Raw genomic sequence first — 134,734 nt, 5'->3', positions numbered from 1 at the left:
ACAGTAGCAAGGTGAAAAGAAAATACCACCTAAGGTTTTCAGAGTTCTCCTCAGAGATACAGGTGCATCTCAATAAATTAGAATGTCGTGGAAAAGTTCATTTATTTCAGTAATTCAACTCAAATTGTGAAACTTGTGTAATAAATAAATTCAATGCACACAGACTGAAGTAATTTAAGTCTTTGGTTCTTTTAATTGTGATGATTTTGGCTCACATTTAACAAAAACCCACCAAATTAGAATACTTCATAAGACCAAAAAAAAAAAAAAAAAAAAAAAAAAAAAAAAACATTTTTAGTGAACTGTTGGCCTTCTGGAAAGTATGTTTATTTACTGTACATGTACTCAATACTTGGTAGTGGCTCCTTTTGCTTTAATTACCGTCTCAATTCGGCGTGGCATGGAGGTGATCAGTCTGTGGTGCTGCTGAGGTGGTATGAAAGCCCAGGTTTCTTTGACAGTGGCCTTCAGCTCATCTGCATTTTTTGGTCTCTTGTTTCTCATTTTCCTCTTAACAATACCCCATAGATTCTCTATGGGGTTCAGGTCTGGTACGTTTGCTGGCCAGTCAAGCACGCCAACACCATGGTCATTTAACCAACTTTTGGTGCTTTTGGCAGTGTGGGCAGGTGCCAAATCCTACTGGAAAATTAAATCAGCATCTTTAAAAAGCTGTTCAGCAGAAGGAAACACGAAGTGCTTTAACATTTCTTGGTAAACGGATGCAGTGACTTTGGTTTTCAAAAAACACAGTGGACCAACACCAGCAGATGACATTGCACCCCAAATCATCACAGACTGTGGAAACTTAACATTGGACTTCAAGCAACTATGAGGCTATGAGGTTCTCCACCCTTCCACCAAACTCTAGGACCTTGGTTTTCAAATGAAATACAAACCTTGCTCTTATCTGAAAGAGGACTATGGACCACTGGGTAACAGTCCATTTCTTCTTCTCCTTAGCCCAGGTAAGACACCTCTGACATTGTCTGTGGTTCAGGAGTGGCATAACAAGAGGAATACGACAACTGTAGCCAAATTCATTGACACGTCTGTGTGTGGTGGCTCTTGATGCCTTGACACCAGCCTCAGTCCATTCCTTGTGAAGTTCACCCAAATTCTTCAATCGATTTTGCCTGACAAGCCTCTCAAGGCTGCAGTTCTCTCGGTTGGTTGTGCATCTTTTTCTTCCACACTTTTTCCTTCCACTCTTTCTGTTAACATGCTTGGATACAGCACTCTGTGAACAGCCAGCTTCTTTGGCAATGAATGTTTGTGGCTTACTTTGTGAAGGGTGTCAATGATTGTCTTCCGGACAACTGTCAGATCAGCAATCTTCCCCATGATTGTGTAGCCTAGTGAACCAAACTGAGAGACCATTTTGAAGGCTCAGAAAACCTTTGCAGGTGTTTTGAGTTGATTTAACTGATTGGGATGTCACCATATTCTAATTTGTTGAGATTGGTGGGTTAAATGTGAGCCAAACTCATTACAATTAAAAGAACCAAAGACTTAAACTACTTTAGTCTGTGTGCACTGAATTTATTTAACACACAAGTTCACAATTTGAGTAGAATTACTGAAATAAATTAACTTTTCCACGACTTTCTAATTTATTGAGATGCACCTGTAAAATTTTATGGATTTTCTTCCAATATTTTGCGCATCGTGAACAGTGAGGTTGCTGTGCCAGTATTTTCTACTCTTTGCATTTGTCTTCAGCATCTCTGGCCTCTGTTAATGTCCTGTTACAGACTTAGTAATATTTCCACGCAAAACACATTTTGGAAAATGCTTATAGTTTGTGTGCGTAAGTCCGGAACAGATATCAGATGAAATAAAACAAAAGAGCTGATTGCTAATCATGCATTTCGGGCAGAAACTGGCCACTTACAATTTATGGCAGTTCGAACATTTTGTACTACTAGCATTATTTGTGTTGGGCCTGGCTAAAGGAGAACACAATTCCTTTTTTTGTCTCATTTTCCATGTGTTTTCCAGGACTGGAAAATTAGTCATCAATTTTCCAGGTTTTCCAGGATGCGTGGGAACCCTGTCACCTGTCAAACCTTCATTAACCAATGACAGCTTTTAAATCTGGGTGGAGAGCGGAGCATTTGAAGTGCACATAGAACACAAATCTGAAGGGAGCAGCTCCAGTGAAGAAAACCAGTATCACTATCTAAAACCTTCAGATCATATCTCCACAGTTACAAAACCACACATGAAAACTCAGCATTTGTGCAGTGTAGAGCAGCTCTCTCTCACACTGTATGACATGACAGACAGCTATTTGTCCAGTCCAGTTCTGTTCACACAGCGCAGGTTTCCCAAGAATGCGTTGGGAAACCATGCGTGTGAGTCCTGAAAATTGACACATATAAATTCAGCTACAGCTGGGGTGTCCAAAGTCTGGCCCAGGGGTCAAATACTCTTGTATTTTGCTCTCGCAATTAACCGTACTGTGTGCGAACATAACTCTATTAAGGCCCTGCTGTTTGAATGTGGCTTATGACATGTATCCAAGCTTTACCTCCTCTTTTTGCTGGTTGGTCTTGCACATGCTGCTCTGCAAGTCCTGCAGCTGTTTGAGCAAGACCTGAATTTCTGCCTCCACCTGACTTGCACACTGCACCAGCATCTGTAGTTCCACCAACCTTTCATCAGCCAGCTCCTGTCACAGACACACAAATCAGGGAAACAGTAGACAGTAAATCAAGCTGTTATTAACACCAACAATCAGTGTGAGACCAAAGATCTTTTAATAAAGGTAATAAAAAAAAAAATAAAATAAAATAATAATAATAATAATAATAATAATAATAATAATAATAAATGTTAAAAAAAAAAAAAAAAAAAAAAAAAAAAAGTTGCTTGTTGTAAGCAAATGTTTCAGATTACCTAAGGAGCATGCTAATTATACCTACTTTTGACATCCTAATGCTCTTCACATTTTCTTTCATCCTTTCCATCTCATTTTTTAGTTCTTCAGGTGACTCCACAATTTGAGACTTGAGCTTGGCTATCTCATCCTTCAGTGTCGCCACATCCACTTTCCTTTGAGTCTGTAGGGGAATTGAATTAAAAAAAAAAAAACCATGCAGAAAAAACATTGTGAAAAATAAGACAAGATTCAATTGAGTTTTTGATGTGCATTAAACAAAATACTCCAATTTCACTTTACTAACATAACTGGCAAATATCTGGTCTTTACATGTTATCAAAGTTACAGGAACAGTCCAAAACATTTGTCCATCCAGAATCTCAATCATTCTTGCTTGACACACCAAGAACCTCATTAGCTCTTGCGTGTGAAGCACACAGCCAATTATCATATTTGATGTGTGTTGATCAATGTTTAGATGAATAAAAGTCTAAATTAAATGATCAAGTAACCCTCAACAAGGTGCGCTTCAGGCATGTTTGATTAGGTGTGGAGCTGAAATCTGCAGGATGGTAGCTCTCCAGGAACAGGGTTGCAGATTAGTGGATTATATGGATCAATTACACCAATTAGACTTTCGATTAAAGTTCTGGTGGCATGGACATTCAAATGATAGACAAAAATAAGAATATTAAAATATCTTACTGAATAAATGGAAGTTTCGTGTTTGGAAAAACATGAAGGTGAGTAAATGACAATTTTCACTTTTGGATAATTTAAAGAAAGATGACACCCTTTGTATGGGGATGACAAAACTTGTCAAATAGTTTAAGGTCTAAAGTCTATCTTTATATCTTAAAAAAAAAAAAAAGTTGTTGGTACTACCAAATTCCCTTAATGATGTATAATTAAGAATTATGTTAAATATTTTAAGATTATACAGCATTCCCTGATACCAATTTGGACAGGTTCCAAACCATAGTGTGAATGGAAAGTGGGTTAAAATAACCACCGCTTCCATACTCCAGTCTGGAAAGGCAAAATACACCAGTCATGGTTACAAAATCTTTAATAATTCAATGTTTGAAATATAATTTTTTTTGCACAATAATTGCCATTACGCTGTATTTGAAAGGCTGTAACAGAAATCATTTTACTGCATGATTTCAAGCTAAATGCATAAATGACTTGAAATGTTTATAGATATGATTAGGTTCAGTGTTCTTGAGAATTCATAAACACAAATAGATTGATGTTATTGATCTGTAAAGGAAACTTAGCCAAAAAAAAATATATATATAAAATGGATTGCACAAACAAGCACCCACACATTCGCTCAGTGCAGTGAAACCATAGCAACTATGAACAAAGCATTTGAGCTCTGTCCATTAACAACAGGACTGTGATGCATGCTTTTATGATTAACCATGCACTGGTCAAACAGTGCAAGTAGACAATAGGGGTCTCACGATTACCTGATTTCATAATTTCCCATGATTTAAAATGGTTGGTTATTAAACCCTAAGAATTTGGAAGCTCCATTTAAAAAAAAAAACATAAGGGAAAAAACAAACAAACATGCTGTCAGTTTTTTAAAAAAAAATGTACTGAAAATTCATTCAGAGCAGTGCCATCTACAGCATTTTTTAATGGGGCTGCCAGAAGGGCACAATAAAATTCCTAGGGTGGCACACTAAAATACAAATTGGTAACCCGCTACACTTCTACTTAATCTAACCCATGACAATGATTTCAGTAGGGATGCACCGATATTTTTAATCGGCCGAGTTTTGATTATTTTTTTAAAGCCATCGGCATGTAGTTTACATGACTAGTAAATAATATTTTACCATCCAAATACGTCACGAAAATACGTCGCTTTTAAATTAATTTGTTTTGGCTTGACGTTTATATTTGACCTAAATGCAACTTTAGAGGATTTGTTGTGGAGAGAAGGGAACTAAAATAGCCTAAATGTGTTTGTAACGTTTGTAAATATTTTGCTTTATCTACTGGTATTTTAGCCTACATTATTCCTTAATGTAATGATAAGATGCAATGTACAGCCTACTAATTGTAGTTTTTATTTTACTAATATGCTGTTTTTTCCTCTCAAACCGCTTATAGGAGTAGCGTTTTTTTTTTGTTTTTTTTTTCACCCATGCTGCAAACATTTACATTTCTTGAAAAATACTTTGTCTTTAAAAACATTGATAGTTTTTTTCTTACATTTAATAGATTTGGTCAAAATCTAGAAAAGATGATGCTGTATTGGCTAGTCATAAGCGCAAGATAGACTACCAGATCAAGACCTGACCTGTTTTTTTTTTCCCCCCTTTTTGAAAACGCCGTACTTTATTATTATTATTATTATTATTATTATTATTATTATCATTATTATTATAGGCAAAGAAAAGGTTTTAAAAATAACATTATTAACCGCTATTTTATCCATCCACAAATCAGTTTTGGAACTGTGATAATACAGAGGAATGCAAGAACAGAAACGTTTAAATACGGATTCAGCTCGGAATGAACGTTCAGTTTTTTTTTTTTTTTTTCTTTCGGCCAATAATTGTTCGTTAAAAATCGTTAAAAAAGCCAAAAAACAAAACAAAACAAAACAAAACCAAAACAAAAAACAAAAAAAAAACAACAAAAAAATCCTAAAGGTACATCCCTAGATTTCAGTTTATGTAATTTGTTAGGTTTATTTAGTCAGATTAATTTACATTTTGCTTGCGTGAAACCAGCTAATTTATCACATACAGTGTGTGCATAATTATTATGCAAGTTAATATTCTGATCATATTTTTTCCAAGCACATTTTACCAAAATGCTCATTGGGTCAGCATGGTCAGGGGAAGAAAGAAAGAAAAAAAGAAAGAAAAAAAGGAAAACAAAAACACAACCACATGTGAACTGCAAAAGAATTAGGAATTAAAATGAAGAATTAGGTCTGAAACCATCAGGAACCCTTTAGTCTCCAGTTCTACCATTTTACAGAATTGCAACCTACCTGGAGTATCCAGAGGTGCAAAGTGTCAGGTTCTCAGGGACTCTCAGGTTAGGTTTTTTTTATTATTATTATTATTTTTTTAAATAGGCTTTTAAATAGGTTTTACAGTCAGATAAATTGAGAGCGATTCTCAAAAACCACCACATCCTCTTGTACCACTCTTTAAAATTTAAAAATCTGGCAGCAAGTTTTGGGAGTTCATTTTTAGTCCATCTCCTATATTGAAAAGTCTGTCTTGCAGAGATGGACTAAAAATTAACTCTCAAAACATACTGCCAGATTCTTGAAGATTAATTCTTCAAACAGTGGTACAAGAGGATGTGGTACTGGTCACTCTCAACTTATCGGTCTATAAAACCTATCCATAAACAAATAAACAAAAATACATAATAATAATAATAATAATAATAATAATAATGTCTTCTTAGGATTTTTTTTACCCAAGCAAAGTCTTTAAGAATCTGACATCTTGTACTTCTGGAGACTTCAGGTAGGTTGCAGTTCTGGAAAATTATGGAACTGGAGACTAAAGGGTTCCTGATGGTTTTACACCTAATTCTTCACCCTAATTTTTAATTATTTTGCAGTTAACGTGTCTTTTCTTCTCCACCTGTTTTTTTTCTGATCCTGCTGGCCTAGTGAGCATTTGACTTTATAGTGTCTAATTTTTGACTTTTTAGTCTGAGTTAAATCTCTTTTTTTGGCTCATTTTATCTGTAAAAGAAAACCTGCTTAATAATTTTGCACACCTGAATATTAGAGTTTTTCACTTCCAGCCTTCATGGATAATTATATCTCACTTATAAATAATTAAATACAAAATAATAGTTGTTATTAAGATTGATACGGTTTGGAATTGGTAAAATGTGCTTGGGAAAAAATAAAAAAATATGATAACTGAATAATAAATATGCATGCACTGTAAAGCACAACATTTAGGTTGATCTGAAAAAAAGATAAGTAGCAAGCACTGTATAAAAGAGCCTCTCATTAATATATTTATACTGGCTGTGCATTAAATGTTGTGTGAAACACACTTAATATGAAATCATATTTAATGCTTCTGATGATCCAGTCCCCTAATATTCTATTGTACTGTAAAAACTTTGTCTAACTTGTTAATTGTCCTCCCTAGGGGCAATTTGTTCTAAAATATATTTTAGTATAAAATAATAGTTGCAGTCTATGGGCTAAACTCTTCTAAAACAAATGGAAAACAATCATTCTTCATTTAAAAATATAACTGACTATATATGAATGATAACCTACACTTTATAAATCATTAGACTTCCTATTCAGATTTAAACTTACAGTTGGGTTGATCTGGGAAGACCAGCCCCATAATTCATAGCTTCTACAAAGGCAATTAAACATGGTTTAAAATGTATACTTATAGCATATTGTATATTTAACCGCATGTTTTGTTTGTTTGGAGATCCTCACACAAACACTGTTTAAAGTGTGACACTAAAATGTGCACATGAGATTCAAGTGGAGATAGAGTTTAAGAAGGAAATTAAAAATAAATGTTTCCTGCTGTTAAATACTATTGCAAATTATTTGTTTCATCATTCATGTCTATAACTTAAAATATTATTCCATGTTAAAAATACTATTAACATTGACTTGGAAGATGGGGGTCACTGGGCACAGCCACTGTAAGAGTAGGTCTTACTATGCGTTTTTTTCCCCTCGATAATCCGTTTCACTGAGATGTACCTCACAATACAGAAGATCTGTCGCTACTTCTGTTACACAATTTTAACCCTCATGCAAATGTTGTGAATATGGTCTAATAAATTAAATAAATATGATCTGATTACATACCAGTTTCTGTGATATCTCAGCAATTTCGGTCTTGCACTGTGCAACCTTTTCATTCATTGCACTCTAAAGAAAGCACATACAAAGTCAAAACCAAAGGCAAAGGAGGAAAAGTAGTAAGAAACTGATCAATCATTTCAAATGCATCATGTCACTGGAGAATTGTATAATTCAGAGGTAATTTATGCAACATAAAACAGTATGCACAATTAATCAGGTAATGATTTATATACTGGAACACATTGTACACATATTGATTCAAAACTGAAAAATCACTGACAACTCACCACATCCTGATACTCATGCTGTGTGTTAGTTGTCAACTCCGCCAGGGCGGCTGCCAGTTCTTTAGCTTCTGCTTGCTGCTCTGGTGGTATGGTTCTGTCAAAAAAAAAAAAGAAAAAAAAAAAAGATACATGTTCATAAATAAACAACAACAACAACAACAACAACAACAACAACAACAAAATGACAAACATTTTGCACTTACGTCAGTTTCTCAATCTTTCTCTCGGCTTCCTTTATTTCTCTCGTGTATGCCTGAAGTCTGTCCATATCAGACCGCTGTATAACAAAAAAAAAAAAAAAAAAAAAAAAAGTGCTATGGCTTTGATTTTTGTTTTTTTTGTTTTTTTTTAATTTTTGAACAACAACGACGACGACGACGACGACGACGACAACAACAACAACAACATAAAAACAGCTTCTTACAAAACTTTGCTGGTGGGCAGCAGTCATTTCCAACCTCTGCTTTCTGAAGTGCAGGAAATTTTGGATTGCGCTCAGTATAATGATTGTTCGCTTGCTCTCTGTCAAAAGGGTTAAAAATAATTCAGCTCCTCTATATCGCTTTTACACATTCTAGCATTCTAGTTATAAGCTTTAAAGTTTAAAACAATTTAAACTTTATGTAACAAAATGATCACAATTTCCAGTTCAGGCTCATTAAAACACATGCCTCTAAATACATTTCTGCAACATTGTAATTACATACCTTACAGCATGTTTCGCGGCAGTTTCAGAGTGGAGCTAAATTACATGTGCAATATGTGACCGTGGCACGTTTTTATGATGTTGGTACAGGCACATATTGCTGCATTTTAATCTGGGGAGTGTCACTAAAGGTTAATTCTCTCTATCATGTTGGAAACATCCTCTACACTAAAACAACCCTAAACCTACCTGATAGTGGTAACAACTGGAAAAGTGATATAAAGACGTATGTGATGACAACGTTCAAAAGTATCAGTTTTCAAATTGCACAGGATGTTACAACAATGTTGCAAGTAACCGTGTGAAAATTAGGCTTTATTAATCAAAACTCTGTACCTGTAAATCATACTTTGCGTGAAAAAGAATAAAAATTGTTGTCAGTTTTACTGCCTCTAGTGTTCATTTCAGCTGGAAACTGTAGTGATTCATATATATAGGTAAGTTTTTTTCAGTTTTAAAGAAATGTAATATAGAGGCATGTGTTTCCAATGAGCTCATGTTGACAATTTCTGATTCACGTCAACTTTAATATGTTTGATGTTAAAATTTTTGGGTGAATTATTCCATTAAGACACACCCTGTTTTGTCATTTGTATTTAAAAAAAAAAATTAAAAGATAGTGTCTAACAAATTCTTCTGCAGTGGGGCCAGTGAAAATGCAGAGGAAAAACACTGGGCCAGCAGGGAAAAAAACAAAACATACTTTTAAGCCCTACAGGTGAAGCATGACAGAGAAAATAAAAGCTACTTACTGGGGTTGAGCAAGTCATTCAAGGAAAAATCATACACATGACAAAGCGGTAAGAACTGGCACCTAAAAGATATGTAAAGAAATACATGCAGACCTTTCATATAGACATGCTTTTCAAAGATGTTGACTAAAACACTTCATAAAACTTTACTCTCAAGGTAAAAACACTTACATGCGCATGTAAACGCTCATGATTGGAGTTACCCACTCATACAGCATGGGGTACTGGACGTTTTCAGACAAAGGCACCTGTGGTAAATATGGGTAAAGCAACTTCCAAATCAACATCAGAATTCAAACTTCTGAAAATGCAACACTGATGCACATAAGCAAAGACACCACACTCACTGTGTAGTGGCACTCAGGTCTGAAGCGAAAGAGAAGCTGCAAAACCCTCATGTAGAGTCTTTGAATGGATTCTGGCTGTAAATAAAATACATTATTTCAAATTACCGGCTTTTTTTCTCTTTTTAGGACTGTGCAAACCCTGAACAGTTTATCAAGACAGACATACATACATACGTCGTCGTTATATTTTACCTTTGGGACCGGAGTAATATCATTCTTGGTAAAATGTTTAGCCTCTTGTCCAGTCAAAACTTCGGTTCGGTAGAACTGTACGATGGCATCCACCTTGTACACCGGGAAAGTGTTTTCATTCATGCCTGCTGCTCATTAAAAATAACAACAACACATTAATAAATGTATTTTCTACACACGCATCAGACATTGTTTACTGGCAAACTTGTCAACGAGAGCAGCTGTCAAGACCGATTAGAAACATTTGTAAATTGATTATAAAACTCCGACACGGGAAAATCAAATATACATAATCATATTACCATCTTTCCCGCATTGTTGGTCCGACATTATTAAAACTCTATAACTAATTCCAGACAATTATACTAACCAAGTGTACGCTTGCGTCCCTCGCCGTCAACTGAAACAAATTTAAACTTTAGGCGCCTCTTTCGTCACTTCCGCCATACGTTCCCTACGTCACGAATCATCGTAAAAGCAATGCACGTAGCGCCCCATACTGGACAGTTTATGCTCCGACAGGCACAGTTGTATTTATATGCAGTTAGATGAACATGAGTAGTTTTGTTCAATTCAGGGGTGCCGAAAACTCGGTCCTGGAGGGCCGGTGTCCTGCAGAGCTTAGCTTTAACTTCCCTCAGTGATCTGCCGGGAAGTTTCTAGTATGCCTAGTAAGACCCGGTTCAGGTGTGTCTGATTGGGTTGGAGCTGAACTCTGCAGGACTGCAGGACACTGGCCTTCCAGGACCGAGTTTGGGCACCCCTGGTTTGTTAAAGGGTGTTTCCAGTAGTAATAGACAGGGCTCTCAAGTCTCACGCATTCACCGTGAGACAAACGCATTTCAACCAGTTCACACGCTCTCACGCCACACCTTGTATTTCTCACGCCGAGAAAAGGATAACTTTTCCCGCGCTATTTCTCCCACTCTGGTCTATGCATCCCTGCCTCTGCTGAATCGTTTTTATCCCCTGTGGTGATAAAAACATCCCGTGAACCCGCTCCTAAGTTCCGATCTAAATCAAATGATTCGTGATAGGCGCTCTGAAGTCCCGTTTCATATCAGATGATTCGCGATATCGCGATCCGACTGGAGCGCTTCGAAATCATTTTGCGACGCAGTGTTTCACTGATTCGGAGTTTCAAAAAGCTCCGTTGATACTGTGTTCTTTGTTCGCTTTCTCTATATAATTTATTCGTTGTTTGAAATGAAATCATTACAATTAATAGGGCTAACTTACAATGTTTTTTATTAAATTGTGATCATGTTAGATAGTTTCCATCGTATTAAAAACATTTCATGACATGACACTCATTATCTGGTACTTGCCTAAAAAGACGGGTATATAATATGCGTTGTTAACAGATTACACTAACATTAGGTTACTTAGTTAAGCTATAGCTTTATTGGAGTTGGTTCAGTCTCATGTAGAGAGAAAAAGGTTTTAAGGCTATTCCCCCTCTGCTTTTTCACAAATCGCACCCTGGGTAAATCTGATAAAAGACAAATTTATAAAATAAATTGTTTTATATATTTCAAAAATTCAAACGTATCAGCATTGTTGGGAGGGTTATTTTGGAAATGTAATAGGTTACAGAAGTTACTCTATTTAAAATGTAATAAGTACCATAATTATTTTAAGTGTTTTAAAAGTAATGTAACTGATTACATTTGATTACTCCTGTTCTGTGTCCTAAACTTGGTGTCTCATATTTTAGAGTCTAGACCAGTCAATGCAATTTGGGAAATCAAATCTGTATGTGTGTGAATCATTTAACATTTTCTTAAGTAACTGTAAATTTAACTGTACATTGTTTCTCACTAACTGTAACAGATTTTATTTTGTTATTAAATTACATAATTCCATTACTAGTTAGTGTAGTTAAGTTTGAGCCCCTACCACTGTCATCAAGGCATCAAAATGTGCAAAAAACACTTGCAATACAAAATGTTATTCGTAAGTTTGTAAATGTATAGGCCTACTCTCTCTCTCACACACACACACACACAGCTTGACATAGGCTACATGCTCAGGGCAAGTTCTGCAATCCTATTGTATGTGTACAGTATGTACATTGAGCACTGCAGTTAAGTTGGCTTGTTTGGGGCTAACTTTCTTTTTATTTTTTAATACATTTGCATTTTTGAAATATTTAAAACATTTTATTTTATTTGTATGAATTTGACTTTTATCAGATTTATCAGTTGTTATAAGTTCTATTTTGTGCTGGTTAATTTTGAACAATAGATAAAATTCTTCTAGCAAAAACTTGAGAGAACTGCGTGGGGCCGAGGGGCCGCTGCTGCAAATAGGCTCCTCCCCTAATAATAATCTCACTCCAAACTTTTTCCAAAACTTGAGAGCCCTGAATAGAATACAGAAAGATCCTTCTCTGAATTCGTCAGTTTGGTTTACCTTACCTCTTAAGAGTCTAATAACAGACCCTAAATATTAATTATGCGATGAAATGTTATTTTCATTAATATTATTGTAATTTCATCTTGACCACTGAGCTGTTTTAAACAAAAGCAATGCCTTTTACGTACCAATCCATTTTAAAGAGAGAACCAATACTTTTTTGTTCTGAAGGGGAAATGTTTGGGTAAACATAATTTTCTAAGTAGTATAGTGAAATATAGTAAAAAAAAAAAATAGTATAATAACTCTATAATGACTACAATCGCATTTCAATCGCATTTTTTTAAATGCTTAAACAGACAATATAAACAGAACATAGCCAAGGGATCACATAGAGTTCCCTAAAGTAATGAGCAATAGTTATTTAACAAAAACCTAATTAACATACGCATACAATAGATAGATAGATAGATAGATAGATAGATAGATAGATAGATAGATGGGTGCTTTTAACAGATTATGAACGACATTACAGAGACAATGGGGTTCAAACAATCATACACAAGAAAAGCATCCAAGTGGACCAACCATAGTTTTGAAATGCCTTGCCGCGTGGCGACGTGCGCAAAAACAAAGTCCGTGATTGGTTGACTGGACGCCGACGTCAGAATTCCGTCCACAGCATCACTGTTTTGTTTGTTATAATGTGATCGCTTTCGTGTTTTGGTGATAAAAAGGTGAAAATATTTGAAACATGACGCGTGCAGCGAGTAACTTACTATTCTATTCATTTACTATGGTAAAGCAGTCAGGCGCTGCACTAAGACACCTAAAGCAGCGCCGTTGATGTGCTTTATCTCTTCCGCGTTGGCGAACGTGCAGGTGCTGTGTGTATTTCTCCACGTCACTCGCGTCCGTGTGAAATAATCGGAGGCACCATAAGCTTCAGTTCATAGGTGAGCACTTACTGCACAGCTATGTCATTGCTGGACTCTGATGACAGCTACGATCTAGTCTTCAAAATAGTTCTTGTTGGAGATGTCGGTGTTGGCAAAACTTGTGTGGTTCAGCGGTTCAAGACCGGTATATTCATCGAAAAACAAGGGAACACGATCGGTGTGGATTTTACCATGAAGACACTGGAAATCCATGGCAAGAGGGTTAAGGTTAGTACTGTAGTCCTGTCTACACTCATTATGGTCATGTCTTATTGGTAATTAAAATTCATGAAGTTTTACCATCATAGTCGACAGCGTGTCTATTGTCACAAAGTTTCCCCATAAAATGAAGTCTACCAAATTTAAATGCTTACTACAGTTGTTATTATTGTAAGCCTTATCACATTCATTTGGGGTTACCTTTAAATAAGAAACTTCATCACAGTTTTACACGTGTAGTAATAACTGTGTAATAAATGACCGTTTCCTTTCAACGTTGACACTTATGACGTGGAAAAATAAAAGTGAAAATCCAGTGAAGTTTGTTGTTGGCTTTAGAGCTTTAAGTTGGCACAGCGTCATTAGACAGTTATGCAATAGTCAAGGTGGTTGTTAAGCTGTAAATAATTTCTAATTGAAACTGTCTCTGAGTCTAATGGGCTTTTAAAAACTGCATATATATTCTACAACCCTTTTGGAAAAATCATAAGCAAGAGCCAAAACACAGCCTCTAGGTTCTGCTGGATTTTACATCAGTAGACTCATCATGAAGGGTCTACATGGGTTTTTGGTTTGTGATTTAGTAAAATCTCAACTAAAAATTTATCTCTCAGTATTTTCTGTTGGTGTTGTGATTCCTGCAGTTGTAACTGTGTCATGTCATGTTTTTGCATTGCTTGAGCTTGAGAAAGGTGTTTATTTTTGCACATTACATCTTTATTTTTTTTTTTTTTTTTTTTTAATATATAGATATTGCATATGAAACTGTTATATCATGTTATATAAATAGCTTAATGTAAGCACCCAATAGGCAGTCATTTGACTAAATAGTCCTACAGACTGGTTTCTTTCAAATAATAAAGTTGTGTTCATTTGGTAATGTATTGTTAGAGGTGGCATAACAGGGGTCCAGTTTCTAGCAGGCTGTTGGATTCTACCTCAGCCATTGTGAAATCTCTCTGTTTCATTGGCTGACTCAGCGAACATCAGCACTTTTTATTGTCTGTGTTGAGGCCGTGTTCACTATTGTCTTTTACCGTGCCAAGACTGTTTGCCCAGATTCTGCAGAGCCGTTTGTGTAATGTATATATGAAATTGTTTTGAAGACAAGATTCTGGACACATAAATACTGCAGATAGAGAAACAAGTAGTGGTCGACCAATATGTATATCTAGAGAGCAGGGACCATAATGTCTCAAATGTTTGAGACCAGAGTTTTTTTTTTTGTTGTTGTTTTTGTTGTTTTTTATTAGAATAGAAATAAAGTTTGATTTCAGATAAAAACAAAAAAGTTATGATGCAAAACGAAGAATAAATATTTAAGATTCTGCATTTCTAGGTCATTGATTAAGAAAAAGTATGTATATAAAAATATGCGCACTATACACTATAAAAATATTTAATGTTTTTTAAATACAACTATAAGTTAGTGAATTCAAACGTGCAAGGAAATTAAAACAGGAGCAAAATATGACTTTGTAAGCTGGGACAACTCATCCTTTTACAGATAATTTAGCACATAAACAACTTCTAGTAATCTAAATATGGTTTCCATTTACAATAAACAACAGCGACCTCTGTAGTGATGAGTTGGACATGAGCAATTCTGTGTTTTGTTAACTTGAGATTGAATTAGTGAGTCAGTGGGGTTTTAGCTTGTGAACTGCAGCATTCGGATGTTACTTTAAGTGTGACAACATGTATGTGCAGTATAAGTAAATTGTATTCAATTTCAACATAACTACATACTCATTAAAGACACCTAATATAGAGTGGGTGCAGTGTATAAGTATGAATGTAGTACAATACAATAAAAATTACAGTTAATATAGAAAATATTTTGTGGTATAGTTACAGATTTGGGATACAGCCGGGCAGGAGCGGTTTCGCACAATCACACAGAGTTACTACCGCAGCGCCAATGGTGCCATCATCACTTATGACATCACAAAGAGAGCCTCTTTCATGTCTGTGCCAAAGTGGATGGAGGATGTGAAGAAATATGGCGGTTCCAACATTGTTCCTCTTTTAATTGGTGAGTGCCTGACATTATTGGCTTTCTTGAACTGCACTGCTTTAAAGAAATAGATCACCCCAAAAACTGAAATTAGATGAAAATAAACTCACCATCAGGTCATCCAAGATGGAGATGAGTTTGTGTCTTCATCAGATTTGGAGAAATGTAGCATTCCATCACTTGCTCACCAATGGATCCTCTGCAGTGAATGGGTGCCGTCAGAATGTCCAAACAATCCACACCACTCCAGTCCATCAATTAACATCTTGTGAAGCCAAAAGCTGCTTGTTTGTCAGAAACAAATCCATCAAGACATTTTTAACTTTTAACTTAAAAATTGCTTTTAGACAAAATATAAGTCCATAATCCATAAAAAACGCATCCTCCAGTGAAAAAGAGATCTGGTCTGAATCAGAAGAGAAATATGCAAAGATCAAGATTACAAGCCAAAACAGTCCAAAATATTGTTTTATCAGCTGCTTGGACTCTCATTGTGACGGCACCCGTTTACCCGAATACATTGGTGAGCAAGTGATGTAATGCTACATTTCTCCAAATCTGATGAAGAAACAATTTCATCTTCATCTTGAATGGCCTGTAGGTAAGTAAATTACTAGCAAATTCTCATTTTGGGGTGCCCTATTCCTTTAAATAAACTTTTTTCAAGAAAGTCTGTTTTTTTTTTACATCTGTTGAACACTGCTGAAAAGTTCATTTTGCATCCCAGGTAATAAATCAGACTTGACCGACTTGCGTGAAGTTCCATTTGAGGATGCACAGACCATGGCTCATCAGCTGGATTTTGTTAGTGCCATCGAGACTTCAGCCAAGGACTCTAGCAATGTAGAAGAGGCATTTAACAAAATGGCCAGTGAGCTCATTCTCAGACATGGCGGGCCCATGTTCACTGAAAATGTAACCGACAGCTTTAAACTCAACAGCAAGGATGTAACCAATGAGGGCTGGGCATGTGGGTGTTGATGACAGTTATTTTTTTTTTTTTTTTCAGAAAGCAATAAAAAGCTTTGGTTTTTACCACTCACTCAGTTATATAAATTGGGTCCTGTCAGGCAGATGCTGCATTTGAAGGAGACGCTGAGGATACATTACTAGGAATGTGATTTTAAAAACCTACAGTTGAATTTAACTGTGAAGATGTTGGGTAGAGACCATTTTGATTGCCAAGCACATAATTTTCACATATCTTCATTATGATTGAAAATTATAACTAGCCAAAATTTTCAATTATTTTCTTTAAATTTAGGCTTGAAAGGACAGATAACACAGTGTCATAACAAGTAAGAAGTTTCCAATAAGAAACAATTTGTCTGTCCACACGCAAAACTAATGTGCAATGTGACAATCACAGCCAATCAGATCGTGTTTGATGATTAATGTGCAGTCGTGTAGCAAGACTTTGGACCAATGAGATTTCAAAATGAGCAGGGCTTCCTAGCACAACACCTCATATATAGAAACCACCTGTTGATAAAATGTCCTATCGCTTGTCAGACTGGCTGTTAGGGTTATACGTGTATGTGACACATTTACATCTCAGCAGTTGTTTTGTACTGTATGTTTTGGTTGCTCATAAACCTTATCAAAGAAAGATTCCATATTTAATTAATGCAAATGAAAACGCAGCAGATAGACAGTAGACATATTTTTAACATTTTGTCAACACTTAACTGTTTCTCATTCCATTGTGGTAAATGAAATGTGTTGTCGAACCAGACTAAGGTCCACTGCCACTTGCTTAATCTTCCTAATAGTTATGTAACTGTTTTAAGACCTTTTGTAAAAATGGCTCAGCAATGCTTAAGTCATTGTCATTAATATTTCTAACTTTTATAGCTACGTAAGATTTCAAGAGCAGATGCAGCAGTGATAGTGTGAAAGTGTTGAAATGGGCAGTTGCAACAATATGGATAAATCACTTCTCTTTCACAGAAGTGATTTTTTTTTTTTTTTTTTTTTTTTAAGAGTTTATTGGGTTTGTGACTTTCCCTTTCATCCATATATGATTTTACTGACCTGAATTTGCATCATTAGCAGCCATGGTCCTAAGACATTTTGCCAATGTTTTCAATGCGTTTTTAAGATTTAAAGAGAAAAATGCAACATTTTTAAAAATGCATTCAAAAATTATGGTAGCAACATTACTGTTGTAAATGAGTGCATCTGCAGTTCTCTTTGGTAAATTGATTTAAATATAGTGTTTACTGTACTGTCCTAACGGCTGCCATGATGGGCTACTTTACACTCTTAATTACGTACAATTTTGTGTAAATGTATGTGTTTTTTATAAACTGGACATATTCTTGTAACCCTTTTGAACTTGCATTTTATTATAGATGTCACATGGGCATTGGTATTTTATATTTAGCATTCATTTATATATACGACAAAGCCTTGTTAAATTATAATAGAGTATAATAAACTAGCTTTTTAAACTTGCAAAAAAAAAGCTTTTTTCTGATAACATTGTTATCATTGTTAAACCATGTTAAATTTGTGACAAGATTGCACTGATGAATTCAGAAATAACATCAATTGCTGTTTCATCTCAAGTAAGCATGGATAACCAGAGCCATTTTACATGCAATAGCGTATTTGTACTTGCTGCAGTATCTTCTTAAGGTTAAAAGCTCAGTTTGGTACTTTTTACTATATCATTGATTGACATACAAGTCTTCATAATCAAGAAAAAATATAGGTCTTTTAAATCAAGATCTATATTCAGTATATGGTATGGTGGCAGCCTTTAAGAATGTAAAGTCTTTAGTTTCACAAATGTGTAGTTTGGAAAAATTAATTTGCTTTATTGTTATACAGAATTGTTGATGAAGAATGTGACAGTATTTGAAGTATGATCATGTCAGATGTACTTGAAGGAAAATCATTGAGCAAGAGGATTCTTCAGAGAATCATAGTGCCTTTTAATGCTGTTGTAGTTTATTTTTAATGTCATCACGTTATTACTATGCATTTTGTTGTTTTTTGTCAATCAGTTAAACATTTTGAGAAACGATCAATTTGTATTTGTTACATTTATTTTATCAATAAAGCTATCACAGCATAACTTGTATGAAATATGTTAATTAAATTTTTTTTAAAAGTTTAATTAATGTAGGAAAGAAAAAAAAAATGTTTTAAATGCTCACATAGGTAGAAAACTACCTTAAAACATATATGTACAGACAAAGTATACATTTGAGGTTAAACTTTATTTACTTTACAGTTTCAAGTGACAAAACTGGCACCTCTTTGTCAACCTTTAGTGTACTACCTGAATTTTGAACGACCAAAACTATATTGAAGGTGCAAACCTTGCACTAGGACATCATTTACTGGTAAAATATAAAAACAAATGTCCAACTGAATGGCTTTTGTTTTCTACAAGGTTGTTTTGTCTCAGTGCAAATCTCACCATTATGTTACAGTGTAACAGTAACCAAATTAAACATAAATAACCTTAAAAAAAATGGAGTCGTAGCAATGTAACAACTACTGATGTAAAACTGGCACAATAAAGGTAACAGAACATGATGAATTAATATGCGGTATTACACATACAACCCTATAAAAATGGTAGACCATGTTTATGGGACCTGTACTGATAAAATGGCAAACAGTTACTGTAATACGATTTTAACAATGTTAAACTATCTGTGAAAAATAATAGAAATACTAATGGTCTTTGATTATCTATTTAAAAAAAACAGGCAGACTGATAGCCCTTGCAATCCAGGGATGCAGAAGAACCACTTCCAGAAGGTCACAGATTAAATCCATTTCACGCTTCTGCCAAAGTTTTGCCCTTATTTTATTTATCCCACATCAGTCTACAGCTGGAACACTGTGTATTTCATGACTCAGTGGCCTGAACGCCCTCTCTTGCCTATTTATGCACACTAGAGAGTAGGATATGCAAATCTGTTCAGTCAGAGCTTATGAAAAAATACTGTTGGACCACGAACACTAAAATGAAATCATGCTATCCAGTAAAGCTAAAATGCCACGATCTTTAATGATCGCTCCTGTTTTCTCAGTCGTGCATTGTGCTTATTTGTGGAGGTTTTCTCCATAAAACACGAACTATAATGGAAAGGCATGGAATCATACAGACTGTTGATATTAAATCAATAACATCACTAGATTTATGTAACTAAACTGCTGTCGAACTTCTCCATCTCAAAGATGAGTTCAACGGCAGCGTCCACGTCCTCTACGATCTTCTCCGGCTCCACCAGAGCAGGGTCGAAGCGGAAATCACGGTGGCCGTGGAAGACTGTCTCTTTGATGCACTGGTTGGCATCTTTAGGTAACTCCATGTGGGGGTTGTAGACGCCTGTGCACACCAGGATGGATTTGCAGGATGTGGCGGAGGGCGACGCAAGCTCACTTTCCCAACCGTTGTCCATGTCCACCTCCTGAGGGACGCTGGTGGGCGTCCCTGTTCCAGTCACCATGTTTGCCACTGCTTTCGTGGTCTTCCTGGCTATCCGTTCCTCGAGGTAGCGGTTGTAGAGGTTGGCACCATAGATATCAGTCATCAGGTTGTCCCTAATTGCATTTAGAAGATTACCAACAGATTTCATTAATTCCTAAAAATTTCTCTCTATGTCCATTTCTTAAATTTAATAGACACATTGTTGTATTCCGTTTTGTTTTATACCATGAGTTCAGTATTCAGTTTGCACTGTGTATGTAGTTTTAATGTTATAATGATTTTTACGCCGGTGGAATAAAATGAAAGGAGGAGTAGGCCGTTCAGTTCAAAGGTTATGAGCCAGAAGATACATGATATCAAGAACATTCAGACCCTTAGCATAAAATGTGTCAAATTTAAAAATGTTTTGCTAGTTTCAGCAAGAAAACTATTAGATTTCAGTGAATGACCCCTAAAACATTCCTGTCCACAATTTGTGCCGTAACCCTTAAAAGAAGACTTCACCCAAAAATGAAAATTTGCTGAAAATATGTTCAAACTTTGTATCAGATTTGGAGAAATGCAGCACAGCCTGCTTGTTTGTGAAAAAACAAATCATTAAGGCGCATCTGGCCAAAATACGAGTGCATAATCGATAATAATGCTTCCTCCAGTGAAAAAAGTCCATGTCCTGTTGTCCTCTCACATCAAATTACTGTTTTGTACTATTTTGGCTTGTAAATGGTGCATGATCTGTGCATATTTCTCTCCTGATTCAGATGACTTTTCACTGGAGAAAGCAACATTATGGATTACGGACTTGTATTTAAGCCAGAAGCTAAAAATGTCTTTATATGACAAACATGCAGCCTTTTAAGACATTAATTGATGGACTCTCATTCTGACAGCACCCATTCACTGCAATTGATGGCTACATCAAGTGCTCACCAGTGAGCAATGCTACATTTCTCCAAATCTGATGAAGAAACAAACTCATCTACATCTTGGATGGCCTGCGGGAGAGGACACTGCCAACAAATTTTCCTTTTTGGGTGAACTATTCCTTGAAGGGCCATTCACACAGAATATGTTTTATAAAAAATAAGGGTAATTAACATTTCATTGGACATATGTATAATGGAATAAGCAAATATCACATATGATATAAATATGATCAGACATAGAGCACTGTGCAAAATGAATGTTAGATTCTTTAAAAAAAAAACCTGAATGTAACTAAGAACAAATGTTACCCTGGACCATAAAACCAGTCATAAGGGTCAATTTCTTTCGAAACTGAGATTTATACATAGTATGAAAGCTTTCCATTGAAGTATCGTTTGGTTAGGATAGGACAATATTTGGCTGAGACACGACTATTTGAAAATCTGGAATCTGAGGGTGCAAAAAAAAAAATCAAAATATTGAGAAAATTGCCTTTAAAGTTGTCCAAATGAAGTTCTTAGCAATGCATATTACTAATCAAAAATTAAGTTTTGATTTATTTACGGCAGTAAATTTTCAAAATATCTTCATGGAACATGATCTTTACTTAATATCCTAATGATTTTTGGCATAAAAGACAAATCATCAGATAATTTTAACCCATGCAATGTTTTGTTAGCTATTGCTACAAATACACACATGCTATTTACGACTGGTTTTGTTGTCCAGGATTACAAATCTGTTTTAAAGGCAAAGGGAAGGTCACGCCAAATATGGATGTAATGTAGTTAATAGAAGTTAACTGACAGCATGCATAAATTCTGTATATATTATTACAATTAACAGAGAATGTTTGTAAAAATCTAACATGCTTGTACAGTACTGTATATTTTGCTCTGGAAACTGAATATGATAATATCATAAGCAAAACAACAGTTCAGGTGTGAGGTAGACTACTGTGTTTTGTCTGCAAGCTCATTTCTTTCAGATTTGAAATCTTCTGACATACATACTAAGGGAAACATACTGGCCCATTTAATGTGCATGCGTCTCACCCGATAGCATAAAGGGATCTGATCGGTGCCCTCCAGCCTCTCTCAGCAGCTTGTTCTCTAATGAGGAACTCAGCAAAATGGTAGGTCAGTTCACTGGGCTTCCCCATGAGGGCCTCGTATTTCAGATCTTTTCCAGTGATCTTCTTATAGATGCTCTCCAAACAAACCATGAAAGTGCCATGACCGAATCTGTTGATGGGAAATTTTCATTCATTAATTGGCCCGTCTTAAAGGAACATTCCACTGAAAATAGGCTCATTTTCCAACTCCTCTAGAGTTAAACAGTTGAGTTTTACCCATTTTCGAATCCATTCAGCCGATCTCCGGTCTGGCGGTAGCACTTTTAGCATAGCTTAGCATAGATTGTTGAATCTGATTAGACCGTTAGCATCTCGTTAAAAAATGACCATATATAATGACAATATTTTTCCTATTTACAACTTGTAAAACACAATGTAACCACAGAAGAGTCAAGTTTTAAATGGGAAAAATATCGAAAATCTTTGGTCATTTTTGAGCGAGATGCTAACGGTCTAATCGGATTCAATAATCTATGCTAAGCTATGCTAAAAGTGCTACCGCCAGACCCGGAGATCGGCTGAATGGATTCGAAAAACGGTAAAACTCAACTGTTTAACTCTAGGGGAGTTGGAAAATAAGCCTATTTTCAAAAAAAGTGGAGTGTTCCTTTAAATCTTTAGATATATTTCAATGCATCATGTTCATAAAAGACTTATCTCTTGTAAAGCTATAAAAATAAAGGTTCCAAAGTGTGTTTTCACAGTGATGCTACAGAAGATCCATTTTGGGTTCCTCAATGAATCTTTCAGTGATCAGTTCTTAAAAAGAACCATTATTTCTTAGTGTAAAGAACATTTTAATCATCAAAAGAACCTGATGTTATCAGTTCTTCATGAAACCATCAATGCCAATGAAGAAACTGTATTTTTAAGAGTGTTTAAGAGATTAGAAGTCATTTATGGATATTATCTAACAACAAAATAAAACAAAACCATCGCTAAGAAATATTTAGTGGAGTAAAATGTGTGAAACTAGCCCCGATCTCCCCTTAATAAATCAGCATTGAATCACCTTGGTGAATGTGCCTCTGCCATCCACATTAGATCCATGTTACAGGCCAAGAGCGGCAAATGAGTGGAGTGAGTGGTTTCATAGACATTGCTCAGATTCCCGTTGGTGAGAAGGACGTCAACAATGAGCTGTAAGTTTGTCTCCCATCGAATGGGCTCCCCAAACAGAACTACAGCTAGAGTTACAAGAGAAAAGAAGCAAATTAAAGCCATTATCTGTCTTTCAAAACAACATCTATCAATTGATCTATCTAAATATACACTACAATGTATATACGTCCACTCAAATTTTGCGGTTGGTGAGATTTTCATTGTTCTTGAATCACCCGGACTGCATTTATTCAATCAAAAATACAGTAAAACCATTCATATTTTTTGTAATATTATTACAATGTAAAATAGCGGTTTTCTACGTAAGCAATAGATAAAATTCATTTTTGTGATTAAAGCTGAAATTTCACACAAACCTTCAAAAATCATTCTAATATGCTGTTTTGCTTCTTGAAAACCATTTATGATAATTATCAATGTTCAAAACAGTTGTGTTGCCGAACATTTTTGTGGCAACTCTGATTTTATTTATTAATTCATGGATGGATGGATAGAAAGTTCAAAAGAACAGCATTTTTTAGAAAAATTTTGTAACTTTTGTAGTATTATTAATGTATCCTTACTGAAAGAAAAAAAAAAGAAAAAAAAAAAAAAAAGAAAAAAGTATTAGAGGCCCCAGCCCATAAATGTACTATATACAAATAAATGTATACAGTACATTTATGGGCTGGATCAGACAGATTAATGAATCACTTAGACCAGTTTCATTAAAAATATTCACAAAAAATATTGTTGATTAACACTCCTCCACTAAATTTTCATCTGCAGACCTAAGTGCAGAACAGTATGTGAAGAATGATTAAACGTTGACATTAACTGGTAATTGCAATTATCTTTTCTTTACTATTGTGACATCTATATCTACTGTAAGAGAAAGAGCTTCTTTGATGAATAAAAAATTATTTTGTCCGCTCCGAACTGACTGGATTGTGTCATGTGAGTGTCACTGGCAGGGGCATTAATGTTTTTGATTAAAGGGGTCATCGGATGCCCATTTTCCACAAGTTGATATGATTCTTTAGGGTCTTAATGAAAAGTCTATAATATACTTTGGTTAAAAATTCTCAATGGTAGTGTAAAACAACACCCTTTTTACCTTGCCAAAATCAGCTCTGCAAAAATCATCCCATTCTGGTCGAGGCTGCTTTAAATGTAAATGAGCTCTGCTTGCCCCGCCCATCTCATCTCTTTGTGGATTGACGAGCCTGTTTACTTTAGCCGCATTTAGCTGTTAAACTTGCTAACTTGCACATTATTAGGAAAGGCGATTGCAAAGATTCATTAAAAAAAACCTTATATACACTTCTGCTGTAAGTGAACCTGGATCACAAATGATTTGCGTGAACATAGACAGATATATGTAGATCGGGAGGCGCCTTCCCTTCACAAACAAACGTAATCCACTGCATCTTTAGGAGCTCAGATGTCGGGAGTAAATGACGACCACTACGTTCATTATTACATCCAGCAACACAACACCTCAATCGCTCAATTCTTGTCTAACTTACATCCCTGCTCTGGCATCAAAACATGGAGGTTGGACTGTTACAACTGATCTTAGGTAAGACGCTAATGTCAATCAGCTATCGTGGGAGCGGCCTCTGTGGGTGTGATGCAACAACGACAGGCTGAGACAGGCAAGCCATCTGAGAATGGCTTAATTTGAAAAAGGGGACATTATTTTTAGAGATTAATTAAAAACCACTGCATGGATTTTTATCATTATAGGGTAGATTTGTATATACACTGCCAACACACATTAATGTTCAAACAGCATGTAAAAGTGAACTTAGCATCCGATGACCCCTTTAAAGACTATGAGGACATGTTCATATATTAATCATTCAAAATAATTTAAAAAATAAATATTCTATAAAAATAGGATCTTGATTTCGTGGTAAAGGTGAATATATGGTTCTGGTACAGCTATGCCATGTGATGCAGTGAAGCACCAAATCGCACAACTAAAGTTATCTTCAGAAATATCTCACCTTCAACTCTGGGGAGGTTCACCACAGGAGCAGACTGAAACAACAAGGAAAGTATCTGTTGCCATTGCATGTCATCTGACCGATTTCATAAACTATCCAACAACTGATTCCCTCATAGAACAACAGGTTTGAGGATTTAGAAAAAGACCATATTAAAGTACAGACCATTTTAAATTCTTCAAATACGTATTCACATGCACAAAAAACAGGAATGGGAATTATGTGAAGTTGGTGTAATCTGCTATTTGTTCCAGTTAACAAAAGGGGGCCTTGTGTTATAACCTCCTCATCATTGCCGCTGGCCAATCACTTCACATTATATTTATGTTTTACCTGTTCTAATCCGACCTAATTATGTTCTCTGTTTTAAACGTGCAGTCTCAGTTATCGCCACAATGAACAGCAAACTACACATACTGCATCAACCTAGGCAGTTTTTCCTGCCCTGAAGAATCAAATTGGCCAAAAAGGTATATTAATAGAGCACAAAGCACAACAACCCTAATTATCTTGAGTACACAAAAATGCATTGATTATAGAATTTAAAAACAATGTTTTTAAACAATGTTTTTTAAAAACAATGTTGACTGCCATTTAAAAGTTTGAGTTTAGAAGGCTTTTGAAGACTCTTCTGCTCAAGGCTACATTTAATTGATTTAAAATTCAGTAAAACAGTACAATTGTGAATTATTGCTATGGTTTGCAATAAATATTAAAATATTTATTATTATCATTTTATTCCTGTGATCAAAGATGAAGCATCATTCAGCATCATTACTCCAGTCTTCAGTGTCACATTCTTCAGAAATCATTCTAATATGCTGATTTGCTGCTCAAGAAACATTTTTGATTATTTTTATCAATGTTGAAAACAGTTGTGCTGCTTAATATTTTTGTGGAAACTGCTACATTTTATTTTTTAGAATTCTCTGATGAATAAACAGTTCTAAAGAACAGCATTTATTTGAAAATTTTTGTAACATTATCAAAGTCTTTACTGTCAATTTTAGATCAATTTAATGCTCCTTGCTGAATAAACATATTCATTTCTTTAAGAAGAAACTGTACCCCAGTCTTTTAAATTCTAGTGTACGTTTGTTTTTACTATAAATTGTACCAAAATAAGTAAGCTAAATTAAACTGAATAAAACTGTTACAGAATTCAGATTTTTGATGCACAGTAAATGATGAAAGCAAATAATTATAGCCGTAATCATTTTAATAAGACGTGTTTAGTCAGTGACTTACCGGAAGTTTGGGCCGTCTGTTGTGATCCACCATGTCCAGCAGAGGGAAGGATTCACGCAGCATGTCGATACTGACCACGTTTGTGAAGCCCACACTGATTCAGAGAGTTAAGAATTAATTTGTCTCATGGATTAACCTAAAAGTGATGTCATTGTTGTAATGATTAAAATCCATTTTTATTCACAAACAAACACAAACGATTTGGGGGATTACGATAATCCTATTCCTCATGGTAAGCTTGTAAACACTATCACATTATAATACGGTCACATCTAATGACATCACTGAGGTGCTGTAAAGGCCAGAGAGAGACTGCCATAATCACACAGTTTAGAGATAATCGCATTTCATAAAGTCATTTACATCCACATTCAAATCTTTGAGGTAGGTTTTCAGATGGCTTTCTATATAGAGCATCACAGTTTTAGTTGTTTCATTTGTTCAGCTCATTTAAATTTGTACTAGTTGCCATGAATCCAAGTACTTGTTACACAACCACCCAGCAACTCATGTTTGGCCATCCTCTGCCATGTGGCTTTGTTAAAACTAGTGCTACAGGATTTGGCCAAAAATCCCACTATGATTACTTTGACAAACCGCAGGCTATCTATATATTTATTTCACTAAAATGCAGCCATCTGATCTACAGAGAAGACCCTGAAGACACTAGACAGGGAAGGATACTTTTTGGCAATGTCGAGCACAGGACCTTGTCCAGACACCAGCACATACTTGTCATGATATTTCTTGAACATTCGCAAAGGGCTGTGAGACATCATGACTTGGTCTTGCGATATCTACAAATCAAACAAACAGATTATCATACAAATCAACAGTTATCATCATACATAAATGCTTTATGGCATGCAACATGTAGCAAAATTTGCAATTTAGCCTTCAAAAGTTTGTAATCAGTAAGATTTGTAATGTTTTTTGTTTTTTTTAAAGATATTTCTTCTGCGCATCAAGGCTGCATTTATCTGATCAAAAATACAGAAGAACAGCAATACTGTGAAATATTATTGCAATTTAAAATAACGGTTTTCTATTTGAATATACTTTTAAATATAATTTATTCCTGTGATCAAAGCTGAATTTTCAGCATCATTACTCCAGTCCTCAGTGTCATGTGATCCTTCAGAAATCATTCTAATATACTAATTTATTATCAATGTTGGAAACAGTTTTGCTGCTTCATATTTTGTGGAACCCGTGATTCATTTTTTTAGGATGCTTTGATGAATAAAGATATAAAAAGAACAGCATTTATTCAGAACAATTTTTTTTGTAACAATATGCACTACAAAAGTTTGGGGTCAGTAATTTTTTTTTTTAATAAATTAATACTTTTATTCAGCAAGGATGTGTTAAATTGATAAAAAATGATAGTAAAGGCTTATATTGTTACAAAATCTTTTGAATATATATGTATTTTTTAATTTGAATAAATGCTGTTTTTTTTGTTTGTTTGTTCGTTTTTTAATTCATCAAAGAATCTAGAAAAAATTATAACAGGTCCAAAAATATTAAGCAGCACAAATGTTTCAACATTGATAATAAATCAGCATGTAAGAATGATTTCTGAAGGAGCATATGACACTGAAGACTGGAGTAATGATGCTGAAAATTCAGCTTTTCATCACAGGAATAAATTATATTTTAAAGTATATTAAAATAATAATAATAATAATAATAATAATAATAATAATAATAATAATAATAATAATAAAACATTATTTTAAATTGTAATAATATTTTAGAATATTACTGCCTTTTTTTGGCCAATATAATTTTTAACTGCATAATCCTTCAATAACAGCCTCTATAGAAAGCTTCATAAAGCATTTTTACAGTTTCATAAAACAGTCGGATCTGAAATATTCCGGCCAAACTGTGAAAAGGATATTTTTAGCTGCTGGTTTCTAAGGTTGGGCAACAGCTGCTACACACAGCCAGGAACAACACAAGATTCCACAAACTGATATTTTAATTTACATTAATACCTCAGTGTGACCAGACAGGCCAGGTTTCTGAACAATAAAGTGTGAACGTGGAAGGGTAAGTGATCTTTTGGATCGAGGCAGAAGTGTACAGTATATTTTCATTTTCAAGTATTTCAAAATATCAAGGTTACTTGGATTTGACATGATTTGACCCTTCATTCAGTCAACTGAGAATTGCATACAAAAAGCTCCAATTAATGCGTCAAGCAGACTGAAAGTCAGAATTCTCATCATGAATATGAGAGAGGAGAACTCACAGGAACACCCAGTATGTGAGACAGCTGATCTGCCTTCTTCTGTCGTAAGCAGTTGCCAGCATTTGTGACAAAGACAACCGGAACCACAAACTGCCCTTTTGCATCCACCAGCTTCTGGAAAGCTCTCTTTGCTGCTGGGATGGGGGTCCTTCCTCGCACCAAGACTCCATCTATGTCAAACAGCAACCCAAAGCTGGGCTCGGACTGTTGAAAAAATTACAACATAAAAACAAGAAATTATATTATGCAATGCCTAAAGGAAATGAAGCACACAGGACTATTATTTGCACATAGCTGTTATTACTGTAAATGACTGTACTCAAAGTATACTAAGCTTGTCTGTGTTCCATTCTGTCTCACAGACGGATAACTTAAGCCAGATACTTTGCTCTCCCTTGCTGATTCGAAATTGCACCTAACCGTGACCTGAACACTGATGTGTACCAAACAATTTTGTGCACCGTTACAGCCCGGTGTATACAGTTTGGGATCAGTAATATTTTTAATGCTTTTTTTAAACTTCCAGAACAAAAATTGACAGATAATGTACGCATCCCTTGTCATCCAAGATGTTCATGTCTTTCTTTCTTCAGTCGTAAAGAAATTATGTTTTTGGAAGAAAACATTTCAGGTTTTTTGTTCCATATAGTGGATTTCTATGGTGCCCTGAGTCTGAACTTCCAAAATGTAGTTTCAATGCAGCTTCAAATGCAGTTGTAGGAAGAAGGGTCTTATCTAGCAAAACGTTTGAAGCCGCATTTAAACTGCATTTTGGAAGTTCAAAATCGGGGCACCATATCAGTCCATTATATGGAGAAAAATCCTGAAATGTTTCTCTCAAAAAACATAATTTCTTTACAGCAGAAGAAAGAAAGACATGAACATCTTGGATGACAAGGGGGTGAGTACATTATCTGTATTTTTTTGTTTTGGAAGTGGACTTCTCCTTTAAAGAAGTTTTGTATGGTCATCAGGGCTGCATTCATTAAAAAAAAAAAAAACAGTAATACTGTGAAATATGATTGCAATTTAAATTAAATGTTTTAAGCGTTTATTTTTTTGGAACATGTTTTTTTAGGATTCTTGATGAATAAAAAGTTCAAACGAATAGCATTTATTCAAAATAGAAATCTTTTGTAACATACACTACCGTTCAGAAGTTTAGGGTCAGTACATTTCTTTCTTTCTTTCTTTCTTTTTATGAAAGAAATGAATACTTCTGTCCAGCAAGGATGTGTTAAAATGATTTATAAAAGTGACCGTGCAGTCTTAAATTGTTTAAAAAAGATTTCTATTATGAATTGTTCAAAAAATTAAATAAAAAAAATCACAGGTTAAAAAAAATGTCTATTAAAATTAAATGGGAATATTATATATATAACATTATTGTATGGTACGGTTGTATGTATAGTTTATTGAAATATTATGTCATATTTATGTCTATATAATTTTTGGGAAATTTAATTTCAGTGGCAAACAAAGGTTTTTTTAAAATAAAAGTTAAAAAATATTTATTTTTATAACTTATTTATACATACTATCACAATGTCATATTTATGTCTATATATATATATATATATTACATTTTTATTTCAGTTTTAGTTTTATTTATTTTACATCATTTTTTTTAATCTAAATTAAATGAGAAATGTTGCTCTGACAACAAGAGTTGTTTTTTTTTTTAATAAAAGTTGAAAAATATTTATATCTATTACTTATTTATACATACTATCACAACAAATGTTTTTGTTACATAAAGCAATCCATGAAAGTTAAAAAAGGGCCAGTGTATCATCTAGAATACTGCATTTGCCACTTGTATGGGCACATTAGGTAAACAAATTGACAAAGTTGTCATGTAACAATGTCAAATATCCTCATGATCCCAAAAAAGGCTATAATAAGTTCAAGTTGCTGTAATATTACTAATATGACCCAACTGTTAGATGGCTTACTAGGGGAGTATTGAATGAAAATAGCAATGATAAATTGAGAAATGTTTTATAGAATGTTTGGTCACAGCTTATTTTAAGGTGTCCTTGATACAGTGTAATCACACAAACAAGTATATTAAGTAATATTAATTAGTAATATTAACAACATTTACTTACTTTAGGTTTAGGGTTTTAGTGTTAGATGCTTGAAATTACACATAATGTACTGTAATTACTAAATTAGATACAAATAAAGTGTTTAAACCGATACTTTGGTGACAGTAAATAAGGATTTCACATTAATTTGAAAGTTTATACAATTGTATAAATATTAGGTCACATACACAACACATAACCTCATTTAAGATTTTTCCTTCCCAAGACAGACGCACATGATTACGCACAAAAGAAGATGCTGCATTATACTTGACCCTTGCTGGACATTTGTCCCTTGTTTTGCCCCTTGTTTTCTGTCTGCGTTCAACTGAGGATTACAGCCAGTTCAGTTCAATCTGCTCAGATAAAACAGCTGCACTTCCCCTTAGGGAACTCATGTGCTGTTCTCTCAGTAAAAAGCCATTGATGTCACTCCAGCTCTTAAGTATGACAGAAGACTAGATTTTTAAGAACACTGTACAGCAAGACCATAGCAAATACACGATTATTTATTAGCTAATGTAGAGTGTTTTTTTTTGTTCCTGATGATTAACACTCATCTTTAGTATGTATGGGGAAGAGGTTCTGTTTTACTGTGTGCAATTGTCAACTAATCAACAAACTGCTGAGACAATAATAAAAGACACAGAGACAAGTTCAGTCTGAAAGTTTGTAATACTGAACTTCACTGATCAATATACTGATCTAAATTTATGGGGAAAAAAAATAAAAAAAAATCCAGCATTTGCGTATGCCTCAAACAGTGTTAAAGGTTATAAAAAGGTATTATGCACTATAAATATTGATAGTAAAAATTACTGACTGCAAAATTCAGTGTTATATTAGTATCTTCAAATACTATTTATTTTTCATTAATATTTTAACTCATTTTTCCCCATTTTCTATTTTAATTTTAATTTTATTTTAATATAGAATTTTAAATTAGAAACATTGCCTTGGCAACTAGCTGAAATAAAAAGTTTTATATTTTATTTTACGTTTATCTTGTGTCAAGTAATGAAAAAGAATTTTGTTTTCATTAATGGTTTTAATTTTAGTTTTACTTGTCTAACTCTGAGTCAGTTATGACTGAATTCTATGTAAAATTTACATTTGTTCAGTTTCAGTAATTTTGAATACATTTGCTATTATTCAGTTGTATTATATACATAATACTGAATATAGCACACACAACTCAGTCATAAATCTAAATGATTTCACTGTACAAAAATACAATGATAATCTTTGCAGAAATATAATGGCATAAAAATGACAATAATAACCTATTGTTTATTTTTTAAAATATTGATATTGTGTTTTGAATTTTAGTCACTGGTCACAAACTAGTCAGAATACAATCTATAATGTATTATATAAAAAATGATATATCAATATAACTATGTACTGTATATGATGAGTACTGATGTTGCTCAAAAAAAACTAAATGAACTGTACCAATCTTGTAAGTACAGTGTAATGACATAAACATAGGCTACATGGGATTGGATCAACAGTTATTTTACGATATTTGCAGATGTCAGGATACTGGCTGTCAATCTAAAGCACTGCAGACAGTGTGAGCCTCAGTATGACACAGATCAATAACTTCACAGCTGTACATTGTGTGCTTTGAAGCCGAGAGCTCATCTGGACCCAGTAAACACGCTTTCAACAGGACTCCCAGAAATCAAGCTTCATTGCTGTGATAGGAAATATTCACATTCATTTAAAGTAAACAAGAACTTAGTGGTGAAAATGAAAGAAAAAGAGTTCGTGTCCGCCGCACGTGAGGGGTCATTATGAAGCAAGATCCCCTTTGTGGCGTAATAAAATAGGAATTGAAAAAGACTACAAACAAGGAAAGAGCAATCATTTCTGTCTGTTAAAAGCACACTAACAATGGATTCAGCAGTTAAGCAAACATCACATGATGCTGAGGTAGATGTAGGAATGTAAACACGTCCTCTACCTTAATGCACAGTCCGCATCGCCCCGGCACCGCGACGCGCTGCTGCAGCACATGCCGCGAACCCAGGCAGCCTGTCGACCTCAGCAGCGCTGTTAAGACGTTCATTTCGATACAACGCTTTCCAATCTGCTTTTGTGGCCGGTTTCGACTGAGTCCAGTATCTCCATGAAGCTTTTGTAGCGGTGTGATGTGACGACAGAGAGGAGGTGGTACGAATCCATCGAAAGACTTGAGTCAGGAAATAAACATCCTTCCTCGCCGGCAAATGGGGGAATGTGACACCCCCATCCACGCTGAACCACGAACCTCCTGCCTGACGTCACTAGATAGCATGCAGATACTAGTTCTCGGAAACGCGCTCCATAGTGAGCGTTATCGCGTGGCGACGCTAGTAGTGTAACATTATAATTCATATAATGAAGGACAATAAACGTTCACATAAAGCTAAATGCCTTCATTAGAAAAACAGGGTGATTTGGAGGGGGAGGGTGCACGAATCGAAACAAAGCCTACTACTGCGGCAGATGTGGAAGTAGGCTACTAGTGACGTCATCCGCACATATGGGCCACTAGAAAACGTGAATACAAAATAAAGAACGCCATATGAAGAGTTTTGCGAATATATTTTTTTTTTCTAAATCATAACGTGAAAAAATACTTTTTTTTTACTGTTACCTGAAATGTGCAATTTGTATTTATTTGCTGTTTCAGAGAAATTATCAGAAACTACTACTAATAATAAGTTACTATTACTGCTATGTTGTTATTAACTTTATAGTGTTATTATAATATTATCAGTGTTGGGAAGGTTACTTTGGAAATGTAATAGGTTACAGATTACAAGTTACTTGATTTAAGATGTAATAAGTAGTGTAACTTTTCAATTACTCTATTAAAGTAATGTAACTTATTACTTTTAATTACTTTTTGATTACTTTTCTAATTTTCTAAATTTTTTAACTGTTAATCATTTTGAAACATTTAAACCAGGCAGGGTTAACCTTACAGTAGCATTCAACACTGATTACTGGCAGACTTTCAAAATCCTTTATCACTTGAATTAAGATTATAATAAGGGATAATATACATCTTTATTTTGCGATAACAACTGGCTGAATGTACATTATCTCACTTATTACACAGCTGCTTGATAGATTATTTAGATGTTTCGTGTCAAAATTATTAGACACGAAACACTGATCTGAGTTGAAATATTTGAACACAAAGCTTCCATGAAGAAATCAGTTGCTAGCAAACAGCAAGTTCAAACTAGACATTTTAGGGATATAGTGCAGTGATACCAGTTTTCTTACACAACATTTCACCACATAAATAATTAAGTAGTAGTACTAGTTTGTTAGTTATCTTATAATCTATTACAGTGTACAAAAAATAAATAAATAAATAAATGGTAGCAGCTGCTTTGTATGAAACAATAGAGCAAGTCCATGATACCAGGATGACAGAATTAGGAAATTGTACACATAATATTAAATTAAGCTTTAATATTTTATTAGCTAACCAAATGCAAAGCTTCCACCAAGAAAAATGATCAAGCATATAGCACTGACTTAAGTTGCCCTGAATGAGTCCGAGCTGTGTAATAATTTAAAGCACAGCCACCACAAATTCCGACTTTTTTACTTATATTTTTGGGCTTTTTATGCTTTTTATTGTGATAGGACAGTAGAGAGATGACAGGAAATAGCTGGGAGGAGTGAGGGGAATCGAACTCGGGTCACCATGAGTGCAGTTGTGCTATATGTCATAACTAGATCATAACATAAATAACATCATAACAAGAAATAGTTTAATAGCTATGATACAGGGTTTTAAATCAAATGTTTGCATAGTTATGACAGAAAACACTAGCATCTAACAATGCCTTGGAAAAAACAATCTTAAAAAATAAAGTTTATGCATAAACCCAAATAGGAAATAAAACAGTTATCGAATAAGCATGTGTCCTATTCTGTGTCCTAAACTCCTGAAACATTGGTGTCTCATTTTAGAGCAATCAATGCAATTTAAAAGAAGTCAATTCAATCTGTAAGTGGGGGTGGGTGGGTGAAAAAAATCAGATGTAATCCCCTTTGTAATCACTGGCATTTTTCAAAAGTAACTGTAATTTAATTACACATTTTTTATCAGTAACTGTAACTAATTACAATTACATTTATTTTGTAATTAAATTACGTAATTTCGTTACATGTAACTAGTTACTCCCCAACACTGAATATTATATAGCCTAAAGGTGAACGCCAAAGGTTGTCTAAAGTCCAAAACCACCGATAGCACTGGTGAACACATAAGAGCCATTTAAATCTAAGCAAAAACTTAATGAATGAATGAATGAATATTAATGTCCAAACCAGGTCCCACAGGCCAAAGTTGATGACTGGGCCATGATGACCTTTGATTTTGTCTGCCATATCACGGGAAGAAGAGTAATTTTTTATGCCACTGAAGCATATGTAGTTAGGGGCCAAGCACCGAAGGTGCGATGGCACCTATTGTATCCGTTGGCGTTCCTATTATTATTATTCTTCTTCCGATCAAGTCTATGGCAGCCCATAGAACCGCTTGCGGGAAAGTTGTAAAATTTGGCACACTCATAGAGGACAGTCTCATCATTAACCACAGCAAATTTGGAGTCTCTTACTCTAACTCTCTAGCGCCACCACTTGTCCAAAGTTTCAATAATTTTATGCTAATAACTTTTGAACCATAAGGCACAGAATCAAAATTCTTTTTTTCTCTGAATCCTTGGCTCATGCCGAATCGAAAGAAGTCCAAAAAATCAAAAATCGTAAGGTTTAGTTTTTTTTTCTATAAATTTTTGTTCATAAAACCTGCTTTTTCGGAACCGTCCTAGGCGGTTTGTCTGATTTTCACCAAAATTGGCTTCAGACCATGCTGGCAAAAAGTTATGGAATTCAAGTTGATTAGTCAAACCGTTTTCGTATAACGTGCAAGTGAATTCTACGAAAAGCGGGCAAAAATGGATGTGAGGCTATATCTCTGCAACGGTTTGGCGTATTGAGACCAAACTTGGTGTGTGTCATGACAAGCATGACCTGAGGCTACTTGCAGTGTTTTGGCACAGTGCCGCCTAGTGGTCAGGAGGTACAAAAAATGGCTATTTTTGCTTATAACTCCTCAATGGTTTGCCCAAAAATCACAAAACCGATATCTTTAGATTTGGTGCATCATGCCGAGTCCCATGTCAGCCATTTTGGGTGTCGGCCATATTGAATTTTGTCAGTACTCAGTACTCAAAACGCTTGGGCACAGTGCCACCTTGTGGCCAAAAGTTATAAAGAAATTTACAAAAATGCTAATAACTTCTGCTTACATTAGCCTTTTGTAATGAAATTGACTTCAATAGATTCCTTGGGTCAAGCCGAGAACGTTGATACCCATTATGCCAATATTGGCCAATCATCCTGTCCGCCATTTTGATTAATGTACAAAATCTACTTTTTCGAACTCCTCCTAGACCGTTAGTTCGATTTTCACCAAATTTGACTCAGGTCATCTTCATACTTTGCTGGCAAAAAGTTGTGGATTTCGTGTCGATATACGAAACGGTTTGCGTTTAGCGCATCAACGAATTTGCTGGAAAGATGCCAAACTACATCTGAGGCTGTATCTCTGCAAACCTTTGACATATTGACACCAAATTTTATATGTGCCATTGTCACATCACACTGACCACGCCACATCAATTTGGTAACAGCGCCACCTATTGGTCAGAAGTAATACACCATTCATTAAACATTAATAATGAAATTTCCAAAAATGCTAGTAACTTCCAATTGCATTAGCCTATTGTAATGAAGCTGGTCTCAAAACATTCCTTGGGTCATGCCGACAACATACACACCAAATATGCCATAATTGCCCGAATTTCTTGTCCGCCATTTTGATTAATGTACAAAACCTACTTTTTCGAACTCCTCCTAGACCGCTGGTCCGACTTTCACCAAAATTGACTCAAATCATCTTCAGACTGTGCTGACTCAAAGTTATGGATTTCGTGTCGTTAGACAAAACCGTTTTCGTACAGTGCCACTATACATTTGAGGAATAATGCGACGATGACTCTGAGGCTGTATCTCAGGAAAGATTTGACATAATGACACCAAACTTTGTGTGTGTCATTGTCACCTCACACAGAACACGTCACATCAATTTGAAAACAGCACCACCTATTGGTCAAAAGTGATAAGCCATTATAAGATGTTATTGTTTGTATTTATGATTTTTCAGCCATTTCAACTGATACAATCTTACAATGGCTTTAATTACTCATTGTTTAGGTCGGTCTGTTGCTCCTTCCCGTGCTTAGCTCCTCATTCTGCCTCTTTTGTGCTTGGCCCCGCAACTGCTGCTTGCAGCTATATTTATTATTATTATTTTTATTTTATTTTTTTGCATTGAAAAAAAAAAAAAAAAAACTAGATTAATTGTAATTTGATGACAAAATCATTTTTCTGCAGCCATAAAGGATACTTTACAGAAAAAGGGCATTTTGGTTGAACAAGAATATTAGATTTAGCTCTGATAGTATAAATGTGACTCATTTATGTCAGTACCTTCGGTTTGGCTGGTCACATGCACCAGACCGTCTCTCATCAGAGATCTGTCTGGACCTTAATGCAATGTGTGAATATTTTTGGTGAGTTAGTACTTTTCAAAGAAAGCACACAAATAAAGACAACACATAAGAAACAAAGAGTTTTGTATAAAAAAAAAAGCAGTTTAGTTGTCCAAGAAGGGAAAATGAACATACAAAATATTTACAGCGATTTTTGAACTGTGCTCTTTTCACAGGCTGAACAAACAAAGCTGTTTTTCCTTTTTCAAAAACAGTTCATACTTAAATGTAACACACAATTTGACATGATCAGCATAACAATATTGTTTTTTAACGTCAAAGGTATGGTCCAAATTACACAGATGTAACATAGACTTTAGGTGAACTCAGTGTATGACAGTTTAATAATTAAATTCTTATATGATCTAATGTTGACTGTACAGTTAATAAGCATTATACTGACCATGTCAAGTTAAGATGGCTTTTGTGTGCCTTTGACATTTATGACTTCCATTGCCATCACTTAAAGAAGTTGTTCACTTCCAGAACAAAAATTTACAGATAATTTACTCCCCTGCTTGTCATCCAAGATGTTCATGTCTTTCTTTCTTCAGTCGATTAGAAATTATGCTTCTTGAGGAAAAAAAAAAAAAATCAGGAATTCTCTCAATATAGTGGACTTCAATGGTGCCCCCAAGTTTTAACTAACAAAATGTAGTGTAAATGGAGCTTCAAATGGCTCTAAACGAACCCAACCGAGGAAGAAGGGTCTTATCTAACAAAATGATCGGTCATTTTCTAAACAAACTGACAATTTATATACTTTTTAACCTCAACCGCTCGTCTTGTCTAACTCTGCATGAAATCTGCTTTTTTTCTGGTTCAATATGGTCAATACAGTTAGGGTATGTCAAAAAACTCCCATCTCGTTTTCTTCCCCAACTTCAAAATCATCCTACATCACTGCAAAAGTACCGACCCAGTGTTTATAAAGTGAACATGCAAAGAAGATCAAACGCAAAAAGGTAAAACAGCAATGTAGGATGATTTTGACATTGAAGAAAACAAGACGGGAGTTTTTTTTTGACATACCCTAACTGTATTGACCCGGATTAGACAGACTACTCATGCGCAGAGACAGAGACGAGCATTTGAGTTTAAAAAGGATATAAATTGTCAATTTGTTTCGAAAATGACGAATCGTTTTGCTAGATAAGACCCTTCATCCTTGGCTGGGATCTTTTAGCGCCATTTGAAGCTGCATTTAAACTGCATTTTGGAAGTTCAAACTAGGAGGCACCACTGAAGTCCACTATAAGGAGAACATTCCTGAAATGTATTCTTCAAGAAACATAATTTCTTATCAACCGAAGAAAGACATGAACATCTTGGATGAAAAGGGGATGAGTCAATTATCTGTAATTTTTTGTTCTAGAAGTAAACTTCTCCTTTAAGCATCTTTAATCACATCAAATCTGTTTCTTACACAGCACACATGTAAATAATGGCAATGCCAACTATCATCTTGTGCTGAAAAGACACAACTCTGGCCTCAACGTTCATAGGTGTGTAAGATTGTACACAACACAATGGAATATGAACTCATTCCAACCCAACTGACTGATCCCACTATAAACCAAGTAATGTTTTGGCCTCTTCACTCTGTGCCATCAAACTCTCACTGGCATATTTTTGCAGCAGCTCCATTTTCTTCCGTCTCACCAGGGCTTCCTCAATCTGTGTTTGACAAGAATATTATGTTAGCAGATTTTTAGTTAACGAGGAACAGTTCACCCAAAACTTAAAATTCTGTCACTTCAGCACAGGAGAATTTTTGAAGTGAGTCAATGTGGCTCTTTTTCATACAACAGTTTACAGTGTCAATGTTTTCATATATATTAAATGTAAACATGGCGCACAAATCACATGGAGTACTTTTATGGTCCTTTCTTCCTTTTTGGAGCTTTAAAGATGCGGTCACTATGTACTCCTGTTGTTTTGTAAAGACGTGTGTAAAGATCCTTCAAATATTCTCCTACTGTAATTCATGGAAGTCATATATGAGTTTGGAATGACATGGGGGTGAGTAAGTGACAGTTTTCCTTTCTTGGTTGATGAATCCTTCTCTCTAGTCTCCCCTAACCAAAATTATTATTTTTTTCTATTTTATATTTACATGATTTAAACGGAACTCGGTTTAAAATGAAACAAACCTCCTTCTGCGAGGGAACAGGAACATGAGCGATGAACTGTGAACCATCTTCTCCCTCCATCTGTTCTCCCGTTTCATCATCAGACTGCTCAAAATATATTACAAAATGAGACCAAATGTAATAAATATAAAGGGAGAAATCAAATTAAACAGTGTGGCACGAACTGAGATGTTTACCTCTTCATCTCTGACAGCGTAAATATATTCCTCCTCCTCTTCTGTGTCTTTCACGCCTCCACCAACAGCTAATCGAGCCTCTTTGTCAGCTTTCCATTTCTCAACAGCCTCTGCTATGACTGCACAAACACAAATCAGAATTAATACTTATACATTACATGTAACCCAGAGGAGGCGGTAGAAGCTAAGTCTTATATGAGGGCAGAATCTCTCACTCCTGCAGAAAATATACGCCATACATACACTCCTAACCTTATATATACACACACACTAAAATTCTAAAACAAAATGTAGCTTGTCTTAACTGTGCATGAATTTTAAGAAGGTTTCAGTGGCCACACAACTGAATGAATGTGATGTGGGATGCAGCAGTCATGTGACACAAGCGTGCATTTCAGGTCACTAGACAGTCAGCTGCACAGTGATACTTCTCATGAATCTCATCAAACCTCCTGCACGTCTAGCATTTGGTTTAACAGACACAAATGGGAAACACATGTCAGGAAATGCTTTCAGCACACAATGCCACAACTGTACCACAGTGTGCATACACATAATGTAGTGCTTTATCCGGGTGATGTCAGTATGTGTGTGTGTGTCTACAAGACCATAAATAAAGTCAAGTGTTTCAGATAGAATTGGATTTTGTGCTTGTTCGGCTCATCTAAAGGCACGAGGAGCCCAAAACACATGCTTAACGGTCTCCAGCACTAATTAAAGTGAGTGATGCAGTTGATTTACTTCTGGCTTCACTCTCAATCTATGGACATTTACATAAAGATGCAGTCCTCCAATGGTGCTCACATTAACATTTCTATAAATTACTTGCTGAGCTTTGATGACATTTAAATGATTTTACTTTTGTTGCATGTATCATTTGCATTTAAGTAAGCATCTCATAATCAACTTTTTCATTTACTAATAATTGAGTGCCACGTGACGGCGATTTCTATATGCGTGTGAGAGAAACCATTTGAGCTAGTTAAAAAAAAAAAAAAAAAAAAAAGAAAAGAAAGAAACATTTTTGAACTTGTAATTACATAAATACATAATCAGAAATATTTCTTAGTCAGCAAATCAGAATATCAGAATGATTTCTGAAGGATCATGTGACACTGAAGACTGGAGTAATGATGCTGAAAATTCAGCTTTGACTACAGGAATAAATTACACTTAACATATTCACGGAAAATTGTTTAAGTTGTTTAAAATTGTAATATTTCAGTATTATATGCAGTCTTGGTGCACAGAAGAGACTTTCAAAAACATAAATAAATAAATAAAGTAATTTTTTTATTATTATTTAAACTTTTCACTGGTAGTGTGTTGATTCCATATTTTGCTACTCGTTTCCCCCCCCTTTTTCATTCTTTACAATTTACATATTACCCATTTACTTAAAGGAGAAGTCTACTTCCAGAACAACAATTTACAGATAATGTACTCAACCCCTTGTCATTCAAAATGTTCATGTCTTTCTTTCTTCAGTCATAAAGAAATGATGTTTTTTGAGGAAAACATTTCAGGATTTTTCTCCATATAATGGACTGATATGGTGCCCCGAGTTTGAACTTCCAAAATGCAGTTTAAATGCGGCTTCAAACGATCCCAAATGCGGTTGTAAACAATCCCAGCCGAGGAAGAAGGGTCTTATCTAGCGTAACGATCGGTTATTTTCATACAAATAATACAATTTATATACTTTTTAATGTCAAACGCTCGTCTGGTTTTGCTCTTCCTGACCTCTGGTTTTTTTTTTTTTTTTTCAGTTTTTTTCTGATTTTTTCAGGTAATGACAGTTAGGGTATGTCAAAAAACTCCCATATCATGTTCTCCCTCAACTTCAAAATCGCCCTATATCGTTGTTTTACCTTTTTTGTTAAGGGTGTTTGATCTTCTTTACACTGTCACTTTGCAAAGACTGGGTCGGAACTTCTGCAGCGATGTAGGATGATTCTGAAATGATTTTTGAAGTTGAGGGAGAAAATACGGTTAGAGTTTTTCAACATACCCTAACTGTCTTGAACCAGAATACACAGAGTTCAGGGAGAGCAAGACAAGTTGAGTGTTTGAGATTAAAAAGTATTTACATTGTATTTTTTTAATGAAAATAACCGATCGTTTCGCTAGCTAAGGCACTTCTTCCTCGGCTGGGATCATTTACAACCGCATTTGGGATCGTTTGGAGCCGCATTTAAACTGCATTTTGGAAGTTCAAACTCGGGGCACCGTATCAGTCCATTATATGGAGAAAAATCCTGAAATGTTTTCCTCAAAAAACACAATTTTTTTCCAACTGAAGAAAGAAAGACATGAACATCTTGGATGACACGGGGGGTGAATACATTATATGTGAATCTTTGTTTTGGAAGTGGACTTCTCCTTAAAAAACACCTCAAAATTGCATATGCCACAATATTACTTTGGTAGGTTAATGAAGTTATATAACTAGTCTAACTTACCCTTGAAACTAAATATTGCTGTATTTAAAACGAAACCCCTTACATTACAAACTTCTAATAAAACAACTTTTTCATCAGTTCATGATAAGTCATAGTGCATTAACTAATGTTAATAAACAACTTTTAAATAGCGCATTAGTAAATGCTGAAATAATTATTAACTAAGATTAATCAACGCTCAGAAGTACTGTTCATTCTTATTTCATGTTAACTAAAGTAGTTACCTAATGCTAACTAATGAACCTTATTGTAAAGTGTTACCAAAACATAACGTTTAGATGGAACTTGCCCCACCTTGTTTCTCATATTCCTGCTCCAATGGTACTAAAACGCCATCGTCTTCATCTCTATAACCGTAATAGTCAGCATCTATGTCCTTCATCAGCTCAGCTCGTGTTTTTCTGGGTGGTGGTACAGCTGCAATGGAAAAATCAAACCGGTAAATGTCAGGCAGATGCTTACATATTTAAATGATCATAATATACAGAATGGTAAACACTTGATTTATATAGCTTAAAATTCACATTTTTGGTTTGAAGGAATTAGGCAACAAAACACGCTGATATCAATAATTCACAATACATCACAATGATTTCAATAAAACAGAGATATCAATAACCACTCAGCTACAACATATAAATCAGATGAAATTCTAATATTAATAGAAACCAGCAATCCGGCAGATCTCAGTCTGTTATTATATGACTGAACTTACGCTCTTTTTCAAACAGCTCTCTGACTCCTGGCAAGTCTTTTGCTGCACCGAAATACTTGTATCCTCTGTTTCCTGGTACCTCTTTACCCTCATGGTCTAACATTTTCGGCCCCACTCTCTATTAAACACAAATATATAAGTTCAAACCGTGTTAACAAGTATGAAACATATAAAGTAAAGTAATATAAAGTATGTGTACACGTATAAAGCTATAAAGTAAACAGAGCAGTTTAAAACTAAGACCACATTCAAAATCTGGGATTTAACCATGGATATAAATCAAACACTTTATGATGTTAAAGAATTTAAAACAAAGAAAAATTCAATGTAAAATGAAGAAATATTTCACCGTCTCTAAGACACTAAACAAATAAGATAAATGTGCGACATAGATTGGGTCACTGAGTCATTTGGTCATTGATTGTCAGTCCAAATGAAGCAAAGGACAACCCAAATACTGAGCCATTCACAAAATCATTTTGATTTTCATTATGCTAAAGGATTTTCTTCTTAAAAAAAAAAAAAAAAAAAAAAAACCTAAAACTATTTTCACTAGTCATCTCAGATTTTTGAACCTCGCTTAAAGGAGAAGTTCACCTCACCCCCAACCCGGACATCCAAGATGTTCATGTCTTTCTTTCTTCAGTGAAAAAGTATGTTTCTTGAGGAAAACATTTCAGGAATGTTCTCCATATAGTGGACTTCAATGGTGCCTCCAAGTTTGAACTCGGGGGGTTTAAATGCAGCTTCATAGGGCTCTAAACAATCCCAGGCGAGGAAGAAGGGTCTTATCTAGCGAACTGATCAGTCATTTTCGAAACAAACTGACAATTTATATACTTACATACCGAGATGGGAGTTTTTCGACATACCCTAACTGTATGTTAAACACACAGTTCACGCAAACTTAGACCAGACAAGCATTTGAGGTTAAAAAGTACAGAAATTGTCAATATGATTAGAAAATGACTTATCGTTTTGCTAGATAAGACCTTCTTCCTCAGCTGGGATCGTTTAGAGCCATTTGAAGCTCTATTTAAACTGCATTTTGAAAGATCAAACTTGGGGGCACCATTTAAGTCCATTATATGGAGATAATTCCTGATTTTTTGTTCTTCAAGAAACATAATTTCTTATCGCTTGAAGAAAGAAAGACACAAACATCTTGGATGACAAGGGGGTGAGTAAATTATCTGTAAATTATGGTTCTGGAAGTGAACTTCTCCTTTAAGATGCTATGAAAACTGTCACATGCAACACATGGAGATTAAAGTATACATGAGATCAAAAGCAATTTATTTGATATATTTAAAGCATCCCATCTGTCATTTTTTGTAATATGGTAATATGGACAAAAAAATAAAAATAAAAATCTGGTTACTCATATAAAACAGCACTCATATTCTTACCCTATAGTCAGGTCCTCCCAGCTCCTTGATTCGGACTTCCCAGTGTCCTTTTTCTCTGAGAAGTTTGTTGATTTCATCATTCAAATCACGAATCTTAAATTCACCCAAACCAGCTGAGGAAGTGAGGCAAGAGTTTAGTTAGTAAATGCCTTTGTGCATTTAAAATTTGCATATTCATTTTAGAGATTTTTTTTTTATTTTTACATTATCTCACCGTTTTGAATCTGGGCAACCTTTTTTGAAATCTCACTTATAATCTATAAGTGTAAGAAAAATAGTGGTTAAACCAAATATTTGTGAGCTTATATTAATATGCAGCATAGCACTAACCAATATCTATCAGAAGCACAACTTTAAAAGATTTGAATTTGATTTCTGACCTGTCTTCTCCACTTCTCTGCTTTGGGTAACTCGTTACACTCCGAAGCAAGAAAAGGTCTTCTTTCCTGTAAAAGCATCAAATGATCAGGTGAACACAAGCAATATAGATGCTTTTATCAAATCAGTATCAAGACTATAAAGCGCACCGTTGGACATACCTTAATCTTTCCCTCTTCAAGCTGGGCTTGACGAAACCTGGCCAAGGCCGTCCTGTAGAATAAAAAGAAAAGCATTAATAGGAAATTCTGCAGATGACACAAAAACAAAATCTGACAGAAATATGAAAGAAGACACTTACATGGCCTTTTCTGCGTTTCGAGCCTAAAAATTACATTAAAAAGTGAAATTAAACAGACTGTGTTTATTTGCTCACATAACATGATACTGTATACAATGTTTATTAACATGCAAATGCAACTCTTTGTCAGATACAATGCGTTGGACATTCATTGGAACAATACACAACAAGCCGCAACATACTTTAAAACCCTAGAAGTATGTGATCTCAGTAACTTTGATGTTTGTTATTTAAATCTGGTTATTTGACAAACTTCTGTCAGTGGTGAAACACTACTTTGCTCTCCACTTGCGCTTCTTAGTATAAAAGATGAAGTCATTTTCAGACAAAACGCGACGTAATTACTTTTACACATCTATACTATTACAACTACGATCGTTCAAAATCTATTAACTAAACAAGAATATGTATTTTACCATGTTTGTAGTTCAGACGTTCAATCCTGCGTGGGCCCAACGGTGAGCGCGCACGACGCATGAATATGACGTGTTGCTCACTAGACAATTTCCGGCGCGCCAAGCGATGATAGATGAAACAAACAACAGCTTGATAACGAGAAATATGTCGCAGGTGGGTTTATTTATGTTCATATACTCATGGAACTAACTAGTAACTATTACTGCTTTGAAAGACCTTTTGAAATGATCATAAGATCATTAACGCAAAAATGTTTTAAAAGGTGTCTTTGTACCATCTAGTGGCGAGAGATAGAAGTAGAAACTATGTGTCAGTTGCCAGTGTAGCTGGCCTCATTTTGATCTTTTAATCAGGAATTTTAGAGCTTTTAGATGCTCTAAAGTTGAACTTAAACCTCATGCTTTAAATTCATAGTGTCTGTAATTATTTTTGGCATCATCAGATGCTAAGACATGTTATGCCTTGATCATTTGTTAAAGAGCATCAGCTGAAATTTCCACGTGTTTGGTCACACACCTTAATTAGGTTTCCATTCTTTTACACTAAACACATTCTCCAGTTCATTGTTTCTCTTGGCTCTAAAATTCCTAAAGCAGTCTTCAGCTGCAGTGAATGAATGGAGAACATAGTAGTTTCCCACTATTCCTAAACCTTTATTATGCTTCTGGTGGAGTATGGCATTTTTCATCATTTTTAATAAAGTCAAAACACTCCTCATGAGACTTTACCACTAAGTCAAAAACAATAATCATCAAGTCAAACATCTGCAACAGAATACTTCAACAACAGTCACATAGATATGAATGACTGAACCTTCCTGAGACACTCAGTTCAATGAGTATTTAGCTCTCCAAAGCTGAAAAACTGAGCTACATGTCTCAAGTTACATTTAAGCTATGCTTAGCTCTGCTCTTATTGATCCACTGTAACTGGATAGCACTTCACACCCCCCATGACATTACTTTGCTATCTTATTTGGCTTCAAGAGACCTAAAAATAAAGTTTCTATATACTGTATTAGTCACATGACATCAGCTGCAAAATTCAACCCTACTTCTGTTTCATTATACTTTGTTATAATGCAGTCCATTAATGTTTTTATGCACAAAAGACATGTCATTTTAAGTATAATGTGCTGTTTACAGTGTGTTGTTGAATAATTTACTGATGAAATTCATTCCTTAAGTTACGGTTCATCAGATACCTTCCATTCATCAGATACCAGCTGTCGCATTTGGCTATAAACTTGCTCTCCTCACACTTCAGCTCTGAATAGCCACCATAGTAAACTAAATGGGGCATTCACTCGAACGATCAGGTTTCGGTTTTCAAAGAGCTCTGTGGCCTTATGTTGCTTAACGTGACAACAGAAAAATAGAGGCGCGTTTATACAAATGTCAACATTAAAAACGGTTACAAGGTCATTTTTGGCTGCACACCAAAGAAGAGATTGCAGATTTTAGGAATAAAAATAACTATTTTATTATGTAAAATTCTAAAAAATGTTGCTAAAAAGCCAGTATGTAATATATACTTTTTAAAAAAGTATATAAAAAGTCATTTTAGAGAGAAAAAAAAAAAAATCATTCTATATCTTACATATACTGTTTATGGATGAACATTACGTTTGCGAGTCTTAGCACTCACAAAAAGAAAGTATATGGCCAAAATGTGCAGTCGATCTTTTATGAAAGAAGAAGAAGAAAAAAAAATCTAAAATACAATCTATAACCCAAATGGGTGTATTCCTGGAAGGAAACAGTAAAATGAGACCACTCAGAAAAGAAACTTCAGTCTTTACACCCCTTCCTCCTCCAGATTTATTGATAGTTTAAAATTACATTTCTATGTCCTAGAACTTCAGTTGCATTTACCTTCCGACTTAAAAACTGAGTACAAGCAAATGATAGTTTTTTTATTATTATTTTAGAGTAGTCTAAGTGATATTGTACAAAAATAACATTTTGATTTCTGTGAAAACATTCACCTTTCTTCTAACTCCAAATCTGACCTTTTTTTTTTTCTTTTTCTTTTATTGTTATTTTATTGTTTTATAAGTTTTCACCTTGGGTAGAATGACCTAAACTCCATCCATCCATATCGCTTGGGATCATGAACTAGGTTTTCGACATCACGGCTGTCCTGAATGATCAAACAGCCCACGTTTTACAAAGGATATCATTTTCTGAACTGCTGTTACACAAGGTTTCCAGAATATGCTATAAAGTTTGCTTTATATTACACGTTACTTTTTTTGTTGTTGTTTTCTCCACATAGCTGCGTACTGCTGGTTTGGCCTGAATAGACCTGACCGTTTGTGTCCTGTGCTGCTTTTCCAGGTCAATCACTCATAGGCTACCTCAATCTCATTGATAAAACAAAAAAATGCAAATCATTCAGAAGCGAACGCTTCCCTGATCTGTATGGTTCTTTTTTACCATTTTTTTTTCCGATCTCTCCGAGGCCGCGGTCCACGAGCCTCTAGAGGCCTACCCGACAAACGTTCTTCCCACTCAACACATCTCACACGTCCCTGTTCACCAGTGGCATGGAAAGGGGGTTCTTTAACAAAGCATTATACATAACACCTCTACCAAACTAAACATAAACATTTTTTGTATTAAATGCAGAAAGTGGAAAGTTTTTTTTCCACCCCTTTCCTCCTTTTACATGTCAAGAGCTCACTGGCCTGGGAATAGCCTCTATCTGCCAACCGTTGGCCAGTGAAGAGGATTCAGAGAAAATAATACAACCATCAATCAGAAAAAGGAGGGGCGAACAAGGAAACGGGACTAAGCGGTGGCCTCGATGGTGCATTCTTTCGCCACATGGCCAGATTTTCCGCAATTGTAGCAGTTGACTTCGCTCGCCTTGCTGCACTGTACGGCGACGTGGCCAATCTCCCCGCACCTGAGAGGAGCAAAAGCACAAATCAGGCCCAACAATACGCTACATAGCTCATTCATATCAGAAGTGTTGAGGATTGTTCCTCACCTGTAGCACTTGACTTTTTCACAGCCTTTCTGAATGTGTCCGAAGCCGCCGCAGGAGTAGCACTTCTGCTCGTTGGCATGGTCGCAGTCACGAGCCATGTGGCCGGCTTTGCCACAGTTGTAGCAGACCTGCTCCCTCTCCTTCTTAGGTTCCTTGCAGTCCCTGGAGATGTGACCACCCCTGCCACAGTTGTAGCATGCTGCAAAACACACGCAGAACATTTTATTAAAACAACGCATTCAGGAAAAAATGCTTGCTGACAAAGCAAGAGCCTGGTTGCTGTTGCTGCTAACCTTCTCCCATTCTGAAGACAGGTTTTATTCCATTTATTGGTTAGTTTATTAATGGTTCAGGAGTGTTTTTTTTTTTTGTTTTGTTTTTTTTAATATGTACAATGAAAAAATTCATTCAGAAATTTCTAATAAAGTTAACAAATTACTAAGAAACAGCACGTAAAGCACTGAATTAAATGTGAAAACACTCCAAGAATGTTTTATTTAAAAACTTTAGTGTTTTCACAGTATAATAACAGTTAAAAAAAAATGCACCATGTCAATTACCACAATTCTGAATGCGCATGAATATTGTACAAAAGCTGGCATATTCAAAATTGAATTTCACTCTTTTGTCAGCAAAAAAAAATAGACTTAAACTACACTATATATATATATTTTTTTTTTTGAAGTTGTAAATACAACAGATTATTAGAGTAAATTTTACAAGAAAAAAACTATTTCAGTTTTTCTACTTTAAAATTTCATGTTTACATCAATGTGTAATTTGTTAAATTTACTAGCAATTGCTGACTAAATATAGTTTCCACACCAATTTTATTCAGTTTATATGAACAAAAATAAATAAAATAAAATAAATAAATAATAAATATATATTTAAACACTGACCCATTTAAAGTTCAACTGTAATTATTTTTCATGTTTACAAGTTGATTAAAATTTTTATCTATAGCTTTTTTTTTTTTTCAGTGTACAAAAGACAAACCGAGTGTCCTACAGCCTCATTGACATGCAAAATGTCTACATTCCAAACATGTAACAAACCATAAGACCCCATTTTGTAAACATTTCACGTCCTTACCATCCTCGGTCCTCTCACAGTCCCTCGCAACATGGCCTGGTTCTCCACAGCGATAGCAAAAAAGATCTGGTGTGAGCAGGAGAAACACATTATTTACCAAATCGGCTCAGCGGATATCTGTTTTAGGATCAGTTCATAACATTGAGTGGCTCGTACCTTTCCCTCTGCCGCGACCCTTTCCACGGCCACGTCCAGCGTTTGGACAGTTCTTGATCCAGTGGCCAGTACGGCCGCAACCAAAACACTCGTTGCTGCTCATAGCCTCTGACTGCACCCTACAACTGAAAGAGCAACAGACAAATTAAATTTTATGAAAATAAACAGGTATATGGTCTGTATGAAGTTCTGAACGTGGGACATAGTTGAGAAATGTGTGCTACAGCTGCCTTGACACCAGAGTTATGTCAGATATTTAACTGACACATATACACATACACACACACACACACATATACATATATATAAATCAGCCGATTATGGTGGTCTGTGGGTCAAACTACATTAATTTGACTTGCAAGTCATTAAAGAAAAGAGTTCACAACTAGCTGAGCAAATTTTTGAACAGCTGTAAACCAGTTCATAAACCAGTTTAAGTAAATATAATTTACATTTACTTTAAATGACAATGACGTTAATTTGGATCACCAGATGTAATCATAATAATAATAAAACTGTTTTTGTGGCGTTCAATAACATGTTATTTCCAAAACCATTTGTTTCATGGTACATGTACGCTGATAAAAGTCTTACACATGTTTTATTCATGAACATTACTGCTCCTTAACTGTTAAACTAACTTTTCTCTTACTTTTGAAAGAGACGGTTCTCTGTTTAACGAGTTCTTGAATCGATAACCGCTCGGGTCGATTCAACCGATTGCTTGAAGAGATTCGACTCAAAAAAAAAAAACAAAAAAAAACGAATCGTTCACGATTTGGACTTTGCTACAACTGTCAATTGTTACAGCTCACGTGGTGCATTTATGCATAAACTATTTAAACATGCCTTGGTGCGAACGGTTAAAATCGGAGCGCCAATGAAGTTCGATTGTGAAGTTCGGAACGCGCCAACGATGCCAAAAACATACAGCGAATCTAATGTTAGAACGCGCCTATTGTGGGCAAAAATGCTGTCTAGGTAGGCTGTGTAAACACACTGTTTTTAAATATAGAGCGAACACACTGAGTTACTACGTTACATGTCTTTAAATCTCACCGCACTACTCTAACGGGCTCATCTCTCAAGTATCTGCACATCCACGCAGAGATCAAAACAAGATGATCTTGTGACATGAAAACCTGATGAAGATCAGCAGTAGTCTTCAGGGCTGATATCTGGCCTGTCCACTCACCCGGTCCATCACGCTGGTTCCCACAGACCCTCTCTCACCCTTAGGGAGACCATCCAGTCCCACGACGACATTATATCTATCCTTCAGCTATGTGCGCGTGCTCGGGCGATAACTGCATTCGCTAATTTCAAATATCATCATCGCAATACTGCGATCATTCGATGAAATGGCATGACTTTCCCGCTCGCAGCCTGTCGCAGTAGGCCAAAGTGCGCCGTCAGAAAATCTCACTTCTGTACCTTTCTGGACACGTTAAACCTCAACGATTCGCCTTAAAAACACAGCTCTGGCATTTCAAGACAGCGGAGACACTCTCCGAGAACGTGACGATGTCACCACTCAGTATGCATCGAGTTAAATGTCGTATTTTCGTCCTTTAAGGGAACTCACCTCGGCGACGTGACTCGTTGCTGTTTATTTTCGGTTCCTCCTCTCTGCGCTGCGCCACACGCGGTTTGCGCACGGCACGCTCACGGCCGACTCCTTCCGCCCCGCCCACCGTGCTCTGCACACGGCCCGCTCATTCTGCATACTCGGTACGGCGGTGATAGATCACCCATTCACGGCCGAGACATACAGGGCCAGCTGTGTGACGCTTCTGTGATGCGTCAGCCACCAACCTATACACCTAATATACAGTCGATGATCAGACAGACAGACAGATAGGTAGTTACATACTAGACAGACAGACAGAAAGAAAGATTATAAAAAGACAGATGATAGACAGATAGATAGATAGATAGATAATAAAGGGACAGACATACATACTAGACAGACAGACAGACATAGATAGATAGATGGCTAGACAGACAGACAGACAGACATAATTAAAAGACAGAATGCATACTGGATAGATAGATAGACAGATAGATAGATAGACAAATATAAAACAACATACATACTAGACAGGTAATAAAAGGACAGAAATACATACTAGATAGATAGATGGACAAATATAAAAAGACACATACTAGACAGACAGACAGACAGACAGGTAATAAAAGGACAGAAATACATACTAGATAGATAGATGGCTAGACAGACATAATTAAAAGACAGAAATACATACTAGATAGATAGACAAATATAAAAAGACATACATACTAGACAGACAGGCAATAAAAGGACAGAAATACATACTAGATAGATAGATAGATGGCTAGACAGACATGATTAAAAGACAGAATTACATACTAGATAGATAGACAAATATAAAAAGACATACATACTAGACAGACAGGCAATAAAAGGACAGAAATACATACTAGATAGATAGATAGATGGCTAGACAGACATGATTAAAAGACAGAATTACATACTAGATAGACAGATAGATAGACAAATATAAAAAGACATACATACTAGACAGACAGACAGACAGGTAATAAAAGGACAGAAATACATACTAGATAGATAGATGGCTAGACAGACATAATTAAAAGACAGAAATACATACTAGATAGATAGACAAATATAAAAAGACATACATACTAGACAGACAGGCAGGTAATAAAAGGACAGAAATACGTACTAGATAGATAGATAGATGGCTAGACAGACATAATTAAAAGACAGAAATACATACTAGATAGATAGATAGATAGATAGTTAGACAGACAAATATAAAAAGACATACGTACTAGACAGACAGGTAATAAAAGGACAGAAATACATACTAGATAGATAGATAGATAGCCAGACAAATAATAAAAAGACATACATACTAGACAGACAGATAGACAGTCAGACAGACAAATAATAAAAAGACAGACATACATACTAGACAGATAGATAGATAGACTCAAATATTATAAAAAGATTATAGATAGATATTAGATAGATAATGTAATCAGATTCCAACAAATAAGTACTTTGGGCATGTAATGCCATTCCTGTTTTCATGTTTATTAATGTTTGTTCATGTAATGCAAGGATTTTCAAACATTTTAGTTTGAAAATTGCTTGAAATATCTCACTTTTTAAATAATTTAACAGCAGTCTCTGATGTCGGCTAATGGTCACATAAACAAACAAAATATTTATTTTTTTTGGTGTTCAAGTGATTTATTTGACATTTTTATGGTGTAATTAATTATTAGCTTTTTTATCAACTCACAAACCCACTGCAATTCATACATTAAGCCCAGTTTGGGAAACCCTGGTGTGATGTAATGTTTAATGCATTTTATGATTTTCTTATAAAGAAATAAAATATATTTTCTTTCTCTTTCCTATTTTATATCAATATGGTACATTTAATGGTAAGTTTAAACGTGTTTGATAAAAAAAGTAATCTAAAAGTAATCTAAAAAGTAGTCAGAACTAGATTACGTTAATAATCTAGTTTTCTTCATGTAACCTGTAATCAGCAACAGACTGCAATTTGTAAATAATTTACCCAGCTCTGCATATAGACTAGATAGTGACAGATATAGATGGAGACAGACTGACAGACAGACTAGACAGATACTAATTGCAAACTCTTACATTGCACCCAAATAAATTATTCATGCTTCTGTATCTACTAGCTTGTGAATAGTTTTTGGAATAAATAATACATATGGATTTTTTTATCCATGACTAGACTTCTCTAGTTGACCAGCATATGTTTTCTTCTATTTGCACATCTCCTTACAAGTCATCATGTATGTATTTTATAGGAATGCACCTGTCATGGAGATGTGTGTGTGTGTGTGTGAGAGAGAGAGAGAGAGAGAGAGAGAGAGAGAGAGAGAGGCATACTGCTGTCCTGAAGGCTTTTATAGCAGAGTCGACTTACTGATGGAGCAGACTATTCCAGCATGTCTCTCCCAGAATCAATACGTTCAGAGCTGTGGTCATCTCTTACCGTTAAGGTGGTTTGTATATCTGGAGCTTTACAGCCCTATGTGCTTGTCTGTATGCTTGTCAACATATTTAAATAAATAAAATCATACTCAGGAAAAACAAAGACAACTGATAGGAATAGCTTTTCTTGAATTGAAAAAGAACATGATATGAAACAAACATATGGTTGTGGCTCAAATACAGATTATCAAACATACATACGTTTAGACCATTTTCTGTCATGACCACATGAAATCCTGATCTTAGAGGTGCTTTGTTTGGTCTATAGGCTGCTACTGTTTTCAGATGATGCAAGCTTGAGGGAATACCTTAAATCTGTGCCACAAGGTCCTGCACTCTGTTCTCCCCGCCTTCATCTCTATGAGTGCATTTGAGATGCCCTGGGATTTATACACAGAAAGCCTCCATTTGACACTGAGCTGCAGCTCCAGAGCACACTGGGCCCATTTGTGAGCAAATGTGCCATTTGCTGGATTTGTATTATAGGAGAAAAGGCCTGAATTATTTGGCTTTTCCCTGTTGTGCATAAAATGAGAATGGGGGTGAAGAGAAAGGATCAAACAGAGTGTTTGACGGAGCTATGGTTGGATATGAGAAGATAATCTGACATGGATGGATTTCACCAGCCCTTTTTGATTCAGGTAGGTATTTGATAGAAATATACTGAACTTAAATAAGCGAAATATGGTAAGAGTGTCAGTACATTAATTGCTTTGTTTATGATCTTGTTTTAAATGTAATCTTTTATTTTAAACCTTGGACCAAAAAGTAAGTAAATCTTGTGCATTAAGATACTTAATACATGAAATTTGTAGGTCATCATGCATCTATTAGCCTGGGTCAAAAATGAGCAGTTATGACGGTCCTTTATGGGAAATGTGTAATATAGTGCTGGACTAAGATCTATGTGCAGGTTATATTCTGTAAAATGTCTGCAATTTTACAAATTGCAACTGAATTGTTATTCACAAGATAGAAAGTACGCATTCATACAAATCATGAGGTAATGGGCTGCTATGGCCAAGTGGTGGCACTGTTGTCTCAGAAAAATGTATTCTTTAATGTATCAGTTTATATAATACAATCGACACTGATAGCAAATAATAGCACACATATGTAGAAATACAAGTACAGGCAACAGTATAATTCTGGACGTCACATTAAGAAAAAGTTTAAACAGTACACCTTGATGAATACATAATGTAGAACAAGTAACTCTTGTTTTCATAAGATGAAATTGTTGCTGTTTTAGATGTAAAATCTCTACTGTGTCGTGCCACTGGAAGAAATATATCTAAAAATATGTTTATACAGTACACACTGTTTATACTACCACCACTGAGAAAAATATGCTGTGGAAAAATGTCGTTGCTGTTTAACCTCGTCTTTAAATCTAAATATTCTCAAAATAATATTTAAAAAATGCATTAGACACAATTATTGCCACTCATACATTTAATTCTTTGTGGATCCTAACTAACTCTTCTCCTAATGCTTCATATGCATATGGCAAAGGATCTGAGACCTGATTTCTGATTTCTCCACACAGAACATCTCCAGATCCATCGGATCTGTGGACAGGTTTTCTGTGGGGTTTGGGTTGGTGGACCAGGGTGGCTGTGGCAAAACCTTAATTTTGTGGACCATTTTGCATTGATTTTAATGTATGATTTACTGCAGGGGCAGTCAAGTTCAATATCCGCTGGTATTTGATAAGTCTGTGATACCATGTATCCTAACAAGTTGTCCAGGACCTAAGAAAAATAGGCCAACAACATTAAAGATCCACCATCACACTTCTCAATGAGCATGATTTAATGTTCTGTATGGCTTTCTTTCTGTGTACGCCAAACCTAACTCTGGTTTTGGTCTCATCTAAGCATACCTGCCATTTAAAGTTTCAGTAACACTGGGAAAACTGTAGCTGCATGAGTTTGTCTTGCTCCACAGATGTTGTGGTCATGTCTTCTGATTGTTGTTTTGGAGACTTTCTGACCCCAAGACCCTACTGGCCCTGTCCCACATGGCGCACTTTAACAGCACTTGTGGTCTTGCAGACAGCAAACAATGGCTGCCACATATGGCCACTGTGACCATCCTCCTCACTGTGTTTGGGGGCAATATGCTTTCCACATCCTTTTCCAAGCTGACTGTTGACATCTCCAGGTGATTTAAACATATTAGTTATTGTCCTAATGCAAATCTAACATTTTTTGGCAGATTGCAATAATCCTTGTGCATTACAGCATCAACACGTGAGCTTGAACCAGAGTCTCTAAGCACTAGCAGAGGAATCTGACATGTGTCTCACTTCAGATTCATACCCCAGTGAAACAGGAAGTCATGACTTACCAATTAAGTGTTCCTGATCACTAAGGGGATTGAAAAAAGGCAGTATGAATGGAATTACACTTAAGTTAGATTTATAGACGTGCCACTAATTGGGGTCCATGTGTTTTTTTTTGTTTTGTTTTGTTTTCACTTTTTTATGATTGTTCCCTTTTTTGTGAAAATCGAAATCAAAGATTAAGAGGATAAACATTTCTTAAGAGAAACTGACACTTACTACCCTAATGTAAAACTTTGTGTTCAACATTTAAAAAGTGATGGTCCAGCAGAGATGTGTCTTTGTTGTCTCAGCAGTCACACTGATGTTTATACATAATAATTATTAATGATAATTTAAAGGGATAGTTTACCCAAAAATAAAAACTGTTTCAACTGTTTTTGTCTATGCAGTAAACATCAGTGGTGTCCAAAACAACATATAAAGACTTTGTATCGAGGTGACCAAAATATATACATACATACATGTGGTTTGACATGCAGATGAATAAATTATGACAGAACTGACATTTTTAGGACAACAGCCCCTTTGATTGGAAACGACATAAACTGTCTAAACAAACCAATTTACTAAAATTAACTTTTCAATCCTACGTATGAGAAAGAGAGAACTGTTACACCTTTAAAAAAATGTAACTATCTTGAAAACAGCTGAACTAATGTTATCTTGCTGTCCAAGATATGTGTATGTATATGACTATATGACTTTCATTCTTCTGTAAAACACAAATTAAGATTTTTGGAAAAATAATAAATCTCTGTTAATCCATATAATGTAAGTGGATTGGTCCCTCAATGCTGATTTCAAAAATCAAGCACAATAAACACGAAAGTAATGGATACAACCCCAGGTGATCAGTAAATGTCTTTTGAAGTGAAACGATATGTGTGTGAGTGAAAAATACTAATGTTTAAAACTTTTACTCTACTGTATGGTTTCACTTCAGAAGTCATTGACTCATCGACTGGAGTTGCATGGATTAACCATGCTATTTGCTTTGCTTAGTGTTTGTATGAAGTGTCAGCTTTGACTGATGGTCCCATCCATTTGCATTTTATGGAGAAATCTTCCTTTGTGTTCATCTGAAGAAAGTCAGATGCCATACCATACCATAAACATTAATGACAGCATCAATTTTGCAATACCAATTCGAGCCCGATTCAGACCCCAAGGATGTATTGAATCGAACTCAAGTTCGTTTCCCCCTTGGTGCAGATCTTTTGGGCAGGTGTGAATACAGCAATCACTCTCAGGTGTGGACCAAACAACAGTTCTGGTTCTAAACAAACTCTGGTACAGTTGAATGGATGAACCAATGAATGGATGGACCTTAGCACACTTGTGGTTTTGTTTACAATTTCTGGTTCACTTGCAAAAAGAGCAGTGTGAATGTGAACCGCACCAAAAAAACAAACAAAAAACAAACAAACAAAAAAAAACATTATATTTGGTCCGGACCAAAGCAAGTGACCTAGCGGACTTTCCTGGTGTAAATACACCCTAAGAATGTTTATGAAAAAGAGGATTGTGCAGAACCTTTGCAAGCACAGATTTCTGTCCCTTTTTCAGGGGGTGGAAATTGTTTAAAATAAGCATGCTGTAGTCTGAACTATCTGTTTGTTGTAGTTCTTGAAATGTGTTTTCTGTTAAAGAAATTTTGAGATTTTAACTGCAGATTTTTTATACTCAAACAACATTACACATTAAAGCTAAAAAGTGAAAAAGCATAACAGGACCTCTTTAAGCTGATATGATTACTAAGTTATTTACTTAAAAACCTTTGGATATTAAATGTTAAAGGGGCCTGCCATATCCTGTTTGAACCAGTTGATTGTCGGCGAAAACTAGCGTTGCAGTTTATCGCGTCGCTAGCAGTGATGAAAACGATGACATCACTCTAACGTCACACTTTCCCTTGTAGCGATAATCATGGCGGATCAACAATTCAACAGCTTTCTCTGGTGAGTGAAGCTCTTGTCTCTTATTTCGTGTGGGTTTTATTTCTTGCAGACTTTATTCGCGCCTCGCTGATGATCTGATCGGAATTTTTCTAGTCGAAGTAAAGTTACAGATGTTTGCGGTTGTGTTGAAACATCATTTCGCGGCTGTTATTGTTTGTTTGTGTGAAGTGTACTAGAGAGTGAGCGCACATATGTGTTTGTAAACACTGCTAAATCTATTAGAACAAACATTGTTAATCTGACCCTTTTTTCTGTTGCCGTGTAGTCAGCTACGTGTCTTTGTACCATATACAGAAACCAACGAGTAGCTGCTTAAAGTTATTAAAGGACACTGACTAACCGCATGAACTAAGGTTATTTGTTAAAAACTGAAACATTAGTGCTCTTTCTTTGCCGGTATTTTGAAAATAATGCCTGGAGTGTAAAGGAGGGGTTTATCGCTTCATGAGAGTGGGTCTAATATGGAAACAGATGAACAAATGAAATGTATCTGGGTGACATATAATGTCCTCTTAATTATTGCCAAGAAAATTTTTAACAACCCTCTTCATCGTTCTCTGTTGTTTTCTCTAATACAAATCTCAAATGCATAGTCTTCTCCGTTTGACCCAGTTTTTGGTCATTTCTATTTTAGCACTGAAGCATCTTAAAGATGTTAAATGTGAACTGTTTGTTTATAGAATTACCCACCTGCTTTAAATGTATTTTTAAAACACATAATGATTTTGGTATCTTGATTTATTTTCTCAGGCTGCTGATTCATTAACATAATCCAGTTTATTAAAACCTGTCGGTACTGTTCTGCATTTATTGTACAAATACCGAATCTGAACGGGTGCGTTGCAGATAGTTCTTAACCAAACCTAACTGATATTATTGTGGTTTCGATGAGTGATCTGTTCTTTCTGATTGTAAGTAGAGCAGACATTATGTTATCAGCACCAGCCTAATGGCTTTAATTGTGCTGTTAAGTTGTCGTCATGCTTTCTGATGCAATATTTTTAGTTATACACCTCACTAGGGCCTAAAGAATATTATTTCAGCAACCTCTTAGTCTAAACAAGAATATCAGAATATTGCATTTTATTCTTTGAAATCCATAAATGTGGCCATTTTTTTAGTAGTCGCATTATAATTTGGCCACTGAATCCATATCCCCAGTGCAAAGAGCCATATTTCAAGAATATGCATTTATATAGATAACATAAAATGTAAAAACAAAACAAAACAAAACAAAAAAACTGAATGTTTTTAAAGCTATAATTTGAAAAACAAACTGATATTTAGTGGCCCAAACAGACCTTTATACATTTATGTAGTTGTATTATATACGCACATATAAACATAAACGCTAACACACCTTGTTAGGTAGCTTTTTTGACAGCATGTACACTTAACATTGAGATTGCATTGTTCGGCATATGTGTGATGCATAGAGAAATATTAAGAGGAGGAACATTATTCAGCATGTCAACCAGTTTATGTTTCTCACACCATTACTGTCAGTGCGAGCGCACACTCACGGTCAGATCAGCAGTGAGTGTCTGTCTCTGAAAGGTGCTCAGACCTGCTCGACAGGTTTCTGATGTCAGAACAATGAAGACCTAAAAAGGATCAGCAGGCCAGAGGAGTTAAACCCAACATAGTTACACAGTTACTTTCCAAGCGAGAACAGGTGGGTATCGATGTGGCTCATGCAAAGTGGGTGAGAAATGTGTTAGTCTTGGCTGCGAATACTGTGTGGCTTGCATGACTGGTATCGTGAGCTGGCCTCAGTTTGGGCAAACCATCTGATTGTGAAAGAACATGAAATATTGCCAGGGCAGAATCATTAAGTTCTTCATACGAAGAACAGTTAGAAAACATAGAATAACAGTGATCCTGCAAGATCAGGGCTTTCGTTATACTGTAAGTCATACTGTTTTCAGACACTGTTATGCTGTTCTGTTACAGGTTATCTGTCACCATCTGCATTTCTGCTCTTCTTAGCAGCAAAGATGTGATGATTAATGTTTCTTGCGACAACAAAGTTTGCCTAGAACACTTCTTCAAATGTGTTGTTGTTGTTGTTGTTGTGTGTGTGTGTGTGTGTGTGTGTGTGTGTGTGTGTATGTTTTGTTCTGAGAAGTAGTTTAAATAGTCTTGGCCTGGTGATTTACATGCTGGTGAATATCACATGTTCTTGCTCCTGTCCAATTTCGGGCAGTTGGTTTTCACTTTTAAAGTATCCATTTTATTTTGTTGTTCTCAAGCTCAATATTGGACAATTGTTTTGTGTTATAAGTGCATGGTTTTAAATTCATCCAATGATTTCAGATTATTTTGATCTGTTTTCCTGGTTTGGTATTTTTACCCATGAATATTATAGAGAAATTATCATAAATGCAACGGCTTGTACTTATTTTTGCCCAATGAATAATTATTTTACAAAAAGACTGACCTTCTGTCTGATAAAGTGGAAAGCAGAAGTTTGTACTGTGAGAAATACACAATGTGAAAGCATTATCATTTTAGTATTATCGTTAGAAGACCATTTGGGTGTTCTTTTAAATGATTGCTTGTTTAATTCTGTCAGGAGAAGCCTGGCAGAGTTATTTGTCCTTGACTTATCAGGAACTTTACTCACATGTTGTGATCTGTAATAGAAAGACTGCATTACATGACATTAGATTAAGTCTTGCAGGTGACCTTGTTTGTAAACTGTATGCTATGCTGTTTTAGAGGGTTATTGTTGCAAGTCACGTAGTCACAGTACAAATACAATACCCACTTCAGAGTTGCCGGTATGATATGAGAGTAATGTAAGTAGGAAATGGTGTTTTTAATCATACTATAAATCATTCCTTGTGTGATACTTATCTGTTAAAGATTTGTTTTACTCACCTCAGGCCATCCAAGATGTAGATGAGCTTGTTTCTTCATCAGATTTGGAGAAATTGAGCATTCCATCACTTACTCAACAATGGATCCTCTGCAGTCAATGGGTCCTGTCAGAATCCAAACAGCTGATAAAAACATCACAATAATCCACATGACTCCAGTCTGCCAGTTAACATCCTGTGAACTGAGTTGTCTTAATTAAAAACATCCTAATGATTATGTTCTAATCATTGCTTCTGGATAAAATACGAGTCCATAATACATAATAATGTTTCCTCTAGTGAGAAAGTTGTCTGGTCTGAATCAGGAGAGAAATATGCAGAGATCAAGCACCGGACAAGCCAAAACCGCTCTAAACAAATCTGGGTGGATTTTGATGTGAGAAGACAACAGGAGATTAACTTTTACACTGGAGGAAGCGTTATCGATTATGGACTCGTATTACAAATGCTTTGGTTAAAACGCCTTAATGATGGATTTGTTTGTTACAAACACTCAGCTTTTGTTTCATAAGACAATAATTGATTAACTGGAGTCATGTGGATTACTTGTAGATAATTTTTTTATCAGCTGTTGGACTCTCATTATGACGGCACCCATTTCAGTGGGTGAAGAAGTGATGCTACATATCTCCAAATCTGTTCCCATGAAGAAACAAACTCATTTACATTTTGGATGGCCTGAGGGTGAGGACATTTTAAGCGGATTTTAATTTTTGTAAGGACCACGTTTTTGGACATGTGCCTGACTTCAGGTGGGGTTGTTTATATTTGTTCTGTTCTCATGCTAGATTATTGAAGTCTGCTGCTGCCCGCCGTGATGGATCATATTCAAGGGGCCTGGAAAAGCGTCAGTCATGGGTTTGGATGCAAAGACTCTGTATTTGAAGATTCCTGCATGTCTCCCACCATTATCAAGAACTTCCCATACCGGAGATTATCAGATGACGGGAGAATCCCAGACTCTAAAACTAGCAGCACAATCCGCGTCTACCTACCCAACAAACAGCGGACTGTGGTAACAATACAATAATCTGTGGTATTTTCACTTTCTGTGAATGTTTGACAGTATGATGAGCGTGAAATTATCCTGGCACATCATTGGAAATGATGTAATAGCAATTTGTTTATACACACTCACAAAGTGTTAGTTGGAATAATGCCAAAGATGCAGCCTGGAATATTCCTTTCATAACCATATAGTCATCTTTGTAACCTTAACATGCTTGTTCATGCCATTGCATTTAACTTAACTGATAAAATATTAAAATTATGTTGTACTAGGTGAATGTTCGACCAGGTATGACACTGCGCAACTGCCTCATCAAAGCCCTGAAAGTCCGTGGACTTCAGCCAGAATGCTGTGCTGTTTTCAAGCTTCATCGAGAACATACATTGTAAGTTGTGACCTATGGTTAATTAAAAAGAAAAAAAATGTGTTATGAGCTTGTGGTCTGAACTGAATATAGTGAGACTGACACAACAATGTTTATTGCGTTGTCTTCACTGTTTGCCTGCAGCTTTACAACATGCAGTGCCAAAAAAACCCAACTTAGTTTGATATTTTTACCAATGATGAACACATGATGTACAAGGCTATGTAAAATAATTACAATCGTAAAGTGCTTGCTAGATCTCGATATTAATATACACTTTCACAAGCTCACAAGATTTGATTCTGATTCATTACTGGGGTGGCCAAGTCCAGATATGAGTCAGGTTTATGAGTGGACTAGTAATAGTTTGTCCCATCATGATCTCCATGTAACCAGATTGAGCTTGAGCAGTTTTTCCAGAGAGATTGTAAGAACATTTCGGTGACCAGAACAAATCTGATAGATGCAAAGTCGCATGTGTGAAATATGACTTAAAGGGGGTGAATACTTATGACACTTGTTATTTTGTGTTTAATAGCTGTTATAATCTAGCCCCAGTTGATTTAATCGTGGCCCTGAAAGTCAGTTCATTGCTCATTTAATGAGTCATACTTTTTGTACAGTAAAAAGTTGCGTATGGATTGGAACACTGATTCTACCTCACTGGTCGGAGAGGAGTTACTGGTTGAAGTCTTAGATCACGTACCCCTGACTACGCACAATTTTGTGAGTTTCCATAATGTGTTTAAATTGAGTTATTGTTGTCTTTACAACTGCTCTTACATTAATATGACTGCTGCCTTTACAGGTACGAAAAACATTTTTGAAGTTGGCCTTTTGTGACATATGTCAGAAGTTTCTTTTACACGGCTTCAGATGTCAGACCTGCGGCTACAAATTTCATGAGCACTGCAGCACCAAAGTGCCCACAATGTGTGTGGACTGGAGCAACATTCGACAGCTCCTGTGAGTGTTTATGAACACATACACAAGAACAAACGAACAAAGGAAGAGCAAAGACTTGTCTGTATAGGGCCACTGTCATGTAAATATCAAGATTTTAAAGTTAAAATTTGTGATTTCTGGGCCTAGAAAAGAAAATTTAAAAAGTAATAGAAATGCTATAGTGAATATGTTTTTCTACTGAGATGTCATGGATACTCAGAAGGCATAGTAACCCAGTTTATATATGCTCTATTATAAATGTAACCATGATTTTGTGTAATGTGGAGTTATATAGCATTTTTATATTGAACAGGTGTTTTTCCTCTGTAGAAGATAGACATGTAGATGTAGTTCAAGGGAAGTCTCTATGCACAGAAAGAGTTTTGCATAGAGGCCCTCATACTGTGAGCTTTGTAGATGTCTATCAATGAAAATCAGGTAATGCACAGTACAAAGGTCCATTCTTCTGGTGCTCGTACTGGTCACTTCATGCTGCTGGAATTAATCACAAATCCCTCCTTCATTAAAAAAAAAAAAAAAAAAAAAAAAAACTACAAACATGATTTTTTTCTAAAATTATACCAAGAAAAATCCCTCATTATTTAGTCCATATCTGTCTAGAAGTTAGGTATTGTATAGTTGGGAGAGAATTTGTTGTCATAAAGCAGCTATATTATTTAGTCTTGTAAGTTCATTCAGTGGCCTTGTCCTTTTCCAGGCTGTTCCCCACTCCTGGAGAGAATGGGACTCCATCACTCCCTCCCCTTTCATCCCGTCGCATGCAGAACTCTAAATTCTCCTTCAGGTAAATATAGCCTGTTTCTATATTTATCCCAATCATACTGAACTGACTAGACAAGTCCACTGTTCCTCTGAAAATCAAAGCATGTCAATACGACACCTTTTTTTTTTTTTTTTTTTTTTTTTCTTCTTCCTTATATTTATGTGCTAGGCTTGTAGTTCCTTGTATTAAAGCATTTCAGGTGTTTGCTGGAAAACTTTTTTTGTCAGCTTTACATTATAAACGGCACCTTACTTAATCTGAAAATTATTCATGTCATTAAAATGTTTTACTCATTACACATTTGTCAGCAGCCAGTCAAGATTTAAAAGAATGATTGATCCATCTTCAGTACAAGTGACTGTCAACAACATTTGCGGCATGAGACTGGTTATCACAGAAAATAATTTTTACAATAACACACTTGCAGTGGAAGTACTATTGTTTATTGTTTATTTATTCAGATCCCCAGTAGCTATGCCCTAAAGCATTGCTAGTCTTCCTGGGGTCCACACAACACACTACTCTAGACCAACAAGTGATTAAAACAGCCAACAGCTATTGAAATACACATTGTTTTAGAAACCTATCCATTGTATATTACAAGATGTTGCTGGCATGAGACTAATGCGATAAAATCACTTGTTGACTTAGTAAACTTGCATCCAGTTTTTCAACTTGTTAACTTTTCCTGTTTTCATAAAGACATAAAGTTATTTGATAATTTTCACATACAGTGCGCATTGATACTTATTCCGTATAGCAGGAACTTGATCTGTCGATACTTTTTTTTTTTTTTTTTATTTTGCCAATCAAGATATAATCTTTTTTTTTTTTTAATTAATTATTGAGTCATGTTTTTAAATTTGCTCATGGCATTTTATTTTTTTTTTTTAGCCTACCCTACTTTTGATTTAACAATTTTAACTTTATGTTCACTGAAAAACGTTACGTTACATTACGGAGTGCTGCACTGATGGTGTATTTTTGTAGGCATGTTAGCATCACCTTGGTTCCTTTGACAAAACTCCAATAGGATTTTCCCATTGGCTTTTGGATTTTTGCACAAATTAAAAGGGTCATTGGATGCAAACTTCACTTTTACATGTTGTTTGAACATTAATGTGTGTTGGCATTGTATGTACAAATCTGCCCTATAATGATAAAAATCCATGCAGTGGTTTTTAATTAATCTGTAAAAATAATATCCCCTTTCTCAAATTGAGCCATTCTCAGATGCCTGTGGGTGTGGCGTCACACTGACAGAGGCCGCTCCCACAATAGTTGATTGACATGAGTGTCTTACCTCAGATCAGCTGTAACAGTCCGACCTCCATTGTTTCGATGCTGGAGCAGGGATGTAAGTTAGACAAGAATATCTCAGATTGAGCGATTGAGGTGTTGTGTTGCTGGATGTAATAATGAACATAGTGGTCAATCCCACAACAGGAACAATCCCTCCGAATGGGATGATTTTTGCAGAGCTCATTTTGACAAGGTAAAAAGGGTGTTGTTTTACACAACCATTGAGAATGTTTAATCAAAGTATATTATAGACTTTTCATTAAGACCCTAAAGAATCATATCAACTTGTGTAAAATGGGCATCCAATGACCCCTTTAAGCTCTGTGGGGAAAAAAAAAAAAAAAAACTTACTTTTTTAAATCAAAAATCAGTTAGAAAACCCACTGACCTCAGAACGATGTAACTGAATGTGCTGATATGCAACTTGTTTCTGCGATTTGTCCTACCAAAATACACCATCCTGGAGCACTCTATAATATTTACTAAGTTTGAAAGTTTTAAGTTATGAAGACATTGTTCTATGAAAGAAGCAAATGTACACAGATCTTGGACTGAACTCATTCAAAGCCCTTTCAGAAGACTAACACTACATAGTGTGAGCGCATGCTGAGACTTGACTGACGTGCAAATACTTCTCCAGCCCCTATCACAGATACTCAACGCCAAATGCTTTAAACTACATCACTCCTATTCCGTCCCCTGGGGTTTCTCTCAGTCATAAAGTGTTGTCCACATCCACCCCCAACGTCCACATGGTGAGCACCACCCAGCCGGTCGATGAAGCTGCTTATCAGGTGATACACCAGAGCTCACTTTTCTATCCTAAAATCAGGAGCCTGAACTGTTATTGTATCTTCTCTCAAATTTTCCATATGTTAAAATAGCACTTCCTTCTTTATTCATAGGAAGCCTTAGGGCGAGATGAATCAGGTAAGGGGGTTTTCAGACTTTTTCCCTCAGATATTTAATTGCAAAGCTAAGGCTGGAATGTATTTTTTTTTTTACGTTTTATCATTCACAGGAAGCCCTCAAAATCAAAGCCCGACGGAATGGTCCAAAACTCCGGCTCCAGCTCACAGGGAGAAAGCGCATTCGACTAACACTCAGGAAAAACGCATCGTAAGTGCAAGCAATGTCCACATTTCTTTAACTTTTGCTTGAGACATGCTAGCTTGAAAAATCAGAATCCAAATCCTAAAAAAATAAATTATTATCAGATTTGTTTCAGCTCAAAGTTTAGATTTATTTGTTTTTACTCTAGATTAACATGATTTCACTATAACATAATACCGTTTTTAAACATGACATGACATTTACTTCATTGGACGTTAGCTAATGGTCAAGTGGTCTGTTTATTGGTAACTAGCGTCCTCGAGAGAAGAGAGATTCCAGCTACTATTGGGAGATTGAGGCCACTGAGGTGGTTCTGCTCTCCAGGATTGGCTCAGGGTCTTTTGGCACAGTGTACAAAGGGAAGTGGCATGGTAAGAGATCTTTTTTTATTATTATTTTTTTTAATTAATTAATTTATTTTTTCCAGCTGATGTGTGGTCATACTGTCATGTGTGCAGGGGTGCATATAATAGCTATTTTACAATGGCATCAAACACATGATATCTTTGAGTGTTTTGTGTTTATCTCTATGAAGCTGTTTTGTTATGAATAATTTGATCTGTGCCCAACAAGTTCCAAAATAAATAAATAATTTAAGTCTCTATATTATTTATAAATAAACATTCCTAAATGGTTGTGTAATATGTAAAATAGTTGTGGGAGTGAGTTTCCGATTTTCAAAATTAATAAAACAACTATATATTGAGATATATTATAGGATCTGGACACAAAATGCAAGGGAAAAAAAGTAAAGATACCATGGCCATGTTCGTTCCCATAGCGTATTTAGTTCCTTTGTCATGTTGTGTCATGGCCACATTGTATTACTTTGTTCCCTCATTTTAATTAAGGTAAATCGTGGCCATAATTTAACTACAGTGAGGTAACAAATTAATAAATGATTGGAATGAATTATTACAATTTAGCCACAATTTACCTAAAACACTTTAAAAAAGTAGTAGGAATGAATTCTTAATGTGTGGCAATGATTATTTTATTTATTTTATTTTTTATTTAATTTTATTTTTTATTTATTTTTTTACATGTTATGTGTGGGTCTGTAATAACAAAATGTTGGAGAATTATTATATTGTCAATGTTTTTAATTTAGGTCAATTTGTAATGTTGTTGTTGTTGCTGTTGTTGTTACTATTATTATTATTATTATTATTATTAATACTTCATTTTTTATTATTATTATCATTTTTATTGCATAACAAGATACCATTAGCCATCACACAAGAGTGTCTTTCGCATTACAATTCAACAGTCTTGTATATGAAGCAATCCTATTTATTTTAGTAAGTTTAAGTTATTTTATTTCAAGTTTTTATGAATTTTCAGGTGATGTTGCTGTGAAGATTTTAAAGGTCACGAATCCCACACCGGAGCAATTACAGGCCTTTCGCAATGAAGTGGCTGTTCTCAGGTAAGTCACAAAAGGAAAAACTGAAATTATTTATATTAAAATAATTTGATAACATAGAAAGCGAGTTTGAGAGAAGCATTTACATTATAACACTATAATGTTCTCGTTCTCTTATGTTAATGCAGTGCTAAAGTCTGTTAAACACACTCAACATGCAGTCTGCCTCCACTGGCCATACAACTGAAGTTGTTTCTTTATCATTGTTACAGGAAGACGAGGCATGTCAATATTGTTTTATTTATGGGATACATGACCAAGACAAACCTGGCCATTGTAACGCAGTGGTGTGAAGGAAGCAGCCTCTACAAACATTTGCACGTGCAAGAGACCAACTTTCAGATGTTTCAGCTGATCGACATTGCCAGACAGACAGCTCAGGGCATGGAGTGAGTGTTTCAGAGAGTATACATAAAACCGTAGCCGTAGTTTTCACTGACCATAGTTTAAGAAGGTACGGGGCGGCCAGTCCTGCTCCTGCAGAGTCCAGCTCTGATCGGACACACCTGAAGCAACTAATTAAAGTTTTTGGGATCACACCTTAAAGTCAGGTGTGTTGCAGCATGGTTGGCTGCCCCTGATCTAAACCAGCGTTTCTCAACCCTGAGGGTTGCAACCCTAAACACTGTTATTTGCTAAATGCAAATTATAACACAAAACTAACCAAATAGTCTTTTATGGTTGGGATAGGAAAATTTACAGGCAATATCAACTTACAAAATTCACCTCAGCTGTTTTGTTGTTGATGTCAAAGGCTGTGCATCAAATGAATTCAACAGTGTTTTGGCCTAAATAGTCAATTGATAGAAGATAGTGAACTTAGATGCCAATCACTTTGCCATGACATCATCCTCAAATAAAACTGCACAGGGAAAAAAAAAATGCAACCCAAATTACACATTACAATTACAATAAACAGCTTTGGTACTGTTTTGGCTTGCCATGTGATGTAAAATGAAAACCAGCTAAAACAGCGTTGGCAGTGAAAATATACACTACCATTCAAAAGTTTGGGGTTAATTTTTTGAAGAAATAAGTAATATTCAACAATGGAGCATGCATAAATAATAGTTCAATTTATAAAAAAAAATTATAAAAATGAACCCATTCAAAAGTTTACATCCCTTTGATTCCTAATACCTGAATGATCCACAGCTGTGTGTTTGTTTTTGTTTGTTTGTTTAGTGATAGTTATTTATGAGTCCATTGTTTGTCCTGAACAGTTAAACTGTCCGCTGTTCTTCAGAAAAATCCTTCAGGTCCCACAATTTCTTTGGTTTTCCAGCATTTTTGTGTATTTGAACCCTTTCCAACAATGACTGTATGATTTTGAGATCCATCTTTTCACAACAGGACAACTGATGTGCAAATTTTACAGAAGGTTCAAATGCTTACTGATGCTCCAGAAGGAAAAAAAAAACATGCATATTACTGCAATACTATGCAGTATTAAGAATCAAGGGGATGTAAACTTTTGAACAGGTTTTTTTTTTTCTTTAAATTCAACTATTATTTTCTCTTGTGGGCTGTATGTAAACATGTAAAATATCTAATTCAGGTCAGTACCAAATAAACAACATCATGCAGTTTGTATGATCCCTCTTATTTTAAGAAAAATAATTAACATTTTGCAGATTCTGAAAGGGGGTGTAAACTTTTGACCTCAACTGTACACACATGTTTTCCACAAAAAAATATTTGTCAGTACAACTGTTTTCAATATTAATAATCAGGAATGTTTCTTGCGCAGCAAATCAGCCTATGAATGATTTCTGAAGGATCATGTGATACTGAAGACTGGAGTAATGATGCTGAAAACTACACTTTTGATCAGAGGAATAAATTACATTTTACTATATATTCACATAGAAAACCTATTTTAAATTGTAATGCCATTTTTACTGTATTTTTGATCAAGCAGAAGAGACTTCCTTCAGAAATATTAAACAATCTCACCGACCCAAACATTTGAATGGTAGTGTATATGATTACTGATGCATTTGATACTTTCAGGCTTTGTTCAAAAGAAGCTTCACTTGAATGTTTTAGATGTGCGGTAGTTGTAGTGTAACACAATTAAGACTGCAGAGCACAGCATGCAGTCAGTGTTTGACAGCATAGTATATTTTCAGTAACAAATTTGCATTTTGAGCTCATGATACCATCAGCTATTTATAGAAATGGGACCAGGTTTTAAAGTAGTACAACATAGGGGGGTGTTTATATGTAAACTCAGTGGTGGTTTTGTCAGTTAACGTCTGACGGTTTTCTCTACCAGCATGGTGATAGTGCCAAATATATACAAGAATATAATCTCTAGGAATATAGAATCAAAATGAATTAATACCTCTTCATGTCTTTTGTTTTCTAGTTACCTACATGCGAAGAATATCATCCATAGAGACATGAAGTCAAACAGTATCTTTCACGAACAACTTTTTTTCAGTTTTACATCGTCTTATTTTTGTATTGCACTGATTGACGTGGTGAACCACTGCCGCTGCAGTTGCCTCGATAGAGGAGGTTTATTTCTGAAGCATGTTGTTTTATACTCACCCTAACATATATAGTGTTTAAGCTGTCATAAATTTCCTTAACGGGACGCTCAGATATCTTCCTGCATGAAGGGTTGACGGTGAAGATCGGTGATTTTGGTCTGGCCACGGTGAAGGCGCGGTGGAGCGGCTCTCATCGAGTGGAGCAGCCGTCTGGGTCCATTCTGTGGATGGTGTGTTAAAGAAATGGTTCAACCAGAAATGAAAATTTGCTGAAAATGTCCCCACCCTCAGGCCATTCAAGATGTAGATGAGTTTGTTTCTTCATCAGATTTGAAGAAATGTAGCATTCCATCACTTGCTCATCAGTGGATCCTCTGCAGTGAATGGGTGCCGTCAGAATGAGGGTCCAAACAGCTGATTAAAAACATCACAATAATCCGCACAACTCCAGTACATCAGTTAACGTCTTGTAAACCCAAATGTTGTGTGTTTGCAAGAAACGAAAAGATCAAGGCATTTTTAACTCCATACAAGTCCTCTATCAATAATAATGGTTCCTCCAGTGAAAAAGCCATTTTATCTGAATCAGGAGAGAAATATGCACAGATCAAGCACTGTTTATAAGAACAAAGTTTTTCACTAGAGGAAGTGATAATTTGGACTCATATTTGAGTTATATTTGGGTTTTATCAGCTGTTTGGACTGTTTGTTTATTACATACAGTCAGACTAAAAATTGTTTAGACACCAGATATAATTTTGGATTTTTTATTTTTTTGTTATTTTTTAATACTAGTGGGTGCAGGACACTATAGTTCATTTATGTAAGCAAGGATAGCATCATAAAGTAAACTGACATATTAAACCAAAAAATTAAAGATTCTTCATACAGTGGACTACAGTAAAACTGCAAAAAATTTGGGACCAAAAATTGACTTTTTGTTTTGTTCTGTTTAGGTGTTTTTTTTTTTTTTTTTCTTTCTTTCTTTCTTTCTTTCTTTCTTTCTTTCTTTCTTTCTTTTTTTTTTTCTTTCTTTCTTTCTTTCTTTCTTTCTTTCTTTCTTTCTTTCTTTCTTTCTTTAATTTGTAATGCAACCTTTTTACACAACAGACTGAACAAAATTAACCATTGCTTGGTAACTGCTTGACCGAAATTGGTATTATCTAATTGTGTACTTAAGTTTAACAGCTGACATATGCGTACAGTCGAACATGTGGCCTTTTAAAGTATGCTCCAGTCAACATATAGTCGACGATCGACACATGCACGGCTCCATCTATGTCGAGTCTGCTCTATATTCTGTATATAAGTTATGATGATAAACAAATATTTTTGAACTCTTTTAAACCAAAGCTGAGCTGTCTCAAACCCTTTCGCTCACTAGCGCTTGCCAATGTGAGCATCTGTTGTTGTTGCAGTCTCTGCTATGTTGTTGTTCTGTCTCATTAGTTTCGTTTTGTACTGTGAAACAATGGCCCGCGACAGTGTTGCCACCTTGTGGAACAACTGATTACTGCAAAATAACTTAAATGCGCATGTGCGACCTGTGAATACAAAGTACACGAGGTTACAAAAATCGGGTGGTGCACATACAGTACACGCGTACTATTCTGATGACGAAATTTGCGCCACGCGCACTGTATGCTGTCCCTCAAGTAGGCGTAAAAAGTGAAGTATACTTTTAACTCTGAGTTCTTGTCATATTTTATTACAATTTTTTGAACTATAGTGAATATACTGTGATGATGTGCAAAATTTTGAACGTGTCTGTATAAATTTTGGTTTGACTGTTTATGTTCACACTATAAACCTGAGAACGCTAGTCATTATGTTGTTTTTATTTCTTATTATTTTTTTTCTTTTCTTTAAAAAAATGTATTTGGTGTGTTTCTCTTAATTTAATGGAGCTGCATGAACAAAAGCTGATGATCGAAGAGCAATATACATTCACATTTTTAAAATTCTAAAAATATTTTCACATTTAATTTAGATAATAAGTTTGGACATTTGACCTGATGAAAACCCGAGTTATACGTAAGAAATAGTGTTTAGTGTAATATTTCATGAAACATAAATGATACTGATGTTGTTTCTTTAGGCTCCTGAGGTCATCCGGATGCAGGACAACAATCCTTACAGTTTTCAGTCGGATGTGTACTCGTATGGTATCGTCCTGTATGAGCTGATGACAGGAGAACTGCCTTATTCCATGATTGGAAATAGAGATCAGGTAAAATCACGGTATCATTCTATATGATCATGGACATTACACAATAATCTACCTGTTTACCGTGCATAAAATAACACATGCACACTTCAAGATGCCTGCTTTGGAAGGTGTTTTTAAGAAAGGATATATTTTTTCAATATAATTAGAAATTGGTGCTGTAAACTTTTAATTTTAATAATTTTTTTGTAACTTTTAACTTTTAATTATATTTTGCAGAAAACTGTTCTCTACTATTCTAAACTAAGATTGTTTAGATTTTATGCATTGTAACATTATTTGTATCACAATTAAGTCAATTTTAAACATTCCTTCTAAAGGGATAGTTCACCCAAAAATGAAAATTCTGTCAGTAATTACCTACCTTCGTAACACAAATTAAGATATTTTTGATGAAATACGTTGCGGCGGAGACTGTCACGGCAGAGAAGAAATCGTTGAATAAAGTCATTTTTGTTTTCTTTGCGTACAATAAGTATTCTTGTAGCTTTATACAATTACAGTTGAACCACTGATGACACTGAGACGATTTTTAAGATGCCCTTACTACCTTTCTGGGCCTTCATCATATCTTAATTTGTGTTTCAAAGATGAACGAAGGTCTTACGGGTTTGGAACTATCCGTTTAAATAATGACGCAGATCCTGATAGAATGGGCTTCATATTTTATGCAAAAATGTAATTTTATATTTTTTATCTTTTACCATTTTGAGCTTAAATATGACCTGGGCATTTCTTTGCAAGATTCCCCTTTCGGAGACTTTAGTTAATATACACTAATAATGTGCACTAGACATGAAAGTGTTTAATATACAGCATTAGCTCCTAGTGCATGAAAATGGCAGTAGCTCAGTATTGAGCGTGAATGTGTTGGTGTGTGTTGAGCTGGTGCTTACAGCAGCGTGACTCTGAAATGTGTTTGGCAGTGATCCTGAGTGCTTCGGCCAGTCAGGAGCCCTGGAGCCCTGCTGCTAAATTTAGGTGCCCAAAGGCTAAAGGTCCATTTAAAACCACACTCGCTGCTTGTGTAGCCTGTTGTTTAATGATGAGGTGAAACAAGGGCCATTATTATTGTTTTTCCCTAAATCCCCGCTAAGAGTATTTTAAAGTAATTTGGAAATAGCTATGTGGAGTTTGTTAGCGAAAGCAGCACTATTTCTCTTCAAAATCAGGGATTCTCACTCAGAGTATTACAAATTGGCTCCTGTTGCAAGTGATTTTATTTAGTAGAGGTCTGCTAGAGGTTTTGCTTTTCTAAGACGTCAGTCTTACAATCTATGCAAGGCTGACAGTAAAACAGACTTGCACTGAAAGAAGGACCCAAGTCATAGTCAGAATATCATCCTGCTATCGTGGCACTGACTTCGGCACAGACAAGTATTGTTCACATAGTGCATAAAATGCATAAATCTATTTCCTGTTTTCGTTTTGAGTAAAGTAAGTTCCCTGTTGCTTTGTTTGCAGATCATCTTTATGGTGGGTAGAGGCTATCTGACTCCAGACCTCAGTAAACTCTACAAGAGCTGTCCTAAAGCCATGAAGAGACTCGTCGCTGACTGCATCCAGAAGTCCAAAGATGACAGGCCGCTGTTTCCACAGGTAACCATTACTTACAAGTGTGAATTAGGACATTAAAGTAATTTTTTATAAACATGCCTTAGAAAAAAACATTACTGGTGTGCATCTTGAGACAAAACAAGGTCACTGACATATTTCAAGATCAGTTAGTGCAAGTTTATTTCAGTTGAAACAGTGCAGACTTGCATTTTAGTCTGGGACTAGGCTTAAGCCTTACCGGGGCTTAACTGGGGGATAGTGTTTTTATTATCACAAAACAAAACAAAATTATAATTTTTTTTTGTTGTTTTACGCATTCCCAAGTGTGAAAAGTATTTGCTGGAAATAGACAATACATTTACAGTTGTTTATATCACTAAACAGCTTGAATATAACAGTCTATGGTAACAACTACGAATATTTTGTTTATAATAATGTATTTTGTAGTCTGATAAGTCATTATTATTGTGTCAAACATTCATCGTCTTTTTTCTGTGAGTTTGACCCTAAATATAATAGGATCTACACTGTAATACTTTTTTTTTTGTAAGATTAAGTTAAGATTATTGGAGTATGTTTTACAATTAAATACTATTTCTGTCTTTCTGCCTCAAAGAAATGAAATAAAATGTAATAAAAGAAAGTAACATAAATAAATATCCTATGTTATTTAGTTTCTTTGCACAGGGTTTCTGCGGGTCTTAAAGTCTTAAGTCATAAATCGTAATTACTGAAAGCGAGGAAATGAGGGAAAACTCGAACAAAAAACAAACAGTTGCTAGTCGCTAAATTGCTGCTAATTTGAAAGTGAAAGTAAAATTCGAACTATACTTAGAGAACATATTGCTGTATTGTTTTCCCTTCTAATTTTTCCCTTCATTTTTTTTAGTTGGTCTTTAAAAAGGTCTTAAAGTCTTAAATTTACCCTCATAAAACCTGAAGAAACCCAGTTTGCAATTATTTGTGAAATTTGCCAGCAGTATCTAAGTGAAAGTTTCAAAGTAAATCCTACACCATTTTATTTCTGTGTACCTCAAATAATTCGGCCATTTATAATGGGTAGATTTTTTATGATTTTTTTTTTATACGTGCTGTCAAGCGATTAATCGCATCCAATATAAAAGTTTTTTGTTTACACAACATGTGTGTACTGTGTATATTTATTATGTATATATTAGGGCTGTCAGTTTAACACGTTAACTTAATTAGTTATGAAAAAATAACGTGATTAGCATATTTTAATGCAGTTAGTGTGCTGGCCCCGCCCCCCCGGACCTGTATGTCATCTTACATTTCATAGTTGAATGTTGACAAATATGATGCAGGGCAACAACTCCATAACTGCAGTTATGCCCTAAAATTCATTGGTCAAAAAATGCCCCTGTATGTGTTTTGTCTCATATTTATATTTTATATAATACGACACGAGTGCTAATTTTGTCCTCATCTATCACAAGCTTAAATGTGATTTTTATACAACAGTTCAGTAAATAAGAAGTTGATATTGTTATATTTTAAACACAATATTATGGTTTTTGGTCAATTCTGAAGCCAAAGCAAAAACCAACACAGCAGTGTTTAGTTTGTGAATGATTCCGCATTTTGAACGAATCGTGTGAACCAATGATTCAAAGGCCCATTCAGAAACAGAGCCATTTACATAATTCCTGAATGAATCAGCTGTTTGAACAAATCGAATGAATGAATGACTCATAAAGACATTTACCACCACCTGCTGGCAAATTTAGTTTCTTATTTAGAGTATCATTTCATTAAAAAATAATAATAATAATAACAAAAATAAAAAACATTAAAGGGATAGTTCACTCAAAAAATATAAATTCTGTCATTTATTCACCCTCATGTCGTTTTAAAACTTTCTTTTGTGGAACATAAAAGAAGGTATTTTGAAGACTGTTGTTAACAAAGCTGTTTTGGTTACCAATGGCATGAAGTTTTTGTAATGTCTACTTGATACTTACTCATTTAACACAAAAATAGCTTTAAATAATCTTCTGTGGGTATTTTCTCAGTCAAATAAATTTTGCGGTTAATTAGATTAAGCGAAACATCATGTAATTAATTACATTAAAACATTTTAATCGACTGACAACCCTAGTATAAATACACACAAATGCATGTATATACTTAATAAAAAATGTGTACGCACAGTATACACATTATGTAAACAAAAACTTTTATTTTAGATGTGATTAATCACTATTTATTATAATCTGTTTTTCCTTTTAAATTAGATGTAGCTGTTGGTTTCTAACAGTCAGTTCATACGAACAGCAATGCAAAACAACTTTGAACAGATATTTCATATCAGTTTCATTTAACACATCTATTTTCCTGTAATGATGTACAAATGATGATGTTTTACTGTATTGATGTTTCTCAGTGACATTGTTTACGTTGGTTTCTATTATAGATCCTGTCCTCGATCGAGCTGCTCCAGCACTCGCTCCCCAAAATAAACCGCAGCGCGTCCGAGCCGTCGCTCCACAGGGCTTCGCACACCGAGGACATTAACGTCTGCACTCTCGCGCTTTCATCCGCCTTCAAGTAAAGCCGTTGAGTTCACTTCAGCTGAGGACGCACTAGCAGCGCATTGAAGCTATGAACGGACACTAAACAGGAGGAGTTTAGCGTCCAGGTGTTTGATTCTGTGCTTTGTCTAATATATTCTGTGTGTTGAGTCAAGACGGTGAGAATTTCAGTTCATCTGCTTGAGTTGACTGACTTTACTGATGCTGATCTCTCTTCTCGTCTGCTGGTGTTCAGTGCCCGAGGACCCGTTTGGAGAGGGAACAGCTGATAGCACTTTCTTTACGTGGTTCACACTTTGATTTGATGTTTCTGGCTGTATCGCAGCATTTGAGTGGGACGTATCAGGAATGGTTACAACCTCAACCCCCCCCCCAAAGCTCCGCTCTGATGGTGTCTCATCAATCATGCGTGCCTGAAATGAGAGGCTAGACATGTAGCCAGTTGTACATATTCCCTAAGTGCCAGTGCCGCTGATGGCCGTGTGCTCGTGAATGTGGAGTTGTTTTTGTTTTTTTTTTTTTGTTTTTGTCTTGTTTTTATCAAACACCATCTAAACACCTCCTTAGCACAAAGTATAGGGAGCACTTTATGATCTTGTCTAGTTGTCTCTTTGACTTTGTGTATGTTACAGAAATCAAAGAAAGAAGAGTGGGTATTAACTTTATTATGAGACTTATTAGGGATTTGTATTTTTTTTTTCGGCTTGTTAGTGCTTGTCATGGAGAATTAACTTGTAAACTTGACAGATTGTTTATTCATTGTATTTTAATAAAATTAAGTTAAATACACCACACAAGCTCCGTTTATGAAATGATTTATGCTTGAAGTTTTGAGTAGATTATAATTTTAATAAACCACCAGCAGCGATAATATTGTATAAGATGACTGTTCAACGATTAAAGCAGTAGTTCACCCAAAAATGAAAATTTGCAGAAGATTTACTTTCCCTCAGGATGTAGATGAGTTTGTTTCTTCATCAGATTTGGAGAAATGTAGCATTACATCACTTGCTCCCCAACAGATCCTCTGCAGTGAATGGGTGCCGTCAGATTGAGTCCAAACATCTGATAAAAACATCACAGTAATCCACACATAATCCACACAACTTCAGTCCAGCAGTTAATATCTTGTGAATCCAAAAGCTGTTTGTAAGAAACAAATCATCAAATCATTGAGACACCGAAGTCTATTATCTATATTCATTTATATTCCTTTAAAAAAAATTTGGTTGGTCTGAAAACATTGATATTTAGTACTCTTGCTTATGTAATGTTGCTTAAATCCAATGAGTATCTGATACATCAGATGAGCAGCTGTCATTTTTTTTTAAAACCAGTTTTATAAATAAATGTATACATTTATGAATCGAGTGTTGTGGGTTAAATAATATGACACAACCTGACAGATAAGTGGTATTTCAACATTTTACTCTAAAGATTTGAAAAATCAATTGCAAATAGAACTTATCTTCAATATGGTACAAATATCTATTTAAAACTAATTAAAACTAACATTGCATAAAATATACTTTTTAATACATAAAATGTCTGTACCACAGTACCCCCCCATTAAAAGTGTGACTTGGCCATCAGTGTCTTGATTAAAGGAGAAGTCCACTTCCAAATCAAAGATTCACATATAATGTGCTCACCCCCTTGTCATCCAAGATGTTCATGTCTTTCTTTCTTTGGTCGTAAAGAAATTGTTTTTTTGAGGAAAACATTTCAGCATTTTTCTCTATGTATTCTCTATGTTCTCTATGGACTGACACGGTGCCCCGATTTTAAACTTTCAAAATGCAATTTAAATGTGGCTTCAAACGATCCCAGCGTAGAAAGGAAGGGTCTTATCTAGCATAACGATTTTCATAAAAAATAATACAATTTATATACTTTTTAATGTCAAACGCTCGTCTTGTCTTACTCTGCCTGGACTGTTTTTTTCCAGTTCATGACAGTTAGAGTATGTCGACAAACTCCCATCTCATGTTCTCCCTCAACTTCAAAATCGTCCTATATCGCTGTTTTACCTTTTTTTGTTAAGGGTGTTTGATCTTCTTTGCATGTTCACTTTGCAAAAACTGGGTTGGAACTTCTGCAGTGATGTAGAATGATTTTGAAATTATTTTTGAAGTTGAGGGAGAAAATATGATTGGAATTTTTCGACATACCCTAACTGTCTTGAGCCAGAATACACAGTTTATGGAGAGTAAGGCAAGACGAGCATTTGAGATTAAAAAGTATTTCAATTAATTTTTTTTTAATAAAAATAAGCAGTCTTAGCTTTGCTAGACAAGACCCTTCTTCATCAGCTGGGATCGTTTGAAGCCGCATTCAAACTCCATTTTGGAAGTTCAAAATCGGGCACCATAGCAGTCCATTATATGGAGAAAAATGCTGAAATGTTTTCCTCAAAAACCTGTTTCGGGATTGGACTTCTCGTTTAACAAAATAATTGTGTCATGATTTGGACAGAACTTTATAGTCAATTTGTTGTAATAAAAATATAGATTACTGACAGAGCTAAACGTATAACTTTTTAAAACGAAACGTTCTATAAAATAGTGACAACCAAGTATTAAAGGAAGAAAAGACAAGTCAATAATCACATTCAATTTTATGTTTTTACTAGGGCTGTCAGTCTATAAATTTTTTTTTAATCGAATTAATTACATGATGTTTTGATTAATTAATATAATTAATTGCGAAAGAAATTTGACTCTGAAAATACCAACAAAAAATTATTTAAATCTATGTTTCTGTCAATTGATAATGTATCAAGTAGACATTACCAATTGTAGCTTTAGAAATAAATATTTTATTTAATTCAATATAAAATTTATTACACAAACATTTAGGCTGCGGCCCAACATAAACTATGGAACATTAAAAGAAGATAATTTAGGAAACATCTCAGTATTTTTTGTTCATACAATGAAAGTAACCAAAACAGCATTGTTACCAACAGTCTCCAAAATACCTTTTTTTATGTTTCACAAAAGAAAGTTTTGAAACGACATGAGGGTCAGTAAATGATGACAGAATTTTTTTTTTTTTTTTTGGGGGGGTGGAACTACCCCTTTAATGTTTGTTTATTTATTTATTTATTTATTAATGAAACAATACTCTAAATACGAAACTAAATTTGCCAGCAGGTGGAGGTAAATGACTTTATGAATCATTCATTCATTTGTTTGTTAGTTTATTTGTTTGTTCATTCGTTCGTTCAAACAGCTGAGGTCTTTGAATCATTAATTCACACGATTCGTTCAAAACACGGAATCATTCAGAAACTAAACACCGCTGTGTTGCTCCGAGACACAACAATTCTGCTATGGCTTCAAAGGTAATATGTTCTCTGCAAAATTGAGCAAAAACATGTAATATTGTGTTTAAAATAACACTATCATCATTTACTGAACTGCTGTATAACATTTAAGCAAGTGACAGATCAGGACAAAATCAGCACTCGTGTCACATTGCTCTGCTGTGTGATATTGTGTGACATATATTAAAATCTAAAATATTTTAATATAAATATTAAATATTTTGACAGCCCTAGTTTTTACGCAATTTCTAATGTTGACTATATTTGTAAACTCTCTATTGTAAGCATGAATTTAATTAGTAAAATTAAGTAATGTGTATTACAAATGTAAATAAAAATTAAATTACCAATTCAGTATTTAATACATTAATTAAATAATTAAGAATAATTGTCTCAGTTCAATATCAGATTAACTGTGCGACTCTAAGATGTTTTTTCAGTGTTTTCTGTTTATCATCAACACCATCTGAATTAAATAAGATGAACATTTCGTTCTTAATTGTGGGAGTCGGATTACATCTGATATATTAAAAATAACTGATATATTAAAAATAACAGCATTTTTCTTTTAGGTTTTTCAACTGTTTTTTTTCTCTCTCAATTTCATGTTGATAAAACTTATAAAGCAATTTAAATATTTACATTTCTTTTTTGTAATCGGAAGTCTTAAAACAAAGTTTCAAAAAAAAAAAAAAAAGTAACCAAACACCTAAATAGCTGTTCATCTATAATTCATGACTTTTTAAAATTTACACAAATTGTAGTGTTCACTGCACTCAATTCAACCCTTTAATTATTGATGAAAAATACAAATAAATAATTTGATCAATAATTAGTGATAAAGACAAATGATACATTTTCTACAGAAAATTAGGGTTGGGTATCGTTAGAATATTATCAATGCCGATTCTGCTTATCAGTTCAGATTCTTTTTGATTCCAATGTGAATAAAAGATGATATCAATCATATTTATTCTATTTCTTTTCTTGCTAAACATTTAGTTGCAGCTGAATACCATTAAATAAATCATCAGGCTACATAAAAACAAGATTCACTTAAGAGCTGTTTGCAAAATAGATTCTGCGTGATTCTGGATAAATTGGGTTGTTGTTGTTGTTTTTAAATGGAAGTCGTGGTTCTCTTAGATTCTGAAGAAAAAAACATTAGACAACTAAACAAAATCACATGTAGGCCTAATTTATAAGTAAATGATTCAGTGATTCACTCAAGATTTACTTGGTTCATTACTGGATGAATCAGTGTTTTTGAATGAATGATCAAAGACAAATAAAAACATTATTAACAGCCCCCTCTCGCCATCTACTAGCATAACAACGTAATCGATAAATCTTTAACATTATATGGAATGTCAAATTAACTTACAAAAAGGATGATTTACTCTATTTTGATCTCTAGCGTACATATCAAAGTTTATATCCAGACTATGAACTTTTATCCCAGTACTTATGTGATTATTTGAATGTTTGTAACAGAAATAATGAACTGTGTGGTTGAAAAGACTTTGAAGCTGTTTCATTTATATACATGACAGTGGCTCTCTTTAGGTCAGCGGCAGCACAAACGCAGATTTGAATGTTGTACGCTGCACGGAAGAAAGGTTGAGGAATCAAACAGATGAATCATTGTAATTTAGGAACAGAATCACGTTGGTATTTGAATCGTGTGTGTGATCTTTAACAATCTGTTACATTAAAATCATACTGGTGGTGACACATCTATTGCAACATGTTTAGCTTATCATAAATATTATAGGCTACTTTGCTTTTCGACTTCTAATTGCAAGTGTTACGATTCCTGGACGAAATCACTTGCCCGTGATCAAAGATAGTGAGAGCTGATGTTGGGGCCTATAGCCAAATTCATGCAAAATTATTAGCTCCCCTGGTGAAAAAAACAGCAAATGCTAGTAGGCATGTTTTGATGCTGGGATGCTGGTTAGGTATGTTTTGGTGCTGGTTTAAGCTGGTCCTTTGCTGGTTTTTGCTGATCAAGGACCAGCATCAACCAGCAAAGGACCAGCTTCAGAAATCCTTGCATAGCTATGACTGGAAACACTGGCATCTAACAATGCCTTGGGGCAAAAGAACAAAAAACAACATCTTAAAAAAAAAAAAAAAAAAAAAAAAAAACATATACATAAACCCATATATGGAAATAAATCAGTTATTGAATAAGCATGTGTCCTATTTTGTGTCATAAACTTCTGAAACATTTTGTCTCATATTTTAGAGCAGTCAATGCAATTTGGGAAAGACATTAATCAAATCTGTGTGAAAATATTCAGATGTAACCCCTTTGTATTTTTCGTAAGTAACTGTAATTTAACTATACATTGTTTCTCAGCAACTGTAACTGATTAGTTACAATTATTTTGTAATTAAATTATGTAATTCCATTAACTAGTTACTAGTTAAGTTTGAGCCCCTACCACTGTCATCAAGGCATCAATATGTGCAACAAACACTTGCAATACAAAATGCCATTCATAAGCTGAAATATGTACTTTCTCTCACACACAGGCACACACAGCTTGACATGCTCAGGGCAGGTTCTGCAATACTGTATGTGTAGGCCTGCAGTATGTACTTTGAGCACTGCTGTTCATTGGCTCATTTGGGGCCAAATTTCTTTTGATTTTTGATACATTTATATTTTTGAAATATACACAACATTTATTTTATTTTTTATGAATTTGACTTCAATCAAAATTACCAGTTGTTATAGTTTCTATTTTGTGCTGGTCAATTTTGAACAATAGATAAAATTTAACTTCTAGCAAAAACTGGAGAGAATTGCGTGGGGCTGAGGGGCTCCTCTCCTAACAGATAAAATCTCACTAAACTTTTTCTAAAACTTGAGAGCCCTGATTATTAACTAACATGAACAAACAATGAACAGTACATTTATTATACTGTTTATTGATCTTTGTTAATGTTACTTCATAAAAATAGCCGTTCATTGTCTGTTCATGTTAGTTCACAGTGCATTAACTAATGTTCACAAACACAACTTGTGATTTTAATAATGCATTAGTAAATGCTGAAATTAACATTAACTAAGATTAATAAATGCTGTGGAAGTATTATTCATTCTTAGTTCATGTTAACTAACGTAGTTAACTAATGAACGTTATTGTAAGTGTTACCCATGTTTCTACTACAAACATTTTCACATACAAACATTTTTTTAAGGTGAAGCACCTTCTTTCACTGAACCATTTGCTGAAAGAGGAAAACAACTACAGTTTTAAGCTGTTTTAGCCCTATTGCGCGCCACATTAGTGCTTGTTATAAATCTCTTGTTATTAGTGTAAGCAGGGTTTGAGAGAATCTTATGAAGGTTCAGTGTATTTGAGCAATTAAATTCTGAAGCATCTGATCCTGAGACTGTAATGAAGCAGCGATTGTTTCAAAGACACACAGGCCACTCGGTCACTAAATGGTTTATTACACTCGTTCCAGTGTCACTCAACAATACAATTCAGAAAACGGAATATAATAACCCATAATCGGATTCAAGAGTAAACCAGATGAGTGAATTCAGTACTATGATTTCAGCGTCCAAAATGAAGTAACTATATCCAAATGCTCCTAAAAATATAGATAGGTCTATTCACTGGTGACAAAGTCAATGGTTACTTTTTTTTAAACCACAGCAATATTGCATGATGCCCAAAAGTTATAAAGTTATGAATATGTTATTTGAACTAAGTGTAATGATTACTATTTATTTATTCATTTCATTTTTTACACCTAACAGTATTTCTGTAATACACTTCATACACTACTGGAGTGCGTTTGAAAATGTGCCAGAGAGATTTTTTAGTTCCCATGTCTTCATCACACATTCATCTTTGGGCTTAACATTAAAAAAATCTGGCAAAATCCCAATGCAGGTCAGGAGAATATAGCAGCCTACAGATACCATACAGGTGCTTTAATATAGATTCATATACATATGGATGTATTAAATGCTTTAGCACAAAAACATACCACTTGTAAAATGTCGTCTCAAATCGTTCACCTGTCAGTACACATTTATTGCCCAGATGTTTCACCCAGTACCTAAGGTAAGTGCGTCTGAGTCATGTGATCAATGTGAAGCTGACGTGCCGCTCTGGTCTCCGGCTCCTGACAGCTGCATGAAGAGTTCGCCCAGTTCATTGACCTCGTCCTCGTACTGCGGTGTCCCGCGGTGCTCACGCTCCTCGATGAAGTCCCACAGACGCACTGAGTTCAGAAACTGAGTTTGAGAGAGAGAGAGCTGAGTGAGCGGCATTGCACATTTCCAGCTTATTTGAGTCACACATCTGGCCCACTTTACCCCACATCTAGCATTTTGGTAGAAATCTTAATTTAATTTTAGTATTGATTATTGGTCTTTGATTAAATAATAATTATAAAACTGTTTAAATAAACAATGTTGCCAAGTCCCCCGTTTTTCTGTGGAACTGGGCTACTTTAACACTTTTGCCGTGGGTTGTTTTTGATGTCCGCAGGTTGAAGTGATCCCAATAACGTTATATTTAGCCCCTGAAATACGAATTTACCAGGGGAAACCTGACAAACCCTGACCAAAAAAAAAAAAAAACGCAATTGGGCTAGTTTTGAGTAGCAATTGGGCAGGTTTTGTTGTGAGAACCTGGCAACCCTGGTTATAAAGCACCTTTGGATAGCTTGCTAAATATGGAAAACATTATAAATACATATTATATACACATTATTTAGGCCTATAAAAACATTAGAATTATTTTTCTGAAGCTGTGTAATTAAAAGTCTTTCAGAAAACAGCAGAATCACCAAACGAGTGCTTCTAAATATCTTTGCACCCATTATTCATGATTTAATGTGCTTTCACACTTGGTTCGATTGCCTGGTCCCCTGATCCCCTTGCCCCCGCTGGACTGCGTTCTTATAATTTTATTTGGGCCCGAATCGCGGTTCGTTTGCGCGATCATACGTTTGACTTACGAATGTACTGCAAATGCTCTAAAGAACGCTGAAGGCAAACAAAAATTAGATATCTCTTTGCTTGCAGCATGTCAGTCACACTCGTCAGAAGAGTGAGTGAAACACACACATTTTTATAAAATAATACGCAATTAATAGCGGTTCACTTCTGTGATTTGGTATGACTGCATTCACGACTGACAGAAAAATTACTTTACCTCTAGAAAATTGACTTTGATTATGCAAAAAACTCTCTTTGCATGTCAAAGTCACTTTTCTTGCCCTTTCTACAAATACAATCACATGACTAATGTCCTGCACATACAGACGTGTGTGTGAGGAGTGTGTGTGCGGCCATTACCCGGACGTTCCCCTCTGCGCTCAGCTGTTTGCGGGGTTTGTCGGGTTCTGCTCGTGTCCCATCAGCATACGCATGCATGTAAAAACACTTTCCTCCAAACGGACAAGTTCCTCTTCCCTGATCAAAGTATTTACAGGGCTTCTTACTGCAAATGCAAAAACACATTCATCATGATACTGACAAATCCTGCAAATAAAGAACAAACACACATTTGAACTATAATGTCAAAGAAATCGGTCTGCATTTTGCCAATATGATATACAGGTAAATAAATAAATAGATGGATGGATAAAAACAGCTTCCAGCTACTGCTCTGAGTGCAGATCAAAGGCAGATGAAAGGCTGCTAACAAATATCACTATGGGAAGACTCCAAACATTTAACCTTTAACCTCATATTCTATTCATTTCTGATTCGACTGTGCACTTCTCTTTAAAGTGAACCGGACAATCAGCCAGTGATCTATAAGGCTTTAGTGGACTAAATCTAAAATGTGTGAAGTGATGAGGAAAGAAAATGTGAGAAATCACTGCAAATTATTAAAAAAATCACTGCAAATTATTGACTGTTTATAACAACTACATAAAATGTAACATGTAACACATGCTATTTTCATAAAAATATAAACAGAAAAACAGTTTTCGATCCCTGAGAATATTATCAATTATTTTGTAACCTTGCAACAAAATAAACTGGTTTCTGACCTGGAAAGCCATTTTATACACACCTGACTCCAGACTTGAACTCTTCAATGAGACGATTCTTCTCCTCCTGGTCTTCCACCCAGTACATGCTGGGTATGACAAATTCAGACACCACGCGGCATTCGGGACAGGACCTGTACGCAATCATTTTGCGTTACTTCACACCGTTTCACCATCAACGTCTGAGAATCCAGACCTTATATCAGTCCAGACTTACTTGCGGATCTGGTTCTTGAACTGCTCGGCGCAGCGCCACTGGCGGATGCAGCTTAAGCAGTACGTGTGGCAGCAGCTGGACAGGATGCCAAATCGCCGCTCGGACGGAGACGCCTTCTCGTACACCACATCCAAACAGATCTTACACTGCTTGTCCTGACTCTGCTGCACTGCGAACGCTCTCTCCATGTCTAGCTCAAAGGCCGTCATACACATCTGGGAACAGACAACAGCATCAGATACTCTTTCTCCCAAAAGAGACCAACAGTGACTGCTTACTTTTCAACAACAAGGAAGTATCTTTCTCATTCAATTTTTGAAATGAATCTTTTTAAATTAGTTATGTGTTGAACCAAATGCCACTAGTCGTGGACTAAATCACAATATTGCAAATTTGATTGAGTCGAAAAATGTAAACTGCAAGCAAAATTTGTTACAGCATGAAACATAATTAGGGTTTCAAGCGCGTAGCGAATGGTCACGGATGAGTGCAGACCAAACCGTAAGTCGTAGAGAACTTGGAGGGATGGTAGTACTCACACCACCTACAACTTGACCGAGGCTTGCCCCAATTGGCCTGACGGGGGCGCTACAGCGATCGAAAGTACGAAATCGCTCATAACTCCTAAACCGTCAGTTTCAGGCTCAAGTGTTTTGTCGCTGGAATCCTTGGTGACATTTTTGGGTATTTCACATTTTTTTGCAAAACCTACTTTTGCGAACTAGTCCTAGGTTTTTCGCCAGATCAGAACCAAACCAGTGCAGAAAGATTCTCTGGTGAATATCAGTGAGTGAATATCAATAATTATCAAAAAAAAGTTGAACTTTCGACTCACCGTGGCAAAGGGACGCCGATACGTTTGAAGGGGGCAGGACCACTTTTAGTAAAATGCCTATAACTCCTGAACAGAATGAGATACATTCGCCAAACTCGGCACACTTATGTAAGAGCTCAAGCTGAGGTCACACGGAAAAAAAATCACGGAGATTGGCCACTTGGTGGCGCTATAAGAGGGGGAAAAAAAAATGACTACAACTAGGCAACCATTTGTTCTTTCAACATGAAAATCGCTGTGCACGGTCTTGGTCCAAAATGCTACAAGTGTCTATGGGGCCATTGGCTGATGAATTCTGAGCACCTATTAGACAAGGTTAACAGAGGCCGATTGGAATGAAACTTGGTGGGGCTGTTTGACTCTCAGCCCCAAAGGTCTGTGAGAAATTTGAAAAAAATCGTCCACTGGGGGGCAGTATCACATTTTTTGAGGGCGTAAACCAAGGGTGCCCAACCCTGTTCCTGAAGATCTACCTTCCTGCAGAGTTTAGTTCCAACCCTGATCAAACACACCCGTCTGTAATTATCAAGTGCTCCTTCAGATCCTAATTAGTTGGTTCAGGTGTGTTTGATCAGGGTTGGAGCTGAACTCTGCAGGAAGGTAGATCTCCAGGAACAAGGTTGGGTACCCCTGGCGTAAATTATTTTACATTGTGCGGTTTTCCGGTACATACACGCGATATTCGTATCGCATGATAGACCTCCTCGTTCCAAACAACTTTGCCTCTAGAATCACTGCTGTCGATCAAAACGCTTTTTAAATGATTGAGAAGATGTTAGGGTTAGGGTTAGGTAAAAAATAATATTTTATATTATGTATCTTATTTTGTCAATAGTACACAGAATATCACTTCAAAAACTTTATAAAAATCAATTTATAGAACTAAAAATTTAGTTAATCTTTTAAAATGTAATCAAACAACGTTTAAAATGCAATCAAACAATGTAATAAATCCTTTTTAATCCTTTATAAGTTAAGTTTAAAAATTAAATAAAGTTTACATAAATTGTACTAATTTAGTCATTTGTATGTCATAACTTCCTGAAGTAAGTCCAAACTTTAATTTTGAGGTACTGATTATATATATAATAAATATAATATCTCCACTCATTTCTAAATTGAAAAATGAATAGGACTTTCTATACATAAACCGTTGACCTCAATATGCTGTATTAAAAATTAAATGTTCAATCACCTTTTCATGTGCTGCTCTTTGTTCAGGGTCGTTTGGGTGCAAGACCTGCAGCCGACATATTTCACACATATCACCGTGAATATACGGGCAGCTGTCGCCATAGTGACACTGTCCGGCCGCCATGTAAGGGCAGAGCTGTGGCTGCTGACCCATGTCAGGATATGGGCCGGCAGCGGCCGAACTCTCCAGGCCAGAGCGGATGGCATCCAGGTAGGTGTGAGGTTTGCCGTGAGCATCCCTGTCATCTCTGTAGTCCCAACAGTCGCCTACATCTGCTCCCTCTCCAGCGAACGGCCGTGCTCTGCTGTCAGAGCCCAGGGCTGAAACAAACACAGCAGACTCATTCAAGCAACATATAATTCATTCAGCATCTTACAATAATATTAGATGTTGTGTCCAGTAATCTAACGATGGCATGTCATATGCAGACAGTCATGTAGTTTATTTGGGTGCAGATACCCTTGTCTCTCAGCACCAGTGGTTTTTTAACATGTTTGCTTGTGTTTGATGGAGGTCCGGGTCCTGGTGCTGACGCTCCTGCACTGCTGCCTCTGTTTGACTGCTCTACCGACGGGCCGCTGCCACGGCCGGGAGGTTTGATATGATCATATCTATCACAAAACACACAAAAAGCATCATTAAACCATGCTGCCACATCTTAACTTATAATACATGGATGATAATTCTTCAAGTAGAGCAACTTTTATATGTAAAAGTTATTTTGCATCTGGAAAGAATTCACAGTGATTCACTTTTTCTACATTTTGTTGTTACAGCCTTATTCCAAAATGGATTCAATTCATTATTTTCCTCACAATTCTGCAAACAATACCCCATAATGACAACATGAAAGAAGTTTGTTTGAAATCTTTGCAAATTTATATAAAAAATAATAATAATTCATGTGTACATAAGTATTCACAGAGACTCAAAATTAAGCTTAGGTGTATCCTGTTTCCATTCTGATCATCCTTGAGATGTTTCTGCAACTCCACCTGTGGTAAATTCAGTTTTGGACATAATTTGGAAAGGCACACACCTCTCTATATAAGGTCCCACAGTTAACAGTGCATGTCAGAGCACAAACCAACCCATGAAGTCCAAGGAATTGTCTGTAGACCTCCGAGACAGGACTGTATTGAGGCACAGATCTGAGGAAGGGTACAGAAAGGGTACACAGTGGCCTCCATCATCCGTAAATGGAAAAAGTTTGGGACTACTTCCTAGAGCGGGCCGCCCAGCCAAACTGAGCACCTGAGAACCCAACAGTCACTCTGAAAGAGCTCCAGTCTTTCTCTGTGGAGATAGGAGAACCAGAAGAACAACCATCTCTGCAGCACTCCGCCAATCAGGCCTATATGGTAGAGCGGCCAGACTGAAGCCACTCCTCAGCAAAAGGCACATGACAGACACCTGAAGGACTCTCAAACCATGAGAAACAAAATTTTCTGGTCTGGTGAAACAAAGATTGAACTCTTTGGCCTGAATGGCAAGCATCATGTCTGAAGAAAAACAGGCACCACTCAGTGAACCATGGTGGTGGCAGCATCTTGCCATTGGGATATTTTTCAGCAGCCGGAGCTGGGAGACAAGTCAGGATTGAGGGAAAGATTAATGCAGCAATGTAGAGAGACATCCTTGATGAAAACCTGCTCCGGAGCACTCTGGATCTCAGACTGGGGTGATGGTTCATCTTTCAACGGGACAACGACCTTAAACACAGAGCCAAGATAAGAAAGGAGTGGCTACGGCACAACCCTGTGAATGTCCTTGAGTGGCCCAGCCAGAGCCCAGACTCGAACCCGACCGAACATCTATGAAGAGATCTGAAAATGGCTGTGCACCGATGCTCCCCATCCAACCTGATGGAGCTTGAGAGGTCCTGCAAAGAAGAATGACAGAAACTGCCCCAAAATAAGTGTGCCAAGCTTGTATCATTATCTTCAAAAAGACTTGAGGCTGTAATTGGTGCCAAAGGTGCTTCAACAAAGTACTGAGCAAAGATTTTTTTGAGTAGTTCACTTCCAGAACATAAATTTACAGATAATGTACTCACCCCCTTCTCATCCAAGATGTTCATGTCTTTCTATCTTTCTTCAGTCATAAAGAAATTATGTTTTTTGAGGAAAACATTTCAGGATTTCTCTCCATATAATGGATATCTATGGTGCCCCTAAGTTTAACTTCCAAAATGCAGTTTAAATGCAGCTTCAAAGGGCTCTAAACGATCCCAGCCGAGGAAGAAGGGTCTTATCTAGCGAAACAATCGTTTAATTTCTAAAAAAAAACAAATTTCAATTTATATACTTTTTAACTTGCAAAGATTTCAAAGCAATCTTCTTTCACGTTGTCATTATGGGATATTGTTTGTAGAATTTTGAGGAAAATAATGAATTGAATCCATTTTGGAATAAGGCTATAACATAACAAAATGTAGAAAAACTGAAGCGCTGTGAATACTTTCCAGATGCACTGTATATATAGTGCATGGGTAATAGTAATACATTTGTTGTAATTCTTTATATTCTATAGTTTATAATAGCTATAATAACAGCTATACTATTCCATGTTCTAAGATTTAAGATTTTGCATCCACTTTATTAGGTGTCATCAACAAACTAATAAGCATCTGAAAACTGTAAATTTGAAACAATGTATTACTTAATTATAAAATTAAATGACTGCTATCTAACTTTGTGTTGAGATTTATCCATCATTTTCCTCCAAAAATAAAACAATTAAAAACAATATAAAAAATACACTTAAAGGGACAGTTTACCCAAAAATGAAAATTCTGTCATTAATTACTCACTCTCATATCATTCCAAACGCTTAAGTCTTTTGTTCATCTTTGGAACACAAATTAAAATATTTTTGATGAAATCTGAGAGCTTTCTGATGTGTTCAAGGCCTAGAAAGGTAGTAAGGACATCATTATATCGTTATAAAGGACGACTTTTTCCTGTAAGTCTTCGATGTGCATCATTGTGAATAAGTTAAAGACTGACACAGAAGAAAAGAAGCTGTTAAAAAATTCATTATTTTTGTTATGCAAAAAGTCTTTCGTTTTTGCAGCTTCATAACATACAGTTGAACCACTGATGTCAAATGGACTATTTTATGGCCTTGAACATCGTAGTTGTGTTGCTGTCTATGTAGGGTCAGAAAGCTCTCAGATTTTATCAAAAATTTCTTAATTTGTGTTCCTAAAATGAATGAAGGTCTTACAGGTTTGGAACGACATGTGGTTGAGTAATTATTGTAAGAATTTACATTTTTGGAACTATCCCTTCACCATAGCTTCACCGAGGACATAGTGCTATTTATGATAGGAAAAGTTTCAATACTTGAAATGTGTGAAGTGCACTATACTGAGAAATCACTCATATTCATGTATATTCAGTGAAATGCATGCAGGAGGTTTGTCATTACATTTTTAATCCTCACCTGCATCTGTCTCCATAAGCACACACTCCTCTCTGGTAGTATTTACAGATAGTTGAAGGTTTGCTTGTGGCCAGATCGTGAGAGAACATGCACCTGCTGCCCTCCCGACAAACACCATGGAGGAAATACCTGTAGAAAGACAAGAACATCATCAAACACACATGATTTGACACATATGACACATGGATGTCTATACGGATTAATGCTGAAGATGATGCTGAAATGCCTTTGGATGCGAACAGAGATGTTTTCCTGCTGAAATGCCAGTGATGAATGATTGTATATGAATAATAAAGGTGTAAATGTAAAAGATTTGCTGTGACATCTGCAGTCGCACATGCGTCAATCTAGCTGCACCATTTTCTCTTATGTGAAAGTCATGATGATATTATCAGTGACCTTATTTATTACAACGACGCTTTAGCGGCTATATAATGATGGTTTGGTGTGTCTCTTTACCTGCAGGTCACTTGTTTCGTTGACATGTTTATCCAGCTACGAATGTGATATTTCACTGTTAAATATTACTGTCTCCACGGTTTTGTGCAACCTGAAAATATCACCGGCTACATCGCGACGACGCTGATCATTGTTTCCGCCTAGCGATGCTAAGAGTGACTCATTTTCGCGAATCGGTTCTTTGAACGGTTCGTTGCATAACCCTAGTCCACAACAGATTCGTTTACATGCTGTAAGTAACCACGGAAACGGTTCAACTGATTCAGTACAGGGGTCCGATTGAAAAGAATGATTCGTTCACGAATCCTATATCGCTTCTTCCGCCTCAGTGATGAAAATAGATGACAAGCTTTCACTACAGATACGTATTATAAAAAAGGTTTCGGAAATAAATGAATGACCACTTTTAGTGGTTCCTAAATAGCGACAGAACCAGATAACTGACCTGAAATCAGCGGTGATAATAAAATAATAATAAAAAAAAAGCATGGAAAAGTGGGCGGGGCTTAGTGGCCCAGAAATTGTCGTCATAAAGAGTAAGATGCATATTTGTATTATTTTATAAGCATTTTATTTTTATATTTTGATAGGTATGCTGCTCACTGGAGCATTGCGTCCCCTGGTGGAGCAGTTTTGAACACAATGACGTCACACGTGGAGTGTGAGAAAACGAAACTGATCTGAGATCAGGTTCAGAGAGCACAACAGGTAACTGGAGACCGCGCCTCTTAGACCACCTGAACACTCATGGAGAAAACTGTGATCAAATACAGACATTGTGGAAGAAACATTTACAGTTTTTCATGTTCAGATGCCCCATATTCTCATCGAAGGGATGATTCAGAGCGTCAGTGTCCGATCTGTCTTCAGAGTCTCACATTTGGACTTTTAGACGCACCTGTTGCGCTTCCCTGTCCGTTTAGAAATGGACACACAGTCTCATGTGCATTTCTGATAGGATCCATTCACGGACCATCACATCTTGGGTAAGTTTATAAGGCTATAATTACTCGTGTAAGTTTTTTTATTCAGCAAGCACGCATTATTTTGACCAAAGTGACAGTATAAAGACATTTATAATGTTGCAAAGATTTCTATATCAAATAAATGCTGTTCTTTTTCTATTCATCAAAGAATCCTACAAAATAAAACGACGGTTTTCACAAAAATACTCGGCAGCACAACTGTTTTCAATATTGATAATAATCAGAAATATTTCTTGAGCAGCAAATCAGCATATACATTAATTTCTTAAGGATCATTTGACACTGAAGACTAGAGTAATGATGCTGAAAATTCAGCTTTGATCACAGGAATAAATTACAATTTAACAATATATTCACAAACAAAACAGCTTAAACTGTAATAATATTTCACAATATTACTGTTTTGCTGTATTTTGCATTAAATAAAGGAAGGTTTGGTGAGTAAAAGAGACTTCCTCCAAAATACATTAAAAATCTTAATTATTTCAGGCTGTTGGCTGGTTGTGTATGTATTATTTCTCTGTTTCTCACATTATTCTATTATTATTATTTTTTAAATATATACATATTTTGGTCACACTTTAGATTGGGGACCAATTCTTACTATTAACTATGATTTTAGCCTCATCAAACTCCTAATTTGCTGCTTATTAATAGCTAGTAAGGTAGTTGTTAAGTTTAGGTCTAAAATATGGTCATGCAGAATAAGGCATTAATATGTGCTTTATAAGCATGCTGATAAGCACCTAGTTAATAGTTAGAATTTGTGTTACCAATTTTTTTTTTCTCCAGGGAATGGAATGACACTGAGATTCATGTGGGACTCTCAAATTCAGGAGGTAAGGGCCATCTGTAATTGGGCAGTTGTTTGTGTTTTTGCAGTTACAGTTTAGCAGTTGTTTGTGTTTTTAGGTCTGGTCTATAACTACACCCTGTCAGGGGTCCGGAGAGACGACCGTGGTTGGGAACAGTGTGTCTGCATACAGCTCTGCCCTCCGTGGAGACATGCGCTCAGGGAATCATGGGACAGAGAGCTGGAGCAGTTTTCTGCATCGCCAAAATGGGTTTCAGAGCGGTACTGCTATAGCCCTTACGCAATACACACAATCAGATGTTTTGTGTATTATGTAGTTTAGAAAATTATCAACATATGCTCCGGGGCAAAAAATAGGCCAAGGCAAAAATGGCTATTTAGCTTTTAATGGTGCACATTTTACCAATTCAACCACAAATCACTGGTCTGGAAGTTAGTGTGATATATTTGATAATGTTTTGTTCATCTGCAGGTTTGATGAGGAGAGGGAGTTTGGATCGTGCTGTTACGGTTTCGCTCTGACCTTCATAAACCACATGCGCTCGCTGGATGGGAAAGTGTCTCTGAGCAGAGATGAGTTCACAGGATCTCACGTTTTACCCAGAATGAAGACTGTATCATTATATATCAACATCTATCATGCAATATTACAACATGGATTTTGTATTGCATCTCATGACATGTGATACACTTTTCTTCATTAAACACTGCAAGTGCAATATATACAAGCTAAGAAAAAAGTACAAAAGCTGTCACTATCGCAGAATACTTTTTTAAAAGTTACCAATATGTGCCTTTAAAGGGATAGTTCACCCAAAACATGAAATGTATTGTTAATTTACACACCCTCAGGCCATCCAAGTAAAGAAGATTTTTAGCTGAAACATGGTCCTTGGTAATTGAAATAATGCAAGTTAGCAGCTACCATCACAAAAAAGCACATACAGGCAACACAGCCTGTTGTAAGCCCAGTGCTGTATGGACACCACAGTCAGCGTAGCGTGATGTGTTTACAGGATTCATTTACCACATGACAGATGTGGCTCAGTTACTCATGACAGGTTGTAAACCTGTAAATACACGTTTTAAACAAAGACCTGGTTTTAAGTTGCAGTGAGACCCATTTGTATCAATTCAGAAAAACATATTTGCATGGTTTCCAGGAAAATCAAGCTATTATATATTATCACTGCATAAAAATATATTTCTAAGCACCAACAAAGGAGGATCATGTCTCTGTATTAATTAATTGTGTGTCTGTTGATAAAGAGTATCTAGGAGTTCATATTCAAAAGTAGAAAGAATGAATCATGTTTATCATCACTCGTCTTGACACACGGAGCGTCTCACGTGAACGCGGATGAGCATTAATGAAGCTGCCCTGCAAACAGATCCTATTGTTCCACAGGTTTAGTGTTTGCTGAAACCAGATCGGTCCATGTGAGCGGTGGACGTCACCCTACTAAAACAACAAAGCAACTGCTCTCTCTGGACTCTGTCACACCGTCCAATCCCCCTGTAGCATCCGCGTCTATGTTCTCTTCCAATGGATAAGAGCGTCATCAAATTCAACCACTGTGACAAGGACATCTACTGTTTTTTCGTCCCGGAGCAGTGTCCTGAATGTGGAGTTAGTTTCAGTGGGAAGCGACTGGAGGAGGCGCCGGTCAGCATACCGAACCCCTTCAGCAACGGACACAAAGTCCCGTGTGCTTTTCTAGTCGCGTCAACACAAGACAATGTGCTCAGGTACCATTAGAAATGCTGCTAGATCTTACTTAAGTTCATGTTCCTTCTAAAGAAGAAAATATCCTCATACAATGATTAAACTCAAATGTTCCTTGGACGGAGGTGACATGTTCGTGGTTTTTGCAGGGACTTTGATGGCCGTTCTGATCTACACACAGGAATCACCAACACAAACGGTATGTTCAGTGAAGGAAACAAGATATGAAAACAGCTTTTGTAGGAAATACGAGTCACCTTACGATTTACAGTAAAAAGGTGTTTCCAGAAGTTCCTGTAGTTGATATTTTATTTAAACAGTTGGTATGCCATTCTGTAATGCATGAAACTGTCACTTTATATTAAAGGGAGATTATTGTACCCACGGTTTTCTCTCTTCTTTTTTTTAACCGTAAATTTAAGAGTTTTGTTTCTGCATGTATTCCATTAGTTTTTATAATTAACTAAAACTGAAACTAAACTTTACTCAAAAGAAAAATTAATAAAACGTTATCTGAAAGAAATAAAAAGCTTATTATTTTAGCTAGTTAAAAGGTAACATTTTAATTTTGTTTAACTTGATGTACTAAAACATCTTAAACTTAAATAGACCTTTAATTTAAAAAAACAGTAAAATTAAAATAGATAATATAAAAAATATTCAAAATACTAATAAAAACTGTAAAAGCTTCATTATACTAAAAACACTGCTTATAATTGAAATGTAAATGTTATAACAGTCCAACTATAATATTAATGCTATTGCACAGTAACATTCGCATTTTAAATTGCAGAATTTGACCTGCATAATTATATGTGAAGTAAATCAAAGATCACCAATGTGCTACTTTTTGTCAGTTAAATACATGAATGCCATGTCTTCCGTTTATTATGAAGGAATAGTCTACAATTACACAAAGACTGGTGTTCACAGAGACAATCAGGGATGGGAACGCTGTATCTGCATCCCGCTGGTTCAGCCCGACATGTTCAGTCTGATGAGCCAGTGGGATCAGTATCTGGAGAAGTTCTCCTCCGCTCAGATGTGGGACCCATCATGGCAAAGGTGAGTCAGTACATCCACTAAAATGAAGACACTGAGCAAGAATAAAGAAAAATGGCATTCAGATGTTTTAAGTGTCCAAATGTTCTTTTTCAGCTTTAATGAGGAAAGCCACAACTGCTACAGCTACTCGCTGATGTTCATCAACTGTGTTCTAGCCACGCAGTCAAAGCGAGCCCTGAGTAAAGATGAATTCACACGCTTGTTTGTGCTTCCTCGGATCAAAAGAGCTTCCAAGTACATGTTGTTGTGTCGTGAGATTTCCCAAAACCACTTCTACATCGTCGACAGTCCGCGTAGAAACTCACTTGAGGAGGACGAGGACAGCAAGAACACATGAGCATAATTAAGACCCACCTATTGTGACTTTTCTGTATCATCACAGCACGATAACACTGATTTACTGTTATTTCATCAACTATGTATCTTGTATCAAGGTGATATTTGAATGAATGCCTAAATGTGCCTTTTAATCTGTACTGTTATGAACTGAAATGCCACTTTTGTAAAGCTTCTTTAAAAACCTGTTTCCAGGAAACACTTTACAGCACTCTTGGACTTGTGTCTGAACATTGTTTAAACACAACCTCTGAATATTACTAAAGAAAAATAAATAGCAGCTTAATATTTTGAAGCAAAATAAACATGGAAAAAGGAATGTTAGATTTCCTCCTGTTCAGTTCGCTCTCTTGAGGAGACCCATCTGCTCACGATGACTTCCTGCAACATAAAATACTATTATAGCTCCAGACATGTTAAGAAAACTCTCAAAACAAACTTTGGTGTGCTGTCGTACCTGTACAGTAAATTGTTTCAGACACTCTGGAGAGGACAGCATGTCTTCTGTCATGTCTGATGGAGTGATGACGTAGCAGAACATCAGTTCCTGTACAGCAAACACATCCAGTTTCATCCCATTAGAGAGGACGACACTATACTTCTACTCTATTTCACTAAACATTCATTTTTCACTTGTTAAACTTTCACAAAATTTTACCACTAATATGGTCCAAAATAGGGCCTATTACTCTTGTTACATATACACATGTACCCCTAAAAAGTTTGGGAACCCTTCGTTCTTAATACCGTGTGTGGTTACCTCAATGATCTATGACTGTTTTTTAAACTGAGCACTGTTCTTCAGAAAAATCCTCCAGGTCCTGCAGATTCTTTGGTTTTTCAGCATCTTTTGCAAGTCTGAACCCTTTCCAGCAGTGACTGTATGATTCTGAGATCCATATTTTCACACTAAGGACAACTGAGGGAATCAAAAAGGTTTAAACATTCACTGATGCTCCAGAAGGAAACATGATGCATTAAGAGCTGGGGGGTGAAAACATTTGAATAGGATGAAGATGTCCAAATGTTTCTCATTTTGTTGAAATATAATTTTTTTCCCCATTTGCCCTTCGGAAGCAACAGAAGATACTTGCATATACTTGCAAGACAAATTACATACCTCCACCCCTCGGTTCTTAATGCATCATGTTTCCTTCTGGAACATCAGCGAATGTTTGAACCTTTTTTAATAGTTATGTTTGAGTCCCTCAGTTGTCTTCAGTGGATCTCAAAATCATAGGAAAGGGTTCAAATATGCAAAAGATATGCAAATATGCAAAAGATGCTGGAAAACCAAAGAATCTGCAGGACCAGAAGGATTTTTCTGAAGAACAGTGTTCAGTTTAACTGTTCAGAATAAAAAACAGGGAACTCATGAACAACCATCACAAAACAAAACAAAAAAAGCAGTCGTAGATCATCCAGATAACCACACACAGTACTAAGAACCAAGGGCTGCCAAGCTTTTGAAGGGGGTTATTTCAACATTTTCAGCTTTTTTTTGTCTTGTGGAGTATATGTAAACATCTGTTATGTAAAATATCTTACTTGGGACAGTACATTTTCACAGATTCTGCAGGGGGTTCCCAAACTTTCGCATGCCACTGTGTGTATATATACACACCCTGACAAAAGTCTTGTCGCCTATCCAAGCTGTAGGAACAACAAATAATAACTTGACTTCTAGTTGATCATTTGGAATCAGAAGTGGCTTATATGAAAGGCAAAGGCCTCTAGATTACGCTTATTTTACCAAAATAAAATCTTATCATGCCGTGATTTTTAATTATTTAATTAGGACAGAAAGGTCAGACTTTGCTTAGACAAAAAACTTGTCACTTAACAGAAATAACGTACAGTACAGAACATAAAGTCATGGTGCAGTGGAAAAAGAATTAATATTGTGTATGACTACCATGAGCTTGGAGGACTGCATCCATATGTCTCGGCAATGAGTCAAATAACTTATTAATAAAGTCATCTGGAATGGCAAAGAAAGCATCCCAGAGTTCATCAGACAATTATTTGTTGTTCCCACAACTTGGATAGCCGACAAGACTTTTGTCAGGGTGTGTATATATATATATATATATATATATATATATATATATATATATATATATATATATATATATATATACACACACGCACACATATATATATAAATATAAATATAACACACTATAAAAGTATTCTTAATGCATTAATTATGCCTTGTAATGCAACTTATAATGCACTCTATAATCTCATGAATAACTGTACTGACAGTTATAATACATTATAATACATTATAATACAAATAGCCAATTTCAGATCTACAAATATTACAATGCATTTTAACTTTGGTTACAACTGTTCAGGAAAAGATATAATGCAATATAACATCTATTATGAATATCTTTACAATGCATTATAAAGTGCAGTAACTCTACCATTTTGGTGAAAAGTGCCAAAAGAAATTTAGATATGGGTATCAAGTTCCTGTTTTGTTCCTGTTGCTTTCAGGTAGCATAAAGGCAGTGTCACACCTTAGAGACGTTACCAGTGGTTCTGCTGAGAGCAGCAAGCGATTTCCAGCTGAAGGGCCGCAGCGCAGCACCTTTAAAAGACTCATCGCATCTGTCCACCACCACCGAGTAGCTGAGTGCAGAATCACACACACTCACTGAAAACAGCTCAACACACTCACAGAATAACATACTAAAGCAGTACAGTCAACATAAAAACACACTGCATAAACTGGGTTCTGAATGCAATTTCATGTTAATGATGTGTGACTTGTATGTTGCCAAAGATACTCTGAGGGGAAAAAAGGCAAATATATGGTTCATTAAACAAAAAGCAGAGAGTGCTTTTATGTGAACTTCGGGACTGTATCTATGTATTTTCATACATATGACTGATTAAGAACAAACCTTGCATGATAAAACGGTGGTCCTTTTCGGTAGAGCACTAGAAAAGAGAAGAAAGGAGAAAAGAATCAGCAATGGAACAAATGAGAATCTGAGAGCTGAAACAGCAACAAACAAGACGCAATTCTATAGTGCCCTAAAAGAGTCATGTGTCAGCGCTGCAGACGCTCAGAGTCGATAACTCCTGAAGTTCACAGCCAAGTGTCAGTTTCCATGTCGTGTTAATGAGACTGCGGTGCTACGGGTCGGGAATGTGAGGAAAGCAATGCTTAATACACCTGAATAATTCAGCTGTCCACCTCGAATGTTATTGACACTGCTTGGAAAATCTCTCTCACCCGCTGGACTCAGTTAAAGCAGGGTCAGGCTTAAATGTTTCAGAAGGATACGCCATAAACAACAGCGCTCTTAAGAATAATTGGCTGATTCTGTGCCATTACAAACTGGACAAAAAGCCTAAGATTAGATGTGAGTGCATTTAAACTGGTTCTACATGACAACATTATCATACTATTCTTTCGTAAGTGTTTATGGAAGATTACAGAGTAACTTTCCCCATACAGTTTAGTCCTTAGGGTCTGCTGTCATTCACAGCTCTGCTTCAGATGCAAGTATTGATATTCTTTGGCCTTTTTTGAAAAGATTTTAGGAACAAAATGTATGACCTCGGACCTAAATGTAAGTTATTAACTTCAGTCAGACTTTATTTTAGGGTGTCATTTTGTAGGGTTAGTTAGTTGTAATTATTGCATGGGATTCCGAGGGCCTTAAAGGGGTCTTATGTTATTTCATATTTTTTCTTTGTCTTTGGAGTGTTACAAGCTGTTAATACTCATCCATGCCTTCCTGAAACGGCTCATTCAAACATACCCCCACAATTCTACGTCATGGTGTGGAAAGATTTGTGTAATACTGCCCAAATGTATACGCAAACAAAGTAGGCATAACTTTTATTCTTGCTTTATTATTGTTGCAGCCGCCACGTTGTGGAGATGCTGTGTGTTTCGTTGCGAAAGCAAAACTACTTTGTTTGGCCTTCCAAATGAGTACACAACTAGAAATAAGTGGTTAAGTTATATTTACAATACTGTTCCAAAAGAGTACAATGCAAATATTTGAATGTGTGCAGCACATTTTACGGAGGACTGTTTCCTGAACCTGGGAGAGTAGCCTATAATGCCGGCTGTGCACACTATAAAGTGGGACAATTCCTACTTTGAAAAAACTGTCCGCCGCTTCTGACTCACAGCCTGTAAGTACGTTTTCATATTTAAAGAATTTGCTACTGGCTATTCAAATGCGAGTTTTGAGCAATGTAGAGTAGTGCTTGTTTGTCGTTTCTACGATCACAAATGCAGATGCGAATGTGGGGCAACAATAATGTACAGTATGTGGAAAATAATGTGTTTTTAAACCTCAAACCAAGTAAACACACTGCATTACACCAAATACACAAAATAATGTTCTTTTTAGCAATATCATATGACCACTTTAAAATCTTAATTCGTCCTTTCACAAATTGAAGCCTTAAAAAAGGGCTTAGATCAGAGGAGAAACTCTTAAAATATAAAGACACTGCATTAAATGTTGCATGCAATGTTGAAGTGCAAATGAAGACAGTCCAAGTCTTGTTTTCTGAGAACTTGAACACAATGGGAAATGAAAACTTTTTTTCCTTTTGAAGTAAGTTGATTTTTCTGAGCCTGTGGGCAGATATTTGTTCTTGTTTTAATCATAATTTTATTTTTCTAAATTTCTCAGAAAACAAGACTGCTTATGTCCTTTTGCTTCTCAGTTTATCTTAACCTGTTAGATAGATTAAGATATTTGCAATGGAAGACAAGACAAAAATATATTATATATAGGAAGAACAATACCTAGAGTATTTCCATACTCTATTAACAAACCATTAACTACAGCTTTTGCCTTAAACTCCTAATTTGCAGCTCATTAATAGTTAGCAAGGTAGTTGTTAAATTCAGGTATTGGGTAGGATTAGGGATGTAGAATATGGTCATGCAGAATAGGTGCTTTGTAAGTACTAATAAACAGCCAATTTGTTAATAATAGGCATGCTAATAAGCAACCAGTTAGCAGTGAGAATTGTTCTCTATACTAAAGTGTTACCAAGACTCTAAAAACTCATAAAACATTAACCAACTTCTTTTTCTTAATGCATCTTGATTTAATACGATTTAAATATATTATATAGGATGAACATCACTTAAATAAGATCATTCAGATCAGAGGGTACAGTAAAAGATATTTCCATACTCTATAATCTTTTTTTTTTTTTTAATTAAAAACGTAATGTATACCTGCTGGAAGATTTTCAAATTGTTGCTAATTCAAGGCATGTGTGTCCACAGATTTTCTTTACTTGGTCTTAAAGTCTTAAATTGACCTTCATAAAACATGCATTATATTTATCATTTACTTAAAGGGAACCCTGGGTATTTTGACAAGTATGGCTTAATATGTCTCTGAAATATGTAGTAGAAAACCCATGAAAATGTACATTATTTTAAAAAATCCACATCATTTTATACATATTTTGGAATATGGAGGGGCGCCATTATTTCAAGGACGTGAAATGGTTGTGCTACTGAGCTACTGGTGCTACCTGTTGCTATGTTTACTGTAAAACAATTTAGAACATACAACTCTGGAAAAAAAAAAAAAATTACTGATACGATCACCACAGCTATGTAAGAGTAGGCTTAAACCAATGTCGTACCATCGATTTTCCGCATAAGAAGTCTAAACACCCTGGATATATATAGAGTGAAATCTGCACTGAGAAACTCCTCCTTAATGACAAGTGTCAGCATGTTTACATCCTGCAAGGATTGCATCCAGTGTTTCTTGTCTCTGACGTTTGTAAGCTTTTTCAGTAGCTGGTGTCTACTAAAAGCCTCCGAGGCATTAGGGCTAACAAAGACAGAACAAAGACGCAGGTCTTTAGGAAGTTTTATTCGTTAACAGACATCTTCCCATTCTTTCACTAGGAAAAGCTGTGAAGACTTGCATCATTTCTTTTGTTGCCCTTCGACTGAAAATTACAACCAAAAGCCGCACATTGTGGCACTGTATCAGTATTTTATTTTCCGAGTTGTGTTGCAATAAAAATAGCAACAGATAGTGCCAGTAGCTCGCTGAGCGCAGCCATTTCACGTCATTGAAATAATGGCACCCCCACAGTCCAAAATATGTATTAAACGATGTGGATTTTTTTAAATAAGTAAGTCTTTTATGGGTTTTCTGTTACATATTTCAATAAGAGATATTGTTTACATTATATTAAGTCAGAGTATAAGTCAGAGTTTAGCTCCAACTTGCCTCAACGCACCTGCTGGGAAGTTTCTAGTATGCCTTGTGAGAGTTTGATTAGCTGGTTCAGGTGTGTCTAATTGGGGTTGGAGCTAAACTCTGTAGGACACCGGCCCTCCAGGACCAAGTTTGGGCACCGCTGTATTAAGCCATGCCATTAAAACCCCTAAAGCTTGCAACAATTATTGCTTTGAAAATAAAAAGTTTGATGCAGTTCAGGTTTTCAGTTGAGATTTTGTAATAAATATTGTAATATCCTTACTTAAGTCAGTTCCGTATTTTATTCCAGACTTTGGCACCCAGCCTTTACTGCGGAAATAGTGATAGGCTGCGTAGGAGCTTGAGAAGTTGGGCTGCAGTGAACGAAACATCGTCCAAACCTGAGCCACTGACAGAGCTTCCTACAGTAAACACAACCAGACAGACCTTTACAATTAAGAAATTACACCTTTAAATGATATATAACAGCAGACTAACTTTGGCCGCACACAAAAAAGTGTGTAAAAACTCACCCCGCTGTAATAAACTGACAAGCATCCAAGAGCATACACCAGAAAAAACGCCTGAAATATAAAGACAAGCAGCTGGTTAGGAGACAAATGACTGTGCCGCCCACCCTGCATTGTTTCTTAACTGATTTGCTTGCTTGCTAACAAGTTCATGTTGGGATGTGTCCTAAATCACACCGGCTTTAGTTCAAACTGATGATAGCAATCACACAGGGGGATGTCAGAGAAAGGTAAAGCATACAATCGGATGATAAATAATCAATTATACAATATCACACATTCCTTAAAACACTCGCTTTGACTGTTTCATTAGACTCTAGGGTCTACTTTTATGGAGAATGATGGGATAGGATTATATTAATGAGAGGGAGCGGTAGTTTCAGTAGGCTGCTGTTGAGGGAGGTTGAGTTAACAGAATCGAGCAGATAAGATATTCACAGCTCCACTTGTGTTGTTTGGTTTGGCTCTGGGCAGTGAAATCTCTCAACTATATCCAGCTGTAACAATAAAAGCCCTATGAAAATATTATATACCCTATTTAACTCAACCCTGACAGATACAAACCAGAGGCACTAGACCACAGTGAACAAATTGTAGCAATATCCAGTATGTTGACAGAAAGTATTTCTGATGTAATGCATCATACAGAGCTATGTATCAGCTTGAACCTTAAGGCTGGTGCTGAAGAGTCACTTACTTCTTCATAACTGAGTTGCAGGTACTCCATCATGGTGAAAGGGTTTATTCTGCACACCAACTTGCCCCGCTGCTCCTAACATAGGAAAGAGTCCATTACTAACAGGTTAATTCATTCACTCATTCAAAAACTTTGTCTAATACAAAAGTGTCTTCTAAAACAGTTTAAGACAAAGCATTTATCTATATCAGAAACATGTGCATGCAGGCCCTTACCAATACTTTTTGACCAAAAGGTATTTCCATGACTTTTCCAGCTGTTTATTACACTGGATGGTACTGGATTAGGACTTTTTAAGTCTTTTTACAGAGATTGTGCTCTCCAACAACCATTTTCTCATGTTCTACATCGCTGCAAAAGTATCGACCCTGTTTTATTCCAAAGTGAACATGCAAAGAAGGTGAAACGCCCTTTACCAAAAACAGCGATGTAGGGCGATTCTGAAGTCGGAGGAGAAAATGAGATGAAATGAGACTTTTTCAACCTACCCTAACTGTATTGACCTGTATTACACAGAGTACGCGTGCGCATCGCAGAGCTAGACAAGACGAGCGTTTGAGGTTAAAAAATATATAATTTTTTTTTTTTTCCTAAAATTACCAATCGGACGTTCAAACTCGCGGGCACCATTGAAGTCCACTATATGGACATAATTCCTAATAATTCCCTTTACGACTGAAGAAAGAAAGTCATGAACATCTTGGATGACAGCGGGGCGAGTACATTATTTGTACATTTTTGTTCTGGAAGTGAACTAATCCTTTAAGATCTGTGCAGTGGTGGAAATGGACAAGATTCACCAGGGGGACCCTAGTTCAGGACATATTTTATATTTTTAAACCACAGATGCAGAAAATCCCACTATTTTATGTATGAAACGTGCTTGAAGTTTGGAGGTTATTATGAGGATAAAAGATGGAAGTCCTCTAAATTGTAAGTAGAATAAGGGTGAGTAATTAATGACAGAATTTTCATTTTTGAGTGAACTGTCCTTTTAAGAGCCTGAGTTTAAGAGGATTGCTTAAAGAAGGGTGAAAAATCATTGCAGTGCTTGTAAATGATCTTTTTCTTCTCCACAATTCCTGTATTCAACTCAATACTGCTTAACATTCAAACTGTTTGTTACATTAATTCAGTCTAAGATGTGCTAATTTTAACTTTTTACTTCCAAGTTTTCACTAGCCATTTTTGTTGCATACATTTTGGTGTGTCACAACCACTTTCCAACACCATTTTGTGCATATCACAAATTGTCTCTCTCTCATATCCCAGATATCTCCAAAACTTGTGCAAAATGGAGAGTAATGGGAGAACTGAAACTGGTCAGCTTATTGCTTAATAATTTCACAAATTATTAAGAGATTTCATATAATTTGACTTGGTAGTTTTAACACATATAGTCACACGTGTAATTGACCTCAAAATTATTTGCGTTAAATCCCTTTTTCCTGACAAAAAAAGTGTTTCCTAACTAGTTTCTGGTGACATTTAAAGTTTTTTTTTTTTAGCAAAATGCACTGTGAAAGTGACATTTTGGTATGTCTCTCTCTCTCTCTCTCTATATATATATATAGAGAGAGAGAGAGAGAGAGAGAGAGAGAGAGATTTTTTTTTTTTTTTTTTTGGTACTACACCAAAACTCACGTGACTAATTGTTTTAAGCATGATATCATTATGCAAATCATTTTATTTGCTTTGTTCGCATTGGCATTTCATTTTAAGAATAAACTGGTATTATTTACGGCTGAGACGTTATCCTTGGAAAAGTTTTCACTGTCGTCATCTTCAGAATCCTCCATCAGAACATATTCGTAAGCTTCTGACGGGTCAGCGTTGGCCACACTGCACTCTGAACTCATCAGCTGGTCCTCATCAGGTCTGCAGCCACAGTGAGTGAGCCAGTCATCATGTCTTTTGCACTTCACATTGGCTTTTAAAAGCTCGGGTTCCTGAGGATAGATTTCAGCCAGAGGATCATAAAGTGGGTTTCCTTGACGCTGAGGCCTTGCGGTATTTGTTTGGTCCAGACTGTCATTTTCAAGGTTTGAAACTGTGTCACATGACACATCATCCATTGATTGGTCCACCAATGACCCATCAAAGCTTTTGGCCTTAGGTTTTCGTCCATGTTCTTTCTCAATATCAAACTCCACTGGTTTTGTGAGTGTCTCCAATGCACGACTGACAGACTCTTCCTCCAATCCTTGCATCAAAAGAGCCGCACGTGCCCAGCTGAGGCGTTTTTGGTATCTGGTAGAAATTAAATCAACCACATAAATGAATTATGCACATGCATACATATAAAGGTACACACTTAGAGTGCTCTGAAAGTGGTCAGAGATCTTACTCTGATGAGGAGATCACAGGTAGACATCTGTCTCCAATGTCTAAAACAAATGAAAGAGTCATGCTCATGTAAAAAAGTTTAGATGTTACCCTTTCATTAAATGTTAGAAACCAAAGAAATTAATGCTTCCAACAATCATAAGAGTGTTGTCAATACCTACATTTCCATTGTTGAGAGATCATGTGCTCAGGTCTGGATCTAGAGAACACTCCTTTACCAAAGTAACCCTTCAAAAACAAACAAACAAAAACATTACATTTTGAGAACTGAACTGTGTTAAAATATCTGATTTACCATAGTACAACTCCAGTATCATGCCCAAAACACTGCACGCCTCACCCTCTCATATATAAGTTGTATGTGAGCAGGATTTGTGACTATCACATGATGACTGATGATTTCTGCTCTGTAGATGATGGGCTCTTCATCCTCTACGCTCAGTGAGATGGGGAGTGGAGCTTCAAAGGACTCATAAACCTTCGCCCGCCGTTTAGGGGCTTGAAACACGGCTTCCATCATGGAGGACAGGTCAGTCAAATCCTATACACAACATCACGCAGCTTTCCGCTGTCTATCACACGTTTTTTTTCGTTAACGTACAAGTTTCTAGCGGTAATTCAACTAAAGGCATGTGAGCTGTGGTGTTGCGGTAAATATCGTCCGTGGAGCTTCTAGAAACATTCTCGTTAGTTCCGAACTTTCTTGTATAGAGAATAATCGTTTGCTATGAAATAATACATAATTAATTTAAATAATATCAAATAATCTAATTACATAATCGATATTTATCATAAACACAAAGTTAAATGTTACAAATTTATGTTCACATACATTCAAATTGTAATTTGTTTCAAGGGCCAGTAGAGAGCAATATTTCCCCAAAAAAACGGTGTGAGAGACGAATTTACCTAGGTTTTCGTCCACATAATTATTTTTTATGTAAAATGAAGGCATTTAGCAAGGCAGTCTTAACCAGGAAATAAATATAATTACATATGCAATACATCGTCAGCTAAAAAACAAAACAAAAAACAAACAAACAAACAAACAAAAAAGTACCAAAAACTACCCTACACCTACGCAGTTCCGTGGTAACAAGTGAATACTGTAGTTTATGAATTGCAATCATTTAGTTCCATGGTATAATAAAATAAAATGGTATTGCTGACCGATGCCATTACATCTCCACACTAGTTTTTGTAATGTCAATCTGCATACATTGGTGTAGGCCCATATATGCCACACCTACACACACACACATACTGGTTTCCATTTTTTTTTTCTTTTGTGGGGACATTCCATAGACGTAATGGTTTTTATACTATGCAAACTGTATTTTCTATATTTTCTATCTCCTTGCCCTAACCCTACACCTAAACCTGCCCCTTACACAAAACAGTCTGTTATTTTAGATTTCTAAAACACTTCATTCTATATGATTAATAAGCTGTTTTCCTCATGGGGACAAAAAATGTCCCCACAAGGTCAAAATTTATTGGTATATAAATTTATATACTATACTTGTGGGGACAATTGGTCCACATAATGTAGAGAATACCAGGTACACACACACACACACACGTTTACACATACATGTATTTAGTTAACTTGGGAATTAAACCCTGCTTTCATCCATGTTCTGGCGCACACCTCAAAGCAATGACAGAAACGCTTTATTTGCTTTGTTTGCCTTGCTTTTTCTGTAAGAATGAAAGACATGTGAGTGACACTGCTGTGCATTTCTGAGTACTGGACGTGGGTGGAGATGAGACTGGCTGGAATAGTTAGGCCGGCTTACACAACCTCAGCATTCAGCCTGGTGCTTTACTAATCGTGAACTTTAAAAATTCCACTCATGATCTTTTGTTAAAAAGCCCAGGTGCCACTCCTGTACATTATTCTGAGTGTAACACACATTTTCTTTGCTAAACGGGGTTGTTCCATAGAGACTAATTATACATATATAGACTTACCCGAAAAGTAAATGTAGGTCAGTATAAGTATCTACAATAGGGAGGTTTTGTCAGATTTTGCCAACATCCAGGGACAGATTAGACCTTAAACTTTAGGTAGCTGAATCCTAAACACACATTAACTGCTGTTCAAAATTTTTGTGGTGTTTAGCAAGAATGTCTTTTCTGTGGTAATCGAATGATGCTGTAGGCTATGTAAAATGTACAAATCAGAAATACTGAGATGAGAGGAAGCTATGGCTGTTTTATGACTAACCTATTTTATGTATTTGTGATGTGATAAGATATTAAGGTATGATTTCTGCTGTTGTGGAACATGGAACTGTTGTGTGAACATAAGCTAACCCAGCTAGCACAGATACAACATTTCCTGATGAAAAAACAATAGAAACCATCACAGATTTTGTCATTGTTTTACAGGTTATAATTGCAATTGTACTGTTTTAATGGAAACTGTAATGGGGCCTAACGGTCTCTACTGGTAATTGGTTGCCTTCTATTGGTGGCTTGTTAAATCCATTCCAATAATGGAATATGTCTCAGAACACACTACAATGTGGTTTTAATGGTTAAAAGTTGATGGCTTGTAATATTTGTAATGGCGTCTGTAGTGGAAACCATTAGAATTTCTGTGACGGTTTCTTTCTTTCTTCTTTTTTTTTTTTTTTTTCCAAGCAGGGTAACTTTGGCTAACATTCTGGCAAGGTTTTCTCATTAACAGAATATTCATTCAAAGTTATCTGGTCTTTAATAATGTACTCAAAATGTTAGCTCAAAAACATAATTTATATATTTCTAAAACATTTTGGTTTGACTAATTAAAAAAATGTTTCTATTTGTTTCAGAATTTTTAGAATAGGTTCAAAAGTAACATTCCTACAGAATAATGTCTGCAAAATGCTAAAATGTAACTTAAAAAAAAAAAAAATACTAGGGCTGTCAAATGATTAATCGCATACAAAATAAAAGTTTGAGTTTGCCTAATATATGCGTGTGCTGTGTAATTATTATGTATATATAAATACACACAAATTATTGTATATATTTAAAAGAATATAAAATATTTTGTATAAAATATTTTATATATAATATAAATTTGATAAAAATGATAATAAATACATATACTTGTAAATATTTTTTAAGTATATACATAAGTATATATAATAATTACACACAGTACACATACATATATTAGGCAAACGTAAACTTTTAAACACCCCCCAAAAAAAAAAAAAAAAAAAAAAAACTTTTTTTGAAGATTTAGAGAACATTTTCATAACTTAATTTGAACATTAGCAAACCGTTCTTACAATGCATTTTTGTTAGCTGGGAATGCTTTAATTGTAAGGTTGCCAATTTTGACATTGTGAACCGAAAACAAAACAAAAACCTTCATCCAACCACATTAACAACTCAACTCTCTCTCTGTGCAAAAAGTTTTGTCAGGCAGCATTGTTTGCACATTGCTATTGTTTTCTGTAAGCAGGTGTATTCCTTCACACGGCTGTAATGCGTCTCTTCCCGTATTTAAACACGGGGAACAGATTCAAGCTGCCTTGTATGATACTCCACAAACACACAAGGCCGTTTCCCCAAACTCACTGCTATCTTTGGCTGCATTCCTTCAAAGATTTTTAAAGCAGCAAAATGTATTTTCTGAAATGACTTGGCATTGTCCATGAAGTGTCTTGGCAGGATGAAGTCTCTGGAGGACTGATAGTAACAAAGTAAAGGATATGCTGACACAGCACAAAAACACATTTAATCATCATCATCAAAACAGACAGCAGGCCATGTTCCAGAACAGAGCAGTGTTTGAGCGCTACAGCGGACGCTCCGCTTCGACTGTCCATTCCCATCCTGGCCTCAGGAGAAAACAAGCTTATTAAATACCACTGAGGCAAAACTATGTAAAACTTTCCCATAATGCTAAAATGACAAGCTGATAATGATAATAATAATTTAGTCATAAATCAGTTCTGTGTTGTGAAATTTTCATACATGTTAATGGTGTTTCCACTTAATATAAAAAAAGTAGTTTTGGTTTATTTGTTTGTTTGTTTTGGCCTGGAGTTGAGTTTACAAAGACCAAAAATATTTGTTGTTGGCAGTGGATAAGGGTTATAGATTTCTTTATATGTCTGGTAAGTGATGACATTTTGTTTGAAGTCAGTATGACAGGGATACTTACACTGTTCTGATTTATATCTAGTTATTTCTCTTTTTCCACAAAATATTATTAAATGAGAGAATTACACATGCACAAACTGTTTACTTGGTAACACTTTATAATAAGGTTCTATTTGTTAACTACATTAGTTAATATGAACTAAAAATTAAAGTACTTCTAAAGCATTTATTAATCTTAGTGAATGTAAATTTCAAATTAAAAGTTGTAGCTGCTTATATTTAATGGACCTGAGGTGACATGAACGGCAATGAACAGGTGTATTTTTAGTAGCTAACATGAATAAAGATAAAAAAAAAAATGTATTGCTTATTAATCTTAGCTAATGCATTAATGTTAACTAATAAGATCTTCTACTGAAGTGTTACCATTTATATTTAAAACATTGATTTTTAATGTCATGTGTGCATTAAAAAAAACTATAGGCAAAGACATTTTGTGCAACTTCTTACCTTAAAAATAAATAATTCATGCAAATAAATCCATATTTTTAGCGTATAGATGAAAAAATGACAAATTTGGATTGAAATACGCTCAGTCAAAAGTTTTTGAACAGTAAGATTTTTAGTGTTTTTTTAAAGTCTGTTCTGCTCACTCTGCAAAAACAGTAAAATGTTGAAATATTTTTACTATTTAAAAGAACTGTTTGAATATAAGAACTCTGTTTGAATATATTTTAAATTGTAATTCATTCCTGTGATTTCAAAGCTGAATTTTTAGCATCATCACTCCAGTCACATGATCCTTCAGAAATGAATAGAAAGTTCAGAAGAACGGCATTTATATGAAACATTGTAAATGTCTTTATCATCACTTTTGATCAATTTAAAGCATCCTTGATAAATAAAAGTATTCATTTCTATAATTTCTCTCACACTGACTTCAAGGTTTTGAATGGTATAGTGTATAATGTTACAAAAGCTTTTTATTTCAGATAAATGCTGATCTTTGGATCATTCTATTCATCAAAGAATCCTGAAAATGTACTCAACTGTTTTAAATATTGATAATAATAATAATAATAATAATGCTTGATCAGCAAATCAGCATATTAGAATGATTTCTGAAGGATCCTGTTTCTGAAGACTGGAGTAATGATGCTGAAAATTGAGCTTTAATCATAGGAATAAATTACATTTTAAAATATATTCAAATAGAAAACAGCTATTTTAAATAGTAAAAATATTTCAGAATTTTACTGTTTTGGATGTACTTTGGATCAAATAAATGCAGGCTTGGTGAGCAGAAGAAACACTAAAAATCTTACTGTTCAAAAACTTTTGACTGGTAGTGTAAGTTGCATTAGGTTATAGTTTGAAACAAAGCCAGTCACATTAAACTTGCTGGTTTTCTTCTAAAATGTTCTAAAAGAGTAGATTGTGAAAGACATTATGGGCACATCAATCAGCAGAAACTAATGCCAGTCTTCCCCTTCCATGAGCCCCTGGAAAACAGCATCAAATCAAACATCTTTTAGTATTCAAGCGCCTTCAGTTTTCACTGAGGTATAACTAAAACTGTATTCGATCAAAAGGAAGAAATATTCCTGTCCTGTCCAGCTGGAAATGATATTTTGTCAAAGGAGATATGCATCTACTGCGGGGTGCAGTGAAGTTCACATTTTGCAATCACAACAGGGTGTGCTCAGAGACACACACGCAATAAAAGCATGATGTAATGACTCAAAGTAGCTTTGCGTGTTATGGAGCTGCACGCAACCTGTCTGCTCAAGATTTCAATAGGAAGACATTAATTAAAACACACACACACACACTGCAAGCGCGTGTAGGCGGCCACAGAATAAGGTGTGTGAGCGTATCGCATGTCAGTCAAAAGCATAAGCATAAAAAAACTACAAAGTTAAACCAGACGTTAATATAGTTTGAAAATATTTATTTACATATTCAAACACAATTGACATTAAACGGCTTATATGTCATTTAAAATTTATGAAAGACACTCCCTTTTAAAATCTTGTTTTTCTTTTATTTACATACATTTTGTGAATTAAAGTACAAAAATTAAGGCTTTAGAATGATTTGAAAACACATCCTGACTGACAAAGCAAAAAAAAGTCCATTGAAGTTAACAAAAAGTTCATATATTTAAAACGCAACATATTAAAGTTCAAAATTTGAGGCAGAAAGAGCAGAAGTTTGGAAAATAATCGAAGTGTTGTATTTGCTTGATGTATAAGCAAAATAAAGTAAAGGAAATTGTCACCTGTGACAAATGTCAGTGGTTAAAATGAAACTGCACGCTCACATCAGATTCACCTTTCATATATTTCGTGCATAGTTTGAGACAGACGGCAGCTCTTTGGTACATCTGATGATAGTGGTGTGCGTTCAGTTTTCACTTCTCCGTCCAAGACAAGTAACTTCTATTGTAGCCCTATACATGGACAAATGCTGGAGACATATATGTGGCACTCAAGATTTTTTAAATGTGAACTTTGTTACTGCTATTTGAAACTTTTTGATAATGGCCAAAAATTAAACATTTTAAAACCAAAAGTCCAAAAGTCTGAAACCACTAGTTCCTGCTTCTAATTAATTCATATTATCTCATAATTAAATAAATTTAAATATAAACTCAATTTAAATATAAAATAATGACAGTCACTTTTTTGCTTACATTGCTCTTTGGTGCATGTAAAGTATGATTTAACCTAACCTTTTATAGTTCAATTTATGAAAAAAGTGCCTCATTTTTTCCTTATTTTTATTTCCAGGTCTACATAAAAATCACTAACTTGCAATGTGGTCTCAGACTTTTGCACACCACTGTATTTGTGTAATTTTTACAAATTAAATATGGAGTGTCACTTTTATGTCCACGGCTTTATCTGTAAGGCCTATTAATGCAAGTACATGAGTGCAGTTTAAAAATCAGCTGGTAAAATATTTTCACAGTGGTACAGCCCTCTTTAACCAGCGTTGTTGCATTGGGCACTGACACTCTTTGTCTTGAAAGCCAGAAACGAATCACTAAGTGGTTGCTGTGAAACATGCAACACCCTGTTCTAGTTTCTCTGCTGACAAAGTTTTTTTTTTTTTTTTACAGTGCAAAAAACATCACCGAATACATCAGAGCAGTAAACCAAACAAACTCAGAATCACTACAGTGTGCATCTAGTACAAGTCCCTCATGATCTCCTGCAGAAGCGGGTGTAAGCACCAGTCCACCTCTGTCTCTTTCAGCAGCTGGATCAGCTGAACGTGGTCGGTCACTAGCTGCCGCAGATCAGTCATCTTCTGAAGAACTTTGGCGAACAGTTGGAGAGAGTCTGGGTGGTTCATCTTCAGCTGCAGCTCTAGAGAATGAAGAACCGTCTCCTGAAGATCTTCAATGGGCTTGACGTTCAGCAGTCCTGGTCGATCTACCAGAGGAAAAAAGATTGGAGGATGGAGAAGATTATCAGTCTGTCTGTTTTGAGACAGTGGTTCACTGAACCATGAATTACAGTAGACCAAAAATTTGTTTCTGCAGATTGTTCAGGTAAATCTCACATGGAATTTCAGAGTTTCCAGTCATATTTTGCCACAAAAAAACAAAAACAAAACAAAAACAAACAAACAAAAAAAATCAATAATAATATTGTTAATAATCTAAATAAATAATAAAAAAAATATGATGATAATCATTGATGATAACTTCCCAAATTCTCATTACTGTGATGAAAAAAATTGTGAAAAGTAAAAATATTATAAATAAATAATAAAGTACATCATAAAAATAATCCCAATGATTTTTTTTTTTAGAATCACCATCATTTAAATGCAGTTCAAAAATGAACACAATGTACATTTTAATTTTTTTTTTAATTATAGTCTTTAAATCTAAGAATTTTCTTAAATGAAAATATTATTTTTAATATTACTTTTAATACAAATAATGTCAAATCTTAATTTAAAATAAATGATTATTATTTTAATTTCTGTTGCCGGTTTTTGAGATTGATTTGTTCTCTGAGTTTTACAGACATGTTTTTATTGAGTAGTCAGTTCAGTATAGAAAAAAATACAATTCATTAGATTAGATTTTGGCCTTCCCCCCCATTTTCCAGTCATATTTTGCCACAAATTAAAAAAAAAAATTAATAAAAAAAAAATAAAATAAATAATAATAATATTGATAATCATGATGATAACTACCCCCTTTCCAAATTCTCATTACTGTGATTAAAAACATCACATTAAAAACAGTAATAAATTAAAAAAAAAAAAAAAAATCTCATTATTTAAATAAGGTAAATCATAAAAATTATCCCAAAGATTTTATTTTTAATAATTACCGTCAATTAAATTCAGTCTAAATTTTACTTTACAAATGCTGTCTATAATTTAACGAATTTTCAAATAATTAAGTTAAATTAATATATTATTATTATTTTTACTTTTCTTAGTTTTAGTAAACTTAGTTTTTGAGAATGACCTGTTCTCTGAGTTTCTTTTAGAGTCTCGTTTTAGTTTCTTAAGTTAATTTTCACAAAATACTTTATTGACTGTTTAAATCATTTTAATAAGGCATTTTAATAAATTGTAATGATAACTGCACTGGAGCTTGCAGATCCTTGCGGTTACGAACAAAGTGTGAATTAAACAACCATAGTGATAATGAGCCAAAAATAAGCCTGCTAGTTTGGTTTCATAGAAATTGAGGTATGACGCAATCTTGTGATAGCTCAGATCACAAGAGTCTGGGTTAAGCTCAGTGGAGATGAAATCATGAGTCACTGAGCTTGTGGTCGGACCTGAAGTAAAAATGCAACTGAGGTTAATCTTATCATCTACTTCTCTTTTTGGTTAGACAGAAAAATCAGGGACAGATGAAACTTGACGAGGTTTGGCTTCTCGAAGCAAGACCCACCTCCGCTCAGGATGATGACAGCCAGGAACAGCGCCATGTCGCTGTCGTCCAGCTCCAGCATGTTGAACTTGACGGAGAACTCAAACTTGGGCTCCATCATTTCACAGAAGGGTTTGCGCAAGCTCTTGAGAAACTCACGGGTCATGAAGATCTGGCCATAGGAGATGAGGGTGCCATCTTTGTTCATGAGGGGTGCCATCATGATGATGAGGACTTCGATGACGCCGTACTTAAGGAGCGTCACCTGGTCGTTCAAGTCCAGGTTCACGAAGCCCGGGATGCTCTTGGCGAGTTCGGTGACTTCGCTGACGGCTTCGGCCGAACGCGACTGGCAGCTGTGGAAGAAGCGAAGCTCCACCTCGTGCATGATGCCCATGTCGGATCTCCTGTGTTCCTGCATGGGCATCTGCCGACAGTTGATCATCTGCTCGCCTTCCAACAGAGACTTCATGTCGTGAATAACGAAAGGCTGTGAACAAGAAGAAAGTGTATGTTACGAAATCTTCAATACAAGAGAATCTCACACATAAAAGCTGTTTCCTCTAAGAAACTGGGTCCAGACAAAACCAGATCCAAAACCATATTTTCTACAACTAGTTAAGACCAGATTCACGCCAAGTCCTGAAAATATGAAAGACTACAGACAGACTTAAGTCAGAGTTTGGTCTTGTCTGGACTCGACTGCTTGACTGCTACACTGGCTATAAACATTACAGCATAAATATACCAATGCATATCTTGGCATTGGTTAAATATGAACTTCTCATGTTTCTCTAAAGTGTTGTGGCAGAAAACATACTCTATGTAAACAGTCATGACTCATTAGCTGTTTCTTAGTTCCTACCCAGGCTCACTGGAAATATGTGCCTCTACCAACATTTCTGCAAAACTCAAAACATCCCTATATGTACAAATCACTGCAGTTTCCAGTTGAAATAAACATTTCGTTTAAGAAAGATGAATTTTCACACAGTTCCTTGCTCAATATTATGTTATCTACAGCTTCATATGTATACCATACAAGAACTTTTGTTTGTTTACATAGTTCCATAAAGAACCTTTAACTTCTGAAGAACATTTCTGTTTCTGGCGGAAGAAGGTTCTTCAGATTATAAAAAGGTAAGAAAGAGAAGGTTCTTTAAAGAACCTTTGACTGAATAGTTCTTTGTGGAGTCAAAAATGGTTCCTCTACAGCATCGCTCTGAAGAACCTTTTAAACCACCTTTATTTTTAAGAGTGTGGGTGTGCTCTGTAGTTAACGCGATATGACATCACATTTTAGAGGTGAAGAGCTCCGGTATAAATTCTGTGAAACTACGGTTCGACAAAACAGCTCAGACCTGCATATAAGGAAGTTAAAATAGCACAGCTGCATCTGCAAATGCACTTTTATACACTTTTGAATTTGTTAACACTGTCAGGTAGGTTTAGTGTTGGGCTTGTTGTAGGGCATATGTTATTTTCCAACACGATAAAGCATTTATCTTTTGGCAACACTCCACAGACATTTGAATTCTGAACTCCCGCAATACCTGAGCCATGAATGATACAACAAATGGATCCCAAGACCCAGAATAAACCAAAATTCATTGTATGCCAAAGACAAAATTTTGTCTTTTTGACGGAAAATGTTGGATTACACTTTTACATGTAAGTATTAGGTTAGGTTTGAAAAAGAAACACTTAAAAGCATTTCAATGTTGACTTATTTCCAGTGTTGGGGGTAATGCGTTACAAGTAACGCGAGTTATGTAATCAGATTACTTTTCAAGTAACTAGTAAAGTAACATATTACTTTTTAACCTTTTAATTGTCATCGTCCCCTCAGTAGGACGCTTAAGTTTACTTCACTATATTACAAATAAACCCTAATCTAACCATGACAGACTATATATCGTTGGAAAGGTCTAAGACTCCTTTTGCCAATTTTACCACTGTTTTTTGTTACAAATTATGTAGGAACAGTAATAGATTAATTTATGACAAGAGTGCACTGCAAAAATTTATATCATAATTACATCGTTCTAACCTTTGTCACAAAAAGTCTGTTTCGTTGCCCTTTTCCCTATCACGTTTTAGAAATCATCAGAAATCTGAAATTATTTGAAAGCTAAAAACCTCAAAATTCATCCTCTGAAAGCCATTTTAAAATCAGACATTGCGCTACCATGGAAATGGGACTTCTAAAATCAGCTCTTCTGTCCCCATGTTGAGAGAAATCGGGGGTAAGTGCAGAGGTGTTGTGTGCGCTGTGTAAACATGATGCTTACTGTAGATCTAGACTAAATGTGAACATGCATTTACTGCATGCATCTAATCTGCACAAAACAGATTCAGTATTCCTCAAAAACCTCAGAATATGACACAACAATAAAATGTTAAATAACACAAATATCCTTTCAATAATTAACCAGTTAACCAATATGTTCACTGCTGAACCTGGATGATCAAATTTAATTATACGAATAAGCAAAAATTTGAGAAGCTGTGGGGAGAATCAGTGAAAGTGTAGGTCTTATTTCTTGGTTTCATCTTGAAAAGGTGTTCATTGGAGGGGACCTACCTGTTTAAAAAGCTGTTGTTCAGCATTAGATTATTAGGTTCACAATGAAATTTTATTAATTAAATGCATACGTTTTTTGTAATCTGTCTCTAAATGTCAGTATCTCAGGGATACGTCACCCTTTTAGGGGTGTAAATCAAAAATGTAAAAACATATACAGCAAGTAAAATAAGTATTGAACACGTCACCATTTTTGGTGACATGAAATTGTCTGTTGACATGAAATTTTCACCAGATGTCGATAGCAAAACAAAACAAATAATTTCAGAAATTAAGTTATGTGTAATAAATCCCTTTGTTGGTAATGACAGCTTCAAGACGCCTCCTGTATGGAAAAACTTGTCGCATGCATTGCTCAGGTGTGATTTTGGCCCTTTCTTTTTTCAAATCTTGAAGGTTCTGTGTGCCTCTTCTATGAACTCTGATCTTTAGTTCTAATTTTCTATTGAGTTCAAGTCAGGTGATTGGCTGGGCCATTCTAGCAGCTTTATTTTCTTCTTCTGAAACCAACTGAAAGTTTCCTTGGCTGTGGTTGGGATCATTGTCTTGCTGATGTCCACCCATGTTTCATCTTCATCATCCTGGTACTGTAGGTGTTAGGACTGAACCAGCTAATATTAATTTCCACTGACAAGGGGAAGAATTGCTTTCTAAGTACTGATAGATTTCAGCTGGTGTCTTGGCTTTAGATGCCTTTTTTCACCACCCTTTCTTCATGTGTTCAATACTTTATCCCTGTGCCATTCCGTTTTATTACACGTAACTTAATTTCTGAAATTATTTGTTTTGTTTGCTTTGTACATATGGATTACTTGGGTAGTTACCAACATCTGGTGAAAATTTCAAATCAGTAGCACCTTTAGAAATATATTTACTGAGAAAAGTGGTGACGTGTTCAATACTTATTTTACCTGCTGTATATAGACTCTGTGATATAGTGGCTTGTGTTTTAGAAAATCAAATCTTTTTGTAATCTTGACAAAACACATATCATTGGAAAGGTCCGACAGTCAAGGTTCCATATTTGGTAACTGACTGAAAAATTACTGATTTGTGACAGAAAACATCATTAAAACATTTCAACAGAATTTGGGTGTAATCCAGTGATTATTTTTGATATAGTGCCCAAACAAAATCTCACAGGAACCACAATCTTTGTGATATCAACTTAACATTTGGAACATAACTTATGACATATCACTTTGATGTTATTGCAATTTTAGAGTGCAACATATTTTATAAAAAATATATTTTACGTAAAATGTAAAAAATAGTATATTACATTTTCTTTACTGTAATTCCTAACTTCTATAACTTTTTTATACTTTCTTTTTTTTAAATGCTTTCACTGCAGCAATAATAAGAGACCAACCATAGGTCTGTATTCCAAAACATTCAGAAATTACAACCATATTGTAACAAGCATTAATAAACAAGTGTTACGTTTTCAGTGAATTTATACCCCCAAAGGGGCGACTTATCCTGGGGAACACAAACGTTAAAATCAAAAATAACAGTAAAGTTTTGAAAAAAATTCATGAAATTGTATTATTTGAGTCCCAATTAAAAACAAACAAGCACGCCCAGCCCAGATGAAAAAAGTAACACAAAAGTAATGTAACCCAATTAGTTACTTATTTAGGGAGTAACACAATATTCTACTGCATTACTTTCAAAAGTATTTTTCCACAATACTGCTTATGTTTTACTAAGATGCATTTTTTTGTACATTAATGGACCAAGGTGAATATTTACACAGGTTGTGAAAAGAAATCCTCCGTAGTCTAGACTGTCCCATTTGTCTCAGTTCAACTTTTGTGGCCTTCGAAGGATGCAGCCTCAAAAACTGTCAGACTGAAAGCAACGGATATTATAATGTTGTTCCTGAACATGATTTCAAAAAGACTGTTGAACAAAAAGGCCTCCTAGGTATTAGGTAACGATTTTAAACATGTTGCTCCACTTTAAAATCAAGTTAGACAGTAATATGACAGGCCTACCAGTGTCACTGAAAGAATTTATGAGCTCTGGATTGTTGTCTAACCATAATTCCTCTCAGTGTTTACTCGAATTAGAACAGAAAACACATTCTCTGAAATCCCAAGCTGATGTTTCATTTTGTGTCAGCTTCCTTTGAGCTGTCTGAGCGCTCACAAGAGTATACATGCCCCGAATGTGGAACTAATCAAGCATGAATTAATAAGGTTCTGATATATATATATATAGATTTATATCTATACTACTTTTATATTTTTATAGGCCTTTCTTTCTGCAGTCTGTGCCTTTATAAATATTTCTCCTCCAAAGAGAGCAGATGTTTGGTATCACTGGCTGCGTTAGTCAAAACAAGCATCTAATAGCCTTGGTCATATCTCTTGTTAAAGACACGTGATGAAGGCATTGTATGTGTGGTATGTTTGATTTTAACTTATTTCAACTGTAAACAAAACAGGAATGTTTAAAGGGGAGGCAGAGGGCCTTCGTTTTTGACTTTCATTATTGCTAAGTGTATATATTAGAAATAAAATATGAAAATAGGAACATAAGAAATGTGAATTTATTTTTGAAAATGTAAAATGCAGACTTTAAAATAAATGTTTTGTTATCTAAAGTGGTGATATCCATACAATACATGAAATCATTTATTAATTTTAGAAATGTTCTTGAAATAATCTAAGAGTGAAGTTGTTGTGTACAATTTTATGATTTCTTATGGACAGTAATAGATGACATGACGAAAGCATGGCGTGAGATGACAAGTTAACGTTGAAAACCTGAATTTCTGCCTAGGCTACGCTTCAAGTGCACTGCTCTTCATGTTGCCTCTAGACAGCTACTGCTCTATCTGTGATGGTTTTAGGTATCTGCTCGTGTAAAAGTCATCTCATTCGGGCGCTACACATGTAGTGGATGGTTTTATTGCAAAAGAACACATTGAATTCGAGTCAAACTGTTGGTTTACACTCACTGCGTTGTCGCTGGTCTTTCCTGAGAGTATGGCCCTGGCCTTGGCTTTGGTCAGGGGGAAGTACTTCAGATAGGACTCGTAGAGATGTCTAGCCAGAGCTCTGAGATCAGCCGATTCAGGGTGCATGTGGTCCATGTCAGTGGAGAACTCCGCCAAGAGCTTCTCTTTCTCGGCTTGGGGCATTCGACCAAAACGAATGGCTGGGAAAAAAGCAAACAAACAGACAGTTGAAAACCCCCAAATCCCAAATCCATCATGTTTGCAGTCTTTACTAAACGTCTTGGGTCTGTAGGGATATTGTGTGGGAGTTAAAAACGGGGAGTTTGTTTTCAGCATTTTAGTATGTTAGCACAGGTCATTATGACCGTTTCTAACATTCTTCAATGGTTTTATTCTGACGCTAATATAGAAAACTAAACATTTATGCCCTACTTCCTTTTTTATCTAAAACGAGGATTTTTCAAATACATTTCTTTTGACCCAATTAGTATGTGTTTAATTCAGCATGGTTTTATAGATGAAACCACAATACTTACATTTCTATCATGTTGATGAGAAAGCTAAATAAATTCAAGAACAATAAAACGAGCATGTGACAGTGATGTTGTCATAGTACGAGATGGGAAAGTCCAGTAATCTAGACATATCTTTACTTTACTCTATCAGAAACACACCCTCATTCCATGTGCAATAATTTCCTAAAGAACAGGACAAAGTCTTCCGTACTTTACAGTCTACACTGAAAAAAAAAAAAAATACAGTCAAATTTCTATTAGTTTTTTCTCAAATTACATTTATAATTTACATGTACAACCTTACATTTTATTGTAGTATTAATTAAAAATAGTTTTTTTTTTTCCCAAAGGCAAAAACGTTTATACAAAAAAAAAAACATTTTTATATAGATATATACATACACACTGTAAGCTAAATTAGCTATAATATGAAAGTAGAATTTTCACCTAAAGTAAAACTAAAAACATTGTGTTAGTGTTTCATTTACTTTACTTAGTATGAATAAAGACTACTTGAAAACACTGTAATATTTATTTTCTTTATTCATGTTTATTATTATTATTTTAATATGCATCATATTTTCGGTTGTGTACTAGCAAGTGACTATTTAAACAAAACTGTTTCTTTTTTATTTTTCTATGGGGAGTGTTATTTCCTTTCAGACAAACTAAACAAAACATTCGATTTGACCAATATAAAAATCCACTTTAAATAAAAGACATGGCTGTTTAACTAATTCTCAGAGTATATTATAAACCCACAATGGCAATGTCATTTTTGTGTAAAAAAAATGAAAATCTGTGTTTGCAACGCTGTTAATGCGTCGCATTAAAATTAAAAGGTTCTCTCTGACATTTTTGTCAAAATTCAGTTATTCGCATATTCTTATTCGGTGACAACTTATTTACATTATGTGATGTTTCTTTTGTACGCTGTGTACATTTGGGGCCTTTTTTTAGAAAACAAAAGCCTATGAAACACGAAAACTTTGAAGCTCAGTCTCTCAAAAGTGCTCAGAATGCAGATAAACCTTTATACTCGTCTAAGATGACGAGTGAGTAAAATATTGGCAGAATGTTATATATGAGTGAACTATTCCTTTAAGATCTAAAATTAAAGGGATTTTTGTACGTGTCATTATTATTAGTTATTCATTACAATATTGCATGCAAACATCATAACGATTGTTTAGGATGACCACATGACTGGCCTGAAGTTTACACAGCTTTTAATCTAACAATACCATCTAATAGCAAATGAATCTGTGCATTGTAATCTCAACTTTGCTAAACCTGTGACTATTTCCATTGAATCTAGGACGGCCGACGTGATCAAAGGCAACCGAAACAAGGACATAACCAGCCGTAAAACCATCTAACCATTCTGCGCATGAAGCTGAAAATAGATGAATGTGAGCTCTCGAAGTCTTTAGCAACTGCTGAAATGTACATTTTTGAGTGTCTTCCGATAAACCTTGGCATGCTTTCAGGCCAGTTAGACAGGAAACATGAACAAGTGCCCTCAATTTAATGTACAAAACAAAATTCTGTATACATTTCTTTACACATGAAAACATTTGAAAAACCTTTGATCAGGATTGTCTGATTGCATTATTTGACTTGGGGGTTGGAAAGTGTTTGTGAAGGTGACGTCTGAATTTTTTAGCCCATGAGGCTTTTGAGCCAGAATGGCAGAAGTTATCTAATATTCCTTATGGTAGGAAGTAAACGGTTTCTTTCATGTATGTGCCCTGACTTGCTTATTGATATGACGTGTGTATTACTATCACACCTTTTGTAAACTAGTGCATGCCAAACTACCTTTCTCCTGCTGTACGGCTTGGCCCGAGGCCAGAGTGAGTGACACAGCATGTTTGTGGCAGCCTGTCCACACTTTCATGAATCATTGATAAAAGAGACAGGCAGCCAAATCCCAGCCAGATTTCAACCAACCACTACAATGTGCGTGAAAAGACAGAGCGACAGAGAGAGAGAGAGTGTGTGTGCGAAGGGGAGGAGGTAAAACAGTGCAAGCCAATAGGAATGTGGTGAGCTGATAATGCTAAACTTGACTGACCTCGCTGCGCGCAGCATAACACCTGCAATCAACTGCAATGCACTCAGAGATGCTTAAACACAGGGTAATTCAAGAATCTGTTTTTAAGAACCTTCAGTAATCTGGAAATAATGTGGAATAAGAGGTTTAAAGAAAATGGAAAAAGGAACTGAAAGTATTAAAAAAAAATAAAACCTAATGAAAAAAAATGAAATAAAAAAGAGAAGCAACGCAAAACCAGACATGTAAACATAAATAAAAATAAACTTGGTGATTTTCTTGATTTTTTTCCTCAATTTGATTTAACAGGTAGTTTTACAGGTAGTTTATAAGAGCCTTTAGGAAAATAATGTGTATTTATTTTAAATAAAGAGAAAAGCAAACAAGCAAACTAAAACCATAGATGTAAATGTAAATCTAAACAAATAAAAAGCATTAAAGAAAAAAAATAAACAAGACAAACAAATAAATAAAACAGAAAATCAGACAAGCAAACTAAAGAAAAGCAAAGCGCTAAAGAAAAACAAAACAAGCAAATAAATTAATAAGTGAGAAAAATCTAAAAACATGGATGTAAACATAAATATGAACAAATACAAAGCACTAAAAAACAAAACAAAACAATAAATAAAAGAGAAAAGAGACTAATTAAAATTGTATATTTAAACGGATGTATAAAAATATATGTATTTTCTTTACGTTTAATCTTATTTCAAAAGAACCTTTAGAAAAAGAATCTGCAATAACTGCTTTACACTAAATGGAAAAGAGTAGCATGAATAAAAAAAAAAAAAAGAAAAACAGACAAGCAAACTAAAACGTACACTTTGTTTACTTTTAGTCACTTTTATAAGAGCCGTTAGGAAAATCTGTAATAAATGCTAAAAAAGTAAATGTAAAAGAAAAAATATTCTGAAAAAAAAAAAGAATTTAAAATAAAAACAAAAAGATAGATAGATAGATAGATAGATAGATAGATAGATAGATCAGCTGATGGTAATGACATGTGGTGTTCCACGCTGAGGTGTTTTAACCAGGACTCATGCGGTTGCAGGGTTGCAAGTAAGGTGTCACTTTGCCTTTAAGCCCTGAGGCAACGAGCACACACACACACACACGCAAGCACTCACACACACACTTACACACACACGAGATCTCTGCACGTTCTGAAAGAAATGCCACATATGTTGCAGCAGGAGACCACACAAAGGAAACAACAAGGCATACGAGGCAAAGCGCAGTTGTCTCGGGGCGTAGCATTGAGAAGAGTCTGCCTCGAGTGGTTCAAACAGAAACCAGTTCTCTGAAATGGCAGGGCCTTTCTCGTGAGTGCGGGGTTCATTTTCAGAGCCATTTCTGCGCTGCGGCAGCTCACCGTTGTGTGACATGCCAACCATCAGGCACTTCTGAAAGCGACAGTACTGGCACTTGTTGCGACTCTTCTTGTGGATGCGGCAGTGCAGGTCGCAGTGGTCATAGACCAGCTTCAGTCGAATGGTTCTACGGAAGAATCCCTGCCAAAAAGAAAAGGAATGTCGTTAGGAAGGAAGGGGAAAAGGCTTTCCTGATGCCTTGTTAGAATTCTTAAAAAAAACATATCTGATCTATTCAACTCATTGTCAAGAAGCACAATAGCAGTTCCTATAGACCTGCAGCCTGAACGCTTAACAGCTGCCACTAATAGTTACAACATTGTCATTTTTGGTAAAGCGTGTTTCACTGAAGGCATGGTTCAGTCCAAATGAAAATTCTGTCATCTTTTATTCACCTTCCAAATGAAAACTTCCTTACTATTCAAAAGGAAATATTTGGAGGAACGTACCAGCCGCTCTTTTAAATTCAAATGGGGACTGAAGCTTTCAATCTTCAGTAAAACACACAAAAGTATACCATAAGGATTAACTAAACAGGACAAATTAGCATGAGATCAAAATGGGTTAAGACATACTTTTTTGGTGTTAAATACCAGCAAACTGACTCGTGTAAATGACCTTGCATGATTTATTTAAACAAATGCATATGCATTAGGGTCAAATGAGTGTCTTTGGTAAATCCTGACATTAGTTTTTGTTTTATAACCCTAAAAGAAGGTTTGTGCTGGTGCAAGCTGTTAGTAAATCTGGCCCTAAGTATCATAAAAGTTGACCATATGACTTGTGTGCTATATTCCAAGTCTTCTGTAGTCATAGTAAATTTGTGTGAGGAAAAGGCTGAAAATTAAACCTTTATAGCCTCACTAACTCTTCTTCACATGCTCATGAGAGTTTATGAAAGCAATAACAATGTCTGGTCTGTGAACAAATCAAATTAAATTTTTTTGAATGAATTAGTTCAATCAGTTGATAAAACCTGAAAAATGCTTGAACGAAGACATATAATATAAATTTGTGTCTGTTTCTGTATGACTTCAGAAGACTTATTATACTTATATTGTACTTTAGCTTCTTTGTGAAGTCTGAAAGCTTCGGATTTCGTTTATTGCATGTTGAAGAGCGACCATTGCCTTATTCAACATTTGTCCAGTTGTGTTCATCGAAGAAAGTAATATTGAATATTTGGTGATTAATGGAAAAAAAAATACAAAAATTATTTAATTAATTAAAAAATATTTTATTTTATTTTACCTGACTACACTGGGATGCACAAACTAAAGTATTTTAGGCACAAATCAACTAGCTAACAAACTAGATAAGAAACTCACATTTCCACAGTGAAGCTTTTCTAAAAAAGAAGAGTCAGTGGAATCACATGGAGTATGTATATTGTATAATATAAAAATATACAGTGGTACTTTGTACATTCCCTCATTGTGCTTTATATCCAATCTGGGTAGTTAGTTATGCTTTAATCCAAAAAGCAAACCGCAGGCCCTTTGAGAGATTGTCACTTGAGTCATTACGCACTCCAAGATAACCTGAGGTCTCATGATAGCACGCTTTTATCTAAATAATATATCATTAAGACAGACAAGAACTGCCTGCTTTGGACTTTGGCCAGAAAACAATTCTTGTTAGTCTTTGTCTTGACTGGAGGTCATTAATAGAAAATGCCTGTGCAAATATTATGAAAACCCACATGGTTGGACCTCAAGAAACTCGCGCAACGCCGAATGCGCTTTGAAACGATCATTTAGAAAACAGCAGAACAAGAAGATTTCCCTCAGCGCAGATTCTTGAGCACGTCCGTTAAGCGTGTTTAAAGTGGAAACAATACAGGGTGCAAAAAGACGTTGACCGAATCTATTTTTGGTAGACATTTTCATACTTCTGTAGCCAAAGACCGGCTCCATGCAGTATTTTTAGTAGTTAAAAAATACATACTGATGTGAGAACTATGCACACAGGAAAGAGCCTTTTAAAAGAGGATGTTTTTCATGCATTTGCTCTGCCTCTTGATCACTCCACTTTTAAATTTAGAAACATTGTAGGCCAAAAATATATATAGCAAGGTGTAACACCGTGGCTTTGTATTGTTAAACAATAAATGAGTTAACCTGGTTGGCTGAACTCAGCTTTGTTAAGTGATGGAACAATACCTGCATTTAGCCGGTCTCTCTTGTGACCAAAAATGCGGTGGTACCATTTTTAGTAAAGCTATAGTAGGAACATCCCAAATTTAGCATATTCTGAAATGTGTTTTTCACACAAACACGCATAAAACGGTTCTGGCGAAGTCCTTTCATTTTTCAGAGAATGCAGCAGATCGAGCGGGATGTGGTTAACCACAAGATTTGCATTTTTTTAAAGGATCATCCTGTCGCGAATTCTTCACAGCAACACTTTCATAAATGATAAATGGTGTATTGTGTCTATATATATATTTTAAAAAAAAAGGTGTTAAATGTGTACGTGGAGCTCTTTTGAAGCGTCTGTAAGATGCATCATCAAAAGCACACGTTGAGTGTGTGGGAAATGTGAGCACCTGAGATGTCTGGGTCACCCACTCAAATGATTATTCTTATTGAGACATATCTTTCTGCCCATACATATTTCTGCCACAGTGGAAACTTGCCGAGGGTTTGCGGTTAAAGTGACAGACAGGTTTAGATGTATCAGGCAGGGCATTTTCAGACCTTATCTGCATGTCTGAGAACCAATTTGGGGTTCGATGTTCTAAATTTACCAGAATGACTGGAAGAGCTTGGTGAGTTCGGGGTATTAACACATATGGGTGTTCAAAGCTCCCAGCTATCAAACGTGCTGCTGTGTGTGTGGGTGGTGTGGTGTGTTGGTTAAAGATCTGAGCTGAAAAGCGAAAAGTGGTGAGTTTGAACCCCGCAAGAGCTGTCACCTTTCTAACCTTCTGCAAGACCCTGAACTCCTGTTGGCTTCAGATGGATTGTGTGCACTGAGATATTTCAGATTGAAGTATATGACAAGAACTGAGCAGCATGTGTAAAATTTCTGTGCTAACAAGCCAAGCACCGCGTGACAACATAGAATACTGGAAGTTTGATTTCCATTGTGTAGCTCTGAGTCGAAATCAAATTGGTCTAAAGTCCTGTTCAGATATCATCTAATCGTCTAATGACTTCAATCATCTTCCAAAGGCTCAGAATGTTATCATCTGTGGGTGTGTATGAAAATATGCTTATGGTTATAGTTATCTTTACATCTATTGTTCTTGCCATGAATGGGCCTTAATTGTCTGTGAGTGTGTGATTAGGTTAGGATACGTGTTAGTATCAACATTTCACTTCCAAAGCTATAATTGGAGTTCACATTGAAAAACTCTTTTGGTATTCCTAGCAATTTGAAACAAAGAAATGTTATACCATTTGAAATGAAAAAGACATATTTCAGTGCACATTTTTAGGAGATTAATCAAATGTAAGTAAATTAATGACATTGACAATGTGACTTTTTGTAGATAGTCAGATTACAAACAGGTCAAGTATAATGTCATTAAAGCAATGATTGAAACATACCAGGGAAAATAATAATAAAAATGAATGCAATCAGTGAATTCCTATTTGTGATAATGTAATTTAGTAATTAATTACTAGTTATTATTTTAATATTATAATTATATATAATATTATATAACAATAATAATTAAGGTAATTAAGGTAATAAAGGTAATTATTATAATATCTGATACAAAATTAACACATTGCATTCATTAAAATGGATTGCATTCTAAAAAAAAAGCATTAAAAAAATGGTCAGACATTTGAAGCCCACTATATTATCCATTGTCAGGTGTCTTATTAATGTTTAGTACACTGTGAAATAAATAAATAATTAAATAAAAGTTTTTTTTTTTTTTTTTTTTTTTTTTTTGAAGTTATTGAAGTACAAAATACTATTTTAGTTTTTCTACTTTTACTACTGTAATTTTGTAAGTGTGTGAATATTGTGTCTCCACCATTTCTTTATTTTTTGTGTAGTTTCAGGTGGTTGAACTGCAGTGTTGTACAACGCAAACTGCATTCAGAACAGATATTATTGGTACGTTTGATGTTATTGCTGTTACCTGATTTGCATCCTTTCGTGAATCAGATGCTAAACTGAGTGCAGAATGCGCATGCAAATAAACACAGTTTATTCTTAGTAAACTTCTTAAAAAACATTTACCAAACCAGGCCTAGATTCATGACAGAGAAGTGATCTTTACCAAAGTTAAAAGCGTACCTTGCAGCCCTCACAGGCATGAACGCCGTAATGAAAGCCAGAGGCCTTGTCTCCACACACACGACACTCGATATTTAACACTGACGTGGACGGATCTTCATGAGATTTGGAAAATGACAGGCTGTTCTCCACAAACTGTGGAGGAGACTCGGGTTCAAGTTTGATTGAATCTGAAAACGAATCAAATGAGAAATGCATTCATTAAACAGCTACTTATTTGTTGAGTCTAAATATTGCAGTTGCAGGAACAGTCACCTAAAAATGAATAATTCACAGAAGAAGGGTGAGTAAATGATGACAGAATTATCATTTTTAGGTGAACTGTCCCCTCTCATAAACCTTTATCTACTAGAAAAAGTTCTTTTGCTAGTAAATGAGTCTAACTGAGGCGTACTTTGGGGTTGCTGTGCTCTGTAGTTGCTCTCTTCAGCAGTGTAGTTGCTGTCATGTGCTCTGTAGCTGCTCTCGTGAGCTCTGTAGATGCTCTCCTGCATCCTGAAGTTCTCCTGCGCTCTGTAGTTGTACATGTGCGTCAGATCCATCATGTGAGGCACCTCGTTCTGCGGCGGACTCGGCTCATACTCGATGCCGGAAATGGTGGTGTAGTCCAGCGTGGAGAAAGGTTTCATGTCCATTGAGTGTGAGCTGTCGTCAAGTTCGTCCAGTTCCAGAGCACTCAGGCCGAATCCCACGGGCCAGGCAAACGTCTGTGTGTCCACCATGTCTGCCAACGAAAGACGAAACACAGAATGAGGCCAAAGGCAATCCTGCGTTCTAGTAAGAACATCAACAACATCAACAACAACAGTGGATTTACAAGATCATTCTCAGCGTGTGTTTTTTTTTTTTATGTTTTTCATATTTTGTGCATCACTCTCTACAGACATTTGCCACTGTCATGACAGTTTTGACCAAAATACAATAGCTACACAAAAATAATAACATTTACACTAAGTTAACTGCTTTTACGTACTGCAAGTCAATAATATTATTTAATTTATTAAAAATGTGAAAACTTGGTTTAATAACATGGTCTGATAACTTTTCAATATCGAAAAATAAATTTAAGAAAAAAATCAGGTCCCACTTTATTTTAATATGTCCCTATTACAGTATAATTACACAACTATAACTATATAATATCAATTAACAATATGTACCTAGTATGACAGTTTCGCCCTAGTTGCTTGTAATTATGCATAATTTACTGTAATGATTTTAATAGAGCAATCAATAACAATCTTGCTGCTATCAAATTAAAATGCAAATGTTGATTTTATTAGGTGTGATAATTCTGCTTGATTTAATATGTTTTGGGATTTGTGCTGTGTTTTTTGTTTTATATTTTTATGATTATATATTTTTAAGAATGTATTTAATACCCACTCTTTAAAAGAACACTCCACTTTTATTGAAAATAGACTCATTGTACAACTCCCCTAGAGTTAAATAGTTGAGTTTTACCGTTTTTGGGTCTGGTTGTAGCACTTTTAGCATAGCTTAGCATAGATCATTGAATCTGATTAGGCCGAAAGCATCTCGCTCAAAAATGGCCATATATAATGACGATATTTTTCCTATTTAAAACTTGACTCTTCTGTAGTTACATTGTGTACTAAGACTGACGGAAAATTAAAAGTTGCGATATTCTAGGCTAATAGTCAAGGAACTTTGCTTTTGTACCATGGGTGCAGCAGGTGCAATGATATTATGCAGCACCTGAAAGTGACCAGCACTAAGTTTGTGTAGATGCAGAGTAGTGTGTAATATCATTGCGCCTGCTGCACCCATGGTACGGCAGCAAAGTTTCTTGATTATTACGCCGAAATGAGAGTATAGTTCCTAGCCATATCTACCTAGAAAATAGCAACTTTTTATTTTTCGCCCGCCTTTGTACACGATGTAACTACAGATGAGTCAAGTTTTAAATAGGAAAAAATATTAAAACTCTTTGGTCAGTTTTGAGCGAGATGCTAATGGTCTAATCGGATTCAATGATCTCTGCTGAGGTACGCTAAAAGTGCTACCGCCAGACCCAGAAATCAGCTGAATGGATTAGAAAACAGTAAAACTCAACTGTTTAACTCTAGGGAAGTTGGAAAATGAGTCTATTTTCAAAAAAAGTGGAGTGTTCCTTTAACATGTGCCTCAGCGCTGTAGCTGGACTATGTTCAAGGTCAAATAAAATCTGACATAACCATATAACCATATAAGTTAAGTAACTGATTATAATTTATTTAAGTCAAAAACTTTGTAAGTAAAATTACTATGATTACTTCACCATGGTAAATTCTTATAATTAGTAAACTTACAACCAAAAAAAGTGGTAACATCAATTAACATCACCAACCTATCACTACACCAACCTATACACATCAGTGTATGCTAATGAAACATTTTTTTATATTAAATGAGGTAGAAATAGCTATTCAAGGTAACAACGGCAGGTTAACGCTTTTTACAGTGTAGACTTACTGTAAAATCATAAATAGATTGCATTTAAATAATAATAATAAAAAACTGTTAACACTTTATTTTATTAGTCTCTTGGTTACAGACACAAGCTACAGTTTCTAAAGTGTAAAAACACCTCAGATATCAAGTCAACGAAAAGATGAGCTCCGTTCCCGGTGTAAATAACACTCTGTGACTCGTGCTGAGACTAAAAGACACTCAAAGTGTGAACTTACTACCAAATTAGACTGGTCTGTACAGACAATGTTTGAAAAAAGAACTGCAGAAAAAAACTGCTAGTTAGCTACTATCAGCATTTAACACCAGCTGACTCCATCATGTGTAAATGAAGCAGATGATGCCATAAAACACCAGTATAGAGTTACTGATTCAGTTTTCCGACTTGTATGGTATGATTATTAGCTGATTTTATTTGACCTTGGACATTGTTCAGCTTTAGCACTGAGGCACATGTTAAATAGACGTTCAACAACTCTACAGTTAAAGCTGAAGTGTGAAGAATCTTTTCATTGGTAAAATACTTTCTATTGTCCCAGCCTAATAATGCAGAAACAAATACAGTATGAGTAAGACACTGTAGGTTGAATTCCTAGAAAAGCATAACGATGTGTGTCGCTCTCAAAACAATGATTTGTTTGTTTAAGCACCACAACCAGCAACACTGGGTCCATCGGTTGGACTGGGGGAATGTTCTTTAAATCATTTTCATTATTTTCATTTCGCCATAGAAATGCACACTTCAGCTTGTGTTTTTTTTTTTCTTCTTTGAAATCATTTAAAAGCATCATCGCTCAACTGTGATGATGACTAAAAATGAAGCTGCTTGGTGAAAAACGTGCCTTTGTGTTGAGGTTGCTGCCACTTAAAGGTGTTTTCTGTTCTTCCCCTGATTGAATTCTACCTCTAAAAATTTAAATATTTATAGAAATATGTCATATTCATGTTCACATGTCATTTTTTCAGATTTTAGTCAAAAATATGAATCATCTTTCACCTATATACTGCAGTAACTGATCTAGTGATGTAGTGTGATGCCACATCTTGGTTCTGTGTTCCTGTTTTTGGTGGTCTGTACTTCACCTTGTGTTTAACATCACAGATTCCATGTATTTAATTTTTTTGCAGGTAAAATTAAGAGATGGGCACAAGCATACAAGACATTTTGTCCACAATAGCAGGGCCTATCCCTCATAGGGCGATGTATTACAATGTTTGTACAGTCACCTGCTAGTAAAGTTGATGGTTTAGAGTGCGTTTTAAAGCGAAGGGACTGATTTCATGTCACATACGTTGTGAAATGTCAGGATCATATTGATTTTTAAGGCTCAGGCTCTTCTGTAAATGTTTCAGAGAGAGGCAGATGCACTAAATATAGAATACAAATTCAGCTGTGCAGCTGCCACAGAGGAAAGATTGTAGTTGATAATAAACCGAAGTCTAACATGGTTAACCCATCAGTGACAAATGGCGTCGGCCTCCTCTATCGACCCTGTGCAAAATTTTATATAATCAAGGTCGCTGGTTGTGTAAAACCACACAGCGGAAATTTTGCAAACCACTTCATTCCACAAAATTTTAATGCACTGTTCTTCCTATAGAAAAACACATAAGAGAAAGTGCTCTTTGCAGGGCTAAAACCTATAATTTACATAGATTAAACAGTTCTGGTCTTGTCCGGATCACACAAAGGGGTTTAAATGTATGTAAGTTTTCCCACCCAAAAATCTTTCATCACCAGACTGGAAGAGCAGCTTTTAATTCACGCTAAACACGTTGAATGTTGAAAGTATTTAGTCGTGAAGCTGGACTCAAATAACGAAGTATTCAGTGAAATACCTGGAAAGGTTCCCAATGACTTTCCATAAATACCAACAGGTCTGACACATCCTTATTCATGTCCGATAGGGACGTGATTGACCTGACAATCCCCCCCCACTCCCAATTGTCTTTTGTCATTAGGGAGAAGAGCTTTTCTTGATATAGTGAGCTGCAGAACTGTCTATTCTTAGTAAAAGGCAATGTTTCCGTTCAAAACATGCCCATTTTGAAATGTGGTAAACATCGTTTGCACTAGTTGGCAAAAGATATCGCACCATTGTCAGAAATTTAGTTTAGTGAGACAAACTACTCCTTTGACTCACGTGGTTGAAAACCTAGAGATATTTTGGTTTAAACCACAAGCCCATCGAAATATAAGGTCAGACCTGTATTTTTGACACCACAGTGTTTTTTTTTTTTTTTGTCTATGATTTGCAGAGTTGTGAATATATCTACAGCTTATCACCAGCCAGCACTTGCAGATTCTTCATTACATAACGCTGGGGACAATGGGGATCTTAAGTCATCATACATTTCATTTAACGAAACTGTTTGCGCCGACGTGACGTGCGAACAGAACATAACAATACATGACAAATTGTCAAGTTAATGCTCTGCATCTTAACAAAAGACAACAAACACCACGTGAACCAACCCTTAATGGACAGATTTCAGTGCTGCGTCCTACAACCAAGTCTGATCTTGCAGTGAATGTGGAAGTTGAAACAAAACTCAAAACTAAACATCGGTTTGAAGAACTGCAGGCACGGATTC

At 35.5% G+C, this 134,734-nt stretch overlaps 11 protein-coding genes across 16 annotated transcripts in view; 4 read left to right on the top strand and 7 right to left on the bottom strand.

Moving 5' to 3' along the window:
• The window catches only part of nuf2 (UF2 component of NDC80 kinetochore complex), a 17,555-nt gene extending 7,100 nt beyond the window's left edge, over positions 1-10,455 (bottom strand). The window contains exons 1-11 of one of the 2 annotated variants that reach the window (XM_051122632.1): positions 10,382-10,455; positions 10,012-10,139; positions 9,820-9,894; positions 9,644-9,720; positions 9,473-9,534; positions 8,439-8,536; positions 8,218-8,291; positions 8,015-8,108; positions 7,731-7,793; positions 2,928-3,065; positions 2,534-2,674 (exon numbers count right to left, since the gene is read on the bottom strand). In XM_051122632.1, the coding sequence (XP_050978589.1) occupies positions 2,534-2,674; positions 2,928-3,065; positions 7,731-7,793; positions 8,015-8,108; positions 8,218-8,291; positions 8,439-8,536; positions 9,473-9,534; positions 9,644-9,720; positions 9,820-9,894; positions 10,012-10,134 (945 nt within the window). In that variant the 5' untranslated portion in view covers positions 10,135-10,139; positions 10,382-10,455. Of the gene's footprint in view, positions 1-2,533; positions 2,675-2,927; positions 3,066-7,730; positions 7,794-8,014; positions 8,109-8,217; positions 8,292-8,438; positions 8,537-9,472; positions 9,535-9,643; positions 9,721-9,819; positions 9,895-10,011; positions 10,140-10,313 lie in introns of both variants that reach the window. The other variant, XM_051122631.1, reaches the window with a different exon arrangement.
• A 2,587-nt stretch (positions 10,456-13,042) lies between these two features.
• On the top strand, positions 13,043-16,548 carry rab43 (RAB43, member RAS oncogene family). The gene is made up of 3 exons (XM_051122634.1): positions 13,043-13,535; positions 15,378-15,561; positions 16,271-16,548. The coding sequence occupies exons 1-3, from the start codon at positions 13,347-13,349 to the stop codon at positions 16,522-16,524; spliced, it is 627 nt and encodes a 208-aa protein (XP_050978591.1). The 5' UTR covers positions 13,043-13,346; the 3' UTR covers positions 16,525-16,548.
• A 2,203-nt stretch (positions 16,549-18,751) lies between these two features.
• zgc:77375 (uncharacterized protein LOC402927 homolog) lies at positions 18,752-33,222 on the bottom strand. The gene is made up of 8 exons (XM_051122633.1): positions 32,736-33,222; positions 28,677-28,880; positions 27,101-27,213; positions 26,417-26,510; positions 25,169-25,202; positions 23,068-23,242; positions 21,976-22,164; positions 18,752-20,109 (listed from the first exon to the last, which is right to left on the bottom strand). The coding sequence occupies exons 1-8, from the start codon at positions 32,838-32,840 to the stop codon at positions 19,704-19,706; spliced, it is 1,320 nt and encodes a 439-aa protein (XP_050978590.1). The 5' UTR covers positions 32,841-33,222; the 3' UTR covers positions 18,752-19,703.
• A 4,264-nt stretch (positions 33,223-37,486) lies between these two features.
• On the bottom strand, positions 37,487-45,504 carry isy1 (ISY1 splicing factor homolog). The gene is made up of 11 exons (XM_051122368.1): positions 45,406-45,504; positions 44,990-45,012; positions 44,850-44,901; positions 44,691-44,756; positions 44,525-44,567; positions 44,311-44,423; positions 42,902-43,019; positions 42,481-42,603; positions 39,725-39,843; positions 39,549-39,632; positions 37,487-39,072 (listed from the first exon to the last, which is right to left on the bottom strand). Exons 1-11 carry the CDS (start codon positions 45,406-45,408, stop codon positions 38,965-38,967), a joined length of 852 nt encoding a protein of 283 aa, XP_050978325.1. The 5' UTR covers positions 45,409-45,504; the 3' UTR covers positions 37,487-38,964.
• raf1b (Raf-1 proto-oncogene, serine/threonine kinase b) lies at positions 45,442-77,457 on the top strand. Of its 2 annotated transcripts, none has more exons than XM_051122366.1 (17): positions 45,442-45,559; positions 61,672-61,898; positions 62,165-62,277; positions 62,880-62,982; positions 63,065-63,222; positions 63,920-64,006; positions 65,928-66,081; positions 66,193-66,217; positions 66,309-66,406; positions 66,654-66,771; positions 67,745-67,829; positions 68,039-68,215; positions 70,198-70,244; positions 70,436-70,554; positions 72,423-72,554; positions 74,016-74,150; positions 76,543-77,457. In XM_051122366.1, the coding sequence occupies exons 2-17, from the start codon at positions 61,701-61,703 to the stop codon at positions 76,678-76,680; spliced, it is 1,887 nt and encodes a 628-aa protein (XP_050978323.1). In that variant the 5' UTR covers positions 45,442-45,559; positions 61,672-61,700; the 3' UTR covers positions 76,681-77,457. The 2 variants fall into 2 exon arrangements, with proteins under 2 accessions (XP_050978323.1, XP_050978324.1); XM_051122367.1 differs by lacking the exon at positions 45,442-45,559 and adding an exon at positions 57,883-58,001.
• On the bottom strand, positions 47,196-51,274 carry cnbpb (CCHC-type zinc finger, nucleic acid binding protein b). The gene is made up of 5 exons (XM_051122369.1): positions 51,237-51,274; positions 49,652-49,776; positions 49,496-49,561; positions 48,401-48,599; positions 47,196-48,316 (listed from the first exon to the last, which is right to left on the bottom strand). The coding sequence occupies exons 2-5, from the start codon at positions 49,752-49,754 to the stop codon at positions 48,199-48,201; spliced, it is 486 nt and encodes a 161-aa protein (XP_050978326.1). The 5' UTR covers positions 49,755-49,776; positions 51,237-51,274; the 3' UTR covers positions 47,196-48,198.
• A 5,979-nt stretch (positions 77,458-83,436) lies between the features above and the next one.
• mkrn2 (makorin, ring finger protein, 2) lies at positions 83,437-92,303 on the bottom strand. The gene is made up of 8 exons (XM_051123479.1): positions 92,178-92,303; positions 91,719-91,847; positions 88,731-88,882; positions 88,272-88,591; positions 86,242-86,456; positions 86,048-86,158; positions 85,321-85,465; positions 83,437-84,252 (listed from the first exon to the last, which is right to left on the bottom strand). The coding sequence occupies exons 1-8, from the start codon at positions 92,201-92,203 to the stop codon at positions 84,103-84,105; spliced, it is 1,248 nt and encodes a 415-aa protein (XP_050979436.1). The 5' UTR covers positions 92,204-92,303; the 3' UTR covers positions 83,437-84,102.
• Positions 92,304-92,891: 588 nt separating this feature from the next.
• mkrn2os.1 (MKRN2 opposite strand, tandem duplicate 1) lies at positions 92,892-95,250 on the top strand. The gene is made up of 4 exons (XM_051123361.1): positions 92,892-93,163; positions 93,956-94,002; positions 94,076-94,238; positions 94,450-95,250. Exons 1-4 carry the CDS (start codon positions 92,925-92,927, stop codon positions 94,661-94,663), a joined length of 663 nt encoding a protein of 220 aa, XP_050979318.1. The 5' UTR covers positions 92,892-92,924; the 3' UTR covers positions 94,664-95,250.
• Positions 95,251-95,427: 177 nt separating this feature from the next.
• Positions 95,428-97,105, top strand: mkrn2os.2 (MKRN2 opposite strand, tandem duplicate 2). The gene is made up of 4 exons (XM_051123360.1): positions 95,428-95,726; positions 95,853-95,902; positions 96,600-96,768; positions 96,862-97,105. Exons 1-4 carry the CDS (start codon positions 95,524-95,526, stop codon positions 97,103-97,105), a joined length of 666 nt encoding a protein of 221 aa, XP_050979317.1. The 5' UTR covers positions 95,428-95,523.
• On the bottom strand, positions 96,721-107,554 carry tsen2 (TSEN2 tRNA splicing endonuclease subunit). The gene is made up of 11 exons (XM_051123359.1): positions 107,239-107,554; positions 107,060-107,126; positions 106,900-106,939; positions 106,295-106,802; positions 104,553-104,627; positions 103,859-103,909; positions 103,609-103,747; positions 100,020-100,056; positions 99,633-99,744; positions 97,562-97,651; positions 96,721-97,485 (listed from the first exon to the last, which is right to left on the bottom strand). The coding sequence occupies exons 1-11, from the start codon at positions 107,416-107,418 to the stop codon at positions 97,426-97,428; spliced, it is 1,359 nt and encodes a 452-aa protein (XP_050979316.1). The 5' UTR covers positions 107,419-107,554; the 3' UTR covers positions 96,721-97,425.
• Positions 107,555-114,102: 6,548 nt separating this feature from the next.
• The window catches only part of pparg (peroxisome proliferator-activated receptor gamma), a 29,230-nt gene continuing 8,598 nt past the window's right edge, over positions 114,103-134,734 (bottom strand). For all 4 annotated transcript variants that reach the window (XM_051122583.1, XM_051122582.1, XM_051122581.1 and 1 more), the window contains exons 2-7: positions 130,062-130,391; positions 129,668-129,837; positions 125,410-125,548; positions 121,464-121,663; positions 115,933-116,401; positions 114,103-114,442 (exon numbers count right to left, since the gene is read on the bottom strand). In XM_051122583.1, the coding sequence (XP_050978540.1) occupies positions 114,195-114,442; positions 115,933-116,401; positions 121,464-121,663; positions 125,410-125,548; positions 129,668-129,837; positions 130,062-130,389 (1,554 nt within the window). In that variant the 5' untranslated portion in view covers positions 130,390-130,391 and the 3' untranslated portion in view covers positions 114,103-114,194. The remainder of the gene's footprint in view (positions 114,443-115,932; positions 116,402-121,463; positions 121,664-125,409; positions 125,549-129,667; positions 129,838-130,061; positions 130,392-134,734) is intronic.

This window comes from Labeo rohita, chromosome 11 (genome assembly GCF_022985175.1).
Source record: "Labeo rohita strain BAU-BD-2019 chromosome 11, IGBB_LRoh.1.0, whole genome shotgun sequence".
Lineage (NCBI taxonomy): Eukaryota > Metazoa > Chordata > Actinopteri > Cypriniformes > Cyprinidae > Labeo > Labeo rohita.
Note: the sequence above shows the minus strand (reverse complement) of the source record. Positions and strands in the feature narration are given on the sequence as shown.

Coding starts and splice junctions, on each gene's coding strand:
- rab43 (XM_051122634.1), top strand. CDS start 13,347: ATGTCATTGCTGGACTCTGATGACAGCTACGATCTAGTCTTCAAAATA. Junction 13,536..15,377: donor TCCATGGCAAGAGGGTTAAG/GTTAGTACTGTA, acceptor TTTGTGGTATAG/TTACAGATTTGGGATACAGC. Junction 15,562..16,270: donor CATTGTTCCTCTTTTAATTG/GTGAGTGCCTGA, acceptor TTTGCATCCCAG/GTAATAAATCAGACTTGACC.
- zgc:77375 (XM_051122633.1), bottom strand. CDS start 32,840: ATGAACGTCTTAACAGCGCTGCTGAGGTCGACAGGCTGCCTGGGTTCG. Junction 26,511..27,100: donor GTGCTCGACATTGCCAAAAA/GTATCCTTCCCT, acceptor TCTCTGAATCAG/TGTGGGCTTCACAAACGTGG. Junction 20,110..21,975: donor AGATCCCTTTATGCTATCGG/GTGAGACGCATG, acceptor AAATGCAATTAG/GGACAACCTGATGACTGATA.
- isy1 (XM_051122368.1), bottom strand. Junction 44,568..44,690: donor CAGAGAAGTGGAGAAGACAG/GTCAGAAATCAA, acceptor TTACACTTATAG/ATTATAAGTGAGATTTCAAA. Junction 44,424..44,524: donor GGTTGCCCAGATTCAAAACG/GTGAGATAATGT, acceptor TCACTTCCTCAG/CTGGTTTGGGTGAATTTAAG.
- cnbpb (XM_051122369.1), bottom strand. CDS start 49,754: ATGAGCAGCAACGAGTGTTTTGGTTGCGGCCGTACTGGCCACTGGATC. Junction 49,562..49,651: donor GGGTCGCGGCAGAGGGAAAG/GTACGAGCCACT, acceptor TGCTCACACCAG/ATCTTTTTTGCTATCGCTGT. Junction 48,600..49,495: donor CTGTGAGAGGACCGAGGATG/GTAAGGACGTGA, acceptor TGTGTTTTGCAG/CATGCTACAACTGTGGCAGG.
- raf1b (XM_051122366.1), top strand. CDS start 61,701: ATGGATCATATTCAAGGGGCCTGGAAAAGCGTCAGTCATGGGTTTGGA. Junction 61,899..62,164: donor CCAACAAACAGCGGACTGTG/GTAACAATACAA, acceptor ATGTTGTACTAG/GTGAATGTTCGACCAGGTAT. Junction 66,407..66,653: donor ACACTCAGGAAAAACGCATC/GTAAGTGCAAGC, acceptor ATTGGTAACTAG/CGTCCTCGAGAGAAGAGAGA.
- mkrn2 (XM_051123479.1), bottom strand. CDS start 92,203: ATGTCAACGAAACAAGTGACCTGCAG. Junction 85,466..86,047: donor GAGTTCAAGTCTGGAGTCAG/GTGTGTATAAAA, acceptor TTGCATTTGCAG/TAAGAAGCCCTGTAAATACT. Junction 84,253..85,320: donor GCGCAGAGGGGAACGTCCGG/GTAATGGCCGCA, acceptor TCTCAAACTCAG/TTTCTGAACTCAGTGCGTCT.
- mkrn2os.1 (XM_051123361.1), top strand. CDS start 92,925: ATGGAGAAAACTGTGATCAAATACAGACATTGTGGAAGAAACATTTAC. Junction 93,164..93,955: donor CACGGACCATCACATCTTGG/GTAAGTTTATAA, acceptor TTTTTTCTCCAG/GGAATGGAATGACACTGAGA. Junction 94,003..94,075: donor GGGACTCTCAAATTCAGGAG/GTAAGGGCCATC, acceptor TTGTGTTTTTAG/GTCTGGTCTATAACTACACC.
- mkrn2os.2 (XM_051123360.1), top strand. CDS start 95,524: ATGGATAAGAGCGTCATCAAATTCAACCACTGTGACAAGGACATCTAC. Junction 95,903..96,599: donor AGGAATCACCAACACAAACG/GTATGTTCAGTG, acceptor TTTATTATGAAG/GAATAGTCTACAATTACACA. Junction 96,769..96,861: donor TGGGACCCATCATGGCAAAG/GTGAGTCAGTAC, acceptor GTTCTTTTTCAG/CTTTAATGAGGAAAGCCACA.
- tsen2 (XM_051123359.1), bottom strand. CDS start 107,418: ATGATGGAAGCCGTGTTTCAAGCCCCTAAACGGCGGGCGAAGGTTTAT. Junction 104,628..106,294: donor CCAAGGATAACGTCTCAGCC/GTAAATAATACC, acceptor TTCCTATGTTAG/GAGCAGCGGGGCAAGTTGGT. Junction 97,652..99,632: donor CCACTGGTAACGTCTCTAAG/GTGTGACACTGC, acceptor TTTGCTGTACAG/GAACTGATGTTCTGCTACGT.